The sequence below is a fragment of the Hypanus sabinus genome, chromosome 9 (assembly GCF_030144855.1).
Source record: "Hypanus sabinus isolate sHypSab1 chromosome 9, sHypSab1.hap1, whole genome shotgun sequence".
Classification (NCBI taxonomy): Eukaryota; Metazoa; Chordata; class Chondrichthyes; order Myliobatiformes; family Dasyatidae; genus Hypanus; species Hypanus sabinus.
The window spans coordinates 133,401,700-133,523,595 of record NC_082714.1 but is presented as its reverse complement, the minus strand read 5'-3'; the positions used below and the strand labels follow the sequence as shown (position 1 = coordinate 133,523,595).

The 121,896-nt window shown below is 40.4% G+C and overlaps 1 protein-coding gene across 3 annotated transcripts; it reads right to left on the bottom strand.

Annotated features, from left to right (window-relative positions):
* Window positions 1–1,541: 1,541 nt before the first annotated feature.
* LOC132399823 (sterile alpha motif domain-containing protein 10-like) lies at window positions 1,542–114,382 on the bottom strand. Of its 3 annotated transcripts, XM_059980623.1 has the most exons (5): window positions 114,248–114,382; window positions 99,819–99,997; window positions 40,353–40,521; window positions 27,505–27,645; window positions 1,542–2,295 (listed from the first exon to the last, which is right to left on the bottom strand). In XM_059980623.1, exons 1-5 carry the CDS (start codon window positions 114,258–114,260, stop codon window positions 2,273–2,275), a joined length of 525 nt encoding a protein of 174 aa, XP_059836606.1. In that variant the 5' UTR covers window positions 114,261–114,382; the 3' UTR covers window positions 1,542–2,272. The 3 variants fall into 3 exon arrangements, with proteins under 3 accessions (XP_059836606.1, XP_059836604.1, XP_059836605.1); XM_059980621.1 differs by lacking the exon at window positions 1,542–2,295 and having other exon boundaries at window positions 27,113–27,645; XM_059980622.1 differs by lacking the exon at window positions 1,542–2,295 and having other exon boundaries at window positions 27,113–27,645; window positions 99,819–99,994.
* Between the last annotated feature and the right edge of the window lie 7,514 nt (window positions 114,383–121,896).

Below are 121,896 nucleotides of genomic sequence, written 5' to 3'. Positions count from 1 at the left end.
CACATGCATCAACGCACTCCACACTCTCACTCTGAGCGGAGAAGTTTCCCCTCATGTTCCACCTTCTGTCTAAAGGTGAAGTTCCTCCCCTGCCTTATTTGTCACATTCGGCAGCAACCTTGTATTTTTCTTTAGCTCTTGTCTATTTTATGCGGCCGAGCCCAGCGATGATGGAAAGCACGCAAGGAAACGGCCAGGTTCAAACTCAGGACCTCTTGTTCTGAAGTCCAGATGCAGATACCACTGTACCACTGGCACAGACATTTTGGTTCAGCTTTTATTTTTCTTCTAGCGTAATCTGCTGGGGATGTAACACAGCCTGGCTATCAGCAACACCGTACACAGTCAAAGAATCGTAACATACTTTTGGTTGCTACAGTTAGCCATTTAGTCTCACCCTATTCCTTTTTTTTTAAAACCATCTGCTACTCCCACCCAGCTACTCTATGCTTTTGAAAAGTAACTTGTTCCTTGATCCTGAACTGTTAACTGCTTTTCTTTCCATTGATGGTGCCTGACCTACTAGATTCTTAAAGCACTTTCTGTTTTATTTCTGATTTACGTCATATGTATTTTTTCCCATTTTCTGGGCTATTTTTGCCAAAAGTAGTGTATTTGATGAACTCAGTACGAGCAGCAGCACAAACTGATTTATATCAATTGATAATGAAAATCAGAAAAAAGTTGTTCAAGTCATGAATGTAAAGGTTCTTCTGATTACTTGAGCAACGTCACATATAAGGGTTAGTTCCACGGCCTCAACTGGGAGTCATAATTTTAAGAAGGTACATTCATACGTCATCTCCAGCCAAAGTACTATATGAGTGAGGATGGTTAGCCTTGACCACAGTATCTTGGAATTGTCTCTAAGTGGAGACAGAACTGCTTGCTTGTATGAACAATTCTAGTAGTAGCGGCAGCAGCCTGGGGTCACTGTGAATAGCATTTTCTTCAATGCTGTTCATTATTTGCTACGTTAGTACAGTACTCTTGAAGTTGTAACTTATTTGAGCAATACAAGCCATATAGATTTAGGTAGTATGCATATTACATTCTTCACAGCAGCATTAAGATTCAGGACTTTCATATCTTCATTAACAGTAACTCACTCAAAACCAATAGTTTAGGACTCTTTTGGGAACTTTTGCTTCCTATCAAAAGTGACCTAAGCATAACGTACAGTCAAAGACAACTGCTGATATGACTGGTGTTTCAAAACCTGACTCTTAGTGGAAATTATTAAATAACCATTTTAAAACTGTGCCTCAAACTAATATTTACTATCTTTGTTGAAGATTTCCTTTGCAAATTATCTTCCGGATGTAATGTTACTCATACCAGTGAATTACATAACAACTATTTACATCTATATATATATATATATATATATATATATATGAAGATCATTCTTCCTCCTAAGTCACATGCAATTAAATTACTGTTTGTGTTTGGTGAAAAATCACAGAGCTAAGTCTTCATTTGCTTTTTAATCCATCAATAGAAATTAGTTCTTCAGTCATAAAGTATTGAGTTTCCTTTGATTCAATTTAATGATGCTTACTAAAAACCTTTTTTTCCCATTGAGATGAAGTGACTAGAATTGGCCATATTCACTTTATGCTCTTTCTTGAATTTGTTTTCGGATAACCACTTTGTTACAGCTAACCCAATGCCAGTTTTTAATTTGGTTTTATCTTAAGGAGCCAGGCACTGGCATAGTAAAATGATAATTTTATTTTAAAATATTCCAGAACTTCCATGAGGCATTCTTCTCACTGGTTAATATTTTGTTACAAACAGTTAAATCAGCTGTGGTAATATTGAAATATCCTAAGATAATTTTGTAGATTAACAGGAGCCCCAGAGAAGCTCCATAGGCCCGAATTATACATTTCCAAAGCAGTTTCATTTTACTGTCATGCCAAAGAAGTGAATTCCCTACCTAATGTTACGAAAAACTATTAACAGGGTGGATGTCAAATGTAACAGAGAAAATAGTGAATTGTAGCACCTTTCAATCACCGCTAACAGTTGACTGGATATTTGTATTTAATTTACAAAACTAGAAAAGAAAATGTCAGTGTTGCTTTTCTTTGCCTTAAAACAAGATAAGTAAATAATCATTAATTTTTGCAAATCAGCTTGGACTGGATTTCCCCTGTTCCAGAATGATCACATTAGTTCACCACATGATTCTCCACAGTTTCAAATCTACTCCTTGCATTATCCCGTGGTATTGAAGATCCACTCTTTCACAGCAAGGAAGCATCAGCTACGAACATTTGTCAAATGAGGCTGAAAAGAAAGAAAGACAGAATGAATAACACTGACAAAAGGAAGGCAAAAACATCTATTTTTGTAGTTTTTGATTGATATGTAACTATGCTGAACAGGAAATCAGCTGCATATTGTGATACATCCACTGGGTTAAATAATTGATTACATACTAATCACTCTTCTATCACTTTACTTACAGTCATCTTGATTTTTTCCACACTGAATGAGACATTGCAAGGCATATTTACAAAGATGTTTGCCACGACCCCAACAGATGTTCAAAAAACAAAAATCTGGAGTTGCTGAAAATCTGAAGTGAAGATAAAAATACTGGAAAGCTCAGTTTGTCAGGCAGTGGCAGTGGTGAGAGAAGCAAAGTTAAAGTTTCAGGTTGATGACCTTTCTTCAGCTCTCCTTCGGGTCTGATCCCGAGAGAACATATTTGTAGATGATGTGACGACGCGCAGCACGTCAAGCCTGCATCAATTATCTTCAGCCATAACTGACATTTTCTAAGACCCAGATCAGAGTAGGAATTAGAAGTAGAATTTTGAGTTCCCTCTTATTTGATGCCGAGCATGCCACCATAAGTGAAATCTCCTATCTCAGTACAGATCAGGAACCAAACTTTACGAATCAATGCTTTCACCCAGAATTATCAGGCATAGCAGGTACAGATCTAAGTGATTTCTTGAGCTTTTACAATTGATAATTGCAAACTTATAGTATAGAAATACGTTTATGCTGCATACTTATAAAGCAATACCATGTTTTTGATTCATTTAGATTTTAAAGGAGGGTTAAATTTTATATTGTTTCAATATAAAATAAATATCACAACTATCAGTACTATATACCTTGTCTTTAATACCCCGCTGTCATTCTCCTCTTTTGAAATGGAAAGGTAGACCGAGCCTGCAGATTCTCCACTAGAATTGGCAAAACTATTGAGCTCCATCTCAAGAAGCCACAGCTGTGTGCATTCCAGATTCACATATTGTAAATGTCCCGAAGTTAACCATGGTTATGCAGGGAAATAACAGCAGTTATAAAATGACAAATCCGGTTACAGGACAAATCATAAACAGTAACATTACACCAACCACTTTCTTCTCATTCCATTTTTGACCTTAACAGTTTATGAAAAATACAAAGGTTCAACCATAAAAAATAGTGAATGAAAATAACCACATGCAGCTGTTCAGCTTGCAGCTGTGTTAAAGCTGCTCACTGAGTACCCTGAGACAAATTATTCCAGATTCCTAAAACGTTGGCTCAGGGTCCATGGAGGACAAGCGATAAGTAATTTAAACCGCTGGCACACAGAATCATGTGGAGCTGGAAGTGCACTTCATGATGATTGGACATGAAGACTGGTGTTGAGATGTGATTTCTGCGCAATACACAGTCCTGCGATGAATTGTCAGTGATGTTGACAAAATAGAAGTGTGTGCCTCTAAAATATTGATTGGAGGCCTGCATATGACTGATCCTGGCAATTCTGGACAATGTTTCTCACCCTCTTCATGCCATCTTGGCTGAACAGAGGAACACTTTTAGTAATAGACTAAGACAACTGCGCTGCTCCAAAGAGCACTAAATGAGGTCACTCTTACCCTCGGCCATTGGGCTCTATAATGAGTCAAACTATCGCCAAGAGAGTGATGACCCCTCCTGTTAGACGGTTTGTGGTAACTTATTTTTTATTCTTTCTACTTCTCTTCTAATATTTACATCTATGCAATTGTTATGCTACTGTGACACTGTAATTTCCTTTGGGATCAATAAAGTATTATTCTATCAAACTATTGTCCAAATATTGTTCGTGTTAGGCAGAGGCAGATGGCTGTGATGCAGTTGACAACATTTTCACTGCTAAATGTTTCATCATTGGCAATGTTTTTGCTCCTATCATGTTCTTTGGATTTGTTTCTCTTGGAGTTGCAGCACCTGCTAACATTACTGGTGCCCAAAACACAGATGCAGACACAGAAGACAGCCTTCCCCATCAGTCGCTCAGAACTGCCCAATGTTTCAATAAAGCAGTTGAACAGGTTGAGAAATAATACTTGGACCTGTAGACCAATGCTCAGTTCATTCTCTGAAGCTTTATCAAAGTATTATGATGGCAGCAACACTTCTAAGATATAATCAATTGCTGTCCATTGTATTCACTGGTCTGGCTGACATATAAGCAATGTATAAACATTAATCCACCATGATTTGTACAGTTTATCCAGGATCAATAATAACAATTCCAGCTTGTCTATCCTTCATCTGGCAAAGGGCAATGACAGAGGAGAGGCAAAGTCAAGGACTAAGTGTATAAATTAGAAATATATACAGTTGCAGAGATAAAAAGAAGAAGAAAAATGAATGGATATTTAGATAAGATGAGACTCATACTGGAACAAATTGGTAGAGAGGGATAGAGTGGCGTACATATGGATAGAAATACAGAATGAATGAGATGAAGAACTTGATTTTGAGGTTAAATTTACTCATTAAAGGCAGATGCTTCTGCAGTATGGCATACTAACAGCTGCTTGCAGAGGCAGATCTCCAGCTCTTTGACAGTTCCTCATGCCTCCCTCAACATCACAACCTCGTCACGGAGCAGGCCACTGGCCTCATTGCCTTTGGGTACCTTTTCTTCATGACATTCAGCCTTGTACTTAGCCAAGACATACAAGTCATTTCTACTCCTTTCTAAGTTCAACAAGCATGATTACCTAGGTAGACGCATCATTTCCACATTTTGTTGGTCCACAGAACTGCCTTTTTCAAACCTTGTCTCTACACTTTCTCCCCTCATCCAGACATTTCTCACCTACATCAATGAAAATCCTGATACCTTCTGCAATTCGTATTTCCCTGGTCCCAACAGGCTCATTTTTTGGTGTTGTATACATTCCTTTACACCCCTATCCTGTACCAGGATGCTCTGAGAACCTTTTATTTCTGCCTTGAAGAGAGGCCTAACCTCCACTGCCACCTTTTATTTGCTGGGTTGAACTCATTCACATAGTGAACAAATCCTCCTTTCATTAACCCATTCTCTGAAATGGAGATAAACAAGTTTAGAAAGAACATAGGTTCTTTGTGACTATCTCCATTTAAGTAATGGTATCTGCTAGAACCTCATAGACTCCCACAGCTACCTTTGCTACACTTCCTCTCAACTCACTTCCTGCAGCTGGGCTTTCACCCTAAGAGTTTGGTCCCTCCTTCAGTATCATCACCATCTATATTCAGTAGATTATGTCGCTAAAGATAATTTTGACCTTTCCCTTTCCTACCCCCTCTTTCAGCATTCCAAAGTCATCATTCTCTCTTAGATTCTCTGGTCCATCTTCCCATCTCCATCAGTTCACAACTCTTTTTTATCAGATCATCAGGAGATGCAACAATTGCTCATATTGCTTCTTTGCAGTGAATGAAGGAGCAATGTATTTGTATTTCTTGCAATTTAAAAGAAATGCACTTGGTGCTCATAATATGCCCCCCAAATCAGAAAGCAAATTGAATGATCATTTTGCAGGATATCTCCATTTCATTCCTCTCGAGCAGAGATCCATAAATCAAGAGGGCCATGGACCCCAGGATGAGTACTCCTGATCTAGAGGTAACCAGACTTCCAATTCTCTGTCACTTTACCTCTCCATCCCACACCCACATTGAGGTCTCTGTCTTTAGCTTCACGATCCTTTAACATCCTCTTTCAGTATGCACCACCACCACATATTTAAGTTTGCTGACAACACAGCTGCTGTTGGCCAAATCAAAGATGATGTCAAGTCATCGTGTAAGAGGGAGATTGAAAATCTGGTTGATTCCTGCCACAACAATCTCTCACTCAATATTAACAAAACCGAAGAGCTGATAATTGACTACAGGGGGAAGAAGCTGGGGCTCCATGAGCCAGTCGTCATTGCAGGATCAGAGGTGGAGAAGGTCAGTAACTTTAAATTCTTCAGCTTTATCATATCAGAGTATCTATCCTGGGACCAGCATGTAAGTGCCAATACAAAGATAGCATGACTTTCTTATAACTTTTTAAAATGTTAGTGCAGGTTCAGTTGTCATTTTGTACTTTGACAACACGTTATAGATGCACAGTGGAGATTATCCAGAATGACTGCATCACAGCCTGGTATATAAATACCAATGCCCAGGAAAAGCTCACAAAAAGTGGTGGATACCACCCAGTCCATCACACAAAAAGCCCTCCCCACCATAGAGCACAAGGAATGCTGCCACAAGAAAGCAGCATCCATGGTCATGCACCCCCTCCATCCAGGCTGCACTCTCTTCTCACTGCTGCCATGGGAAAGATATATAGGAGCTTTAGGTTCCACACCACCAGCTTCAGGAACAATCATTACTCTTCAACCATCAGGTTTCTGAACCAGCATGGATAACTTCACTCACCTCAACGATGAAATATTCTGTAACCACAGCAACATAGGAATGATAGAGGAATGTGATGCTTAAGTCTTCTGAGGCAGTAAATGAGGACTTCAGATTAGACAGGCAAAAGAGTACAGTTATTACAAGCCAGTCTTTTGTTTCATAGAAACATAGAAAACCTAGAGCAAAATACAGGCCTTTTGGCCCACAAAGTTGTGCCAAACATGTCCTTACCTTAGAAATTATCTAGGGTTACCCATAGCCCTTTATTTTTCTAAGCTCCATGTATCTGTGTAGGAGTCTCTTAAAAGACCCTGTCGTATCCGCCTCCACCACCGTTGCAGGCAGCCCATTCCATGCACTCATCACTCTCTGTGTAAAAAAAACTTACCCCTGATATCTCCTCTGCACCTCCTTCCAAGCACCTTAAAACTGTGCCTTCTTGTGGCAGCCATTTCAGCACTGGGAAAAAGCCTATGACTATACACATGATCAATGCCTCTCATCATCTTATACACCTCTTTCAGGTCACCTCTCATTCTCTGTCGCTCCAAGGAAAAAAGGCCGAGTTCACTCAACCTATTCTCATAAGGCATGCTCCCCAATCCAGGCAACATCCTTGTAAATCTCCTCTGCACCCTTTCTATGGTTTCCATTTCCTTTCTGTAGCACGGTACTCCAAGTGGCGTCTGACCAGGGTCCTATATAGCTGGAACATTACCTCTCAGCTCCAAAACTCAGTCCCACGATTGATGAAGGCCAATGTACCGTATACTTTGTTATCCACAGAGTCAACCTGCGCAGCAACTTTGAGTGTCCTATGGACTCAAACCCCAAGATCCCTCTGATCCTCCACACTGCCAAGAGTCTTACCATTAATACTATATTCTGCCATCATATTTGACCTACCAAAATGAACCACTTCACACTTAACTGGATTGAACTCCATTTGCCACTTCTCAGCCCAGTTTTGCAACCTATCAATGTCCCACTGTAACTTCTAACAGCCCTCCACACTATCCACAACACCCCCAACTTGGTGTCATTAGCAAATTCACTAACTCATCCCTCCACTTCCTCATCCAGGTCACTTATAAAAATCATGGAGAGTAGTGGTCCCAGAACAGTTTGCAGATTCTCAGTATCATTTACTTATTTTTTATTATTATTATTATTATTATTATTATTATTATTCATTCTCAATTTAGCCTATGGTGACAGGTACATACTTGGATAATAAATTTACTTACTTTCTTAATTTCTTGTTTTAATTCCAGCTCCCCTGCTCACTCCCAGAGACCTCCCTTTTTGTTTTCTTTGCCCCTCCTATTTTATCTAAAAATAAATCTGTTTAAGATGTTTTCCCAGTACTGGCGAAAAGTCTCCGATGAACATTAACTTTGCTTCTCTCTTTCCTGATTTTCCGCAGTAATTTGTTTTCCCTCCCAGGGAGAACCAGGATCAGAGTAATAGACCTCCAGGTCAGGATGCCTGATTTGCGTTGCTTCCAGCTCCCCCATTTGTTAATTTCACAAAAATTATTGTGCTTTTTGATACTTAAATTCCTAGAGATGAGCAACTTCAAAAATTGACACGTTATGCATAATGTCAACAGAAACTCCCACAGCAGATAATCGTCAGGGCAATTACAAAGCTATCAGTTTGTTAGGCAAACCAATATCATTTGCCCCATAATTCAAAGTACACTGCTGAAGTCATTGCTTTGGAGCATTAGTTACAGCAGTAAATTACAAAATAATTTCCAACAATTCTCACTGAAGCATAAATGTGGCATTTTCAGCAGACTTACTGAATTAAAATGTCATGTCATAACTGGAAAAGTAATATTGCTTTACACTCTTTAATATATTCCAGTTGTGGTGACCCCTCTGAAGATTCATTTTTAAATTCAGATTTCTGTGGTCATATTGCCTTGTGTAGAATGGCTCATTTAAAACATATGAGGACAAAATTTTGCTGTTATCTCACAAGAGAGCTGAAGCTGTGATCTGACTGGAGATTTGCATACCTTTCACAGAATCTGCTGGATGCGCCCACTATTCATTTTAATAGTTGAATGAATCTGATTAATTTAGAACTAATTTATGGTAATTTATGCTGTTAATTACACAAAGAGAGACCGTCAGGATGATGTTCAGTACCATGTGAGGTAACTGGAAGAATTGTATGGATTAAAGCCAATTAAAAATGTAACAAAAGAATTATAACTGATATTTTGCAAGTGATTTTTGTGTCAGCCCTCCCTAAAGTCCAAAATGTGGACCAGAAGCAAGATAATTCAGTACTAAGGTGGAAAATGGGGCTAAAGCAAGTGATGTACATGCTGCCATTCAATCCTTATATGTAAGGACCTGGAGCGAGAATTGGCTGGAGCAAACACTGAAGCAAAATTAAATGTGGGAACATGGGAATGTGAGCTCAGATCTCCAATTCCATCACAGAAAGGAGCCAAGTCATCAGAAGACTCTGGTGACAGATGCAGCGCAGGTGTTGGACACGGGCCACGTTTGGCATGGGCCACACTGGGCATGGGCACATTTGCCATGTGCAGCAATACTGATGACAAACGTGGCCAATACCCTTCACCTGTGTTGCATCACCAGGACATTCTTTCAATCCATCTATAAATTCAAAGAGAGGCAAAAAAACCCTATCATGTTCCTCATTCTGATAGCCACTTTGTGTATGGCAACTTCAAAGCACATTGAGTATACAGCATCTCACGCCACTCTCTGCTCAAGTTCCACCTGTTTGACTGGGTATGGCCTCGTTGCCATGGTACGCTGCATTCAGTCTGTCTCATGTAGAAAAGATTCTGCATGAAAAATACTTTTGGCCATGTCATTCAGGCAGCATGGAATTGCCCTGGGATCTGTAGTCTCAGATCACCACAACTCTCAAACAAGCAACAAGACCTTGCTTGGTTGGTGGTGAGAACTGCTCACTCTGCCAGATTCACCATGCATGGGTAGAGTCTCAATTCAATGGCTGCTGTCCTTAAGGAGGCTGCACTGCAGCTGCGAGAGCCATATTCCCCTCCAACTGGACTGTGTTTACCAAGAAGGTCTAGAAAGGAATGCAATGGTCTTCGTCAAGGTACCTTTCAAGCAGCTGCAAGCATAAGATTCTGCACTTTGAACTCTGCCCAAGGACACATACTGAGACAACCATTGTCTGTCATTGAAACATCATCAATTTGGTGAAAGATGCAACTTGCTCTGCCTGACCCCTTTTAAGGTCCGGGCCCATAAGGTGTTCACAATCAAACTCTGCAGACAGCCACGTCCCAAAGGTACACCATTACATACTGAGAGAGGCACATGGAAGATTGGAGTGCAAAGGTTTTGTGCGGAAAAGCTGCAGATTAGGCCCCTTCTACCACTGGACAATGAAATGGATTCAGTGTAATAACCTCCTTAAAGATGAAATGTTCAGGTTTTAAATACTAGTGTCACATTAACATACTGTAAGTTTGATATACTTGGTACAGAAAGATAAGACAAAGCTATGCTCCATATTGTTTCACTATATATTTTAGGAATAAAGAATATTTTTGGTAACAAAAATAGTGAAGCCCTTCACTTCTCTTTGATAAGTGCAAATTGAACATGCCATTGAATGAGGCAAATATATGGAAAAATACACAGTTTAATGCCGAACCTATCATCTGGCAGAAACAGCAATCGCATTCAACATGAGGTGAACTATTTGAAGTACCTAGGGTGTATTATGGAGACAGTAGGGATGCTTAAATGACCCTGACAAAGTATAAATACTAATCACCACTATGTACAAGTTAGAACCACACATGTACTCTGGTTAAAGGTTAACTGTTAGCACTTGGAATTTAACACTGACCTCTTTGAAGCTCCCACTCCTCTTCAGTTCTCATGTTATATTCTATTCCACATAGAAGCGGCGAGCGTAACACTTTACAGAGTTTATTGTAAGATCAGGGTTTAATTCCTGTTGCTGTCTATAAGGATTTTATGCATTCTCCTCGTGACTGTGTGTGTTTCCTCCGGGTACTCCAGTTCCCTCCCATGTTGCAAAGGGTTAGTGATTAGGGTTAGTAAGTTGTGCGCATGCTATGCTGGTGCTGGAAGTGTAATGTCATTTGCAGGCTCCCTAGCACAATCTTCACTAACTTGATCTAACATAAATGATGCATTTCACTGTATGTTTCAATGTGCACATGACAAATAAAGCTAATATTTATCATTATTGACCAGAATTTAAAAGAGCACATATATAAACAAATATGCAACAGTTAGCATAACTTCTGGTCACATATCTTTCATAGATGTCATCCATGTCACACATATACCCATGCAACATAAATGGAGACCATTTGGCCTATTGAGTTTATAGGAGCTCACAGAGAAATTATGCTGCAAGATTTATTTTCCTTGGAATCAATTCTGTCTATGTTCCCTTCAGCTCTCTCCAGGTTCTACTGCTCACTGATACATGAAAAGCAACCTACAGTGACCAATTAAACTACTATCGTCTTTGGGATGTGGGAAGAAACCGGAGAACCCAATGGGAAACCAATGCATTCACAGGGAGAAAATGTAAATACCACACAAAGAGCACAGAAGATGAGGATTGATCCAAGTCACTGGAGCAGAACATCATTAGCTGTACTCACCACCCCACCTCCCCCACTGGGGCAAGACACAGAATGGTTCCACACATTGGGAATAGAGCACTAATTTGTTCTTCTGACTGGGGAAGAATGTCAGTGAGGTAGCATCCTGCAACAGAGAAGTCTAATGCACAAGTTGATCATTCAATTAATATACAATCAACAGATCATTAACCAGCATTGGTTAATTATCATTTCCTTGTATACATATATCAACTTATGTCTATAATAACCAGTACAAGCTGCGGGTGAGCCGCAGGTATAACTGTTGAAGATATTGCTGACCTTGCTGGCTATGTAATATTTATACTACAACTTAGCTGCAGGTATCTGTGTTACAGATGGAAAATCTTTGCAGCTGGTCCTCTGCCAATTTTGAGTAAGCTGAGACAATTGTCCTTGACCAATGGCAGGTAGAATTGCCAAGACTGATAGATATGGACTGATGCCTCAGAAATAAAATAGATTTAAGCATTCCTGAAGCAAAATTAGCCACTAAATCGACTACCAAAGCATATCTAAAACAAAATCGGCTACTAAACTGATTGGTAAAATACATGTTTCTAAATTTGAGAACAGAGAATCAGAATCAGAATCAGGTTTAGTATCACTGGCATAATGGTAAGAAAATATATACATATATTTTTTTTAAGTTAAATTAAATAAGTAGTGCAAAAAGAGGAAAAGGAAGTAGTGAGGGCTCAATGTCCATTCAGAAATCTGATAGAGGGGAAGAAGCTGTTCCTGAAATATTGAGTAAGTGCCTTCAGGCTCCTGTGCCTCTTCCCTGGTGGTAGCAACGAGAAGAGGGCATGTCCTGGGTGATGAGGGTACTTAATAATGGATGCCACCTTTTTGAGGCATTGCTCCTTAAAGATATCCTGAATGCTAGGGAAGCTTGTACCCATGACGGAGCTGACTGTTTGCAACTTTCAGCAGCTTATTTCGATCCTGTGCAGTGCCCACCCCCCAAACCAGATGGTGATGCAGCCTGTTAGAATGCTCTCCATGGGACATCTTGGAGAAATTTGCCTGTGTCCTTGGTGACATGCCAGTTCTCCTCAAACCCCTAATGAAGTATATCCTTGTCGTGCCTTCTTTGTAACTGCATCAATATGTTGAGTCCAGGATAGATCATAAGAGATATTGACACCCAGGAACTTGAAATTGCTCACCTTTCCACTTCTGGTCCCTCTATGAGGACTGGTCTGTATTCCCTTGTCTTACACTTTCTGAAGTCCACACTCAATTCTTTGGTCTTCTTGACATTGAGAACAAAGTTGTTGCTGCAACACCACTCAACTGGCTGATATATCTTGCTCCTGTACGCATTCTCATCACCATATGAAATTCTGCCAACAACAACTGTGTTGTCAGCAAGTTTATAGATGACATTTGAGCTGTGCCTAGCCACACAGTCATGGGTGTAGAGAGAGTAGAGTAGTGGGCTAAGCACACATCCCTGACGTGGAGATGGAGATGTTATTTCCGATCTGCACAGTGAGGAAGTTGAAGATCCATTTGCAGAGGGAGGTACAAAGGTCCAGGTTTTGGAGCTCTAGGAATGATCGTGTTAACACAGAACTGTTGTCAATAAACAGCAGCCTGACATAAGTATTAATGTTGTCCAGGTGACCCAAGGCCATGTGAAGAGCCAATGAGATTGCACCTGCTCTAGACCTATTGAGTAGCTAATTGCAAGTTGTGTATAATATACAATATAAGTTACTTTTGCTTTAAATTTGGGTTTTAAATGAGGTTTAAACACCCCGGAAAATAACATGCCAAGTCACACAACAGAGCAGAATTGCAGTTCTGTGGATAACTCACACAAGGTCTGCTCTTCAAATTCAAGACTCTTGGTGCCCATAACGTAGCTGCCTTGATGATGTAAAACTGCTCTTGTATCAGTTCCTGAAGGCATTACCTAACTGAACACCCTTCCGAACCCCAAAATTAAATGCTTTCATTTACTTTAGTCTTACTTACTGGTGATGAAAACAATCAATAAAAAAAGCCAAAAATACCTGATTTTTTCTCCAGGTCCAGTCACATATGTGAAGTTTTTATTTATAGTTCACTTTTATATATGAGGTACGTTTATTTATAGTGCAATTTTTATTCTTGCCATATATAAAAAAAAGTGTCTGCATGTTTAGAAATTAGAAGTGAAATCCAGTTAGCAAGGCTGAAAGCCTCTCTCCCAAAAGACTGTGGTAGCGAGGTCAGTTTAAATGTTTAAGACAGATTAATAGCTTTTTGTTAGGAAAGGGATCAAGAGGTTTGAAGCAAAGGCACATAAATGGAGTTAATGTGCAGGTTCAACAGAATAATTGACTAGACAGAAAGGATAGAAATGTCTATCCCTGTTCAGAAAATCTGCTAAATCATTTCTCAGGAAACATATCTTTGATAATGAAATTAATTACCATCTTCAATGCACTAGCAAAGCCTTGGTTTAATTGAGGAAAATGATGTTCAAAAGTGCCATACTTGGCTTAATATCATGTTCCTATATGTAGTAGTGATCCCTGAGTGGTCGACGACCTATGGGGCATAGAAAATTGCCATCAGTATTGATCTCGCAAACTCCTATTTCACTGCAAGGATCGGCTTTCTGACGTCTCCGGGCCAATATCTCCATACTGAGGCACTAACCACACTCAGAAAGTCAAGATTAAGAGGGGCACATAATTTACATACCCAATACCAAGCTCCCAAACCAGGCACTCATTTCCAAGCTCTTTGGCAGGAAGTCATTGTCAAATGGGCAAAGGGAGAAACTCAATGGTATGCTCAAAATCTCCTTGAAGAAGTGCAGATATCCACCGACTCCCGGTCAAAGTTGAGAAAAAATATTTGAGATGGTGTTGAGAACCTTTATTCCATGCATCTGCAGCACTAGGAAGCCCTAAATACGTGAGTGTAACAGCAACCAAGAAAATGAATAAAGTAGTCGACATTTCAGGCTGAGACCCTTCTTCAGTACTGGAAAGCAAGGAGGAAGATACCAGAATAAAAAAGGTGTGGGGAGGGAAAGGACAACTATTATGCCCCAATAAGATCCTCCTGCCTAATGTTTGTGTCTGTCTATGGTTCCTACATTGGCTTCACTAGTCACCTCAGAATCCAAAAAACTAAAGGGCTGTCTACAAGGAGACTGTGTGCTTTTGACCAGGAGCTTGAGACTTATAAACAACTGTATGTCGACCAGCTTTCCTCAGTAACAGAGATCAAATCTCTATTTGATCTCATGATGTGTCCACTTACAATAATGTGACTAAAGGAAAGACAAGATTGCACACATTTTGAAGTAGAATTTGCATTACAAAGTACACACTATACTCATTATAAAAACACCCAGACTTCAAACGTACTGTGAAGAACATTCTGGGGATCCTTCATTGCATTATCATTAATAACCTCAAAAAAAGATTAAAGAAGCCAGAACTTATTCAGAACTGTCCAACCTGTCACATAGCAGAATTAAGTTTCAAATCACTGGGAAATCGTGAAACAGCAAAGCAGAATGTGGAGCATATTTGACCTTGCTTGTGATTTAGAATATTTCAGCTCAGTACAGAATGTTGTGCCGACCTTCTAACTTACTCTGATCAATCTAACCCTTCTCTCCTATCTAGCTATCCATTTGTCTATCATCTACCTGCCTATCTAGGAGTTTCTTAAACACTCCTGATGTATCTGCCTCTGCCACAACTCTTGGCAAGGCATTCAAACACGGGAGAAAACCAGAGAATGTACAAACTCCTTACAGACAGTGGCACGAGTTGAACCTAGGTTACTGGTGCTGTAAAGTGTTACACTAACCACTACACTAATGTGTCACTCCTTTTAGGAATAAATTATTTAACAATCACCTTAGAAAATGCAGTGCGGTACATTAATGCCTCCGATGCAAGTCACAGTAGTATATCTTTCTCTGGGGCTTCCAGAGAGATCATAAACTGCTTGCTCAATAACTGAAAATCTGATAAGGTTATTTATGTTTATTTGACTACTTTTGACACCTGTCAGATTACACTGCACTCGTGATGAGAAAAGGGTACTTACATATTAAAGTCTAAGGATGACCATTCATAAGTTATTGGAACCAACAAATTGGATATTCTGACAATCGTTAGTTTAAAATAACCAGAATAACACCAGTTCTCTGGCAGCACTGAATTATTATACATTATAGTGCCACTATTAATATTTTCGTATTTAAATTACTTTAGAATTTAGTTTATTTGTAATAAATGAAAAGGACATAAAAGCTGTTGTGATTGTTCTGGAGGACAATAAGATGATAGCATATCTTGATTTTATTTAAATGCATAGGCTCCATAATGCTTTATATTCTTGTTCAACCAAAATGTATTATTTCAGATTTAAAATTAGTAATTGAGCTTGAATTCTGCTTTGTGGGAGTTTCACAGTCACTTGTACAAAAGATTCTTCATAAATCACTCCTCTTTCCTGTTTTACGATTATAGTTCCTTAGACTACCTATCTATCCAATAAACTCCATTCAAAATGTTAATTTCCTGGATCAATTCACCCCTCAGCTTTTTAATATCAAGGAATAAAGTTGAAGAGGTATGTTGATAGGATGTGCTTAGAGGGTTATAGGTCAAGTGCAGATGAGTTTGAATGGGCACCTTGTTCAGCAAGGACCTGTTTTTCTGTCGTATGATGCTATGAATGCAAACTCATTTTTATTACAAAGAATAATACAGCACAGTACAGGCCATTCAACCCACAATGTTGTCCCAACCCTTAAACCCTGTCCCCCCATATAACCCTCCACCTTAAATTCCTCCATATACCTGTCTAGTAGTCTCTTAAATTTCACTAGTGTATCTGCCTCCACCACTGACTCAGGCAGTGCATTCCACGCACCAACCACGCTCTGAGTGAAAAACCTTCCTCTAATATCCCCCTTGAACTTCCCTCCCCTTACCTTAAAGCCATGTCCCCTTGTACTGAGCAGTGGTGATCTGGGGAAGAGGCACTGGCTGTCCACTCTGTCTATTCCTCTTAATTGGACTATTGGTAAAGTTCTGGAGAATCTGCTCTGTTGCCAGGTGACAGCAATATTTCCTTTCTAAAATGACTCAAAGGCACACAATAAAATAATAAACTAGAACTTTGGTGTATAAAAATATATCAATTGGTAATATTTTTCAAGATGGCATCTAGAGCTGCTTCCACTGAGACTATGTCTCAGACTTGGTTGATTTTTAAGTTTGTGGGGGTGGTCTTGTGGACAGAGTAGGAAGCTAAAGGACACATTGGGGTTGAGGGACAGTGACGTGAGGAGGTTAGAGGTCAGATTAGGGTTTAGTGGCAGGGATGTGGAGGGGTCAGAGGTCAGGCTTGTGTTCCGTATTCCATGATTGAAGTGCAATGACGTGCTCAGGTGACAAAAGACATCCACAATTCAGGCAGCTTCTATGAAGGGGAATAAACGTTTGATATTGTGGGCCAAGACCCTTTATCAGAACTGGAAAGGAAAGGGGAAGAAATCAGAATAAGAAGGTGGGGGCAGGAAGGAGTACAAGCTGGCAGGAGATAGGTGAAGCAAGTAAGAGGGAAAGTGGGCAGGTGGGGGAAGTAAGAAGCTGGAAAGTGATATGTGGAAGATAAAAAGAGCTGAAGAAGGAGGAATTTAATAGAAGTGACCATGGAAGGGGAAAGGGCACTAGAATGAGGTGAGGAGAAGAGAGGGGATAAGAGGAACTCAGAAAGGGAAATTGAAAAGGGGGAATTGAAAAAGAGGGAAGGGGAAAGGGAAATTACCGGGGATTAGAGGAATTCTCCTCCATTTCTTGGACTCCTTCTGGAAAGCACTGGGGTGGGACAGTAGTGTAGTGGTTAGCACAGCATTGTACAGTACCAGCAACCCGGGTTCACTTACTGCCACTGTCTGTCAGGAGTCTGTATCACATGGGCTCCCTCCAGGTGCTCTGGTTTCCTCCCACAGTCCAAAGACGTCCTGATTGGTAACTGGTCACTGTAAGTTGTCTGGGCAGTGCGACTCCAAGGTCTGGAAGGGCCTATTCTGCAATGAATCTCAATAAGTTCCCCTTCCTCTACCATCAATGCTGCATTTCCACATCTCCTCCACTTCACAGATATCTGCCCTCACTGCATCTTTCTGCCACCATAACAGGGATAGACCTTACATCTTGTGAGCTCTGCACTCAGGACATCATCCTCCATAACTCCTGCCATCCACAATGGGATCCTCCCACTAAACACCTCTCCCCCAACACAACCTGCTTTCTGCAGGGATTGCACTTTCGATGATGCCCTTATCCACTCATCCCCCCCCCCCCCACTGATCTCCGTCCTGGCACTTACAAGTAGGACAAATGCTACAACTGCCCCTTCACCTTCTCTCTCACCACCCGTAAGTCTGTTGGGGATATCTACTGTATCCAGTACTCCCAGTGCAACCTCCTCTACATCGATGAGATCCAGCATAGACTAGGGGACTGACACATTGAACACTCTCTAACCATCCACCATAACAGGTGGGATTTTGGTCTTGGTCTGAAATGTCGACTAATTATTCCCCTCTACGGATGCTGCCCAACTGGCTGAGTTCCTTTAGCATTTTGTGTGTTGCTCTGGATTTCCAGCATTTACAGAATCTCTCGTGTTAATCATCTGCAATCCAGGCCTCCGCTCTGCAGCTCAACGGCCGGCAATGCGGATGGGTGGTGAACGACATCAGAGCTTTTCAGTTTGTTCCGGGGTCAGATGTCCACGCAAACAGGAGGCACAGTGCCGGTCTGTCAGCACACCCAGTGTTCAAGCCTGGAGTCTGTCATCAGCTAATACTGATACTGAAGATCGGAGGCTGGAAGTCGAAGCCTGATGGCTGAAGTCTGGAGACTGGACACTGGATTTGGAGGATTGTCCCTGTGTGTGGTGGGTGGGAGGGAGGAAAGTGATTGATTTACTGTTGTTATGCTTTGTTTTGTTGTTTTCTGTTGAGCAATATGCAGTGACACTTGCGGACTCTTCCCAGCACGTTGCTAGGTTGTGTTGGCTGTTATGCCAAACAGTGCTTTTCACTATGTTTCGATGTACACGTGATAAATAAATCTGAATGTGAAAATGAAATAAGTACGCTAGCTGAATGCTTTTCAGATCTGGAATTAAGTGATAACAACAATGCTGAAATTTCCCACCTTTTACTGTTGAAATTGCATGTTGATTAGGCACCTTTTGTGATCTTGTCCAAGTCCAAGAATAATGAATATTCTTTTATTGTGGGTACTCAATAAAATAGTTGGAATACCAACATACCTTACAATGAGTTGTCCCTTATCACTTGTTAAAAAAATGTGTTCTCCATTTGCACTACAAGGATTCAAACTTGCTTTGCTCTTTGTCTTCTGACAGGAAAGACAATGTTGCTTGAACAACCAGGGAAGAAAATGAGGCCACAATTAAATAACACAACAGATTCTTGGGATGCTGGAAATCCAGTGGAGCTCACACAAAATGCTGGAGGAACTCAGCAGGCCAGTCAGTGTGTCTGTGGAGCAGAATAAAGTGATGGTGTATTGGGCCAAGACCCCTCATCATCCCAGCATTTTGAAGAATTAAATACTGTCTTCTGGAGATGATGAAGTTTGCAAGATGACAAGTCCAGTGACTCAAGTTCACTGGTTTGCACAATGCTTTAGATTACAGGCAATCTGGGTTCAATTCCTGCTGCTGCCTATAAGAAGTTTGTACGTTTCCCTTGACCATTCTCTCCAGGTCCTCCTGTTTCTTCCCCCAGTCCAAAGACGTAATGGTTGGTAGGCTAATTGGTCATTGTAAATTGTCCTGAGATTAGGCTAGTAGTAAACTGGGAGAATTGCTGGGCAGTGCAATTCAAAAGGCCAAAAGGGCCTATTCAGCACTGTGCCTCAATAAATATACAAACCAATAAATAGATAAATAAATAACCAATTTATCCTTCACCACAAGATTTAAAATAAGATAGCAGAACTAGCCAGATCAAAAACGCTGCAGGACAACCAACCAAACCATTGAAACATTCCCTGCCAGTTCCAAAATCCTCCGTTGCATCTCATGAGTTATGCATAATCAGAGTACCATGCAGAGGCATGTAAAGTTCAATGGTTTTATGGAGATTAAAAAGTTACTGCTTTGTCTTAATAAAACATTTACAAACCTTTATGCTAATAAATCAAAGGTGCAATGTGCAAAACAGTTGAAGACTGCATTTGATTTACATCTAAGTTTACAGCTGAGATTTTATCTTTCGAACTTTTTTGACTCCAGGCTTGTCAGACCTCGGAATTTTTTTGCTGAAAATAATCTGAATGGTAAATTAAAATACAAAAGGATACATCTTACAAACTCAAACCAAAGACACCCAAGATTGCCACTCAGGTGGCATCACAATTCCCACAGTAAGTAAACAGGGGCTGATAGCTAACTTTAAGCACTGGCACTGTCAAGTCAGTGGGATCGAAGAAGGTACTTGAGCCCAACTAAAAATTGCCTGAAAATACCTTCATACTTAATTTGAATTGTTATTTCAATCAGGTATGATATATCATTCTGTTTCACGAACTATACAAAACAGATAAAACAACAATGACAGAGCAATAGCCACTTGTAATGCTGTCCATAAATTTAAAATACGATAATACATTTATAGTCACTGAAAAACAATGGGCTGCACCGTGGTGGCGGAGTCCAAGCCCAGTGTGTTTCAATGCGGCAGGGCTTGGGTTTTAGAGCGAGGATTGACACGATGTTCGGGCGATTGAAAAGACGGGGTGTCAGGACCGGAGGCAAAGATCGGGCTGCTTCTGTTCAGTACTCCACGAGGTTTGCTGCACTCTTCTCTGCACTAGCATGGAGGCTGTGGGCCTGGTCTGGCTGCTCTGGGCTTTGTGTGTATGGAATCACTTTTGTTCTGAGTGCCGCTGCTTGCTTTTGTTGTTTGCACGGTTTGTGTTTTTTTACCTCTCTCTGCGCATTGCATGTTTGTCGGTCCTTTTTTTTAATTGGGTTTCTTGTATTGTGATTGCCTGCAAGGAAACAAATCTCAACGTTTTATAATATATACATACTTTGATAATAAATGTACTTTCAACTTCTGAACTTTGAAATGATTCAAATAGCTTTTTCACACCATATCCATTTCTATAGGAAATTTTTCATGAAGAAATGTCAGATATGGACAACATTAGAATGGTTTATGGGGAACTATGTGAATATATTCACAAGATGGTTACATGCTGAGCTTTAATTGGGTGGGCAGAGGAATGGTGATACTTCTCCTTCAACTTGTGAAATTCTCATGATGACCAGATTGTTCTCTATGGCTATTTATTAAGAAAGAAATTTTGCACCTCAGTGATGAATCCCACAGTGGCACTAGGTGAGAAATGTGTAAAATCAAACTCGTACACATGCCAAGGGACAGGTTCCAAACTAGAAACAGCTACAGATTGTGAAATACATGACCAACATGCTGACAGTAGAGTTGTCTACATTGGCCTTCCGAGTTAATTTTCCATAAACCCGCAAGCTAAAGATGCCAAACCAAGATCCTAATGCATTTGTTAATATGCTACCCTGAAGAGTTAGCCTATGGTAAGGGAGAGGTATTGAGGGCAAATAGAGAGGGAAGGAGCCAAGGCCAGTAGCTCTCCTGTGAAGCACGGCAAACACCAGTTAAAAGTAAACTTAGAATAATATTCCCTTAATTTTTACTTTACCTTCCACCCTCATTTTAAGCTTTTCTCCTCTGCATGATTTCTAACTGAGGGCTTCTGCCATTCACTGCATCGTGCACTTGCCCATTGTCCTTCAAGCTTCTGCAGCTTCTCATCCCATCCATCATCCTCTCTGCTGAATTTTGGCAATCCTTCCTTACTGGACAACTACCCAACTGTTCTACTTACCTCCTTGCTCCCTTCTCATCTTCAGAATTTCATTTCTACCCAGCCATTTTCAATTATCTCAAACACGAGAAAATCTGCCGACGCTGAGTCCTGCTGACAGGTCTCGGCCTGAAACATCAACTATTTTACTCTTTTCCATCAAAGCTGCTTGGCCTGCTGAGTTCCTCCAGCATTTTGTGTGTGTTCCCAACATTCAATTAATTATCTCTCCATGCCCTTGGTGTTGTATTTTGGGAATCAACACATAAGAAACAGTCATAGTCCTACACCATCAGGCTCCTGAACCTGAGTGGATAACTTCACTCACCTCAATGCTGAACTAACTCCACACCTACAGTATAGACTCATTTTCAAGGACTCTGCAGCCCATGTTTTCAGTATTATTTATTTACTTTTTTATTATTTGCAGAAATTGTCTCCTTGTGCATATGGTTGGTAGGTAGTCATCGTTTTTCTTTTCATAAATTCTATTGTATTTATTTCCCTGTAAATGCCTGCAAGAAAGTGAATCTGAAACTAGTTTATGGTGACATATAAATACTTTGATAATAAATTTACTTTGAACTTTGACAAAACCTCATGATATTTTTTTAAACTGGGTCAGCCTATCTGTCAAGGGGTTCTATTTCGATGTAATTTTTGCCCGTATAGACTTGTTTTCGGCATATTATTATGGTTGTATAAATTGTGAAATGGTATGATAGACTTTTTGACACAAGTGCCAAGTCAAGTCTGTTCATGATATATTTTGTGATGGTAATAGTGGCATATTCCCTTTTTTATGCACCTAAGTTTCCAGCAAATTAGTGCAACACTGTTGTAGAGGTACGATCTCATCCTTCCTCTACCTCACAATTCACATAATTCTAATTCAAGAGGCAAGATCGTCTGATTTTGATAGCATGGAATATCACATTGTCTGATCTTGATAGCATGAATCTTAACTGAGTACTACTTAGTTTAATAGTAATGTGAACTGCTGAGCTAAACTTTAATAAAACCATCTTCGCTATGTTTCAAAATGTTTTAAAACTCTTTGAGCAAAGTGTTCTTTCAACTTAGCAGAAACAATGATTTGTGCCAGCTAAATAGAATGATATCTGTGTCATATTAAGAGCAAGGCATCTATTCTTTTAAGAAGCTACGGAGTATCAGGTTTGCAATTATTAGTAAATGGATTTGAAAACCTATTTATAAATATTTCATATTGACATATTTCTGGGATGGAAAAATAAGCCTCCACTTCAAATTAAAAGGCCAGCAAAGCAGGCATAGGCATCTGATTTCGGACCGGCAAACCAGCATGGACAAGGGCTAGTGGCTTTCCCTAAGGTCAGTGAGTTTTTGACATTTTCCAGAGTTGGAGTTCCATGTGGGCAGGGAGAACAACTCCTGGGTTCACAAATCAATGAGACTGGAGTTCAAGGCCTAGTGTTCAGGGTCCTGTCATTGGCAAATCCAGAGTTCGAGGCCTAGTGTTTGGGTCTTGGGGTCCATGCTGAGGATCAAAGCTTGTGGGTCAAATTGTAAGTCTGGAAGTCAAGACCTGTTGCACGTGTCTGTGTTGAGTAAGTCAATGACCTAATGTTTGTAAGATCAAGTCCAAATTCGCTGAAGGCTGGAGGCCAAAGATAGACTGTCCTAGGGTTGTTGTTGTTGTTGTTTTATTGTATTCTGTACTCTTTTGTCAAACGTTGTAGTCATGCTATGTTGGCACTGGAATGTGTGATGACAGCTGTGGGCTGCCCCCAGCACATCCTCGGGTGTAATACACACAAAATGTAGTAGGAACTCAGCAGGCCAGGTAGTATCTATGGTAAAGAGTAAACAGTAGATGTTTTGAATCAAGTCTCTTCATCAGGACAACCAACACATCCTTGAGTGTGCTGGTTGTTAACACAAAAGGCATATTTCAATGTTTCGATGTACATGTAATAAAAAAAATTTGAATCTTGAATCAAGGTTTAACTGAAGATAAATCAAAGATAATCCCAAAAATTTCTTTGGCTATATTAACAGTAAAAAGATGACTAGGGAGAAACAAGGTGCTTTTAAAAACAATCAAGGAGATGGCCATGATTTTGAAAGTCTATTTTTCCTCAGTGTTTACTAAGGGGAATATCATGGATGCCAAAGTATTGATGTAACAAGTATGAAATCATGGAACACATGTATAAAATGAGAAAAAGAGTTATTTGCAGCATTTAAGTGTGTTAAGGTGGGCAAATCTACAGGGCTGACCAAGTGCACTCCTGAATATTATGGAATGCCAGTGAAGAAATTGTGGAAGCCCTTGCAGAGATAGTTGCTTCATTGTTAGTCACTGGGGAAATTCCAGAAGACTTGAGGGTGGCCATTATTCAAGAAGTCTAACCAGGAAGTTACAAATCAGTGAGCCTGATTTCAGTTGTAGGGAAGGTCTTGGAAGGAATTCCAAGAGACAAGCTTTTGATAGTCTAGGCCTGGTCAGGAAGAGTCAGCATAATTTTGTGCACGTAAGGTCATATCTGATGAATATTTTGGAGATTTTTGAAGCGATAACAAAGGTGTTAGATGAAGTTAGGGCAGTGGATGTTGTCTATATGGAATTTAGTAAGGCCTTTGACAAGATCCTGCATGACAGGCTGATCTGGAAGATTAGCTTGCATGCCATTCAGGGGAGCTACCGAAGCAGATTCAGAATTGGCTCAATGGTAGGAGGTATAGAGTGGTTCTTGAAGGTCAATTCTCTGAGTGGAGGCTTGTGACGGGTGGGGTGCCCCAGGAGTCAGGATAGGACCGATACAGTGAATGGCAAGGCATTGATAAGCCTTGTGGAACAGAGAGACCTGAGAGTACAAACGCAGAGTTTGCTGAAAGTGGCCATGCAAGCAGAAAGAGTAATGAAGAAAGCATTTCGCATGCTGGCCTTCATCAGTCAGGACACTGAATTCAGGAGCAGAGATATTATGTTGCAATTATGCAAGTCTTCACTTATATAACCGCCCTTGGAGTATTCTGTACAGTTTTGGTCACATTGTCAAGCTGGAGAGGGCATAAAGATGCTGCCTGGACTATAAGGCCTGAGTGACAGGGACAGGTTGGTCATGCTGGGTCTTTATTCCTTGGAGTATAGAAGAATGAGCGGTGACCTCAAAGAAGTTTACAAAATCATTTGGTGTACAGACGAGGTGGATGGTCATACGCTTCTCTCCAGGGTTCAGTAGTCCCAAACTAAAGGACATGGAGGAGAGAGATTTAAATGAGCACTGAGAGTTAACTTCTTCACACAGAGGGCAGTGAGTACCTGGAGTGATTTGTCTAAGGAAGTGGGTGAAGCAGGTACAATTGCACCATTTCAAAGGCATTTAGAAAGGTACATGGAGGATCGTGGGCCAGACTAGGACTAGCAAGGAGAATGCTATGGTCAGCACATACCAGTCAGGCTGAAGCCCCTGTTTCCATGTTGTATTACTCTTATGATTCAATGACTCCATAACTGATTGGTATGAATTTGTTCTGTCTTTTTTAATGAAGGCAATGAGGAAGAAAATCATATAAATTCATTAATTACTAATGTCATCTGACACATTTTCCACCCAGTTGATTTTTCTTATTACTGGATTCAAATAATTACTCACCATTGAATGACTTCAGTTTGCAACTTGGATTCAAGATACATGAATTACAGTGAAAATAAATTACTTGATTTTTTTTGACATTCCTTTTGAAGTGATGCCTACTTTTCTCCGAGAATTCAAGTTCGAAGTAAATGTATTACCAAAGTACATATATGTCACCATATGGAACCCTGAGATACATTTTCTTGTGGGCATACTCAATAAATCCATAATTGAATAATAATTAGAATAGTATCAATGAAAGCCTGCACCAAATTGGGCGATCATTCAACATGCAAAAGACAACAGAATGTGCAAACACAATAAGAAAGAAATAGTAATAATTTTAAAAAGTAATAAATATCGAGAATATGAGATAAGGTGTCCTTGAAAGTGACTTCATAGGTTGTGGGAACATTTCAATGACGGGACAAGTGAAGCTGAGTGAAGTTATCCCCTTTGGTTCAGGAGCCCAACACACGTACAGCCTGGAAACAAACCCATCAGTGAAACATCTCGCATCATTTACACTAAGCTGACCTTAATTCAGTTTTGTTCTCTGCACATCCATCCAGTTTTCATTAAACTCATATCTTTAAAATTCATCACATGCATAATTAGCAATAGTATTTAGTTAGACCATAAGACATAGGCCATTCAGCCCATCTGAATCAGTCTGGTCCTCCATTCTGTCATGGCTGATTCTGGATCCCACTCAACCCCATACACCTGCTTTCTCTCCATATCCTTTGATGCCCTGACTGATCAGGAAATGATCAACTACCACCTTAAATATATGAATGGACTTGGACTCCACCGGAGTCTGTGGCAAAGCATTCCACAGATTTACCACTCTCTGGCTTTAAAAAAATCCTCTTTACTTCTGTTTTAAAAGGTTGTCCCTCAATTTTGAGGCTGTTCCCTCTAGTTCTGGATACCCCCACCATAGGAAACATCCTCTCCACATCCACCCTGTCTAGTCCTTTCAACATTCAGTAGATTTCAATGAGATCTTCTAAATTCCAGTGAATACAGACTCAAAGCTGCCAAACACTCCTCATATGTTAACCCCTTCATTCCAAGAATCATCCTCATGAACCTCCTCTGGACTTGTTCCAATGACAACACATGCTTTCTAAGAAATGGGGCCCCAAACCATTGACAATACAAAGGCCTATCTAGTGTCTTATAAAGCCTCAGCATTTTCTCCTTGTTTTTATATTCTATTCTCCTTGAAATAAATGCCAACATTGTTTTTGCCTTCTTTACCACAGACTCAACCTGTAAATTAATCTTCTGGGAGTCTTGCACAAGGACTCATTAGTCCCTCTGCACCTCTGATGTTTGATCCCAATTTAGATAATAGTCCGCACTATTGTTCCTTTCACCAAAATGCATTATCCAACACAGTATTCCATAATTTTTTTTTAAATATTAGTGTCCATCAGTGTGAAATACAAATGGCACATCAACTACATGTATTGGAAGTAAGTCACCAAAGACTTGCAGCCTGCTCAGCAGGGATTATTGACAAATTAGGCCTTAAAGGAATGGTTATTGTGTGGGTCTGGCAATAAAAGGAACCTGAGGTGTGATTGTCGGTCCTGTATTTGCTCCTTGATTCTTGGCACATTGCTTTTCATCAAGTATGTTCAGAGTTTGTTGACTGAGCTGTCTAAATTGTGTGGGTTAACAAGTGAAATGTTATTAGGAAGTTAATTATCTGTTAAATGAAAATATCCCAAAAACGTGTTGAAATATGTAAGACTTTGCAGCCAGTTTATTCCATATTATTATAGACTTCTTGGAGTGGTTCATACAGAGATGTAATTTCAAAAATACGTAATACTTTCAATGTTTGCTTTACAAACTGCAAAAACTAATTTGAATGAAGCTTAATATTGTTCCTGTCCATAAGTAGGTTCAATAAACTATTCACTGATAAATTCTGTGACACCTACTGAAAATGTAAAGCTCCATTAATTGGTATTTTTGAAGTTTAATAGTATGAATCAGATCTACTGCATGTTTGTAAATCAGAAAGACTAATTCTTGGCATAACTTGAATAAAGCACAAAGGTTTTATTATGTATTTTCGGTTCAGTTTTAGATAGGTTGCAAAATCTCAGGTTTAAAACTGCCGTTACCAATATTAATTGACAGACATGCTTTATTCAGAATTTGTCTCCTATATCTATAGAGGTCTTAGACATTGATTTAATCAAGTTAACTGCTTGATCAAAATTCCAGAGAAGAATGTTACACACATTTGCAAACATTTTTCTGTTATAGACTCCCCCATCTGATGAAAGGTCATCAATCTAAAGCATTATCTTGGTTTCTCTTTCCACTGATGGTTGATGACCTGTTAACTATTCCCAGCATTTTTTTTCCAAGCATTTGTATTAGCTTTCTCTTCCAACAGTAAACTTCCAAGATTTTTTTGGACAAAAGTAAATAATGCACAACTTGACGAGAATGTGTCAAGTAACTAGCTGTGTTTATACACAGCACTGACTTGAAAGCATGCATCACGTTTGCTGCAAGAACCCAGTCTGGAAGTCTCAAGATGATGCTGCTGACACGATGGAGCTGAATTTACCTTGTCTAAGTAGTTGTAGGTTTCTCACTTCCTCTCGTACCTGCAGCTGTAGAACCTGCTGAAGTACCTCTTGCCTTTGACCTTCCTGCACTATTCCCATCCGTTCCAGCTTTTCACCGTTTAGCCTCAGTAGTGCCCGACCTGTGGAAAGAACTGTATTTTGAAAACTAGTGTTTGAACATTTTACAGAATACATGCACTGGAAGATTTCCCTTTGGAGCCATTTAAATGTAATAATATCTCCAGGAAATAAATTCAAACACAAAGTTAAAAAATACCATAGTTACAATGAAAATATTTTCCTTTATGTTCCCATTGCAGTTACAATGGGAATTCTGAATAAAGGCAGTTAACTCATCAATGGGAAAACTGCCCAATAAGAAAACTCAATATTTTCAAATCTAGATGAACTAATTATTCAACATGCATAAATCCATTAAGTCATCAAGGATATTAGCCCTGCCAAGAGCAAGTGTTCTGTTGTTCTTTATTAGCTACTCATTCATTCAGATGTACTGTCTTTGCCTTGTGGCAATTTTCAGTTAAGCATGGAAGACAGGAATCAATTGAATTTGATTTCTTTCAGAATGACAGGACATGTCCCTATGGCGACTTATTCCAGCACGATGCTCTCATGTCAATACAAGCTTGCTGTTAATGAACACGGGAATAAATCTGAAATCAGTTCTGAATGCAAAACAAGTCACAACTATGGTATGTGTATCTGATTATTTCATGACTTAAAAAAGTAACTTTCAGATAACATTTCAATTTATCAACTAATATCATGATCTACACAGGAAATTCAATACTTGCTGTAATTGGTGAAGTTTTATTGACAATATTTTAAAGCAGATTGGTAACAGGTTAATACTTTTGGAAACTAGATTATCCAAAGTCAAATAACAAAACAAAAGCAGATCAGTTATTCATAGACACAAGAGGTTCTGCCGATGCTGGAAATCTAGAGCAATAAACACAATGTGCTAGAGGAGCTCAGCAGGTCAGGTAGTACCTATGGATGGGAATAAACAGTTGACATTTCAGGCCAATGCATCAATTGTTATCAGTTATTCATAGTTCAAAATATTCTAAAAAGTCAGATCTAGTTTACTGAGAACTTTGAGCAAGTTAAATAGAACAAAGAAGATCAATACCGGAGGCATTGTTGGCCTGGTGACATTGCTGACTAGTACTATATTTCAGTTCAGTTATTCTTTAGTCAATCTTGCAATGTTACAGATATAACTGTATTCTAACAAGATTCAAAGGTGGAAAAATATCTGTCATACATTCAGGTTAATGTCAAAGGGAAAAAACAAATTGAAGACATTCAATATAGAGAGCTTAAAAATTGAGTCTTCTGTCTCAGGTTCAGTACGTAAGCTTTAGTTTTGCAAGTGGTCTCAGACATTGTTAGTTAAGCTTTTTGATGCAAAGACCTGGTCAGCTTCCTTCAGAGACTGATATAGACCTCTTTGAAGGTCCCAGCTGCTTTTGTCTATTTTCATTGCTAGATTTATGCATAAAAGTTTGAAATTAAATTAAAATGTATCACTGGAGTTTAATTAAGTTGAATTATCTAAAACTCAAGCAATACACAAAACAAAAAATGCTGAAGAAACTCAGCAGGCCAGACAGCATATATGGAAGAAAGTACAGTCGCGTTTCAGGCTGAAAGCCTTTGGCAGGACTGGAGAAAAATAGCTGAGGAGTAGATTTGAAAGGTGGGTGGAGGGGAGAGAGCAACGCCATTCAATAGGTGAAACTTGGAGTGGGGTGATGAAGCAAAGAGCTAGGAAGCTGATTGGTGAAAGAGACAGAAGGCCATGGGAGAAAGGAAAAAAGAGGGGAGGGGCACCAGAGGAGATGGGCAGGCAAGGAGGAAATATGAGAGAGGGACAAGGGGATGGGAAATGGCGAGGGGGTGGGGAAGAGGCATTACTAGAAGTTTGAGAAATCGATGTTCATGCCATCAGGTTTGAGGCTACCCAAACGGAATCTAGGTTGTTGTTCCTCCAACCTAAATGTGGCCTTTTCCCGAAGGTGGAGGAGGCCACGGATGGATATATCGGAATGGGAATGGGAAGTGGAATAATAATGGGTGGCGCCTGGGAGATCCTGCTTGTTTTGGCGGGTGGAGTGTAGATGGTCAGCGAAGCTGTCTCTCAATCTACATCGGGTCTCACTGATATACAAGAGGTCACACCGGGAGCACCAAACACGGTATATGGCCCCAACAGACTCACAGGTGAAGTGTCACCTCACCTGAAAGGATGGTTTGGGGCCCTGACTGGTAGTGAGGGAGGAGGTGTAGCGGCAGGTGTAACAGTTGTTCTGCTTGCAAGGATAAGTGCCAGGAGGGAGATCGGTGGGGAGGGATGAGTGGACAAAAGAGTCACATAGGGATCAACTGCTGCAAAAAGCAGTAAGTTGGGGGGGGAGGGGGAGAGAAAGATGTGTTTGGTGGTGGGATCCATTTGGAGGTGGTGGAAATTTTGGAGAATTATGTGCTGGATGCGAAGGGGTGGGGTGTAGGTGAGGACAAGAGGAACCCTATCCCTGGTAGGGTGGTGGGAGGATGGGGTAGGACAGACATGTGTGAAATGGAAGTGATGCGGTTAAGGGCAGTGTTGATGGTGGAAGAACGAAGCCCCTTTCTTTGAAAAAGGAGGACATCTTCTTCATTCTAAAATGAAAAGCCTCATCCTGAGAGCAGATGTGTCGGAGACGGAGGAATTGAGAGAAGGGGATGGTGTTTTTACAAGCAGCAGGGTGGGATGAGGTATAGTCCAGGTAGCTGTGAGAGTCCATTGGTTTATAATAGACATCAGTGGCTAAGCTGTCTCCAAAGGTAGAGACAGTGAGATCACAAAAGGGAAGGGATATGTCAGAAATGGATCAGGTGAATCTGAGGGTAGGGTGGAAGTTAGAAGCAAAGTGGATGAAATTGATGAGTTCAGTAAGGGTGCAGGAGCAGCACCAATGCAGTTATCGACGTAGCGTAGGAAAATTACGGGATGGTCACCAGTGTAGGCTTGGAACATAGACTGCTCCATGTAGCCGACAAACAGGCAGGCATAGCTGGGACCCATGGGAGTGCCCATGGCTACCCCTTCTGTTTGAAAGAAGTGGGAAGATCCGAATGAGATATTATTTAGTGTGAGGATAAGTTCTGCTAGGCAGCGGAGAGTGTTGGTGGATGGGAACTAATTGGGTCTGGTGTCCAGAAAGAAACGGAAAACCTTGAAGCCTTCCTGGTGGGAGATGGTGTATAGGGACTAGACATACAATGATGGGGGCCAGGGAACCTGAAAATCTTGAGAAGATCAAGAGTGTCTGAGGTGTCACAGATATAGGCGGGAAGGGATTGAACCGGGGGGATACAACAGAGTCGAGGAATACAGATATGAGTTCATTGGGACAGGAATAAGCTGAAACAATGGGTCTACCTGGAGAGGCAGGTTTGTGGATTTTGGGTAGGAGGTAGAAATGGGAGGTGCGAGGTGCGGGAACTATGAAGTTGATGGCAGTAGATGGCTGAAACTTAGCTTATTTGATACCGTCAAAAATTAAACCTTTCATTTGCTCTGCTGTATTAGTAGAAACTATTTTACATTAATTTTTTAAATATTGGGTATGTTTCAATGAATTGTTGAAACAGAAAGATTTAAAATTGCACCACGATTCATGCATTCAGTTCACTGCTTTACTAGGAGTAAGTCATTGGACTTCAGCAGGATAAAATCGGTGACAGTAATCAACTTGTCACACACAGCAGCAAAGGTGTGAGAATTGAGAGCATATGCTTTCACAAAATTCAATATTTTAATTATTACCATGAAGGCATTAAGGTCTGGCATCAATTCCCTCTCTGTGAATTAAATACTAAGTTGCCTGAGCATCCAATGAAACTCTCATCACTCTGGTCACTGTACCTGAATGCAGCTCAACGGCTGCACCCTCCTAGGTATCGTGCACACAAACCAGAGGAAATACAGCATTACACGTGTCAGGAAACTCACCGAACAAAATTGGAAATCAGTTTGATGATTTTACGCACTTAATTAGGATTTAATGTCTTCTACAAAATGAGTGGATGTGGAGAAGAGATTTCCTATGCTGGGAGAGTATAGGACCAGAAGACACAGTATCAGATTAGGGGAGTATCCTTTTAGAATGGAGATGAGGAGGAATTTCTTTAGCCAGAGAGTGCTGAATCTGCAGAATTCGTTGCCACCGGCATCTGTGCAGGCCAAGTCTTCACGTATATTTAAGGCAGATGTTAATAGATTATTGACTGGTCAGGGCATGAAGAGATACGGGCAGAAAGCAGGAGATTGGGGCTAGAAGGAAAATGGGTCAGACACGATGAAATGACAGAGCAGACCCAATGGGCCAAATGGCCTAATTCTGCTCCTATAACTTATGGTCTTACGGTCTTGAAATTAGTAATTCTACATAAAACAGCATAATCTGTCCTGTTGAAGGGTTTCAGCATGAAACATTGACTGGCCCCTTTTCCATAGATGCTACATGCCCTGCTGAGTTCCTCACGCATTTTGTGTGTGTTGCTTAATTTGATAAAGGGCTGCAGCTAACTTTCTTGCTAATTCTCTCCCCCAAGACTGCAGTGCAGACATCTATTCCTGAAGGGATTATTAAGTATTCACCAATTTTAATTGCTGAGTTGAGTTTGGCAGTGGGAGGATCTGCAGGTATGATCTTCAAGCATATTTTCATTTGTCATTATTGTAGTATGGGGCGTGCAAAGCAATTGTTTCAAAGATAACATCAAGATCAGACTGAAGAAATTCAACACTACATCTCAAGACTGGAGAGACATTGCACTCAGTAGATACATCTGGAGGGAGTTGTGCTACATGTCAATACGTAAATGATCTCTGCTGTGCTGCAGAGGCCAAGCAGCAGCTGCAAAAGGATTGACTGGACAACCAAAAGACCCAAACACTAGCCGCAGCCACTACGTCCTTGTGCCCGCACCGCACCGCACCAGAATATGTGGATCCCAGATCAGCCTCTATGGTCACCCAAGGGCCCACCAATTGACAACCCCTGAAGAGAACACCTTACTCGACCCGAGCGATCGCACCCAATGGGGTAAATGTCTGTTGAGATACCATGTCATCTTGTTCCATTGGAATGCAAGTGGACCGGAAATTAAAAACTGATCTCAAAGTGACCAATTACTTTCATTCCATCAATGTTTAGGATCACACCACACAGAACACACTTCTCTCTCGCCTGCTCGGCAGTCGTGGGGAGAAAACTGGCAAGCAAGTTATCAAATTATGTCTGCTGGCGCTTTTTTTTCTGGTAGAGGCCACGCTGATGTATTTCCCAGGTTTTCGTTTCTTTCTCTACATTGAACATCACATGCATATTTCTAGTATGTTTCCCTGAAATTATACTAGTTCCAAAAATAATCCAACTGCTTTAAAAAATTATATGGATGCATTAATACGTTTATTTAACTTCTAAATTTGTACTCCTGTTCAGTTGCAGACCATTCATAAACATAACTTTAAATGGAAGTCACAAAGCAGAGCTGCAATGAATCAGAGATTAAGCACTGCAATTTTGTGAAACTCCTCTCAGCTCAGAAATCTATGAAGTCTGTGTTATTACCTTATTTTGTTAAAAGAGATAATGTTACACAGATGTTGACAAGCACTAGCCCATGGGACAGTTATTGAGGAACTGTGACGAGTGGCCCAGGTGAGGAAGGCACGGACCCGGGTGCTGCAGCATCCGAGACTAGAACTGAGACATGATTTCAAGACTGAGAAGAGAACAAGGTTCTTGACTAGATGCTAGATGAGAACCAGGCTAAACTAGATGAGAATCCAAATGAGACAGACATCCTTAAAGCAATCGCACATGGAACCAAATTTGAGCTGACAAATGAGCACTGAACCTGAGTTGAGATGCTCTTTAAATATCCAAATCTTAGCGCCAAAACATGGCCACAAACTAGTGGAGTCGGCCAGGATATTTAAAGGGCCTGCGCCAACTATCCATACTCTTGTGCATTTGGGTGCCTATCGTGACAGAATGGTGATGAAATAAGGCACACAACATCTACTTTGTCTATATTGTTGGGCCAAAGTAATCTAACTTGATGAAGATTTTATCCAGGCGTAATCTGATAGGAGTACCTAAGGAAACTTTAGGACCAATAGAAAATATAACCTGATTTGTACCCTTAAATTTACAACATACGTGATTGAAATTCCGAATTGATGAGCTCTGACCCGGAAACATGAGGCAGATCTGTCATTCTCTACGGTTTTCATTCCTTCCAACATGTTCCCAGGCACATTCTCACAGCAGCCCAATTCCCAGCACATTGATATGGCCAGTGCAGTACACTGTAGGATTTCTCTCAGCAGAACCAGCTGGCTGTGCTCACAGAACTGCTTCAAGACCATGACCATAGACCCACCAGCTGTCAATGCTTTCACATTAAGCAAATCAAATGTCAGCAAATGTCTCTGGCATTCAAGATGCTCAGGAAGTATTAAAAGTAGTGATGCACCATCAATAACTCTGAGACGTAAAGGCGAGATATCGGCTTTTATTGACTGGAAGAAGGAACAAGCAGTGGTTGACCACCATACTACATCCTGGAGACAGAGGGGCCGGGCTCAGGCCTCAATCACCTTTGTACCGGGGTCTGTGGTAGGAGCTACAGGTGCAGTCAGCAGGGGGCGTGTCCAGACAGGTATAGGTAGTTCACCACAAGTAGTTTGAGGTATAAAATCCTGACTTAGCCTAAAAACTAAATACTTAGCCTAAATACTTTCAAACTAATTTATTTAAATCAAATAAATTGTTGATTTAACATGGTCTCAGCAGCCACTTCCTCCCATAAATTTCAATTGGCCCACCTGAACCAGAGAGCCAGGAATCTGTGGACATGCAAGTTGCCTCACTAGACTCTACTGGGGAAGCAAAAAGTAGTCAGCAGCACAAACAGCAAGGCAGAAAATTCTGTTGCCAATTCAATATGCAACAAGGGCAGAATTCCAAGACATCTGTGGAGAAACATGGATAGCTCCATTAGTAGAGCTCACCCCCCACCCCCCACCCCATGCAGAGAACCTGAAAGGGAGTCCAGGTGACTGTAAAAGGAGAACAGAAGCTGATGCCTTGGTAAGTGGAACTGGAGTGTGTAACCCAGTGTGCTGGAAAGATGGGCCCCAGTCAGTAGGAATGGAATGTGGAAACCAATGAAGGAAGCGCGTGGGAACTGAGTGAGTGGAAAGGGAGAGCAGCAAATATTACCTGGTGAGGCAAGTGCCACACCATTTGGATTTCCAAATACTTGGACTGCAAATTATCAGAATTTTGCTTTATATGGCTTTGCCAACAGTACTCTGCCTCCTCAGTACATACAAGCCAAACCCATGTGATGAAAATATGGCAAATGAGAGCTTGCTGTTGTACAGTGCTTGCTGTTTTGGATTACAACTGCTTCAAGAAGATAACCAATAGTTCTGGAAAATGAATGCAGTTGGACAATGGTAAGCTTCTGCAGCAATGTCCACTGTGTTTTAAATCAAAATGGGTTCACACAGCACAACATTCTGCTTAGAGTACAATCAGCATGAGACAACAAGAAGCTTATCTTTGTGTAAGCCAGTGATTGAAAATTTTGTTAAAACCAGCTGAACTGCGTATGGAATTGGTGTTTGTGATCCATTCTGAATAGATACAAAAATCAATCAGCTCATTCCAGACTTTATAACAATGGGTATTTTGGCAAAAATAGAAGTGATTAGCATTTCTTTTCCAGTTAAACTGAAATGAGTGCAGAGAGGTTAAAGAAATGCTGCCAGGAATGTAAGGGAACTGGGTGAAACAGAGAGGTTGAGCAGGCTGAGACTTTATTCCTTGGATTGTAAATTGAGGGGTGACCTTGTAGAGGTGTATAACAATTATAAGGGGTTAGATAGGCCGAAATATCACAATAATTTTCCTATGGAAGGTGTCCTAAAAACTGAAAAGGCAGGGGTATAAGGTGAGAAGTGAAAGATTGAAATGGAACTTGAGGAGTAACTTTATACAGAGGGTGGTGCATAAAAGGAATGAGCTGCCAGAGAAAGTGGTTGCAACAGGTACAATAACAACACTTGGAAGATATTCAGGTAAGTATGTGAATAGAAAGTGTTTGGAGAGGTATGGACCAAACACAGGCACCATGGTCAGCATGGACAAGATGAGCCAAAGGGCCTGTTTCTGTGCTGCATTACTCTATGATTCTTACTCTATGTGTACAGAGAGAGGGGGTGAGAGATAAACACCACTTTCATTTTCTCTGAGTATGGTTGCAGAAAGAAGAACAGAGGATATGTAAAAATCAGCCAATTTAGCTAGAACAAAGCAGTTAGACAACGTTAGGAAGCAAAACGTCACATGCTAAATTCTGAGTTAGAACTAAAATTCAGAGTAGGGGGAAATGATCAAATTCAGCCACAACTGCAGTGGTAACCTATTATTTTCTGTGGTATGTGGGGTAAATTGAATTTAATGGATTAAAGGAGTTTACATTATGTTCAATCATTTTTACATTTATTGGTTGCCCATAAAATTAAACACCTTTATAATTTGCATCAAGCCTCAACACACTGAATTGCTTTATTTTGCCAGTGGAAAATTGGAAAGTGATAAAATGGGGCATGGTTCATAACAGCTAGCTAATCTAATAAAGTACTTTTGCACTATTGTTATAAGTCAAATCCAACACTTAACCAATCCCATTTGTGTGAACAATAAGGCACATGGATCACAAGGGGAAACTATTGCCCTACCTATAATAATAATTAGTTATTGCTCATGGCACATTCCTGAGCACCAGATTACCGAATGATTTAATTAATTGATCAGCACTAAAACCAAAATAATATCTATGTGAAGCCAAATTTTGGCAACTACCTTTAAAAAGCCAAATATTACCAACTCTGCCCCCAGGTGTAAATGGCTCTGTGAAGCCATGCTTCCCTACATTGTTTCAGAATTTGATTTTTATTGCTTTCTCACTTGCTGATCACAATCTGATTTGATGGATATTCAAATAAGTAGTAACTTCAATTAAAGCTTTGTTAAAAAATAAATTTATTTAATTCGGAATACTTTTGTACTGCCACTACATTCATTATTAACTACCCTTCCATAAAAGCACGAACAAATGTTTAGATTTAGATTTTAAATTTAGATTGAATATCATATGGGTTTGAGAATGAGAGAAAGAGTCAAGGTGAACGCCGTCGAGACAGAAATACGGTGATGCTTATGAAAGTGCAGAAGAGATTAAACAGGACCAGAAAGGAGAAGTAAACCTTCTGAAAAAAAATTGATTTTAATTACAGAAATTTAATTTTTAGTAGTTGCCGCTCAGCATTTTGCCTTATACCATAGATATAGCTACCAATTTCAGATTGATAGCGGCTTGCACATATCCAATCTTTGCTGCCAGGTTGTAAAATAAAACTCTTGTGAATACAAAGGACTGACTCAGTTATATTTACTGCTATTGAAGGAGTAGTCAGCAGGGACAAGACTAAAGAACATTTCACAACTCAGCCTGTGTATCATGTGAATCCCTTAAGTGGTTAATAGAAGGTTTGAAATATGAAGCTTGATCCTACATCTTATTCACTGTTCTCTTGGGTAGTGTGCAAATCCGCTCTCATCTGCTGCTTCTTTGCTATCCTAAGAAACAACCCGTTACCAGCTATTGTTACAAAAACTGAAGCACAGGGGTATGAAGAGGAAGATTAAACAATTGCACAAGATGAAGAGAGTCCAAGCACAAAGAAAAGCTGTTTAACTTTCCTCCTTGTGCCTCTATGCTTTAGTTGTTACAATTATAGCTGGTAACAAGGGAGGTAACTGCTTCTCATTCCCCAGGCACCAGAATGGCCACACTGCTTAACTCCTCTCTGTCACTGGCCTTCACAATGTCAACTTGGCCACATTGTAAACCTGAACACACAATTAAATAATCATTTGTCATATTACACACAATCGATAACCAATCATCTTTGCTCATTTCCTTCATATCTGTCAGCTGATATGGCTTTGCCTGTTCTCGTGATTCTGTCTCGTTCCCCCCCCAGTGACTGCAGCATGGTTGGGAAAAGGCTGCAGAAGTTCATTGAAGATGATAGCTGACAAGGTTTGTCGATAATCATGAGCAACTCTGATCTGTCTGGCTATGGTCAGCACCTTCTCATCCTGAATGGTAACAAAATAGGCCGGTGAATTGACAGGCAACCGAAAAGACACTGTGTGAATGGCAATTGTGGGAGGATCAATGCATCTGAATGTCACAGAGTTACAGTTACTTCCCCACAGCTACACTTCAGCATCACTTGCACTCTGCAACCTGTGTTGGCACCAGTCTTTCATGACAGATTGCATGACACCATTCTGAATTCCCCTGCTGTTTTCAGACAATGCGTGACCATCGCTTTTGCTGCAGCGGAAACTACCATTGGCCATCGGAAACAACTAACAGAGTTAGTGAGCTTATCAAATTAGCCATGAGTTCCACCCTGCACAGGATGGGTTCCATGCACTGACTGATCCAGGCTGGAGCTCGGATCATCATGCTCCTTAAAGCTGTGCATAGGTTTTCTCACCTTCAACCCATTGTCCTAAAAATGTCATTTTACAAGTCTTTCAGCCTTTCCCTGCAGCCTTCTCCATCAGGCCTCTGAGTCCTCTGTAGCAAAAGTCAAGGACAGAAGCAAGTTTGGATATGTGTTCAACATTTCCCTCCTCTTGCTGTGGTGGCATAGTCTGTCTTGCACTTCTTGCACATTTGAAATGGGAGAAAGACAGGGGAGAGGAGTGGGGTGATGCTGGCTGAGGCTGAACAAAATAAAAGGCCACGTCTACGCCATCTGCATCTTGTCACTCAGTAGAGAGCATGTGTTCGATCAGGGAAGTATTAGGTATCAGGGGAACCAATATTTCTAACTGCTTCAGCACCACATTTGGCCATATCCCTACTGATGATTGCTCCAGCAGCGGCCATCACCAGCTCGGTCATTGAGATTAGGAGATTTAGACCGAGTGGTCCCCATTACTTAAATCCAAAGACTGTAGAGGGGTATTTTAGTAAATGAAAGCCAGCATGTACATCACATCGGCAGGCAATGTGATGTACATACTGAGCAGTGTCTCCGGATAATGCTGAAAATTTGTCCATGCATTAAGCTACCGTGATAACTTATTCTTTCACTGAACTTCTTTCAACACTCATAACTAGTGGGCAAAAAGCCGAAAAGATTCATAAAAGGTTACTTTACTGTTTGTTGCATTTCATAGAACAATACAACAGACGACCAGGCCCTACAGTCCACCACGTTTGCGACAATCATGATAACAATCCAAGATAATTCCATCTGCCTGTTCATATTCTATTTAAATGCCTCTTAAACATTGTCATATCTACTTCTAACATCCCCTTTGTCAGCATGTTCCAGGCACCTACCACTCTCTGGGTTTAAAAAAATATTTCGTTGCAAATGTCCTTTAAACTTTCCCCCTCACCTTTAACCCCTGCCCTCCAGTATTGTGCCATTTCCATCTTGGAGAAAGAACCTTGTGTCTTTATCCAATCTATGCATCTCATAATTTTATGTATTTCTATTGGGCTATTGGAAATATTTATGTATTTCTATCCCCCAATGATCAAGAAAAAATGCAAAGATTCAAAGATTCAGTGTACATCTATAATCAAAGTATGTATTCAGAATGCACCTCAGAGATTTGTCCTCCCACAGGCAGCCACGAAGCAAAGAAATACGATGGAAGTTTTTCCAGAAAACATCAAACACCCAGTGCTCAAAAAAGAACAAATTGCGCAAATGGCAAAAAGTGAGTTGAACAACACACAGAGTATGAAACATCAAACCAGTTTAGTTTAGATCCTTCCAAAACACATTACCTCACTGTGGTCCAGATAAAGCTACATCTGTCATTCCCCTCCCCGAATGTCCAACTGATTTATATCCTGCTGCCTTAGAGATCTATGACTCTACTGATTTTTGTGTCACCTGCAAAATTTACTAATCAGAGCACCCAAGATTCCATCCAGATCATAAAGACATATTACAAGCAATATAGGTCCCAGTGCAGATCCTTGCAGAACGCAATTGGTTGCAATCCAAAAGTCAGAAGAACAACCCCATATTTTCTATATTTTTTATCCAATTTACCATTGCACCAGGGATCTCATGCGACTTGATTTTTTGGACCAGCCTAGAATGAGAGATCTTGCTAGTAGCATTACGATAGTCCTCATAGACAAAATCAATTTCACTACATTAACTGATCAAAACACTCAAACAAATTGTGAGACTGGATCTCTCCCCCACACAAAATGATATTGACTATCTCAAATGTCTAATTCTATTACTAGTTCCATGTAATATTTTGTAGCTATTTTTAAGCTTTGGCTATGGAAGTTTTCTAAGTGTTTTGTAACTTGGTCAAAGATTGCTACTTTGGTGAAATTTTACATCGTGAAGAGGTTGGTCATAGCATGATTTTCCCATCAAACTTAACAGCAATGTCTAAATAATTTGAAACACATTGGAAGATGTCACAAATAACAATCACAGCTGTTGTTTCCTCTTTCCCTGCCAGAAATATGATTTTTAACATATTAGTATACCATAAAAGATTTTTGAAATTGCCCTTAAAAATACACATAGATTAAGCAAATCTAAATTTAATTTGAAAACTCAGTAAAAGTGTTTTAAATGAATATTATAATAGTCATTCAATTCTTGTAACAAGTTCCTAGAATATACCTGTTATTGCATGATGAGAGAAAGCTTCCACGTAGGTCAGATAATTGTGGGGGCAATGTTTCTTTAACCATTTACAAACATCCTGCTGGGTCCAGAGTACTACAGGCTTGGCATGTCTTGTGAATGTCGGACTCGTGTGAAAACTATAATACCCATCACTGGATCCGATCTGCAAAATAAAGTGAAATAAACTGAATTATTGAACATAAATTATCTTTGTTATTCTGCAGAGATTGTGTGCTTCTTGTATTTCTCCAGTTAGGGGGTATGTGGAGTTCCAAGTTTGACGGTCAGCCCCAGTATACTAGACTTGCAACACTCCATATTTTATAGTGACTAAAATGAGAGCTGTTACAAATGAGGGTTTGTTTCTCATAATTACAATTTCCTGTCATATCTTTTCTACCAAGGATAATATGGAGCCATACTGAACATACTGAGGGCAAGTTCACAGGAAAAATAAAATTACCAACAAAAGACTCTTTAAGTACATCAAATAGAGATGTCACAATAAAAATAATCTCCTTAGTGAATGAAGCTGGGGATGCGGTAGTGGGGAACACAAAAATGGCGGATGAGTCAAACACATTTCATCTTGGTCCTTGTGGTAGAAGACACATAAACATCAGAACAATATTAATATAATGGGAAGAATTAAAACTCATCCCAACACTAGAAAATTAGTATTAGACAGATCAATGGGGTCAAAGGCTGATTAATCCCTTGGATTTGACAGCTTTATACTGCTTGGATCTGAAAGTAAGTGGCCGCATAGATAATAGACACACTGGTTGAAATCTTCCCCAAAATCCTTAAAATTCTGGAGGGACCCTGAAGGATTCCTCCAAGAGAACCACACCCTTGTCATGGTTTGGAAGCTTGCATGCCTCAGTGAGCCAGAGAGCTATGCTGGCTGGAGTCAGGGCTTTATGCTTTGGCTCTTGTTAGGGTCACCCATGCCAAATAGGTCAAAGGGTAGAGGGCAGACTAAGAGTGGTCCAGGTTCAGGGGTTCAGCTCAGGGATAACAACCCTGACTGGTAAATGAAATTATTACAGAAAACAACAATGAAGAATCGTGAGTCTCCACTCGGAACATTTATGTTAACGGTAGTGAAAACCACAAGAAGCTAATGACACAATGAAGGAAATCCTGAATACTGCCAGAAAAGGAGAACTTTCATTGCTGGCCTAAACACCAGCTAACTTAAGAATTGTAAAGATGTTTGATTGATCCTCATATTCAAAACCAATTTGAGATGTAAAACAGCTGGTGATTTAGTGAAATCAATTATTAAGGAGGTAATAATAGAGCATATGAAAGATCATGATCTGATCAAAAAGTGACAGTATGGCCTCATGAGGAGGAAATTATGTCTAATAAATTCACTTGAGTACTTTGAGGAACTATCAACTAGTGATTAGAGTGGGACTAATCAATGTAATAAATTCAGATTTATAAAACACATTTGATAAGGTGCCATGAAAGAAGTTACTTTACAATACATTATCATGGTAAAGGGTTAACTAACTAGCTGGAAACATGAAATAGGAATATGTGGGTCATTTTCAAGTTGGCAACCTGTAACTAAAGGGATGTTGTTGGGTAACCATATAACCATATAACAATCACAGCACGGAAACAGGCCATCTTGGCCCTCCTAGTCCGTGCCGAACCCTTAATCTCACCTAGTCCCACCTACCCGCACTCAGCCCATAACCCTCCACTCCTTTCCGGCCCATATACCTATACAATTTTACCTTAAATGACACAACTGAACTGGCCTCTACTACTTCTACAGGAAGCTCATTCCACACAATATGGGGCATGGGGCAAGGTATTTCTTACTAACTTAATTGAGTTTTTTGAGGAGGTGACAAAGGACAATGATGAAGGCAGAGCTGTGGATGTTGTCTACATGGAATTTAGTAAGGCATTTGACAAGGTCCCACACCGGAGGCTTATCTAGAAGGTGAATTTGAAACATTAAGTTCAAGAGTCGTAAAGTTATGTTTCAGAGTTGGATTATTACGTTCAATGCCAGTCAGCCCAATAAAGGAAAGATGTGGAGGCTATAGAGAGAGTGAAGAAGAGGTTTACCAGGATGCTGCCTGAATTCGAGGGAATGTGCGATAACAGAATTTGTTCAATCTTGGGTTGCTTTTTCTGGAGCAGCACAGGCTGTGGAGAGATCTTACTGAGATTTATAAGATTATGAGATACATAAATACTATCTCTTTCCGGCGATGAAATGTTTAAAACTAGAGGACATACCTTTAAGAAGATGTACAGGATAAGATTTTTTTCATGAAGAATGATGGGTGGCTGGATTGTGCAGCCTGGGTGTTGGTGCAGGTAGACGTGAAAGACCTGTTCAAGCGGCTCTAGGATAGGCACGTGAATATGCAGAAAATGGAGGGATATGTGCATTGTGTAGGCTAAATGGACTAGTTTAGTTAGGTTTTTAACTACTAGTTTAATTAGCTCACCAAAACATCATGGGATGAAGGTTCTGTTCCTGTACTGCATCATTCTATGTTCTATGTACAGTATGTATCATATCTGGAACTGCTGCAGTTTACCACAGATATTAAAGATTTAGATGAAGAAAATAAATGTACTGTAGCAAAAGGTGTGTAGGAAACAAAAGTAGAGGGAAAAGATAATCTAGGAGAGTACAGACAAAACAGAGAGATACTGATAGGTGAAATGATCAAACCTTTGGCAAATGGGGAATAATATGGGAAGGTGTGAAGTTCTTTACTTTAGAAGGAAGAATGATAAAATGGATCATGTAGAGAGATTGCTAAAAAGCTGTAGCACAAAAGGGTCTGAAAAACAGAAAGCTGGCAGAGTGGTGTTGGAGAATCCAGAAGGCTAAGGGAATGCTGGATTTCATTACAAGCGGCAGGAGTATAAAAATAACTAATCTGTACTTTGTTTGTACAAGGTATAATCAGATCAAACATCCCTTACTTAAGGATAAATATCCATCATTGGAGGCAATTCCGAGAAGGTTCTAGAATGAGCCCAAGTATGGGAGGAATTCTCTTATAGTGAAAAGTTGAACAAGTTGGGTTTGAAATCATTAGAGTTTAGAAGAAAGAAAGGTTGAAACATAAAAAATTCTGAGGTAGGTTGATAGGCTAAATTCAGGAAGTGCATTTGCCTTAAGGGACAGTAAAGCCCCAAGTAGGATGGTTGGGGAACAAAGGGCACACATGAAAGGGACCTATGCACAGCTGTGATGGGAAAGAAATATTTTCCTTTGAACATTTGTGAGGTTTTGAGATTCCTTACTTTAGAAAGTCATGAGCGAAAAAAAACCCCTTGAATATATTGAAATCTATGATAAATGATTATTCATTCAGGGAATCAAGGGTTATGGGTGTGAAAATTGACAAAAAGTAGGATCAGTCATGTTTTTATTGAACGGTGAAATGGATTTGATAGGCTGAATAATCTGCATCTGTTCCTATTTCTTGTGGTCATAGAGCTGCTTTTTACATAATGTGCTGGGCAATAAATGCAAAAACAATGGGGACTAACATATCCAAGAGCAAATCATAGCAGCAAAGTGAGGGATTAGATTCAAAATGTATTAGATAAACCACAGTCAACAAAGGATTGCTGCTTGGTAAATTTTTTGGCTGCTGAGGTACCAACTATCTATGGTCCTATGAATTAAGATGACAAAATTCATTGTCAGATCCCTCATAGTCCTGCCCTGAGACTGAAAGAGTGACCTTGGATTCTCTGTCAATTTTAGCATGTTAACATAGTGCAGTCACTTGAATTCTTGCCTGCACTGAGGGATGAGAATTTGTACTCTTTTTTTCCCTCAGTGATCTACCAGTGAAAATACACGATCTATATTATTTTACTGTGGCAAATAAAATGATCATGTGATTTAAAATTTCATAGGAAGTAACTGATGGTCAATTATACAACATTTATTATTTATAAAGATACATTGATAGAGGAAAAATACCATCCTCATTGTATATAAGACCATAAGACATAGGAGCAGAATTAGGCCATGTGGCCCATCGAGTCTGCTCCATCATTCAATCAGGCCTGATCCTTTTTTTTCTCCTCCTCAACCCCAGTTCCCAGCCTTATCCCCATAACCTTTGATGCCATGTCCAATATCAATCTCTGCCTTAAATACACCCAACAACCTGGCCTCCACAGCTGCATGTGGCAACAAATTCATCACCCTTTGGCTAAAGAAATTTCTCCGCATCTCTGTTTTGAAAGGGTGTTCCTCTATCCTGAGGCCTCACCAGCACCTTATAAGCCTTCAGCATCACATCTTGCTCTTGTACTCTAGATCTCAGTTGTTGTTCAAACCAAACATCAAAATGGGGAAGAAATGTGATCTACGTGACTTCAACCGTGTAAAGATTGTTGGTGATTTTCGCTTCCCTGAAACTTATTGACAGCAACAAAAGAGTATTTGCACCAAACTCTGTAAATTCTAGAGACTGTTGTGCATGAGCATCCCAATTGACCTATAGTTTCTCAGATACTCAACCCTGTCTTCCCCGTTCTGATGTTTGGTTTGAACAACAACTAAAAATCTTGACCAGCTCTGCGTGCTTTTATACATCGAGTTGCTGTCACATGATTGACTGGTTAAATACAGTACTGTGCAAAAGTCTTAGGCACATAAACTGTATATAGCTAGAGTGCCTAAGACTGTTGCGCAGCAGTGTATATTATGTCTTTCCGATTACCAAACAACACTCAATACTACTGATCTAATACAAAGCAGCTAAGCACTCTTATTTCTGTTTCACAACCACCTTCCTATTTTAACCAATATACAGTACTGTGCGAAAGTCCTAGGCATCCTGGATGTGTATATATATATATATATATATATGTGTGTGTGTGTGTGTGTGTGTGTGTGTGTGTGTGTGTGTGTGTGTGTACCTAAGGCTTATGCATAGACCTGTATTTGCATTAATGAGCAGGACTACAGGTGTACCTAATAAAGTGTCCAAAGAACATAAGAATAGGCAGAGAGAAAATTGGTCGCTGAAAGAGATGGGAAGATCGTAAATGATTTTTTTTTGGTATTTAATCGGGGACAGACACAGAGTCTATAGAACTGAGGGAAAGAGTAGTGAGGCCCAGAAGAGGAAGTGATTGCTGTGTTGAGGCAAATTAAAATGGTTAAATCCGAAACGCCTGATGTAGTGTCCCCTTGGACCTTTTATGAGGCGAGTGCATAAACTCCAGGGACCTTGGCAGAGTTGGTTAAAACATCCTTAGCCGCGGATGAGGCGCCAGTGGACTGGAAGATAGCTTATGTTGTTCCACTATTCAAGGAAGTCTCTAAGAATAAGCTGAGAAATTACAGACTGATGAACCTGACTATGGTGAACCATAGGTAAATGATTGGAAGGTTTTCCAAGGAGGAGGATACTGTATATATGTATTTGAATAGACAGGGCCTGATTGGGGATAGTAAATAGAACTGTGGATGGTAGGCTAACTAATCTTATAGAATATTTTTGAGGAGGTTATGAGGAAGGTTGATGAAGGAAAAGCAGTGGGCACTGTCTACGTGGACTTTAGTAAGGCCTCTAACAAAGTCCTGCAAGGGAGGCTGAGTTAGAAGGTGAAGTCATGTGGCATTCAGGATGTAGTAAACTGGATTCAGCATTGACTTGGGAGGAAAAGACAGAGAGTGATAGTTGATGGTTGTCTCTCTGACTGGAGGCCTGTGACTAGTGGTGTCTACAGGGATTGATTCTGGGTCCATTGTTGTTTATTACCTATATTAATGATATAGATAATAATGTGGTAAACTAGATCAGCAAATTTGCAAATAACACCAAGATCGGGAGTATAGTAGACAATGTTTGCAGCATGACCTGGACCAGATGGAAAAATGGCAAATAGAATTTAATGCAGACACGTGTGAGGTGTTGCACTTCGGCAGGATAAACCAGGGGAAATCTTAGACAGTGAATAGTGGGACACAGAGGTGTGTGGTAGAGAAAAGGGATTTGGGTATACAGATCCATAATTCCTTGAAAGGGGCATTATGTAGGGCTGTAAAGAGAGCTTTTGACACATTGGCTTTCATAAAACTAAGCACCAAGCACAGGAGTTGAGTTGTATAAGACATTGGTGAGGCCTAATTTGGAGTATTGTGTGCAGTTTTGGTGACCTACCTATAGGAAAGATGTAAATTAGGTTGAAAGAGTACAGAGAAAATTTACAAAGGTGTTGCAGGGTCTGGAGGACCTGAGTTACAAGGGAAGATTGAATAGTTTAGGACATTGTTTCTTAGAATGTAGAAGATTGAGAGGAGAATTGATGGGTATACAAAATTATGAGGAGTATAGATAGGGTAAATGCAAGCAGGATTTTTCCACTGAGTTTAGGTGGGGCTACAACGAGAGGTCATGGGTTACAGGTGAAAGGTGAAGAGTTTAAGGAGAACATGAGGGGAAACTTCTTCACTCACAGTGTCATAAGAGCGTGGAACGAGCTGCCAGTGGAAGCGATAGATGTGGGTTTGATTGCAACATGTAAGAGAAGTTTGAATAAGTACATAGTATGGAGGGCCACAAACTGGGCACAGGTAGGTGGGACAAGGCAGAAAGCTGAAGGACCTGTGTCTGTGCTGTAGTTCTCTCTGATTCCATGAACTTATGACACTAGGAAGTGGCGAAAATGTTTAGCAGTGAAGGAGGAGGTCCTGCAAAGAGAATTTAGGGAGTTAGGTGCAAAGTTGAAGGACAGGGACCTCCAGGGTTGCAATCTCAGGATTGCTACCTGTGCCAAGTGCTAGTGAGGTCAGAAATAGGAAGATAGTTCAGTTAAATACGTGGCTAAGGAGTTGGTGCAGGAGGGAGGGCTTCATGTTTCTGCACAACTGGAACCTGTTCCAATGGGACGGGTTGCACCTGAACTGGAGGGGGACTAACATCCTCACGGGAAGGTTTGCTAGTGCTGCTCCAGGGGGTTTAAACTAGATTTTCAGGGGGAGGGGAACCAGAGTGTTAGAGCAGATAGTGAGGTGGAGAAGGATAAAGGTCATGCGAGAGCTGCAAGTATTGTGCATGGAGTAAAGCCAGATCTCGCACATAAAGAGGCTTTGAGGGAAGAGAAACAGAATAAAGGGTGTAAAGGTAGTAAGGTAGAAAGGCTGAAGTGTGTGTACTTCAATGCAAGAAGCATCAGGAACAAAGGTGATGAACTGAGAACTTGGATACATACATGGAATTATGATGTAGTGGCCATTACAGAGACTTGGCTGGCACCAGGGCAGGAATGGATTCTCAATATTCCTGAATTTCAGTGTTTTAAAAGGGATAGAGAGGGGGGAGAAAGGGGAGGAGGGGTGGCATTACTGGTCTGGGTGTGAATTGGGATGATATTTTTGCAGGGAAATGTACTATGGACATGCGGTTGATGTTTAGGGATCTCTTGCAAGATGTTAGGAGTAAATTTGTCCCAGTGAGGAAGATAAAGAATGGTAGAGTGAAGGAACTATGGGTGACAAGTGAGGTGGAGAATCTAGTCAGATGGAAGAAGGCAGAATATGTAAGGTTTAGGAAGCTGGGATCAGATGAGTCAATTGAGGAATATAGGGTAACAAGAAAGGAGCTTAAGAAGGGGCTGAGGAGAGCAAGAAGGGGACATGAGAAGGCCTTGGTGAGCAGGGTAAAGGAAAACCCCAAGGCATTCTTCAATTATGTGAAGAACAAAAGGATGACAGGAGTGAAGGTAGGACCGATTAGAGATAAAGGCGGGAAGATGTGCCTGGAGGCTGTGGAAGTGAGCAAGGTCCTCAATGAATACTTCTCTTCGGTATTCACCAATGATAGGGAACTCGATGATGGTGAGGACAATATGAGTGAGGTTGATGTTCTGGAGCATGTTGATATTAAGGGAGAAGAGGTGTTGGAGTTGTTAAAATACATTAGGACAGATAAGTCCCCAGAGCTTGACAGAATATTTCCCAGGCTGCTCCACGAGGCAAGGGAAGAGATTGCTGAAACTCTGGCTAGGATCTTTATGTCCTCATTGTCCACGGGAATGGTACCCAGAGGATGGGAGGGAGGCGAATGTTGTCCCCTTGTTCAAAAAAGGTAGTAGGGATAGTCCGGGTAATTATAGACCAGTGAGCCTTACGTCTGTGGTGGGAAAGCTGTTGGAAAAGATTCTTAGAGATAGGATCTATGGGCATTTAGAGAATCATGGTCTGATCAGGGACAGTCAGCATGGCTTAGTGAAGAGCAGATCATGTCTAACAAGCCTGATAAGAGTTCTTTGAGGAGGTGACCAGGCATATAGATGAGGATAGTGCAGTGGATGTGATCTACATGGATTTTAGTAACGCATTTGACAAGGTACCACACGGTAGGCTTATTCAGAAAGTCAGAAGGCATGGGATCCAGGGAAGTTTGGCCAGGTGGATTCAGATTTGGCTTGCCTGCAGAAAGCAGAGGGTTGTGGTGGAGGGAGTACATTCAGATTGGAGGGTTGTGACTAGTGGTGTCCCACAAGGATCGGTTCTGGGACCTCTACTTTTATTAACGACCCGGATGTGGGGTAGAAGGGTGGGTTGGCAAGTTTGCAGACGACACAAAGGTTGGTGGTGTTGTAGACAGTGTAGAGGATTGTGGAAGATTGCAGAGAGACATTGATAGGATGCAGAAGTGGGCTGAGAAGTGGCAGATGGAGTTCAAACTGGAGAAGTGTGAGGTGGTGCACTTTTGAAGGACAAACTCCAAAGCAAAGTACAAAGTAAATGGCAGGATATTTGAAAGTGTGGAGGAGCAGAGGGATCTGGGGGTACATGTCCACAGATCCCTGAAAGTTGCCTCAGAGGTAGATAGGGTAGTTAAGAAAGCTTATGGAATGTTACCTTTCATAAGTCAAGTTAAGAGTCGCGGGGTAATGATGCAGCTCTATAAAACTCTGGCTAGGCCACACTTGCAGTACTGTGTCCAGTTCTGGTCACCTCACTATAGGAAGGATGTGGAAGCACTGGAAAGGGTACAGAGGAGATTTACCAGGATGCTGCCTGGTTTAGAGAGTCAGTGATCAGAGATTAAGGAATCTAGGGCTTTACTCTCCGGAGAGAAGGAGGATGAGAGGAGACATGTTAGAGGTATACAAGATATTAAGAGGAATAGATAGATAGAGTGGACTGTCAGCGCCTCTTCCCCAGGGCACCAGAGCTCAATACAAGAGGACATAGCTTTAAGGTAAGGGGAGGAAAGTTCAAGGGGGATATTAGAGGAAGGTTTTTCACTCAGGGAGTGGTTAGTGCATGGAATGCACTGCCTGAGTCAGTGGTGGAGGCAGATACACTAGTGAAATTTAAGAGACTACTAGACAGTTATATGGAGGAATTTAAGGTGGGGGGTTATATGGGAGGCAGGCTTTAAGAGTCGGTACAACATTGTGGGCCGAATGGCCTGTACTGTGCTGTATTGTTCTACGTTCTATGTTATGACCTATTTAGATGAAGCATTACTTCCTAGAGCTCACGTAAAGAGCTCTCAATATGGTAATGTCATGTTTGTAACAGAATCCTCATAACATTAACAGGTCTTTTCATCTCAACTTCGTTCCTTAGTAAGCATGTTTTATGACACTATCAAAATTATGTTAATCTGCCTGTCAATATTTTTTCTTCTTAACTTTCTAATTTCCTTTTTTTTCCTTGGCTGAATGATTTTTATGCATTGCACACTGCCAGCTTTGTGATTACAGGGCATATGAAAGACCTATGCATTGTCAGCAACTATATAATCTTTAAAAATCATGCATCCTTCTGTAATAAAATAAATGACACTCAACTCAAACATTACAATGCGCAATTAATATGCAGCAGTCACTAAATCAAGTTGTTACTTTAAACTCAGCAAAAACCCAAAACAATGTAATGAATGTGTGGCTAAATTATGCAATTATGTAGGTCGAGGGTAAAGTATTGAGAATGTGGAGAATGCAAATAATGCTGAATAAACTATTACTATCTGAACCAGAAAACAGTGGCCTAATCCAAAAGGTAGCACCTCTAGCAGCACTGTTGTCCTTCAATGGTACAAACAAGTACTGGTTTTAATTCTGGACTCTGTAAAGGGTGGAAGTTAATATTGTAAGACATGAGACATAGGAGCAGAATTAGCCCATTCAGCCTATCGAGTCTGCTCTACCACTCCATCATGGTTGATTTATCATCCCTCTCATATTTTTGGCTTCTACCCACATCCTTTGACACCCGTACTAATCAAGAACCAATCAACCTCCACTTTAAATAAACCCAATGACTTGGCTTCCACAGACATCTGTAGCAATGAATTCCACAAATTCAACACCCTCTGTATAAAGAAATTCTTCCTCATATCTGTCCTTCTATCCTGAGGCTGTGCCTCTGGTTTTAGACTCCCACAATGTAGGAAACATTCTCTCCACGTCCACTTGATGTACACTTTTCAATATTCGACATGTTTCAGTGAGATCCCCCCTCATTCCTCTAAACTCCAGTGAGCACAGACCCATAGCCATCAAATGTTCCACATATATTAACTCTTTCATTCCCTTGATCATTCTTATGAACCTCCACTGGATCCACTCCCATGACAGCACATTCTCTTAGATAACTGACCCAAAACTGCTCACCAATACCCCAAGTATGATCTGATCAATGCCTCATAAAGCCTCAGCATTACATCCTTATATATTATGTGAGGCACTGTAAGTTAGTACACAGATTATATTAGGGTTAACACCCTGAAACAGATGGAGAAGGACAGAGCAAATGTGGCAGACCAAGGGTATAAAGCAGCAGCAAAATTTAGGCAGCTAAGATTTCCCTGAGAATTCCCAGAGGGTGGCTGCGGGAAGTCCCTGAGGCTGGTCAATGGCAGCAAATTCTGCATTTATCCAGAGAGCCTTTTCTGCCTTCCCAGCAGCTGCCAAATCATTCATCCAGTCATTACACATTCCAATAGTCACCAGGGTGGTGCTGGTGTCAAAGGTTCCCAATTAGCAATTATACAAAAGAAAATAATGTCCCTGGAACTGCCAGGCATGTCAAGTTGGCTCAAAACCAACGGCACCAAAGTCAAGAAGGAACAGAACGAGAAAGGACGATACAGTATTCTAGCTGCTATCCCTCGGTTCCCATCTACAGGGTAATTAAGGACCTAGAATTTTTGGTCACTGCAAAGACACATTTAATAGTCAATTGCATAGACAGCAATAATCATTTCATGTTTAATCCTATCACTGAGACATCCAATACACAAAGCACCTTATCAGATATTATATTAGGTCAGGTCTCTCCTTACCATCTCCTTACTTCTGGAGAAGAAGGATGCTTATGTGAGAATGCTGTTCTTGAACTACAATTTAGCATTCAACACCATAATTCCATCCAGGCTCAACAGGAAGATCAGAGGTCTTGGCCTTGAGTCTGCCTTGTGCAGCTGGATCCTGAACTTCCTTTCAGCTCACTGGCAGGTCCCTCACCTCCACCCTTCTGACTCTCAACACAGGAGCATCTCCTGGGCTGTGTACTAAGTCCCTCCTTTACTCCCTGTATACCCATAACTGTGTCGCCACCCACAGCTCTAACCTGCTAACTAAATTTGCCAATGACACTACACCGATTGGCCTAATCTCAAATAGTAATGAGCAGGCCTACAGGGAAGAAGTCATTTCTCTGATGCAATGCTGTCAAGAGAACAACCTCTCCCTCAATGTAGCAAAAATAAAGCAGCTGGTTGTGGATTACAGGAGGAATGGAGATGGGCTAACCCCTATTTACATCAATGGATCTGGGGTTGAGAGGGTGAACAGCTTTAAGTTCCTCTGCATCTACATCACTGAGGATCTCATTTGGTCTCTACACACCAGCTATGTGGTGAAAAAGGCACAAAAGTCCTAAGTATGGGCACCCAAGTCCTAAGAACCTTCTACAGGGGCACAATTGAGAGCATCCTGACTGGCTGTATCAGTATAGTATCAGTACCTCCCATAATCACAGGAATCTGCGGTTAGCCCAGCACATCTGTAGTTGTGAACTTCCCTTGATTCAGGAAATTTACAAAGTCAGGTGTGAAAAAAGGCTCAAAGGATCACTGGGGTCCCAAATCACCCCAACCACAATCTATTCCCACTGCTACCATCCTGGAAACGGTACCGCAGCATAAAAGCCAGGACCAATAGGTTCCAGGACAGCTTCTTCCACCAGGCCATCAGACTGATTAACTCACGCTGATTTGAGTGTATTTCTATGTTACATTGACTGTTCTATTTATTATAAATTATTATAAATTACTATGATTGCACATTGCACATTCAGAAGGAGATGTAATGTAAGGATTTTTACTCCTCATGTAAGAAAGGATGTAAGAAATTTAGTCAATTCAATTCCTGAATGCACCCTACACTAGCAGAGCACTTAAAGGAAATCAGTTAAGTCCAGACATGATTCTGGGGTCTGGGGAGAGGACTGTTTGATTGTAAGCATTAGCCCAGGCAGTGGGATTCTAAGGCAGTTTGTGGCCAGCAGACAGAAGGATTTCTGGAGACATCGGGTGATGAGAAGAATGTCGTGAATGTTAGTCAAAGTTGAGGGTGACCATGCTAGAAGGTTTAATCATGTTTGAGCATAGGTGTGAAATGGGGGTACAATTGCGAATCAAAAGTAGGAGGGTGTGCTTGTGGGGCGGGGTTGGGGTGCTAGGGGAGGCAGGTGTAAATTTGTGGTTGCTAGGCATGGTGGGGATCAACATTCTGGTACACTGTTGGCTGAGAATGAGTTTTGATAGTTCAGGGTGACATCGGTTGTCTGTGGAAGTTGATGACATGGAACTTAGAACAGTACAGCATAGGATGTCCCACAATGTTGTGTTCACTCAACTACACTTACCCCATCATTGAAATGTTCCCACAACCCATGGACTCACTGATATCTACCATAAGCCTACAGACTCTCACAGCTACCTGGACTATTCCTCTTTCCACCCTGTCTCTCGCAAAAATGCTATCCCCTTCTCACAATTCCTCCGTCTCCGCCGCATCTGCTCTCAGGATGAGGCTTTTCATTCCAGGACGAAGACGATGTCTTGCTTTAAACAAAGGGGCTTCCCTTCTTCCACCATCAACTCTGCTCTCAAACACATCTCTCCCATTTCCCGCACATCTGCCTCACCCCATCCGCCCGCCACCCCACTGGTTAGGGTCCCCCTTGTCCTCACCTACCACCCCACCCGCCTCTGGATCCAATGTATAATTCCCCGTAACTTCCACCACCTCCAACAGGATCCCACTACCAAGCACAACTTTCCCTCCCCCCCTTCTTTCTGCTTTTCGCAGGGATTGCTCCCTATGCAACTCCCTTGTCCATTCATCCCCCCCATCCCTTCCCACTGATCTCCCACCTGGCACTTATCCTTGCAAGCAGAACAAGTGATACACCTGCCCTTACACTTCCTCCCTCATCACCATTCAGGGCCCCAGACAGTCCTTCCAGGTGAGGAGACACTTCACCTGTGATTCAGCTGGTGTGGTATACTGCGTCCAGTGCTCCCGGTGTGGTCTTTTATGTATTGGTGAGACCCGACGCAGACTGGGAGACCATTTCGCTGAACACCTACACTCTGTCTGCCAGAGAAAGCAGGATCTCCCAGTGGCCACACATTTTAATTCTACGTTCCATTCCCATTCTGATATGTCTATCCATGGCCTCCTCTACTGTCAAGATGAAGCCACGCTCAAGTTGGAGGAACAACACCTTATATACCGGCTGGGTAGCCTCCAACCTGATGGTATGAACACTGACTTTGCTGACTTCTGTTAATGCCCCTCCATCTCTGATATAGTTTTTTTCCCCCTCCTTTTTTTTCTTTCTCTCTCTGCCCATCACTCTGCCTGTTCTCCATCTCCCTCTGGTGCTCCCCTCCCTCTTTCTTTCTCCCTTGGACTCTCGTCCCATGATCCTTTCCCTTCTCTAGCTCTGTATCCCTTTTGCCAATCACCTTTCCGGCTCTCAGCTTCACCCCACCCCCTCCTGTCTTCTCCTATTATTTCCCATTTTCCCCTCCCCTCCTACTTTCAAATCTATTACTATCTTTCCTTTCAGTTAGTCATGACGAAGGGTCTCGGCCCAAAACGTCGACAGCGCTTCTCCCTATAGATGCTGCCTGGCCTGCTGTGTTCCACCAGCATTTTGTGTGTGTTGCTTGGATTTCCAGCATCTGCAGATTTCCTCATTTTTGACTCATTTTCAAGGTCTCTTCGTCTTACGTTTTCGATATTCATTACTTTTTTATTTATTATAATTTTTTTGTATTAGCTGGGTGTGGTTTTTCATTATGGTTCTTGGATTTACTGAGTATGCCTGCAAGAAAACAAATATCAGAGTTTTATATGATAACATACGTACTTTCATAATAAATTCTGAGCTAATTACATTCGCAATCAAAGACCCAACTAAACTAATCAATTCTGTCTACACAATGTCAATCTCCTTCCAGTTCCTCCACATTCATACAGGGGGCTGGAGGGGTGTGTCAGGTCGAGTCAGGAATGGAGATCACTAAAGTTAAAAGTGACAAATTACATAATATAGCACATGTTACTTCAATTTTCAGGCAACTCAAGTTCAAGCTCAAGTTTAAATATCATTCAATGCTACAGGAATACCCATGAATACAACCAAATGAAACAGTGTTCCTCTGGGGCCAGGTGCAAAACACGGTACCACCAATCATACACAGCACAAGGCACATACAGCACATATAAGATAGCAGGTAAACAAACTGAACATTCACAGAAAAATACTGTCCCTGAGTGGCATGTCCTGTAAACTGATAGTGCATAGGTGTTATCAGTAAGAACAGTTCTCAGCCATCAGCAGATGAATGCACGCAAGTACACACGCACGTACACAATCCAGCTTGTCATTCCACTGATTGAACAGTGGAGTGCAGCACTGACAGGCGGGGCCAGCACCCAAATGCACATGGACGCCGTACTATATACTGCCTCCAGTGTCTCCTCTCCTGGACTGCTGAAAGAGGCAAGCCCTTAGCTTGAGGTCTCATCCTTGCTACAACTGAGGTCACGCATCTCCCTCACTATCTGCCTTTCCAATAAACAAGGAAAATGGACTTGCCGCATTTTACGTTATCAATGTCCAACAGGATCTTGCGATCACAAGAGAAACATCCAAGACACTCACTCACTGTTAGACTACACACAGTTAGACACAGTTAGGTCCCTGAGAGACTGCTGCATCGTAATACGCCGCCATCTTACTGGAAGGTGCAAACTCTATTTATAGGCCTCTGACATTGACAGGGCTATGGATTTTACTGATAAGGTTTCCTCTACTCTTCAGATATAGATGATCTTTGTTTCAGGTATTAATTCTTTGTAGGATATGCAGCTTGCCTTTAAATCCTTTGATATCTGAACTGCATTTTTCATCTGCTTTCTCAGGATTACCAACTTGACAGTTTGAAACACGTCCACTTTCTTTGAATACATTTCGTTATTCAATTACTGAAAGATGATGAGTTTGTTCTTCAGCATCCTCCCTAGATGAAGTTTATAAATATGTCATGTCATCTTCAGAGGGGAATAAATGTTGGGGATTTATGTTTTAAAATTGCTTGCCTCACTGGGGATTATCCCTCTCTAATATTCTATTGGAATGCTGATCCACGGGTACTTGTGTGATAAGCAACGAGAAAACATCCAAGAATAGGCAGCAGGCAACAATACACATAATTAAAAGAAAATAAAAATTGGGAAGGCAAGCCAAGATCCAACACATGCGAACGCCCGATAGACGAAAAGCCAGAGACCTAGGAGCCAGCACTGAGTTTATGCTCAAGAGCGAAGGACAAGGAGATGGTGAAGAAATTCTAAGCATAACAAAGAACTCAGGAACCAATGTGTGAGGTAAGATAACTGTGCATATGGCAACTAATACAGAAAATGAGCAGGGAAAAGCAAGAAGTTTTTTCTGAATCCATATCATTTTACTTTACTCACTGTTATCAATTTTAAAATTTGATGTTACATATTTTAGGAATATAATACAGGAACTATATTAACTTTTGAGAAAATTGAGCAATATATTTTTTTGAGCTGCTAGTAATTTTCCCCTATTCAATTAGGGTTGTACTGTGATGTGTCAATTAGTATCTGACAGCTGTTCATCAATGTGATTGTTTTGCTTACTGCACTTTGCTTAGCAGGCAGAATCTTTGTATATTTACCACTCTGCACAAAGAGAAAGGGTAGGGGTGAAGGTCGGGCTACAGTCAACTGCAGTGGTACAGAGAGAGGACTCTCTTTTTACTATCAGTAAACAGTTCTGATGAAGCTGCTGTCCCATGTTTCTGACCTGCTGAGTTCCTCTAGCATTTTGTCTGTGTTTTTCTATTCTCCATTTTTATTTCAAATTTACATCAACTGCGGTTTTGTTTTATTTTCACTCATTGTATTTTTTTTTAATTTTATACTTTCAATAGTCTACCTTTGGGAAAAAAATACACGGACTCCAAATAAATTTCACAACATGGATTGGAAAATTACAATGAACTTCATCTGAAGGGAATAAGTACAATGATGCCATTGCAGAGAGAGAGAGAGAGCAAGGAACACTTTGGTAGGATTTAAGGTAATTGCTGGTGTTAATGTCATGTGGGGTTATTTCACTGCACCTGTAGAACAATTTTTTAAGCAAGTAAACTTGTCATAATTTTTTTAAAAACTGTTTATGGACATCTTAAGTAACAGTAGTTCACTGAGTTTGTTAGGACATATTTAGCCATCATTAGCACTGCAACATTACGTTTTTTAACTGCTGGTAATTTGATAACTGACTTTGAGCAGTTCCCAGCCATTTCAAGGGAATTAGTTCCATTTGTAACCCTTCACCAAGTGAATCCGTTCAAATTGCCAGATGCTGTGGCCTGTTCTTCTTAAGATTTTCTTGTTGCTTATACTAATTTTGGCAAACCCCTGTGCCAGATTCAATATTAGATGCAAGTCGCTAAGTAATGCTAAATAATGATTTCGTATAAAGCTAGGAAATTATTATGATATCTACTGTTGTCCTTTTTCATTTACAATATGATTTTCCTAATCTTTGTAAATTAAAATTGAGTTGTCTTTGAACCCTATTTCATGTTTTTGTTTGTATTCTACCTCTCAAAGTCCAGCCCTATGTCCCCATCGTGAGAGGTGGAAACAGGTCAGGCCGGCCAGTGGGGCTCTGGTTCAGCTCTCCAGGCCAGTCCCCTGTACAGTGGATGCAACAGATGATGAACTCCAGCCATAGCATCGACTTCAGAGGAAGATGGGGTCAGGAGATCAGCGATGGCCTCTCTCCGCTTAGGAGCTAAGTGCCCAAGTTAGTTTGTATTCTGTGATTGAGCTCTTACTCATTTGCGCAGCTTATCAGAGTTGCCATACAGTCACACAAAAGTTATCCTTACCCTAATTTAAAATCTCAATGGCTGTTTTATATTACTCCATTTAAACACTATGTTGAACTCAGTCGGATTATTGTTTGATAGATTCTGTTTGGCTAATTAAACCTGGCTCATTAGCATTCTAAATATAAATGGATTACTTCCCTGTTGATTCCAGAGCATTGTGTTGCAGAATAGGATCCTGCGCACATGCTGGTAATTCATTGCTTTTGAGCATGTTATTGATTTTCCTAATTTATGTGAAGAGTAAACCAGCCTGCCTTTTACAAATGATATCCTAACCTCATGTTTATGCATTCTGCCATTTCATGGCAGCAGCCAATGACTCAGAATTCCCACTAGAGTTTTCGGTTACTTAGTTCTATCTATAAATTCTTCACAACCAGTACATCTCATTATGCATCCCTGATAATTATGTGAATTCATGTTTAATTACTGTTCCACTCTCTTTTATGCTTCCTTATTTTTCCTGTAATGCACACCTTATAACCTGAAATAACCATTACTGGATCTTTAGTAAGCTGGTAAATTGAGCTCAATGCCTTTTATGCTTGTTTTGATCAAGGCACATCAAGGCACCTTCATAAATCCGCAGAGCCGTCAATGACCCTATGAATTCTGACCCTCTGGTGACGTGAAAGCATACCTCAGGAGAGGAAAGCATCTGGCTCAGACGGTATACTGGGCTGAGAACTGAAAACCTGAACTAACGACCTGGCCTGAGTGTTTTCAGACATCTTGCTTCGGCATTCTGAGGTACACAGCTGCTTCAGGCAGGCTTCAGTCATACCGGTGCACAAGAAGATGGACATTGTCCAGCAGCACTTAACTGGATCAACTGCAATTTGCTTACTGTCACATCAGGTCAACAGCAGATGCCGTTTCTTTGGCTCTTCACTCAGCTCTGAGATATCTGAATAATGAATGTGCATGTATCAAGATGCTCTGCATTGATCACGGCTCAGCATTCAGCACCATCATCCCCTCAAACTAATCACTAAACTCCAAGACCTAGGCTTCAATGCCTCCTGTGGAACTGGATTCTCGAATTCCTCATTTGCAGACCGTCGTTAGTTCTGACTGGTGCTGGGGAGTAGGTACAGAGGAGATATCAGGGGTAAGTTTTTTACTCAGAGAATGGTGAGTGCGTGGAATGGGCTGCTGGCAACAGTGGTGGAGGCAGACATAGGGTCTTTTAAAAGGCTTTTGGATAGGTACATGGAGCTTAGTAAAATAGAGGGCTATTGGTAAGCCTAGTAATTTCTAAGGTAGGGACATGTTCGGCACAATTTTGTGGGCTGACGGGCCTATATTGTGCTGTAGGTTTTCTATGTTTCTATGTAACATCTCCTCTACCATCACCACCAGCACAGGTTCACCACAAGGCTGCATTCTCTACCCTCTGCTCTACTCACTTTACACCTATGATTGTGTGGCTCAGTGCAGCTCCAATGCCATATTTAACTGGCAATACCTCTGTAGTTGGCTGAATCAAAGGTGATGATGAATCAGCATCTACATAGGAGGGAGATTGAACATCTGGTTGAATGGTGCAAATGGTACAATGACAACCTCTCAGTCAATATTATCAAAACCAAAGAGCTGGTTGTCCACTACAGGATGAAGAAGCTGGAGGTCCATGAGTCAGTTGTCAATAGAGGGTCAGAGGTGGATAGGGTCAGTAATGTTAAAATCTTTAGTGATATAATATCAAAAGATCTTTCCTGGGATGAGCAAATAATTGCTATTACAAAGAAGGCGCGACAGCACCTCTATTTTCAGAAAAGTTTGTGTAGGTTTCCCATGTCATCCAAAACACTGACAAACTACTATAAATGCACAGTGAAGAGTATCCTGACTGGTTGCTCTCAGCTATGCTTGTCTTTTAGTCCATTTCAGACTCCTCTCTCCATTTCCTTAATCTCTCTGTCTCCATTTCTGGAGACAAACTGTCTATTAGCATCTTTTCTAAACATGCCAACTCCCACAGCAATCTTGACTATACCTTTTCCCACCCTGTCTCCTGTAAAAATACTATTCAATTTTCTCAATTCCTTTGTCTCTGCTACATCTATCCCCAGGCTGAGGCTTTCCCTTCCTCCTCCATGGATGCTGCCCTCACCAGCATCTCCTCCATTTCCCAATCATCCACACTCACCTATCCTACCACTGCCTTAACGTGATTAGAGTTCCTCATGCATCCCACACATCATCCTCTTCAACTTCCGCCATCTTTAATAAGATACTACTACCAAACACATCTTCACCTCACACACCACTCTTTGCTTTCCACTGGGATTGCTCCTTCTGTGACTCCCTTGTCCATTTGTCCTTGCTGACACACATCCCTGTAAGAGACAGAAATGCTACATCTGTCCATTCACCTGCTCCCTTACCTCCATTTGGGATCCCAGACAGACCTTCCAGGTGAAGCAACACTTCATCTGTGAATCTGCTCGGGTCCTCTATTGTATCTGGTGCTCCTGATATGGCTTCTCTACATTGGTGAAACCCAGTGCAAATTGAGGATCTGCTTTGTCAAGCACCTTCGTTCTATCTGCCAAAAGCAGAATTTTCTGATGTCCAAGTATTTTAATTCCTATCCTTATTCCCGTTCCGATACATTGGTCTACGTCCTCCTCTTTTGCTGCATTAAGGTCAGGTCAATTCACTTTTGGAAGTTATCATTGTATTGAAAACTAAAATCTGCTTTCACAACTGCCATGGATATTGATTTCCTGATTACAACTCTGATGATTTGTCACTTTCATATTCTGGTTCATTATTCTCCACATTCAATCACATTGGTGAACTTGTACACGACTTGACATATTCAGGCATCTGACATGATGCAAGATCATATCTGAGACGTATTCAAAAATTACCTTGTGGAACGTGATCTTCCTAGCTGCTCTCAAGTGCTTTTCATGACCGTCACAGTTGCTGTATGCCTTTGTTAAAGTAATCCTATTACTATGCATTGATATAAACTTAAGATATAACTATCACTGTGAAACAGATACACACATGAATTATGCTTTGATGGCTACAGTATGATAACCTACATGTTAAAGAATTGAAAGCTTTGTCATTTACAAAGGCAATAAAAATTCAAGCAGGCTTATGTAAGACAGCATTGAAGTATAAGAACAGGAGGAGTATGAAAAGACAAACTGATATATTGAGCTTATCCTACATTGTTGCAACCAAGCTTCTACACACTTCATCCCTCGCCCCTCTCCATAACATTCTCCTCACAATCTCCAATAAAGAAGATTGAAGAAATCTCACCATGCAAAGAAATGCAAACCCTAATATGCTGTTCCTGGTTATTCTTCGAGAAAATGATTAAGTAATTTTCCTTGGCAAAAACAATCTGTAAATTTGACTATCATTGCTGATTTCTCCGTGGTAGTACTGGAAGATTCCAAGCTTGTCACAGTAATACTCTTTTCCTGCTCATTATTTTTTGATCCTGTCTAACTTTCTGAAGATGCATGCTGAAAAATGTTGCCATGTGATGAGAAACATAAAGCAGAGGTAATATTCAGAGAAATGCTTTGACACCATCCTTATTTCTGCATAACAATTTGTTATAGTTAAACATTAGATTCAAGCTTATATCAGATTATAACCATCACTGAGAATCAGATACACACCTGTCAACATGACACACCAGACAAGATCCAAAACCAAGTACTCAGGAAGTGCGTGACATCTTCTACACTTCATTCATCCAAGCTGCTCTCCCTACTTGCTTCAAATCAGCCACCATCATCCCTGTAACATAGAACTCTACACCTTCAGATCTAAACAACTGCTGCTTTGTGGCACTGATGCCAATCATCAAGTGCTTTGAATAGCTGATAATAGCACATATCATAAACTTCATTTCTGCTGCACTGGATTCACTGACAGAATTGCCCTATGACAGATACCATAGCGTCTGTCATGCACCTGGCACCAACAAACCTTGTAAACAAGGACACTTAATTAGAATGCTGATTCCGGATTTCAGTTCAGCACTCAATACTATTGTCCCACAAACCTTGGTGATCAAACTCCTACGCTTTGGTCTAAATACACCACTGTGCAACTGGGTGTTGGACTTCCTAACCAACAGACATTAGTTAGGATGTGTAACTGCTCCTCCTCAACTCCAGTGATCCCAGGGCTATGTTCTGGGCCCATACCGACTCTGCTCTCACAGGAATGCATGACAAACACCCAGATAATCGCATAGTCAAGTTCACCGATGACACGGCAGTGGTGGGGCTCATCACCGACGACAATGAGATGGACTACAGAGAGGCGGTGGATGAGCTCAAGGTCTGGTGCCAGGCAAATAACTTCTTCCTCAATGTCAACAAGACTAAGGAAAGGGTTATCAACCTCAGAAGAACTCGCAGCATTGTTACGGTTTCGAACTCCTCGGAGTGTACACTTTATATCTCTCATGGTCCCAGAATATATTCTACATGATCAAAAAAAAACTCAACAATGCCTCTACTCTCCGAGGAGATTGAAGAGAGCTGGACTAAGCATGTTAATATTCATGACATTCTACAGATGCACAGTGGAGAGAACCTTAACGTGCTGTATCACTACATGGTACAGAAACTGCACTGTAGTTGGCAGGAAGACTCTACAACAGGCAGATAAAACTGCCCAACTCATCATTGGCAACAGCCTACCCACCATCATGGATAAATATGTAGAAAGGTGCCGGAACAAGGTGACCGTTATCATGAAGAATCCCACCCACCTTGTTCATGGACTCTTTGTCCCACTCTCATCAGGGAGGAAGCTATATAACATCCACACCTGGACCACTAGACTCAAAAAAAAGTTACTTTCCCCAAGCAGAAGGTCTGATCAACACCCCCACCTACTAACCCACCCCACCACCACTACTTTATCATTTCCTGAGAGAGTCACCTTCTGTACACACACTCCTGCACCGTGTCACTTGATAGACACACAATCATTCTACGTAAAGTATATAAGCTATCTTATATATTTATGTTTATTGTGTTTAATTATTGGGCTTTTTATCTTACTGTATTCTTTTCTTCTGCATCGGATCTGGAGCAACAGTTATTTCATTTTCCTTTATACACGAGTACTGGAAATGACATTAAATGACCTTGAAACTTAATTACAGGTAGTGCTAAAAACTTGTACTTTCTACAAATAAAGTATGCTTTTAGTGAATCCTGTTTACAAAATATGACAATACAAATACGTGAATAAATACTTAAGGAGCAGGTGTGGCCCACTTGATCCGACATCCAAGTGACACCAAATAATTAGAACATGGCTGATCAGAATATATGTATAATATAAGGATGTGGAAACCATAGAAAGGGTGCAGAGGAGATTTACAAGGATGTTGCCTGGATTGGGGAGCATGCCTTATGAGAATAAGCTGAGTGAACTAGACCTTTTTTCCTTGGAGCGACGGAGGATGAGAGGTGACCTGATAGAGGTGTATAAGATGATGAGAGGCATTGATCGTATGGATAGTCAGAGGCTTTTTCCCAGGGCTGAAATGACTAGCACGAGAGGACACAGTTTTAAGGTGCTTGGAAGTAGGTACAGAGGGAGATGTCAGTGGTAAGTTTTTTACTCAGAGAGTGGTGAGTGCATGGAATGGGTTGCCAGCAATGGTAGTGGAGGCGGATACGATAGGGTCTTTTAAGAGACTCCTGGACAGATACATGGAACTCAGAAAAATAGAGGGCTATAGGTAACCCTAGATAATTTCTAAGGTAAGGACATGTTCAGCAGAGCTCTGTGGGCTGAAAGGCCTGTATTGTCCTGCAGGTTTTCTACGTTTCTATAATATTTATTTTTTTATTTAGAGATACAATGCGGAACAGGCCCTTCTGGCCCACAAGCTGTATTTCCCAGCAACCCAGCTAGTCTGATAATGACAGCTGGTCCTTCACTTGCCAGCCGAATCATGGGACAATTTACAATGACCAATTAACCTAACTGGTATGTCTTTGGACTGTGGAAGGAAACCAGAGCACCTGGAGGGAACCCACTTGCTAGCAGGAAGGACGCACAGGATTCCTCTGGGTGATTTGTTTTTCTCCCACAACCCAAACATGTGCTGGCATGTTAACTAGCTTGTGTCATACTGCTGATGAATTGGCAGAAACTTATATAAAAAAACATGTACTATAGCTTTATATTTTAAGTGCAGTAGGATATTGTAAACATTTATCATTCATTAGATCTATCCATTAATAACTCCATCACTTTTGCAAACACTCTAATTGTCCTTGAAATGTTAGTGGTGAGCCAACTTCTTGAGTTACTACAGTCCTTCTAGTAATGATATTGATTGATATGGAGATCCAGGATTCAGATTCAGCAATAACAAAGTAACGATGAGATATTTACAAGACAACATGGTGTGTGATTTGGCAGGGTATCTGAAGGTGATCATGCTTCGGCTTTCTTGGTGGTAGAGGTCACGGGTTTAGCAGGTGTCGTCAAGAGTAATCTAGCCAAATGAATGCAACTTATTTTGTAGATGTTGCAGATTACATCCATTGTACATTGTGGAGTGAAAGGTTATGATGGTGAATTGGATATCAATCAAACAAGGTGTTTTGTCCCAGATGGTGTCAAGTGCCCTGAGTGATGCTGAAGCTGCATATCCAGGCAAATGGTGAATATTCTAGACTTGCATCTGGTGGATGCTGAAAAGGATTTGAGGAAATGGAAATTAAACCACTCACCACAACATGGCCAGTGTACGACCTGTAATGATAGCAGTTGTGTGGCTCATGTAACTGCTCCTGATTGGCAGAGACTGCCCAGGACACGATAGTAATGCATTTATTGTCAAGCAGGTGGCAGACTCTTGTCTGTTCAATATGTTCTTTGCCTGAGGCTTGAGGCCTAAATTGTCGGACTGTGCCTAAATATTATCTAAATCTGGCCAGACTGCCTTATTTTCGGAAGTATTATGAATGGAATTTAAAACGTTATACAATTACCTGAGGAAATGAATGCCATTATAGAAGATCGGAATTTCCTGGCACTTTATGTAGTATACAGTATTTAGAGATTAACCAGCCTGGCAGTGTTTATATGGTAAAGACAAATATGCCAGAAACCACAGAAAAATTATACATTCTTTCCTACAAACTAACAGTGTGAGAAGGGTGCTTAGATCACATGTACAAGGATGTCAATACATTACAAACTCGTGATTTATTTATATTTTATTTATTTTTATTTTATTGAGATACAGCATCGAACCGGGCCTCCCAGCCCTTTGAGCTATGCTGCCCAGCAAACCCCCAATTTAATTCCAGCCTAATGATGGGACAGTTTACAATGACCAATTAACCCAGCAACCGGTACATCTTTGAACTGTGACAGGAAACCAGAGCAAGTCCACATGGTCACAGGGAGAATGTACAAACTCCTTTCAGTCAGTGGTGGGAACTGATCCTGGGTTGCTGGTACTGTAAAGCGTTGTGCTAACCACTGCACTACCATGACGTATTTTTCACACATTCATATTTCCATGTTCTGTCTCTGGAAATAAGTACCCATTCAGCCCATTAACCAGCCTTCTCAAAGGCCTAGATCTCCTTAACTGTGTTCTGGCATTGTAGTTATGTCTTGATTTGAAGAGTGTTTGTAAAATCTCATTACAGATAGACTGAAAATAGATGTTAATTAGATGTAGTTATTTGGTCAACATGGATAATTCTGACCTTCCTTCCAATTTGTGCAAGATAATGTTTCTGACAATGTATTTGTACTATCTCACAATGTCCCAGTGCTGTGCACCAAACTTGCATATCAGCCTTAACACAGACACTTGTAGACTCTTTCTGAATTGCTCTTCTTTTCCACTTTCTATGAGCTTTTGTTTAACTGTTCCCTTTCTACTCTCTTTGTCATGATAGGTCACCCCAATTCAAAAGTCCACTGCACACAGAGTGTTGGAGTGGGGTCATTCTTCCCATCTGGATATCTGTGACCTTGTCTCTGAGTTGTGCCCAGAACAAGACAAGATTTGTTTTGCCCGCTGCCTGCCCTCACTACACCTGGTCTCACCTCTCTGTGGATTTCACCGCTGATCTGCCTCTGTCAGATGGAAATGCTACCATTCTGGCAGCTGTGGACCTGTACTCCAAAGCTGCTCACTTCAATGCCCTTTCCTAGCTCCTGTCGGCTCGTGAATCTGCCAATGCCATGGTTCTGCATGTGTTCAGGCTGCATAGCTTCCCTCAGGACATAGCTCACTTCGAGGACCACAATTCATGTTCCATTTTTGGAAAGCTTTCTGTTCTCTTTTGGGAGCCACGGCCAACATCTCATCAGGTTTCCACTCCAAATCCAATGGCTAGACTGAGAGAGTGAATCAGGAGCTGGAGACAACCCTGTGCTGCTTTGCCTCTTCCAACTCCGTGACCTAGAGCTCCTGACTGGTGTGGGCAGATTGCCCACAATAACCTCCTGTCATCCTACACTGGCATGTCCAGAAGGGATTCCGGCCACCACTCTTCCCTGACCAAGAAATGGACATGGAAGCTCCTCCCATTGAACAGTTGGTCCATGCTGCAAGCACACATGGAGGCGGGCCAGGGCTTCTCTGCTACGCACTCAGGAAAAATTGTCTGGCTGGCATCTACAGATCTTCCTTTGAAAATTGAGAGTCACAAGTTGGCTCCACGATATGTGAGACCATTTGTAGTGGAGAAGTCTATCAATCAAGCCTCCAATACAGTAGACAGGGGAGTATGGGGTGTCCATGGAGGGGTACTATCAGGGGTACTCTGATGCTGGACTTGTCGTGTTCTGCCCTGGGGCAACTTGTCCACCTTTGGTCTCTACCTGCCACCCAGCTCTCATCATTGGCTCCAAGTAACTGCTTGCATGCAACAGTGGCCACAACCCGATGCACCCTTCGACAGGTGGGCTAAACCAGGTGAGGGTAGCGGTAACCTCCAACCCTGGTGAGGTAGGGATATGCCTACCCCAGCATGCAAAGTTTGCTCTGGTGGACTGGGCATTTGAGATCCAATGGCCAAGAAGGCTGCGCTGTGATGCTTTGTGGAGAGCAAGGCACAGAAGACATCATGGCTAATCACTGCAGCCAAGGAAGTCTCCAGATGTGACGAATTTTTATACCATTGGATTTTTGAGGACGAGAGAGTGAAACTGCCCCAGTGCAATGGGTGTTTCACTATAAAACTCCTCCCACACAAGTTTCTCTCCGTGCACAGACAAACGTCATTGTTGGAGACGCTGGACAACCAAGCATACTTACCATCATTGATAAAGATGATCCAGTGTTCCAGATTTCCTAACTCAAGCCAATGACTTCCTCCTCCCTTCCTTCAGTCACCACCACCCCCCCCCAACCCTCCACCACACTTCTCACTGTTCTGTATGGTGCCCTGTGGCATCTCACCAGGTGTGGGGCAGGATACAATATCTCATGGATTGGGAGGGCTATGGCCCTGAGGAACATTCCCAAGTTTCAGCTCATGACACCCTGGGCAAGTCTCTCACCCAGGACTTCCAGTGGGCACGGGTCTCTGTCACCTCAGAAGCTTCGCCTTGGGAATGGAGGGGCCCTGTCACAACCACGAACTCCGGCAAGGGGTCTGAGTGCCCTTGCAGGCAGGCAGCCAAATAGTCCAGCAATTACATTCATGAGTACGCACCCTGCAGTCAAATCGTGCTTCATTGTGGTTGTATTTAACTCCCTTCCTTTCATTTCAGTCTTGACGAGTCTTGACCAAAGCACAGTGATGGCTAAGCTCTCTGCTTACCTTAGTCCTTATTGTGGTAAAGATTACAGTTTAGATTGATGCTGTAAAGGAGCAAAATTAATTTAGTATTCATCTTCTGCCACTGAGCCGCAGTGTCGATGTTAACTTTTGAAGAAGATGGATCAGCCTCTCTCTCGCTACTGCCGGAGGAAGGTATCTGGCTGTGACAACCTCTCTCTCCTCTCACTTGCTGCTCCCAGATGAAGGACCCTGCATTCACATGCACTCTCTCCCTCTTTCCCTTGGTGCTGTCAGACAATAGTTTCTGAGTTCATGAAATCGATGTTCATGCCATCATGTTGGAGGCTACCCAGATGGAATATAACGTGTTGCTCCTCCAGCCTGAATGTGGCCTCATCGCTTACAGTAAAGGTGGCCATAGCCTGACAAGTCAGAATGGGCATGGGAAGTGGAATTCAAATGGGTGGCCACAAGGAGATCCTGCTTTTTCTAGCGGACAAAACATAGGTGCTCAGCGAAGCGATCTCCCAATCGGCATCGGGTCACCTCCATCACCCACCAGGAAGGCCACAAAGCTCTCTGTTTCTTTCTGGACACCAGACCCAACCAGTTCCCCTCCACCACCGCTCTCCTCTGCCTAGCGGAGCTTCTACTCACTCTCAATAATTTCTCCTTCAGTTCCTCCCACGTCCGTCAAACAAAAGATGTAGCCATGGGGCACTCACAGGGCCCCAGCTATGCCTGCCTGTTTGTCAGCTGTGAAACAGTCGATGTTGCAAGCCTACACTGTTATCACTTCCCAACTTCTCCCAAACTACATTGATGACTGCATTGGTGGTGCTTCCTGCACCCATGCAGAGCTCGTCGACCTCATCAACTTGCTGCCAACTTCAACCCTACCCTCAAATTTACACCTCCCTCCCCTTTCTCAATCTCTGTCTCCGACACCTCTGTAAAAAAAAGTCAAAAAAAAACCAAGCCGGGTATTTAACAGCAGCCGCATATTAAATAGAGGGAATTTTACGGAAATGGGGATTGGTGGCTGGTGGGGAAAATACCACTAATAACATTAGGATATTTGATCGATTTGAGTGAAATCCAGGAGCTGTGACTGTTTTGTGAAATTCCTCCGTGCTCAACCCGTTGTCCCAGCATACCCTGCTGTAGCCTCCCACCATTTCACAGATCGTCAGTCTCCCTCCAGCACGCGTTGTGTGAGCATTGCTCGCAGAGAAAATAAAATATCTTAGATCTTTTGAAAAGTGACATGTCGCTTGCCGAAGTGGGCCGTAAGGTCAGTACGAACGAATCGAGCATTTGCACAATAAAGCAGCAGGAAGCTGAAATTCGTGGAATTGTTAGTGCTGCCCCTACAATGGCAAAAATGGTCTCTCTGGTTCATGATAAAGTGCTTGCAAAGACTGAGAAAGCATTAAGTGTGTGGCTAGAGGACATGTCACAGAAGCATATCCCCGTCGATGGCAAAATTATGCATGAAAAAGTACTTAGCCGCTACGAGCACTACTGTGAGGATGTTGAGGAGAGAGAGAGAGGAAGGAGTTTAAGGCTAGTAAGGGATGGCAAGCTAGCTATGTAAAGCGCTACAGCCTCAGGAACTTAAAGATCACAGGAGAATTGGCATCAGCTAATTAGTGAGTGCAACCGTGCAATACTTTGTCATATTATTAAATTAAGTATTATATATTTTATTGTACCAGTTATACACTGAAATGTAGCGATAGGCTATAATCTTGTTGATGTCTTAACTATCACTATATTTCTGTGGACTCTGGAATTCATATATTTCTTTCAGCTTGGTTTAGTGCTTGACACTATAAGAAGCCCTATTCTTTTTAAGAACTTTTTAAAAGCTATTTATTAATGCTTTTTGGGAGGGTGATTTTAGATGCATATCATATTTATACTGTTAAATACTGTATGTAATTAGTTTTGCTACAATAAGTGTATGGGACACTGGAAAAATGTTGAATTTCCCCTTGGGGATGAATAAAGTATCTATCTATCTATCTATCTACATGTCACACCCAATTTGTGTACCTGCTCATTACATGAATGGGACAAGGAAGTTGCCCAGTACATGAAATGAGCAGGTACACAAATTGGGGGTGACATATAGATAGAGAAGATATAGGAAATGTCAAGCATTTTGTCAGCTCCGGCACTTAAAAAATTAGCACTAAAAGATTCCCATCCTGTTACTTCTAAAAACACCATCCCCTTCTCTCAATTCCCCTGTCTTTGCCACATCTGCTCTCAGGGTGCTTTTCATTCCAGAATGAAGGAGATGTCCTCCTTCTTCAAAGAAAGAAGCTTCCCTTCCTCCACCATCAACACTGTCCTCAACCGCATCTCTTTCATAGCATGCATGATCTCCACTGATCTCCCTCCTGCACTGTCCTTGCAAGCAGAACAAGTGATGCACTGGCCCCTACATGTCCTCTCTACCTACCATTCAAGGCCCCAAGCAATCTTTCCAGGTGGGGCGACATTTCATCTATGAAACTATTGAGGTCATCTACTGTATCTGGTGACCTCCTGAATATCGGTGAGATCCAATGCAGACTGGAAGACTGTTTCATGGAGCACCTACACTCTGTCCACCAGAAAAAGCAAGTTCTCCCAGAGGCCACCCATTTTAATTCCATTTCCCATTCCCATTCCAACATATCAGTCCATGGCCTCCTCTACTGTCATGATAAGGCCACACTCAGGTTGGAGGAGAAACACCTTATAGTTCGTCTAGCTAGCCTCTAAACTGATGTCAGGAACATTGATTTCTCAAACTTCCAATAATGCAACCTCCTCTCTGACGATTCCATATTCCCATTTCCTCTCTCACCTTATGTCCTTACCTACATATCACCTCCATCTGGTGTTCCTCCCCCTGTTCGTTCTTCCATGGCTTTTGTTCTCTCCTATCAGTTTCCCCCTTCTCCAGCCCTGTATCTCTCCCACCAATCAACTTCCCAGCTCTTTGCTTCACCTCCCTCCCAACACCCCTGCCCCAGGTTCCACCTTGTGGTTCTTCCTCCCCTCCCCCTACTTACTTACTCTGACTTCTCATCTTTCTTTTCCCATCCTGATGAAGGGTCTCAGCCCAAAACGTCCACTGTTTACTCTTTTCTATAGATGCTGCCTGGCCTGCTGAGTTCCTCCAGCATTTTGTGTGTGTTGCTTGAATCTTTGTGAGTTTCATTTAACAACACTGTTTGCCTAGTGTTTATTATTTTTCCTTTTGTTCTGCACATTTCCTAATAAGATTCGATGAGCTGTTCAATCCGCTTCAGTGTCTCTTCCTCTGCACCTGGGCTATCGCTGCACATCCTCCTCAGGCTGTATGGTTACAGGGCAGATCACAGAATGAATAAGGGTGAGGAAATGAATGTTTGATATTATTGAAACTCTCAAAGCATTTAAGCAAGTGGAATGAGCTGTGGTCCATTGCCCAATATTAACTCTTTATGTCAGCCCGGGGCACAAAGATCCATGCCAGTTCCTCAGCTGCATATTCCACTCCCACAGACCATTTCATACATCTAACATCAAATTATTAATTCATTTCCAGTGTGCAACAGCATGCACCAGGATGTCATCACCACTTTCTAACAAAAATCAATGTGTGTTCTCGGAAATAGGCACATCACCCACCTCCTTGCTCGTTACGGTTTGTTCATGTCACTCTACACTCCTGACAGACTGCATGTTGACATCAATTCTCCACAAATCCTCATCAATAATTGCAAAAATTCAATGCACCAGGCCATTGCCTTTGTGGTGACAGTAACGGAATGTTCTGTACATAACTCTTTGTATATTCAATTTTTCAGAACATTGGTGAAAATTGAACATTCTGCAAATATCCTCATTTCTCAGTCAATGTTCAATCCAAATCTTTTGTTATGATCTGTATTTGGGCATTTATCAAAATTGGTTCAAACAACAAGGGTAAGTTCATAGTTATATTTTCAGAGCATGTTTTGCTGTTATATTTTTCAGAGCATAATTTCAACAGCTGTGACTGAAAAGTTATTATCCACTAATTGCAATGAGAAAATTGTACTTTCGCAATATACAGCAGCATTTTCACAAGGCAATCTGGAAAAAGGAGCAGTTGCATTTGCTTAGAAAACCAATACTTAGTCATATATACACATAATGGATAGCAAAACAACTATATTGTGTAAGTTGCCACAGTTTTAATCAAAAATTTTGGGTTGAGAATAGCAATAACTGATGTATAATCCTTAACTAAGATGATAGGTCTTCCAAACAGAAAATAGTTAAACTTCTTCACTCAGACGATGATAGTAAGTGCTTCATTCTTTGTTCACTTTTGTTTAGGTGCAAAACAAAATCCTATTGGCTTCTCCTCACCTTAATCAATTTAATGACTGACAACCGTGCGCATTGTATTGTTTTTGGTATCTCATGTGAGCCTCAATTATATCACAATAACTATTAGAGACTTGTTATGGAAGCTAATCATATGCTTCAATTTACAATCCTGGGATACCTATATTGCTTGTATTTATTTGAGCTGCCATTGCTTCTGTTTCTTGCCTAAATGGTGGCAGCACCACATCAATGTTTCCTATAAGACTTAAGACCATAAGACATAGGAGCAGAATTAGGTCACTTGACTCATCAAGTCTCCAGCAACATTCCATCATGGCTGATTTATCATCTCTCTCAACCCCATTCTCCTGCCTTCTACCCATTACCAATGAAACCATTACTAATCAAAAACCTATTAATCACTTTATGAAGACTCAGTGACTTGGCCGCCCCAGCCATCCATACCAATGAATTCAACAGATTCACAATCCTTTGCTTAGAGTAATTCCTCCTCACCTCTGTTCTAAATAGACATCCTTCTATTCTGAGGCCATGCCCTCTGAACCTACTCCTCTATAATCTCCTCCATGTTGCCTGCCCAGCTTGCATCTTTTTATCTCTTTAGTTAATTTTGCAGTTGCCTGTGCAAATTTACTAACTCATATGCATGCCCAGGCTTTTGTCAGTCATGCTGTTTACCTGAGGAGTTAATAGGTTCCTTGTTGAGCAACTCTGATCAGCAGTACTCCAGAGGTGCTGCAGAATTTGATTTTCTTTTTGGCAATTCCATCTCCTCCACAGCTCCCACCCTTCAGGTGACCTCCTCTCCCCACTGATAGCAAAGACTATCGCCATTGTTAACAAAGGAAAACCTGCAGATGCTGGCAATCCAAGCAACACACACAAAATGCTGGAGGAACTCAGCAGGTCAGGCAGCATCTAAGGAAAAGAGTACAGTCGATGTTTCGGGCTGAGACCCTTCGGCAGAACTGGAGAAAAAAAGGCTGAGGAGTAGATTTAAAAGGTGGGGGGGAGGGAAACACAAGGTGATAGGTGAAACCTGGAGGGGGAAGGATGAAGCAAAGAGCTGGGAAGTTGATTGGTGAAAGAGACAGAAGGCCATGGAAGAAAAAAAAGGGAGAGGAACGCCAGAGGGAGGCGATGGGTTGCCAAGCAGATAAGGTGAGAGAGGAAAAGGAAACTGGAAACAGTGAAGGAAGGGGCATGGGGGGCATTACCAGAAGTTTGAGAAATCATTGTTCATACCATCAGGGAAGCTATCCAAACGGAATATAAAGTGTTGTTCCTCTAACCTATGTGTGGCCTCATCACAACAGCGGAGGAAACCATGGAATGGGATTGGAGGTGGAATTAAAATGGGTGGCCCCTGCTGGAGGACAGAGTGCAGGTGCTTGGCGAAGTGGTCTCCTTATCTACATCATGTCTCACCGAAACACAGTATATGACCCCAACAGACTCACAGGTGAAGTGTCGCCTCACCTGGAAGGACGGTCTGGGGCCCTGAATGGCAGTGAGGGACGATGTGTAGGGGCAGGTGTAGCACTTGTTCCGCTCGCAAGGGTAAGTGCCAGGAGGGAGATCAGTGGGGAGAGATGAATGGACAAGGGAGTCACATATGGAGCCATCCATGCGGAAAGCAGAAAGTTGGGGGGAGTGGGAGGTGAAGTGGATGAAGTCGACAATTTGAGCACGGGTGCAGGAAGCTACGATGTAGCGTAGAAAAAGTGTGGGATGGTCACTAATGTAGGCTTGGAACATAGAGTTTTCTATGTAGCTGTCAAACAGGCAGGCATAGCTGGGACCCAGCTATCAACAAATATAAATTGTTTGTATTTGGTTCACAGAATACCTGCAGTCTTGTGCTGGTAACCCCTTACTACCTTAATAAATAGAAGACACCAAGATCCTCTAAATAAAGATGTGAACTTTACTGATATGTGCACTCATGCTGCAAATATGACAAAATCAGGTTATAACACATTCAAGCGACATACCTGCACAGTAATACATGAATATACCACAAGAGCTTCATGAGGAATGGAGACAGGCTAACCCCCATTGACATCAAAGGATCTGTGGTTGAGAAGGTGAACAGCTTTAAGTTCCTCGGTATTCAAATCAATGAGGATCTCACGTGGTCTGTACATACCAGCTGTGTGGTGAAAAAAGGTCCTCTTTCACCTCAGACAGCTGAAATTTGGTATGGGCCCCCAAATCCTAAGAACGTTCTACAGGGTCAAAATTGAGAGCATCCTGACTGGCTGCATCACTGCCTGGTATGGGAGCTGTACTTCCCTCAATCGCAGGACTCTGCAGGTAAAAAACTGAACAGAGCACTGGACCATGAGTTATTGGTGAATACAACACTGTCGATAACATCTTTAGTCACTTAGCTGATGATTAAGATTGAATAGATTCAATGGTTATTAGCCATTCTATTTGTGCTGCTTTTTGCAGACGTAATTGAGAAGAGTAAGATTATGTAATACTTCATGTTTCACCATTGTTAACCATTGGGTAATTTATCGCACCATGTTGTCTCCTGAACATTTTTGGCAAAACAGTATTTCATACAATTGAACTGCATTTGTCTAATTCAGTAACCAATTAAACTATTAGTAATCTCAGCATGGATTTAACTTTCAACCCATCTTTGCAGAATACATTAATTGCTTTTCTTTTGTACTGATCCAGAACGTTGACACATCATTTGTGTCCCTGGCCATTTCTGGTTTTGCAAGTAAAACTTGTAATTAATTTAAATGAAAAAAGGTGACAGTGCAGAAAGGAGTGAATGGAAAACCAGATTAAAATTAAACAATATAATATATAGCGTATTTGTTAAGAACAGCTAGCCACTTCCACCTGAAACTCATGTGAAATTCTAGTTAGCGAGAAGGGTTTATAGGAGAGCTATTATGTATGGATTTTTGGTTTGTACATTATAGCAGAATCAGAAGCGGATCAGAGAATCTCATACAAAGTACCTACAGTAAATGACAGCAGTGATAACATTCACCACACTCTGGATCTGAATAAACTGAAACGAGGTGTGGGATTAAACAAAATACATGCTGGGTTTCTCTGCTCATTTTGTGTCCATATAGTTTGATCTCAGAAATATATAGCAGCAAAATTACCAGTTGAAAGATTTAACATTACGTCATTTTCACTGCTTTGCCTTGAAGGCCAGGTCTGAACTCTCAATAGCTGTGGCAGCAATTGAGGGCTTGTGATGTATTACCTTTAGAGGTTTGCGAGGAAGCAGCATACTGATTTTGCCAAATCCGATGTCAATTTGAAATATTTAGCTGTTCTCAATGTGACAACTGCTTAAATTGCAAGTTAATTGATTTCTACTTCAGACCTGGATCAGAGGCACAAACAGGAGCACTTCTAAAATTCTGCACAGTAAGATGAAAATTGCCATGCTACATAGGCAAGTATTAATGGGGGAACAATCAGAAAATAATTATATTTAGAATTACTATGGAAAAGGATATAGACCACCCGCAGATCAAAGAAAGTAATTTGAGAAAGATTGTTGTCAATAAGATGAAAACACAAGAGATTATGATGCAGGGGCTCATGCAGAGTTTTGATCAGAAACATCAACAATTCTTTGTCCCCCACTGATGCAGCTCGGCTCCAAGTTACTATAGCATATCGGAGGAAAGTAAGGGGGGAGGGAGTGGATGTCAGGTTTGTTTATACAGAGAGTGGTGAGTGGGTATAACGCTCTGCCAGGTAAGGAAGTATGAGAAGAGGCAATGGGAGCTAAAAGGCACAATTCCAAATTTCAAGAACAAGATTTGCAGGCATATGTGTGAATGTTATTGGAAGTAGTAGGATGGTTCAAGTAAACAGTTATAAAAGCATACAGGATTCTGGACTTTATAAACAGGAGCATAAAGTTCAAGATCAAGTTCATGATCTTTATAGAATTCTGGCTTAGTTATGACTAGGATACTATACCAGGATAGATTCACCCAATGTTAGGAAAGCCATTAATGCCTTGTAGAGGGTGAAGAGAGAGTTAGAAGAAAGCTTACAGGGATGAAAGGGAATTGTTATGTGAATAGTCTGTAAAAGCAAGGAGGTGTTTTCAATTGGATCTGAAGTGTTAATTTAAAATCATGCACAGATTCAAAGAAATTCTTCTCATTCATGAAGGTGTCTAGAACTACAGGACATGGAATTCTAGCTTTCTTAACTATATTATCTACTCAAACTGCCACATTCAAGGATCTTCAGATTTTCATGACAAAGGTGTCTTTGCTCCTCGGACTTCAAACATCAAATGACAGGAAATTGCAGAATTAAGAACACAGCCCAGACTATCAATGCAAATCAGCCTCTGCTCCATTGACTCTATCTACACCTCTGTCTTGGGAAAGCAGCCAAAATAGTCCATCTCCTCCCACTCCTTTCATTCTCTGTTCTTAGAGCATAAAACAAAACGGCACAGGAACAGCTCCTTTGGCTCACAATGGTGTGCCAAACCAATTAATTTAGTGGCTAACTACGCTAATCTGTTCATATCCTTCCATTTTCCTCATGTTCCTGCGTCTGTCTAAACATCTCTTAAAAGCCTCTGATGTTTCTGCCTCTATACCACCCAAGGCAGCACAATCCTGGCACTCACCACTCTCTGGGTAAAAGAACTTGCCCCTCCTATCTCTTTTGAAATTACCCCCTCACCTTAAATGCATGCCCTCTGACATCAGACATTTCAATCCTCGGAAAAAGACGTTGTCTGTTCTACTCTATCTATATCTCTCATCATCTTATAAACCTTTATCAGATCTCCCCTCACTATGCAATACTTCAGGTATGGCCTAACTAGAGTTTTTTAAAGCTGCAACATAACTTCCTGACTTTTGAACTCAGAGCCTCAACTGATAAAAGCAAGCACGCCGTATGCCTTCTTAAACACCGTACCAACCTGAGTAGCCACTTTCAGAGAGCTACACACTCAGACCCCGAGATCCCTCTGCTTTGCAATTGACTGACCAAGGTGCAGCACTTCACATTTCTTCCTCACACTTTGAGCAGAAGATACAAAAAGCACAGACCAATTGTTTATTTAAATAAGTCATTACATGTTATATGTGAAAGTACATGAATGGCATACATCATCATGCCATTGTGTCATGTGCGCATGCCTCACCTCAAGTAAAAATGAGGTTGAACTCACATTCCAGACTATTTTGTTTTTCTTCCAATTTATTTTATGTTTTGGAGATTTAAAGTGGCTGTTCCTTTCTAATTTATCAGCACATTTGGACGAAATCCTGACGACTCTCTTGATGTCAAATGAAACAATGATACTAAAGAAATGTATTTTGAGAGTACTAATGAGGTTAGGGCATATTAATTTATTGACTACAGTCCTGTGTTCTACGAAACAGAGAAACTTTGCTAGCGTGACATGCAGGCAGATCATGCCATATATACAGTTAGCATATTGAAATTGTAAAAATAAAACAGTGGCTCATTGTCACTGACTAAGTTCTCTGGAACACCAGTACTTTCAAAGAGGCTTCTCAACACATCAACAGTGTGGGAGGCTGTAGTGGAGGCGATTGGGAACACTTCTGGCCACTTTGTAGCTGCATCCACTCCTACCAAGAAATTTGTGTCCAACAATGCACCTGCAAAATCCACATGAATACTTTGCCAAAGCAATGCAGGCGATTCCCACGGATGGAGCGATGCCACTCTTACCATTTTCTGTATGTGTTGGCATCCCAAACAACGTATTGCAAGCTGCCCGATCTACTGATCTATCCCAGGGCACCAGGCAAAGCTTCGAGTCAACACTTCTATATTGACCACACTAGATTACCAGCATGTAGGTCCTCCAACACTTTAGCTCTCAGTTTGGATGGGGCTGTACATCAACTCTCAGACCCCACATAAGGCAACCCTCGTCAAGGGCAAGTTCGTCCCAACACTGGTAAAAATGGGAGAAGCGGGATTGCCACTACACACTCCAGTCATTGCAGGTGACCAGGCAGACTTGAGACAGTCTTTTCTTGTTTCCCCTTGGCTCATCTCTGCCTTAATAGGGAGACTTTGGATTTACATTAGGGAGAATATGTCAAGAGGAATGTCCTCTTTTAATAAAATTTTCAGGTATTTCCTTTTCTAAGGGTAAATAGAACAATCCAGCAGCATTTCCATGATTGTTCAACCTCTTGTATTCGATCTTCTAATTGTGTCTTCCAAGAAACAGAGCCAAACTCTGCATTTGTGCTGCTGCTGTTAGTGGAACGCCCATCGGTGGATTGAAAATGGACACCAGAGGTTGATGATCAGTAATGAGGGTAAACTCCCTCCCATACAAGTAATGGTTGAAACAATTTACACCTTAAACCAGATTCAAAGCCTCTCTGTCAATCTGTGCATAACTTTTGTCTGCAGTGGCAAGGGAAAGTAATGCAAAGGCTATGGAGCATTCACTTCCATTACTCATAGCATGTGACATAACTGCACCTATACCATAAGGAGAGGCATCATTGGCAAGCTTCACTGGATGAAGTGGTTCATTATCTGTGAGTGTGCTGTCTGACATCACCATTTCCTTTACCTTTCAGAGAGCCACCTCACATTGTTTTGTCCATTGCCATTTCTTCCCAATCAGTAGAAATGAATTCAAGAGGTGAAGCAAAGTAGCCAGTTTTAGAAACATAGAAAACCTACAGCACAATACAGGCCCTTCAGCCCACAAAGTTGTGCCGAACATGTCCCTGCCTTAGAACTACCTAGGCTTATCCATAGCTCTCTGTTTTTCTAAGCTCCACGTAGCCATCCAGGAGTCTCTTAAAAGACCCTATCATTTCTGACTCCACCACCATCACCGGCAGCCCATTCCACGCACTCACCACTCTCTGCGTAAAAATCTTACCCCTGATATCTCCTCTGTACCTACTTCCAAGCACTATAAAACTATGCCCTCTTATGCTAGCCATTTCAACACTGGGAAAAAGCCTCTGACTATCCACATTATCAATGACTCTCATTATCTTGTACACCTCGATCAGGTTACCTCTCATCCTCCGTTGCTCCAAGGAAAAAAGGCTGAGTTCACTCAACCTATTCTCACAATGCATGCTCCCCAATCCAGGCAACATCCTTGTAAATCTCCTCTGCACCCTTTCTATGGTTTCCACATCCTTCCTGTAGTGAGGTGACCAGAATTGAGAACTGTCCTTTCTGTAGCGAGGCGACCAGAATTGAGCACTTAATTGGCAGGAACCTGTTGTAGTAATTGGCAAATTCTAAAAAATGACTGCAACTGTGGCATGTCGTTCTGCCTTGGGGCATCTACCACAGTAAGTGATGCTTGGTTCAAAAAATTCACATTTGTTATGTCATGCTCTGACATGTCATGTCATAATCTTCTAATATTTTTAACACAGGTTTGAGATTTTGGAGATGTTCCTTGTTATCCTTACCGGTAACGATGATGTCATCCAGGTAACACTGGGTACCCATACAGTTTTACAGGACCTGGTCCTTAGATTTCTATTACAGTGGAGGTGCAGATGTTGCTCCAAAAATAAGTCTATTATAGCAATAAAGCCTTTTGTGAGTGTTTATAGTGAGAAAAACTTGTTCCATTTCCATCTATAGGTAGGCCTCAGCTAAGTCCACTTTGCTGAAATGTTTCCTCCAAAAATGTTTGCAAACATATCCCCCATCCTGGGCAGAGGGTATTGATCTAATTTCAGTTCTGAGTTGATGGTGACCTTAAAATCACCACAGACCCCGACAGACCCATTCTTCTTGGCTACTGGGACCACTTAGACTTGGAAAGAATTCCTTTAGCCTCCATGCGATCTAGCTCACTGGCTACTTTATGTTTTAAGGAACCAGACAGGCTTTTTAAAACTTTGGTGAGACATTTTCATTTAACACTATTTTACCCTTAATATGTTCGAGTTTTCCAATGCCACCCTTGAATACTGCTGTGGGCTTGTTGGTTGTTGTATTGCACTGTTATGAATGTTATTCCCACAGGAATAATCTTCTACCTGGTATGAGTTCTTAATTAGATATCTGCAGTATCTTTGTGGAATGAGTGAAACAGCTGAGCCAGTGTCCAATACCATTTTAATTCTGCTCACTTCCAGTGTAAGCCATATCGTTTGTCTATTGTTAATTTTCACATCGTAAATCTCAAAGCTATACTGTCCCACGTCACTCTTTCATCCACAGCATGCTGATTAGTGCTCTTTTTGAAAATGCAACTTGACTTTTTAACTTTTTTCTCTTCCTGGGCAGTCCGTTTATTTTTGTCTGCCTGAAGTGCTCTTTATATGTATTCTACTTTGTAGCATTTTCTGCAAATTTCACTCTTAATACTGCACTGGTTTGGTGCATGTGAACCCCTGCTACAACAATAACACAATTTGTTTGGCCAGGCCAGTCCTGTTAAAACACTAAAATTTTGGTCATGCTCACTTTCATTCATGACTACAACTCAATTACATCTCAGCCTGCTGTTTCTAGTGATACAGCAATTACACTGCTCCTTTAAATACAAGTTGTGCTTCAGGTAGGAGCCCTTTCTGAATGCTTTCTTGTAAGATTCCACAAACTAATCCATCTCTCGGTGCATCATTAAGCCCATTACTAAAGTGACAATAGTCAGACAATAGCTTCAATTCAGCCACATAAGCTGACATGGACTCCCCTTTCTTTGGATTCTGCTTATGAAACATAAAGCATTCTTCAATCAACAGGGGCTTTGGTTCAAAATGTCCCTGCATTACTTTCACAACATCTGCAATGGTCATTTCAGCTGATTTGATTGGAGCAGTCAAACTTCTAAGCAACCTGTATGCCTTTAAACACAATGCATTCAGCAAAAATGGCACTAGCTTCTGATTGAATATTTCAGAAGCTTGAAAATACTGTTCAATTCACTCAGTATACTGTATATATTCCAGATATTTCTTTTGCAATCAAATGCACCTATCTTTCTGATGTAGCCAGCAACTTCTGCTTATTGTAAAGTTTCTGATTATTATCACCCAGTATTCATTGCTAATGAACCTGCGAATTTAGTCCGTATTCTGGCTTTTCTTTAATTCGATATATCTATCCCCTACAGAGAAGTATGTGCTGTGCTTATATTTTTAACTCAAACATCTCACTGCACTTCAACAGGTAGATAATCGACTCTTGTTCATTTAAAACCTCTTAGTTGCCACTATTACGTCTTGTAACTCCAAAACATAAAACTAATTGGAAGAAAAACGTGGGTGTCTAGAATATGAGTCTAACTTATTTTTTACTCTAAGGTAGGCATGCACGAATGATGTGGTCGCTTGATGATGTGTGGCATTCATGTAGCTTTACATATAACTCCTAATAAATTATTGAAACAACCAAGAATGCTTAAACAAACAAAAATGCTGAATCAAACAATGTATTTACAATATTGAGGTCTTGCCAGAGATGTTCGATTGGATTAAGGGTTAGGACTCTGACTGGGCCACTCAAGTACAGGCTCAAGGGCCTGTTCTCATTGGAATTCAGAAGAATGCATGGTGATCTTATTTAAACCTACAAATGTTGAAAGGACTGGATAGGGTGGATATGGAGAGGATGTTTTCTAAGGTGGGGATATCCAGAACTTGAGGATACAGCCTCAAAATTGAGGGGTGACCTTTTAAAACAGAGATAAAGAGGAATTTTTTTAGACAGAGGGTAGTGAATTTGTGGAATGTTCTACCACAGACTGAGATGATGGCCAAGTCCATGGGTATATTTAAGGTGGAAATTGATCGGTTCCTGATCAGTCAGGGCATCAAAGGATATGGCAAGAAGGTAGATGTATGAGGTTAAATGGGATGCGGCATCAGCCACGATGGAATGATAGAGCAGACTCGATGGGCTGATGGCCTAATTCTGCTCCAATGTCTTGTGATCTTAATATTACTCAAATGTTACTGAAATATTAAACACACAACTTTAATTCTACCTCCTCATTATCATACTTCCCATTATTGAAATGCAGTAATTTTCATTTAGTTACAATAGGTAAGATAATTTGCACATTGTATGTATAGTATCTTCAGGAGAATGTGAGATCACAGAAGAGGTATGCCAGATGGAGCCAATTATACCCACATGGCATATTTACAAACACATTTTGTAGGTCAGTATTAACAGTGGTGGTTGCCAACAACTGAGAAATTTGATGTGCCATAATTTTATGCCCCAAATAATTGACTTTACCCTCTAAACTCATATTCCACCTCTGCATCTGAAATAATAATATGTTTTTCTATACTGGTACTGCTAATGTGAAATCATGTCATTAAAAAAAGCCTCTGCAGAAGCATTTAATGTAATGTGAATGCTAACAATGAAAAGCTAGAATCAACAAAGAAACAAGACCTTGACAACTGAGTTTGCAACAACATCAAGCTCTAGTTATACAATCAAAGGTCAAAGCTCAAAATAAATTTATTATCAAAGTACATATATGTCATGATATATGAGATTCAATTTCTTGTGGGCATTCACAGCCAATACATTAGAATCAATGAAAAACTGCATGTATCAATGACAAACAACTCGAGTGCAAAAGATAACAAATTGCGCGAATACAAAGGAAGTGTAAAAATATTAATAAATAAGTATTGAGAATGTTGAGGTGTAAAAGTCTTTGAAAGTGAGTCCATAGGTATGGAATCAGGACAGTGTTGTGGTGAGTAAAATTATCCACTCTGGTTCAAGAGCCTGATGATTGAGGGATAATAACTGTTCCAGAACCTGATTAAGGCTACTACACCTCCTTTCTGATGGCAACAGCGAGAAGAGAGCATGACATGGAAGGTGGATGTCTTAGATGGTGGATGCTGCTTTCTTGCAATTGTACTCCTTGTACATATACTCAGGGCTTTACTTCTGATGTACTGGGCTGTATCCACTACTTCTTGTAGGCTTTTCCATTCAGGAGCATTGGTATTTCCACTCCAGGCATTGATGCAACCAGTCAATATACTCTCCACCATGCCTCCATAGAAGCTTGTTACAGTTTTAGATAATATGCTGAATCTTCTCAAACTTCTAAGAAAGTAGTAGAGCTGCCAGGTCTTCTCCGTTTCTCTGTAGTGGCCAGGACAGCTCCTCTGAAATGATAACACTGAGGAATTTAAATTTGCTGACCCTCTCCACCCCTGATCTCCTGATGAGAACTGGCTTATGGACCTCTGTTTTCCTCCTTCTGTAATCAATAATCACCTCTTTGGTTTTGCTGATATTGAGTGAGAGGTTGTTGTTGGGTCACTGTTCTGCCAGATTTTCAATCTCCCTGCTATATACTAATTCATCAGCACCTGAAATTCGACCAAAAACAAGTGTCATCAGCAAACTTATGACTTTGGAGCTGTATTTAGCCACACAGTCACAAGTATATTCTTCTTCTTCAGCTGTCCATCGATTTCGATGTTGACTGTGCTGAGAGTTTAGTCTCTGCAGGCACGTTTATGGGCCACAAGACCAGCACTGGATCAGCACTGTCTCCCACATTGGTTGCATTTGTGATTTGACCGGTCTAGCACCGAATGTCTGCATTCATGACCTGCTTCGTATTTCTTCTGCCTTTTCTCCTCGATAGCTGCGATTGACTTCTTGACAATACAGTGCCAACTTCTTCTGTCCAAAGCATCTTTCTCGCAGGTGTTGACATTCATGTCCGTGTTCTTCATCTGGAGCTTCAGCACATCTTTGTAGCGCAGCTTCTGACCACCGTGCTTCCTCATTCCTTCATGTAACTCGCCACAGAAAACAGCTCTGGGTAAACAATCATCGCTCATTCTTGTGACATGACCAGTCCAACACAGCTGAGAAGCAATGATGAGCGATTCTGCGCTGACTGTCCCAGCACATTTGAGCACCTCTACATCTGGGACAATTTCTTGCCACTTGATGCATAATATATGGCGTAAATGCCTGAGTTGTGTCTTGGTCAATTTCTTGATGTGCTTCCGATACAATGTCATCATTTCAGTTGAATAAAGCAGAGATGGTAAAAAATCCTACAAAATCTGACCTTGGCGCCTCACCATGGCATAGGAGTGACACTGGCCGAACATCAGCGAAGTAAGGCAGAGATTTGTTCTCTGGCAGGTCTAACCTAGCTGTGAAGGCAATGTTCCATCAGTATACTACACAAGTATATAGCGAGTAGAGCAAAGGGCTAAGTGTGTTGGCACATGGTCAAGTGGTTAAGGCATTCATCTAGTTATCTGAAGGTCGCTAGTTCGAGCCTTGGCTGAGGCTGTGTGTGTGTCCTTGAGCAGGGCACTTAACCACACATTGCTCTGCGACGACACCGGTGCCAAGCTGCATGGGTCCTAATGCCCTTCCCTTGGACAACATTGGTGGCGTGGAGAAGGGAGACTTGCAGCTTGGGCAACTGCCGGTCTTCCATAAAAAAAAACCTTGCCCAGGCTTGTGCAAGGTGCAAATCCATGGTCTATCAAGACTAACAGAGGCCTACACAGCCTTGTGGTGCACTTGTGCCGATGGTGATTGTGGAGGAGATGTTGCCAATCTGAACTGACTAGTGTCTGCAAGTGAAGAAATAGAGGATCCAGCTGCACCAGGAGGTATTGGGGCATAGGTCTTGGAGCTTATTAATTTGATTTGAGCAGATGATAGCTTTATTTAATGAAGAGCATCCTGATGTAAGCATTTTCCATAATTGAATGAAATGGCGTCTGCTGTTGACCTGTTGTGACCACAGGCAGACTGAAGCAGATCCATGTCACTCCTCAGGAAGGAGTTGACATGTTTCTTCACCTGCCTCTGACAACACTTCGTCACAATGGATGTAAGTGCTACTGGATGATAGTCATTGAAGCAGCTTACCACATTCTCCTTGGGTGCTGGTATAATTGAAGCAGGTGGATACCTCACACTGCCAAAATGAGATTAAAGGTATCAGTATATACTCCAGCCTGTTGATTCGCACTGGCGTGACCAGGTACACTGCCTAAGCCAAATGCTTTCTGTGGGTTTACCCTCCTGAAGCATGTTCTCACGTTGGCCTCAGATACAAAATGGTAACAGGCCACTCAGCCCACTGAGTCCATCCCAACTATCAAACACGCATCTACACTAACGCTTGGGTATTTTTTTATTCTCCCCACATTCCCATCAACATATCCCAGATACTGACATTAGGGACAATTTACGGTGCTTGATAAACCTACACATCTTTGGGATGTGGGAGGAATCTGGAACTCTCAGATATAACCTACATACTGATAGGGAGAAGATGGTAACTCCAAATGGAAAACGGTGGAGGTCAGCATTGAACTTGTGTCACTGAAGCTATGAACCAGTAGCTCTACTAGTTGTGCTATTGAGCTTCCCAGACTAAAAACGACATTGGTATGACACACTCTAACTTATCTTAATTGCTGGTGATGCTCATCTATTTTCAATTTATTTGATGGTACTGCCTTTGATAGGAAAGGCTTTACCCAACTGGTATTAATTTTATCTTCCAAAGTAGGCTTTTTTGTTCGGATTCTCAATAACTTTGGCTTACCTGTGGTCACAGGTAAGCAGATTCTGTTGCTAAATTACGCCACTATTTAGAGTCATAGAGCTGTACAACACAGAAAAAGGGTCTTCATCCAACTTTACCACACTGGTCAGATGCCTAACTCTGATAGTCCCATTTGCCAGCAATAGTTCCTTATTCCTCTACTCCTTTCCTGTCCAAGTACCTGTATGTAAACACGAGAAAATCTTTCGATGCTGGAGATCCAAAGTAACACACACAAAATACTGGAGGAACTCAGCAAGCCAGGCAGCAATTGCGGAAAAGAGTATACAGTTGACGACTCAACCCAAAACATCAACTGTTCACTCTTCTCCATAGATTCTGCCAGGCCTGCTGAGTTCCTCCAGCATTTTGTGTGTGTTGCCAAGTACCTGTACAAATGATTTTTAAATGTTGTTCAGTGTTATGTTCTATGCAATATTGTACACAAAATTCAACTATTCAGGGGAAGGGCTGTCACAGGGAGGTACAGCAGCATGCAGCACCTGCCAATAACGCCTACTCAAACCATGCAGTTCTTCTCCAGAGCTATCCAAGCAGAAGGACTGTTTCAACATGCCGATACTTTTGTGCAGTTTTAGTTGTAGGCATGCATGTGTTTTGTATCAGCATGCGATCAAAGACAACTCTGACTGTTGACTAGTGCAGGAAAAATGAATTAAGGCATTGTGATATTTTTAGCCTATGTGCTGCATTAACTATGATAACATATACCTGCTGATGGAAGGAATAGAATTCCCCTTATTTCAGTATAAGATAGAGTTAATAAAAAGCTCTCATAAGATACCCTGCCTTCAGTCTGTGACACTGCATAACTTGCAAACCCATGTTCCCTCTCTACAAAATACAATATAATATGCACTCTTTTACATTATAACAGGCAGTAAAATATCCCACAGCATCAGACATACAATGAACTGATTATTGAGAACATGAAGCACTTCTCAAATCATAGCAACAGCCAAGGGGGAATAAAAGCCATCAAATAACTGGTGGTTAGTTGATTATTAAGGTCTTGCCTAAACAGAACTACTGGGATTATCCAACCAGTCTCTAATTCTGTCTCAGACCTCTGTTTTAGCAACTCTTGGGCCTCTGACTTTGCACTTGGACAAGTCTGAGGTTTAGATCACTCGTTCATTCTCAGAACCCAAACTTGCCTGTTTCTGTAACAGGTTCCCAAGCCAAACCAATCCCATCACTGGAGTGGTGCAATAAACTACCATACACCAAGGGATATGTATTGGAGATGAAACCGGAATTACCACAGTAAAACATTTCACAGACATGATTTAATGAGATGATCTAAACATTTCAAATTTTGAAATGTACAATATGCTGAAATTTGGACACACCAAGTGCTGCTTCATGCAGCTAAACACATTTAACATTCTGGGGTTGAAAGAGAATTAGCTGGAACGTTTAATTACAAAGCAGTGGTTTTGATACCAAGTTCGCATTGAGCTCAAACTGATATTATAGTCTGCACACTCTGCATACTTCTGAGCATTCACTGCAGATGCTAACTTCCTCACCAATGTTATTTCATGCAAAATTGTGCCACTGCACCATAGATTCCAATTTACATAACTGAGGCCATTGGTGATATTTAAAATGAGGAAAATGACTCTACATATGCTTTGTTGCTGTAATGTACTATGAAATGAGAAACACTAAAAAGTGGTGAAATTAATGTAGCAATACACCCCAATCATCTGAACTAAACATGTTTTGAGATTTTCTTCAACAAAATGTTTTATTCTCTTTATTACCTTAATTAGAATTGTGAGATTGTTTGAATCCCAGTTAAGTTCATTGTGAAATCTCTTCTGGCAATAGAGACACAGCCAGCTTGTATCTGAACAATTACGGTTGAACAGCCTTGGCCTGCATCACAGGCCAACCAGAATGGTCTGTATCAATGGGTGATAAATCTATTGCATGAAATGTGTTGACCAGATTAAAATCAATAGAATGGAGCTGGTATTGAGAGCCAGCAAGCGGTCAAGTGAGACCCAAACTGCAGTAACTTGGGATATCAAATTATTGACAGGGAAAAACTCAAGCAAATCATGGTGTCAAAGATAATCCTGAAGGTTGGTGTTGTTTACATGTATGTAGACTTGAGACAGAAAAGTTGTGACATTAACTGGTGGAATTTCTTTTGAAAGGAAGGAATTGAGATAATTTATGTTCAAAGGGACAAACTTGTTGATATATCAGCAGAGAAGGAATGTCATAGAAAGGTAGAAAGGGAAGTACTAAAAAAAATTGTAATCTTGTAGAGTGAGAATAAGCAAAATGAGAGTGGAGAATAAATGTAGCAATCTCACATTTCTGGAATGATTAACATCCCTTCTATGTAAAATGTTATCCTGAAATGTGCAAAAGGAACTAAGAAGGATATCAGTCCTACTGCACAAAGTCTGATTATTTTACATTTGAAAATGATGAATTCAGAAGTTACTTTCCAAGGGAAAGGGTTGCAGTATTTTCCACTTATTCTGCATTGACACAAGCAATGACAAAATTTGAGAGAAAGAGTCTAAAAATAGAAAACACAATAAAAATTTTAAATTGCAGAGAAGTTTGTATAATAAATTTTCCAAGCTCCTCACCTGCTGATGGAACCTTATGGTTGTTGTCCTTGGTTCAAATTTGCTATTCAATGAATAAAAGAAAGAATAATGACTTGCTGCAAACTACATTGTTCCACAGCACCACGAGCTTACATTCTTTCTATCTGAGGCTCAATTTCAATCTACCAATGCTGCTGAATCAGCTTCACTTCTCACAGTAGTGGAACCTACAACAAATATGTCATTCAAACAAAGCCTGTGCTCAAAGTGAATTGCCTCACTAGTGGTAAAAATTTAGTTCAACAAATTAACCAAACTGGGGATGCCACTTAAGCGTTGCAGTTGGCACAATGCTATTACAACTTCAGGCCTTTGAGTTTGAGTTCAGTCCTGGAGTCCTCTGTAAGAAGTTTGCAGATCCTCTTCACGGAAGGCATGGGTTTCCCCGGATGCTCCGATTTCCTCCCACAGTTCAAAGACATTCCAGTCAGTAGGTTAATTGGTTCATTGGCTTCCGGTTTAAGATAACGCTAATGAGGGCAAGTGACAATTACTGGTGGTTTTCAAAGCAAGAAACACAACCTTGGCGTACGGAGTGGAAAAAAGTCAGAACGTAAGTGAGGCTGTTTCGGTTCCTGACCACCGAAACCGGGAGCAAGGTTGATGGATCTAAGTGTCAGACTGATTTGGAAAGGTTGGTCTAAACTGAAACAGGGCCTGGCCTAGGGCTTATCGATGTGACAGGGCCCTGATCTCAGTGTGAGGAACGACCCGATGTTTGGATGATTTAAACACCAGGCCAGACAGACAGACATACTTCATTGATCCCGAGGGAAATTGGGTTTTGTTACAGTCGTATGAAACAAGAATAGTGTAGAAATATAGCAATATAAAACCATAAATAATTAAATAATAGTAAGTAAATTATGCCAAGTGGATTGAGAAGGCAGGGTGTTGGGGCCAGCGGTGAGTGTCGGGCCAGTTCTGCTCGCTGCATCATGTCATTTACTCTGCCCTTCACTGCAGAGGCCTGCTCCAGACTCCGTGACGTTTTACTCTGCTATGTGCGGAACTGAGGCAGAAACTGTAGACTAGCTCTGCTGCTCCAGGCTTCGCGTCTGAGGACTCACATTTGTCCTAAATGCCATTTGCTTACTTTCATTGCTTGCATGTTTTTTTCTCTCTGCACATTGGGTGTTTGTCTTTTTTAATGGGTTCTCTGGAATTTCTTGTTTTGTAGCTGCTTGTAAGGAGACAAATCTCAAGGCTGCGCAATGTATACATACTTCTGTTAATAAAATGTACTTTGAAGCTTGAACTTTGGTCTCTGTAAATAGCTCCTTGATTAGGCTAGGGTTAAATTGGGGATTGCTGGCAGCGTAGCTCATAGCAACCAGAAGGATCTGTTTCATACTTTATGTCTTAATACTAAATAAATAAATAATAAACAGGAATTTCAAACTAAAAAATGCAGTTATATCGCAATATTACAAAAATGCAGTCAGGCTTTGTATTAATTTATTTCAGTGTTGTAAATAAAATAATTCAAGTGAAATCACATTTAAGTGGTTCATAATGTCAAAGTTAAAGAATCCTCTTTCCACTTTGGAACTTTACTTATGTGTCCATTCCTATTTGATACTCACACTAACAATAACTGTGTATAAAGTCAGCTACTACTCAATCCAAAATTCTTATCTCCTGTTTGATGTTATGGTTAATAGATTGAAGGTGACCAGACCTTAAGAGTTTCCCAAACATTAATCATTTTAATCTCTCTACAACTAATGTTTTGATAGAGTCAAGTTACACCTGACACCCACACTATTGCTAATCTTCAGTCAGATTCTGGGAAGTGATGGTAATGATACATCTATTGATTTATTTCATAGTTAGCTATGGAAAAACAGACTTGGAACAAGAAGAAAATTATGAAGAAATAAATCCTGGTCCAGGAATTTTTTTAGTCAAGCTGTGGAGTCTTGTTTAACAGGACAACACCAGAATTTGATAACAATTTGACAACCAGTAATATTCTTCTGCTGTAGAGTAAGTGAGATGAATTATAGACTGAAAATAAGATATGCGTAGTAATAGCTCAAAGTGGTGTAAGTGAAATCTTAATGATTGTCAAGGAGTACAATGTGATAAAATATGTCAGTTGTTTTCCTTGACTCATGAAATGGTACCAAGATAAAGAAATACTATAGCTTTAAAGAGCTAATGGAGAGATTGTAAAATATATTTATGAAGGGAATGTGACATCACTGAACTCTCAGTCACAAAAAGATAAACTGAAGCATCATCTATAAATTCTTTATAAATGGAAAAACTAAGAAGCATATAAAAGCAAAGTATGAAACAATGTGAAAAGAAAAAGAGCTCAGGATTAGATAAAACAGCTTGAAGGAAAGTATTACTAACCATGTTCCAGTTGTGCAAAGTTATATGATTATATGAATTTTCTTCCCTTCTGAGAAAAGGAGAGAACTTATTATAGAGCAACAATTTTTTTGTGTAAAATACTGTGCATCTTTTTAAACAATGGAAATGATGAGTTTATTTCAACAGGATTTTATGCATTTAAGGTTTGGTTTAGAAATATTCAAACATGCTTTAAGGATTTTGGTTTTGAATGGATTCTAATATTATCAGGAAATAAAATATTATTCAAATTACTTCTTATGATTTCAATTAGAATTTATTGATTGGTGAAGTCGTTAACCACGTATCAATTTGGATTAAGGTCAGTCCTGTTTGTACCAGTGTCAAGTCAACATGGTGACGAGACATTCAAAAAAATAACTGTATTTCTCTCATGAAAGACTTATCAAAGACCTCATGAACAGTGTTCATGAGAAGCATGAATGCTCTAGTAGTTCTGCTGTGGCAGGTTTTACAGGCAGCTAATCCAAGCAAAGAAAAAAAAATCAATTCTTTCGTGGAGCACTTGTACCTACAGGCTTATTGTATAAACAACAAAGCTCTTTGCAAGCAATAACTAAGCCATAGCAAAGGCTCTGATTCTTCTGGAGCAGTGCACTAATAGCATCATCCATTATTTACAATTGCTTCTCTGTGTTTAGATCTTAATTGTTTTATGAACAAAGATATTGGAAACATAGTTACAAAGAGAACTGGGAGGGAAGTGGGGTACTTGGAAATGTGATACACAAGGGGGTAACAAATGTATCTCTTAATTAATGAAATGGACTAAAAACAGGGTGAATTAGTGAATCAACTGTATTGAGTAAATAGAGAAATAAGGAGGGACAAAGAGAGAGAGTGTGTGTGTGTGTGTGTGTGTGTGTGTGTGTGAGACAGAGATGAGAATACACAAGCACAGAAACATAAACTTAAAAAAATGTTGCTTTAGGTACTTTTTTAAACATCCTACAGATACTTATAAACTAAAGTTACAATGTCTATACATGTTCTCTTTCTGGGTTACAGAGCAATCATTAACACTTTACTGCTTGAAAGACATTTTTTGTTACTCATCACTGGACTTAAATATTCTTTTGTCTAATGAGGTTGAGATTAACGCCTCTTTATGAGACAACTTCAAGAAGATCATGAGAAAATTTATAATGGAGTAGGCAAATCAGCAGCAAATTCTGGTGATCCCTGATTCATGCTATCCTCGCCACATTCACCAACTGATTTGAATATGAATAATGCCATGCAATATTTGGATTCTCTTGCTTAAGTGAAGTCTGGGTCATTAAGTAATTGGTTGCTTGCTCTTCTTTCTATAGGCAAGGAAATGCAAAATTCATAAAGTGCCATTCACTACTATAAATAAACTAGGGTGTGTGTTCAGCAACACACACAAGATGCTGGAAGAATTCAGCAGGTCAGACAGCATCTATGAAAGTGATTAAACTGTTGATGTTTTGGGGCCGAGACCCTTCTTCATGAATATACTCATTGGCCTCTTTATAGGTACACCTGTACGCCTGCTTGATAATGCAAATATCTAATCAGCCAATCACGTAGCAGCAAGTCAATGCATAAAAGCACGCAGACATGGTGAAAGGGTTCAGTTGATATTCAGACCAAACATCAGAATGGGGAAGAAATGTGATCTCAGTGGCTTTGATTGTGGAATGATTGCAGGTGAGAGATAAGCTGGTTTGAGGATCTCAAGCTGCTGATCTCATGGGATTTTCACATATAGCGGTCTCTAGAGATTACAGAGGCTGGTGAGAAAAAGAAAAATACATCCACTGAGCAGCAGATCTGTGGGTGAAGCTGCTTTGTTAAGGGAGAGATCAGAGGACAATGGCCAAACTGGTTCAACCTGACAGGAAGGCAATAGTAACTGAGATAACTACACATTACCACAGTGGTGTGCAGAAGAGCATCTCTGAATGCACAACTGCTGCCGCCAAGTAGAAGGTACAAACATCTCAGGACTCGGCCCACCAGGTTCAGGAACAGTTACTAACCATCAACGCTCAGGCTCTTGAACAAAACGGGATAAATACACTCAGTGTACTTCTGGTGTGCTCACAGCCGACAGTCACAGTTTAAGGACTCTTTACCATGTTATTTCATACTCATTATTTATTGCTCTTTACTTATATTTGCATTTGCACAGTTTGTTTATAGTTACTGTTCTATAGATCTGCTAAGTATGGCGGCAGAAGAAGAATCTCAGGGTTGTATGTAGTGAGATGTAAGAACTCTGATAATGAATTGAATTTTGAACTTTAAACATCATGTCAAACCTTGAAGTGGATGCACCACTGCAGCAGAAGGCCACACCATGTTTCAACCCTGTGGCTCCCTTATTAGCCAATCTCCTGTACCTAATAAAGTGGCCAATGAGTGTTTATCCTAATAATACAACCATGTTTTTGTGCCAAACTTATATCCATAGAAATAAAAATCTAAAAAACAAGGAAGCATATAATATGAATTCCAGAGCCCTTCAGCTACATTTTATGCATAGAGACCCATTAATTTTATTCCAAATCAGATGGGCTGAGAGCTGTGGCTGTCTCAGATTCCAATACATATTGTTATAATCAGATAGCTTGCCATGTATTGCAGCAACGTGACTGAGTTTTACTATGAAAGGTTCCAAAAGCCCTATTTAAGATGTTGATTCATCTTCCGCTGAAATCATTGCACCACTGCTTGGACTCACACATGTGGAGAAGGCATTGAGTAAGTGTCCTGTTTCCACTCGTACTTTATTGAACTACAGAGTTCTTCCAGTCTAATTGATAGTTGAAAAAAAACAATTACATCTAGTCCATGTAATTTGACTGGCACAAGGGAGACTGTGTAGATAATGAATCTCACTTCAGCAGCTCCAAGAAATAGAATAAATACAGTGATCAGGTAAAAACAAAATCAAAACAATTTAATGTAGTCAGTGGTGCTGAATAAATCAATTATTATAATGACTTGAGTTTGACACTGACTAAATGGCACACATTACACAGCTTCATCTGTACCAAAAGTATCATTTATACATTTTTAAAACAAGTAATTAAACAAGCACCTGATTGACATTGATACACTACCACGATGTTAGTTAGTATATTGTTTTTCTCTCTCTCTGACATCAGTCCTCATCCATTACACCAGATTTGTTAATACTATTGTCATACAGTAAGCTTTATCTAATTTAACCTGTTGATTTGCTTGCCATGTTCAACAGGAAGTTCTCTTGGCTTTGAGCAGACAATGGGCTGATACTTCATTCCAGTTTCTTGGTATCAGCAACCTACTAACAAGGTTGGGCATGTTACTTCCTGAGCCATCGTGGATACAGAGAAGAAACATATGTCAGAAGTGCTGTTCTTTAGTTTCAGCATTGTTTCAGTCATAGCAATCTCATTTCTGCGTTGGGAAGATGACACTTAAAATACAGTTCTGGAGACTTGCGTATCAAAATCCAAGGTGAAGGAGCACCAAACTGTTAGAGCTGCTAATTCTAGTTCGATATTTTTAACCAAGGTCTTGTCTGTTCTCTCAGATAAGATTTAAACACTGCAATGGCAGGGTTTCATAGAAGACCAGGAGAGTTTTCTCCAATATCTTGGCTAATATTTAGCCCTCGAGGAATAACAAAAGAGTGATGTTCTGTTTTGTTATCACATTGTAGTTTCTGAGCAGATGTGATGCACAAATTGTTGGCTCTATTTTCAATTATTGCAATGGTGACTGCACTTCTCAAATTATTTCATTCAGTGTAAAAAGATGAAGAATGTCAAAGATGCCATGTATAAATTCAGCTTTTCTGTTTCTCACGGAGACCTTTGAAATTTAAACCTGGTGCCGATTCATTCTCAAGAAACTCTAAAAACATGACATAATTCAATGTACATCCCAATATCCTGATTAGTGCATTCCTCAATCAACATCTAAAACTGATCATTCATTCATCATTTTTAATTGTGCCACCTTTCTATGCATAAATTAGCTTCTGTATTTCCCACATTATAATGACTACTTTTCAAAGATACTAACTTGATACCATGGGACACTCACTGGTTTTAGAAAGGCAGAGGATGTGCAAGTACTATAAATTGACCAGAGTGATTGATAGACAGTTAATTTGGCAGTTATTGATTTATAATCTGTACTAACTACCTCATTGTTTTTAAGACCATAAGACCATAAGGTATAGGAGCAGAATTAGGCCATTTGGCCCACCAAGACTGCTCCACCATCTCATCATGCTGATCCATTTTTCCTCTCAGCCCCAGTCTCCTCCCTTCTCCCCGTATCCCTTCATGCCCTTCAACCTGCCTTAAATATATATAAAGACTTGGCCTCCACAGCTGCCCGTGTCACCAAATTCCACAGATTCTCCAATCTCTGGTCCTCCTCATTTCCATTCTAAAAGGATGGCCCTCTATTCTGAGACAGTAACCTCTTCTGAGACAGTTTCCTAGACTCCCATCATAGGAAACATCCTCTCCACATCCACTCTATTAGGATCTATCAACATTTGATAGGTTTCAAATAGGTCACCCCTCTATACATCAGCATTTCTGAAAATGTATTTCCTGCATACTTAAATATAATGCACTCTAAGTTTGAAATAATTTTCTAGGTTTCCTATAAACAATCCGCTTAAGTGATTTTATTCAATTCAGCAAAACCTGATATTTCATTATGAACGCTACTGATCTACAAAACTGGCTTCCTAACATTCCATATGTTAACATTCAAATCATTTCTAACTGTTGGATTCCCAGTAGAAGTTCATCTTTATTACAAAGTATGAGCTGAATATTTGTAAAGAAAAGAAAATCTAGCTCACTGATTGATCAGAAGTTGGTGGGCAACACATGAGCCAATCTTATGACAGTTACTAATATCAACTATTCTGTAGAGTGTCAATTAATCAGCACAGACCTCAGAGTACAGAAACAGTTCAAGTATATTTCGATGCAAAATGTATCTTAATTTTTCTCACAAAAATATTCTGTCAGCTCAGTAACTCAGAATTGTGGCATTCTTTGATAGATGGATAGTTCCGATCACTTTATGAATAAAACTACCACGAATTTAGATGTCATGATCGTGCATTTTGTATTTCTAAGTATATTGCTGACTGTTCCCAATTTAAGTGTAATATTTATGGTAAAAGGTCAGAATCTTATCAATGTTAGGAACAAGCATAAAAGGTGATAATTTTCAGAATCAAGAGAACATCTGCAGGTGCTGGAATTCCAAAGTTCTTCTCACAAGAGCATTCTGAAAATTAGAAGCAACACACACAAAATGCTGAAGGAACTCAGCAGGTCAGGCAGCATCTATGGAAAAGAGTAAACAGTTGACCTTTCGGGCTGAGACCCTGCATCAAGACTGGGTGAAGGATCTCGGCCCAAAACAAGGACTGTACTTCTTCCATAGATGCTGCCTGGCCTGCTGAGTTCCTCCAGCATTTTGTGTGTGTTGCTAATTTTCAGAATGCTCTTGTGAGAAGAGCAAACTTGTGTCTAATATACTTTCACAAGGTGGCACATAGAACAGGGAAATCATAATAAGCAGTTAAAATCCAATAGCATGTGAATTGGGTGGTTAAAAGCAATGCTACTTCAATCTCATCAGTCTCCCAGTGGGCAGATTTAAAATTGCCACCATTGAACAAAATTATATATTTCAATGTGTATGCCATGATGAAATTGGAATCTCAATGCATATAATCATTTCTCTTGCACTTAAAAGATATTGACCATTTCATTTACAAGGTTAAGCTCTGAGTTGCAAATTTTTAATACAATCCTATATGCACCTTATTACACTAAGTATAAAGTTCTCAGGTCTAACAAATAAGGTAACAACTCACCAGAAGCATTATATGCTCAATTGCTTCAATTAGTACTTCTGCATAGCATTTTGACATTTTGGTTAAAAGGATAATTAAAATCTACCTGGATTCATTTTGTGATATCGCTGATTAGTAACTAATGATGGAGGGACATCCGGGAATTGGGAAGTTGAAATAATATGTTTCAATATATTTAGGGCACAACAGTATACTTACTTAGTTTGTTTAGATTAAATATTCAAATTTAACTACCTTAATTTATATCAGAAACCTTGAGCAAATTTTGCCACAAGTTTGCCTGAAAAATTTCAAAGATTCTTCAGACAGACTTTGGTGGTGTTATTGTACCAAAGAGCAAATTTCTTACCAGGATATGGTTATGCTAGCTAAGCCAGATATCTTTTTCATCATTTCCGGCTGCCTTACATTTTCCAAGTCAAGTCAAGTCAAGTCAAGTCACTTTTACTGTCATTTCGACCATAGCTGCTGGTACAATACACAGTAAAAATGAGACAACGTTTTTTCAGGACCATGGTGTTACATGACACAGTACAAAAACTAGACTGAACTACATAAAAAAACAACACAGAAAAAAAAACTACACTAGACTACAGACCTACCCAGGACTGCGTAACGTGCACAAAATAGTGCAGGTATTACAATAAATAATAAACAGGACAATAGGGCAAGGTATCAGTCCAGGCTCTGGGTATTGAGGAGTCTGATAGCTTGGGGGAAGAAACTGTTACATAGTCTGGTTGTGAGAACCCGAATGCTTCAGTGCCTTTTCCCAGATGGCAGGAGGGAGAAGAGTTTGTATGAGGGGTGTGTGGGGTCCTTCATAATGCTGTTTGCTTTGCGGATGCAGCGTGTAGTGTAAATGTCCGTAATGGCAGGAAGCGAGACCCTGATGATCTTCTCAGCTGACCTCACTATCCGCTGCAGGGTCTTGCGATCCGAGATGGTGCAATTTCCAAACCAGGCAGTGATGCAGCTGCTCACTGTACTTTTCAAGGATACTACTGAACAGTTTGGAATAGGTAGATAAGTTTCACATTGAGATTATTGTTATATTTCATGGTAGCATTCCTGTATACAAGTCAGTACCTAACACAAATTAACCGCACTGCGCTATTGAAGAAATACCACATTGCTAGAGGAGCTGCTTTTTGGATAATCCACTGTGCCAGAACTTCTCAGCAGTAAGATGTATATACATCAAACACTGGCTGTTTGCATACTTGTGAGGTTGTCCACGAATTACTGGGAGCACTGGTAAATATAACGTGTTCCTCCAGGGCAGGGGGTCCCAACCCTTTTAGTGCCATGGACCATATCTATTAAGCTAGGGGTCCATGGACCCCAGGTTGGGAACTCCTGCTCTTGGGCATTCTCCAGAAAATTCTGTTTGCCCAGAGGTGTGTTTAGGATCTTTGGCTGAAGCTAGGATTAGATTTGAGAACACTAAGGGTCTGGAACGAGGGTAGATTTTGACAGGCAATAACATAAGTAGAATAAAATATGCATGGACAGCATATTAGTGTTGATGCCAATGGCCTTAACAGTATTTCTTTTGATCTGTGACAAGTCTATGCCCCTATCCTTTGTGAATAACAAAGACTTAGTGTAATTACTTTTGTGAGTTTAATGCTGTTAATTTGCTAATAAGTATTGTACAAAAGCCTAAATAGATTCTTGTGTGTGGTAGCAAGCCTTTGTGTGACATAATACCATTATGTGGAGAGGATATGGAGTTCCTGCCCTGGCTCAATGCAAGTCTTAAAGTTTACTGAATTCAGTATACTGAGTATTACTGAATACTCCTGCCAATCAGTAATATATAAAACATCTAAAAGCTGTATTGTCAATCAAACAATTTAAATCTTAAGAGAGAAGATCTAATTTTTAAGCAAAGCCAATGCATCAAAAAAGCACAAAACCTACCAGTTCACAAACCGATAGCTTATAAATTCCTATCTAATATTACATCTTTGCAATTGCTCGGAGAACAAAAACCTCATTGTAATTTTCTCAGAACCAAAGGACATGGCATTTTCACTATTGCTGCAACATGAATACTGTTGATTAAAATCGAAGAATGAGTGCAGGCTTTTGACAAGTTCTATGTTCTCAAAGAAATCCTGCAATCATGTAAATTCAGTACAATGTAATTCTGTGCATCTGGCAAACAGTAACAAGGGTTCACGACAGAAAAGTACATGGAGACTCACTGAAATAGACTAATTCTTATATCTCAATAGCCCATTTATTTTCAGCTGCAGAAAAAGAAATCTACAAAAATGAATGACTTTGGGATAACGGGAAAAGATTAATTTAAAATTAGCCTCTAGAACACTAGAAAGTGAAATAACTACTTACAAATGGAACAGAGAGATTATCAATGACCAATTTAGTCATCAAGACAAAGCAATACAAGATATCATGCAATTCTTGTGAGTTACTGGACTTTAAGTATCACACCAACTATACTGCTGGTAGAGTTTTTGTGGGTTGGAAATGTGTTTTATACCTCTGTCTTAATTACTGTCCATCAGAATTTAAAGTGGACTTCAATATTGCAGTCCTTCAAATCTGAATGAACTTTGGCTGTTTTATGACAACTACAAAACTGTTCCAAGTGCAGAGATTTATCACTGACAGTCTCTCATTCTATAAAGCCAATCAAACCCAAGTATAGCCCAGTTTAAAGAAAAAAATCTGAAAAAATGCACAAATACCTTTTATCTTCAGAATCTGGCAAAGGAACATAGACTGCATTTGAATCAATGTGGCATTTGTTCAGAATTAAGACCAAAAATTTAAGGAAAAAGATGTGACCGAAACAGCTTTTGAAGGCTGCGATATTTCAGATTAGTTCAAAACTCTGCAGGTTAAGTAGTCAGATTAACTGAATTATAAGAAACAAAAGGGGGATAAATCAAAAGAAATGCCAAATGCAGCAATTTATAAAAAAAGTTAGGAAATAAAGAGAAAAAGCAATACTGTATAGACCAGGACAGCAAAGAAGGAATAGAGAACATACTTAAAAAAAGACAGGGTTAAAATGACCAAACATCACAAATGTGTAAATAAAAGATTGAATAAGACGCAGAAAGAGGCTATGAAAGAACTCGATAAAGAACTTGATGGAGAAAGACTGAAGAGTATGGGAAAGAGATGATTTAAATGACAGCGAGAAAAAAGGCAGTAGTATTTTAAAGCAGTCTCCAGTATTTTATCAACATTATTTGTTATTTTAGATTTCAAACAAAGTTGAGAAAGGAAATCTTTATTGCATCTGTGCCAGAGAAGAAACAGTATAAATGATAAATATCATTCCAAGTACCTGAAACTGTTCAGTTCCTGGCTGCTGTAAGAGTTTTATGTTGCTGCTTCCAGATGTCTGTTGACCTCCCCCATCATTCCATGCAGGGTTATCGGTATCATCTTGCAAGCCACAGTTTAAATCATCATTTGACACACTTTGATCCAGGGCATTTCGACAAAAGCTGAAATGGGAAGCTGCTGGAAATTGAAGAGAAGGGGAATGGATGAATTAATGAGGAGGAGCTTTCCCTTCATCAGAAAGAACAATTGTATCACAATCAACAACTAATTAATTTAACAGTTTAAACTCTACTGTTGAAATTAAGCAACACCTGCTTTGCAGCATCTTGCCCATGCAGCCAATGGAGACACAACTTGCCCTGGAGCTCCTGTGCTAGATTCCAAGAACAATACCTAATGATTTCTTAGTTAACATATGTGAATGTCAACAGATAACAAAATTCAATTTGACTTTACTGTCAAATAGCCTGCTGACAGTCATTATTTTGTTTCACATTTTAAAAGTCGGTTACTTGGTTAATGTACTACAGAGGAAGAGGCATACAGAAATCATACCATTTTCAGCAAAGAATAAACTGCAATGCAATTAGTATATATGCAGATATAGTTTTGAAAATTACAACAGCAGAAATTGAAGGAAAAGCCAAGTAAGGTTGTTGGAGTTATGGAAAATTGAATTTCTGCACCAATATTACACTTTCAAAATACTTCCAGAAAGTAATAACGCCAAGAATTTAAACTACATTGATGAGAAAACCTGCAGATACTGGAAATCCAAGCAACACACACAAAATGCTGGAGGAACTCAGCAGGCCAGGCAGCATCAATGAAAAAAAGTACAGTCGGCGTTTCAGGACAAAACCCTTCAGCAGGACTCAGCAGTCTGGACAACATCTATGGAAAAGAGTAAACAGTTGACTGGAGTCCTGATGAAGGGTCTTGGCCCAAAACATTGACTGCTTACTCTTTTCCATAGATACTGCCTGGCCTGCAAGTTCCTCCAGCATTTTGTGTGTGTTGTTATTTAAATTACATTACTTAGAATAAAGAACAGTATCACACAGGAAGAGGCCTTTTGGCCCATGCTGTCTGTGCTGACCCTGAAGAAGTTAAATAAAGTCCATCTGCTTTCACATATCGTAAACATTAGAGATTTTATTTACTAATTTACTTTTTAGAGATACAATCAGGAACAGGCCCTTCCGGCCCAAAGAGCTGCACTGTTCAGCAGCTCACCTAATCACAGGGCCATTTATAGTGACCAGTTTACCTACTAACCTCTACGTCTTTGGAATGTGGTAAGAAAATGGAGCACCTGGAGGAAACCCACACGCTCAAGGGAAGGACGTACAAACCTCTTACTAAGGATGCTGGAATTGTACTCTGAACTCCAGAATGCCCTAAGCTGTAATGGTGCCACAATAACCACTACATTACTGTGGCACAAATCATAAACACAACGACTTTTGCAAATGATGGAAACCTGCACCAGCATGTACAAAATGCTGGAGGAACTCAGCAGGTCAGGCAGCATTTATGGAGAGGAATAAACAGTCAATGTTTCGGGCTGAGACCCTTCATCAGGACTGGAAACAAAGGGGGCAAAAGCCAAAATAAAAAGGAGGGAAGAGGAGAAGGGGTACATATTGGCAGGTGAGGGGGTAGGTGGGTGGGTGGGGGGAATGGGTGATGAAGTGAGAAACTAGAAGATGACAGGTGGAAGGGGTAAAGGGTTGAAGAAGATGGAATTTAATAGAAACGGTTAATGGGCTATGGAAGAAAGGGAAGTAGGAGGGGCTAGTTATTACACCTACCCCCCTCTATTTTTCCATTCCCCATTCTGGTTACCCTTCTCTTTTGTAGACAATATGCCAAAAATGATCTAACTAATGTTTTCTGCTTCTGTCATTTAAAAACTCAGACAGAATTGCATCAAATATTCAGCTATACTCATCCATTAGTGATTGAGGTCCAGTTATTGTAAACTGAGAGAATCCCATATTCAGAGAGAAAAAAATCTAGATCCACTGTCATGACAGTTTCAGGATTTATTTTTAAAAAGGAACCACTTGAAATTAGATTGTAGGTAGAGGTCCTATAACCTTGTCATTTGTTTCTGTTGTCCATTAGTTTCATTATTAGAAATGAATGAAAAAATTGCTCCCAAGTGTATAATAACAACATTAAAAATGAGCTAGAAAAAGTATTAAACTTGTAAATGTTGGGTTAGGTTTGGGGCTGTGCAGATTCTTTGCAGAATAGTAGGAATCCATTAGTTGCAATGCATTGTTATCAATCAGATGGAAAAGGGCCAATAGAGAATTATAAAATCAATATGTCTGTACTACAGTACCATTATGGATCATATGCATGACAATTCACAATGGGTTTTATGTTCAAAACATTTTTGTTAAGATTGCTGTCTGAAATAAACAGATTGTTTATTTTATATGCAATAAAGTCCTGCTTTAATACTAATGGCATTTTCCAGTGCAAATTAGTCAGTTTGAAGTCACAGCAAACAAACATTTAATATATAAGTAGTTCAATTTCATTTCTGAATGGAAAAACTGAATCAACATTACATACTTAAGCATTTTGAACTACATGGATGTTTTCCTGTTTCACACAGCAGTATCACTCCTCCACATTCAATCTGCCACTCATTCTTTGAGGGGAACTGCCTCTGAACAATTGTCCAACCCACAATCTCAAAATAGGGCCGTAATATTCAACACACTAAATTAATATGCATTGGAGAGAGCAGAGAAAATAGTTATCTTGGAAATTAGTAACAAGATGATTTCAATTAATTATTATATAAATCATGATGATGTTTGTCTTGTTACTATCACTCTTGGTTAAGTAACAAATTAATTTAAAAATTCTGTTGTCAAGCCACATTTATTTTTTTTTAACTACAGCCAAAGCTAGTGATAACTACCTCAAAACAAGACAATATTATGGAATAATACACAAAATGCTGAGGGAAATCAGCAGGTCTGGCAGTATCTATGGAGAGGAATCTTAATGAAGGGTCTCAGCCCAAAACATTGACACTTTATTTTTCTCCATAGATACTACCTTACCTGCTGAGTTAGTCTAGCAGTTTGTGTGCTTTAGTCTGAATTTCCAATATCTGCAGAGACTCGTGTCAATATTGCAGAACTCCCATAAAGATGCTAGGCTTGTCTGCATCAAGCCCAAACCATACATTTTTTCCCCTGTCTGTATCAATATGGTAGGAAATATGGTGGCACTGTTGATCAGAGATAGTGTCACAGCTGCAGAAAAGGTTGCACCAAGGAGGGATTGTCTACAGAGTCTCTGTGGGTGGAGGTTAGGAACAGGAAGGGGTCAATAATTTGACTGAATGTTTTTTATAGGCCGCCCAATAGTAACAGGGATATCGAGGAGCAGATAGGGAAACAGATCCTGGAAAGGTGTAATAATAACAGAGTTGTTGTGATGGGAGATTTTAACTTCCCAAATATCGATTGGCATCTCCCTAGAGCGAGGGGTTTAGATGGGGTGAAGTTTGTTAGGTGTGTTCAGGAAGGTTTCTTGACACAGTATGTAGATAAGCCTACAAGAGGAGAGGCTGTACTTGATTTGGTATTGGGATATGAACCTAGTAAGGTGTCAGATCTCTCAGTGGGAGAGCATTTTGGAGATAGTGTTCATAATTCTATCTCCTTTACAATAGCATTGGAGAGAGATAAGAACAGACAAGTTAGAAAAGAGTTTAATTGGAGTAAAGGTAATTATGAGGCTATCAGGCAGGAAATTGGAGCCCATCATCTCACGCAGACGGTAGAAGGAAGAAAAACTCTTCCTGCCATGAACCTCCAGCGCCGCAGCTTGCCGATACAGCACTTTGGGAGCCCCGACCACAGCCAACTCCGAGTCCGCAGACTTGCAGCAAACTGAAAAGCTTGAGCATGTAGATATTAAGAAAGAGGATATGCTGAAGCTTTAGGAAAGCATCAAGTTGGATAAGTCACCAGGACCGGATGAAATGTGCTCCAGGCTACTATGGGAGGTGAGGGAGGAGATTGCTGAGCCTCTGGCGATGATCTTTGCATCATCAATGGGGACAGGAGAGGTTCCCGAGGATGGGAGGGTTGTGGATATTGTTCCTTGATTCAAGAAAGGGAGTAGAGAGAGCCCAGGAAATTATAGACCAGTAAATCTTCCTTCAGTGGTTGGTAAGTTGATGGAGAAGATCTTGAGAGGCAGGATTTATGAACATTTGGAGAAGTATAATATGATTAGGAGTAGTCAGCATGGCTTTGTAAAGGGCAGGTCATGCCTTACAAGCCTGATTGAATTTTTTGAGGATGTGACTAAACACATTGATGAAGGAAGTGCAGTAGATGTAGTGTATATGGATTTCAGCAAGGCATTTGATAAGGTACCCCATGCAAGGCTTACTGAGAAAGTAAGGAGGCATGGGATCCATGGGATTATTGGTTTGTGGATCCAGAACTGGCTTGCCCACAGAAGGCAAAGTTTGGTTGTAAATGGGTCATATTCTGCATGGAGGTCGGTCACCACTGGAGTGCCTCAGGGATCTGTTCTGGGACCCTTACTCTTCGTGATTTTTATAAATGACCTGTATGAGGAAGTGGAGGGATTGGTTAGTAATTTTGCAGATGACACAAAGGTTGGAGGTAGAGGGCTGTCAGAAGTTACAGCGGGACATTGATAGGATGCAAAACTGGGCTGAGAAGTAGCAGATGGAGTTCAACCCAGATAAGTGTGAAGTAGTTCATTTTGATAGGTCAAACATGATGGCAGAATATCGTATTAATGGTAAGACACTTGGCAGTGTGGAGGATCAGAGGGATCTTGGGGCAGAGTCCATCGGATGCTCAAAGTAGCTGTGCAGGTTTACTCTGTAGTTAAGATGGCATATGGTACATTGGCCTTCATCAATTGTGGGATTGAATTTAAGAGCTGAGAGGTAATGTTGCAGCTACGTCGGACCCTGGTCAGACCCCACTTGGAGAACTGTGCTCAGTTCTGGTCGCCTCACTACAGGAAGGATATGGAAACCATAGAAAGTGTGCAGAGGAGATTTACAAGAATGTTGCCTGGATTGGGGAGCATACCTTATTAGAATAGATTGGGTGAATTCGGCATTTTCTCCTTGGAGCGAAGGAGAGTGAGAGGTGACCTGATAGAGGTGTACAAGAGGATGAGCAGCATTGATCATGTGGATAGTCAGAAGCTTTTTCCCAGGGCTGAAATGGTTGCCACAAGAGGACACAGGTTTAAGGTGCTGGGGTGTAGGTACAGAGGAGATGTCAGGGGTAAAGTTTTTACTCAGAGAGTGGTGATTGCATGAAATGGTCTGCCGGCAATGATGGTGGAGGTAGATATGATAGGTCTTTTAAGAGGCTTCTAGATAGGTACATGGATCTTAATCAGATAGAGGGTTATAGGTAAGCCTAGTAATTTCTAAGGTAGGGACATGTTCAGCACAACTTTGTGGGCCAGAAGGCCTGTATTTTGCTCTAGGTTTTCTATGTTTCTATGAAACAAAAGACTGGCTTGTAATAACTGTACTCTTTTGCCTGTCTAATCTGAAGTCCTCATTTACTGCCTCAGTAGACTTAAGCATCACATTCCTCTACCAATATCTCCTTGCTATTGCTATCTGTAGTGTGAAATTGCAACTGAATTTGAAAACACACCACTTTATACACACTTTTGAGTAATCTGTAACAGTCTAAGAAACTGAAAATATTGAAAATGGAGATGCAGAAAAAATCAATTTTAACTGATAGTAAAAGTCACAAAATTATTTAACTTTATAGTTCATAGTCAAGTAAAATAGCCAGTCATTTGAGAAATTTAAAATACAAATGTATATATTGTACATATTCACTTAATTCTCTAACTAATGATAGGCATTGTATTGTTAGGACAGACAGGTAGGCATAGGGGATAGGGTGACTCTGTTGGTTAAAAATGAAAGTAAAAACCTTAGAATGACATGACATGGGATTGGAAGATGTTGAATCCTTCGGGTAGAGTTAAGAAACTACAAGGATGAAAAGACCCAGAGGGGTGTTATGTACTCAAAATAGTAGCAAGGATGCGGGGTACAAATTTCAATGGGAGATAGAAATGGCATGTATAAGGCATGTTCTGATAGACATCTGGGAACTTCAATATACAGGTAGATTCAGAAAACCAGATTTATGCAGGATCTAAAGAGAGGGAATTTGTAGATTGCCTAATAGATAGTTTTCTAGGGCAGCTTGTGGTTGAGCCCAATAGGGAAAAGGCAATTCTGGATTGGGTGTTGTTTAATGAACTAATTTGATTAGGGAGCTTAAGGTAAAGGAACCTTTGGGAGGCAGTGATCATAATATGATAAAATTCATCCTGTAGTTTGAGGTGGAAAAGCTAAAATCTGGTGTATTGATATTACAGGAATTATAGAGGCATGAAAGAAGAGTTGGGCAAAGTAGATTGGAAGAAGACACTGGCAGGGATGACAGAAAATCAGCAATGGCTGGAGTTTCTGGAAGCAGTTCAGGAGGTGCAAGACAGATACATCCGAAAGAAGTAATGCTCTTAAGGAAGGATGAGGCTACCATGGCTGACAAGTAAAGTCAAAGAGAGCATAAAAGCAAAAGAGAGGGCAGATATCAAATATTAGTTGGAAGTTACAGGATTGAGAAGGTTTTAAAAACCAACGGAAGGCATCTAAAAGTAATAACAAGAGAAAAGATTAAATATGAATGTAGGTTAGCCAATAAGATAAAAGAGGATACCAAATGTTTTTACAGATACATAGTATAAAGCATAAATGAGTGGTAAGAGTGAAAATTGAACCACTGGAAAATTTTGTGACAGAAGCAATAATGGGAGACAAAAAAATAGTGGGCAAGCTCATTAAGTATTCTGTGTCAGTCTTGACTGTGGAAGGCACCAGAAATAAGCCAGAAATTTGAATGTGGTGGAGGAAGAAATGGGTATAGTGTTATTACTAAGGAGAAAGTGCTTGAGAAGCTGAACAATTTAAAGATAGATACAGTATATGGCCTAGTCCAGATGGTCTACATCCCAGGGTCCTGAAAGGGTAGCTGAAAGGATTGTGGAAGCATTAGCAGCAGACTTTCAAGAAGGAATGGTTCTGGAAGAGCAGAAAATTGCAAATGACATTCCACTCCTCAAGAACAGAGAGAGGCAACAGAAAGGAAATTATAGGCCAGTTTTTGCCTGATTTCAGTGGTTGTGAAGATGTTGCAGTCCATTATTAAGGATGAGGTTTCAGAGTACTTGCATATTAAAATAAGCCAAAGTCAGCTTGGTTTTCTAAAGGAGAAATCCTGCCAAAGAGATCTGCTGGAATTATTTGAGGAAATAACAGGCAGGATAGACAAAGGAGAGTCGGTGAATGTTGCTTATTGGGATTGACGGCTTTGTTGCCAGGGAAAGACTTAGACCAAATAGGAGAATGAACAAAGAAGTGGCAGATGAAATACAGTGTCAGGAAGTATATGGTTATACACTTTGGTAGAAGAAATAAAAGTTATGGACTGTTTTCTAAACTGACAGAAAATTTAAAAATCAAAGGTGCAGAAGGACTTGGGGTTCTTTGTGCAGGATTGCACAATGGTTAACTTGCCTGTTGAATTGGTGGTAAGGAAGGTAAATGCAATATTAGCATTCATTTTGAGGGGACTAGAATATAAAAGAAAGCATGTAATGCTGAGGCACTCACATCTAAGGTGATGAAATGCTTTACGAGGTTGGTAATGACTAGAATGAACTCCTGCCTCAGCAAGGACCTGGACCCATTGCAGTTTGCCTATCACCACAATATCTACAGCAAACACAATCTCAACGGCTTTTCACACAGCCTTAGATCACCTGGACAATACTAACACCTATGTCAGCATGCTGTTTGTTGACGGTAACCCAGCATTTAACAACATCATGCCCTCAGTCCTGATCGATAAGCTACAGAACCTCCCTCTTCAATTCAATCCTCGACTTCCTAACTGGAAGAACATATTCTTTGTGGATTGGTAATAATATCTCCTCCTGGCTGATGATCATCACTGGTGCATCTCAGAGGTGTGTGCTTAACCCACTGCTCTACTTTCTCTATACCCATGACTATGTGGGTAGGCACAGCTCAAATGCCGTCTATGAATTTGCTGATAATACAAGCATTGTTGGCAGAATCTCAGATGGAGATGAGAGGGCGTACAGAAGCGAGATATGCCAACTAGTTGAGTGGTCTTGCAGCAACAATCTTGCACTCAACATCAGTAAGACCAAAGAGCTGATTGTGGACTTCAGAAAGAGTAGGACAAGGGAACAGAAACCAATCCTCATAGAGGGATCAGAAATGAAGAGAGTGACCAATTTTAATTTCCTGGGAATCAAGATCTTTGAGGATCTAACCTGGTCCCAATACAGTAGCTACATTTCATTCATAGTTTGTCGAGATTTGGTTTGTCACCTAAAACATTTGGAAACATCTACAGATGTACTGTGGAGAGTATTCTGACCAGCTGTTTAGCATGGGGTGAGGGGCTACTGCACAGGATCAAAAGAAGCAAAAGAAAATCAGTTAGCTCCATCATGGGTACCACCCTCCATAGTATCCAATACATCTTCAAGGAGCAGTGCCTCAGAAAGCTGATGTCCATTATTAAGGACTCCCATCACTCAGGGCATATCTTCCTCTCATTGGTACTATCGGGAAGGAGATATAGAAGCCTGAAGGCACAAACTCAGTGATTCTAGAACAGCTTCTTCCCCTCTGCTATCGATTGCTAAATGGACACTGAACCCATGAATACTACCTCACTTTTTTCATTATTTCTGTTTTTGCACTATTTTAAATTTAACTATTTAATATATGTAGGGGTCTTAGTACTGTTAACTGTTAATAAAATGGCTTCTCTGCAGTGTTAATAATGAGATGGCTTCTTTGTATTGTTAACTGCTGAGGTAATGGGTTTTCTGAACAGCATGTTTGGTTTATGATTAGTGATAATGGGACTTTTATCCAACCAGAGAGATGATATTCTTTCTTGTCTGTCTAAAGCTGTTAGTTTGTGTGAGTTTTGGGATCTTCGGAGCGGAGAGGCGAGGAGGCAGGACGAGCAGGAAGCGCTCTGGTTGACCACCGTGGTTGGTCCCAGGCCGAGGTTCGAGGAGTTCGGAGGAGATCGAATGGTGGAGAGAATACCCGGCTTCTTGAGCTCCAACGATTTTGTGCACAAGTTGATAAACTCTGGTAAGTGTGGCACCTTTTTTTTCTCTTTTGTATTTGTATTTGTTTCTCTTTTAACCTCTTAGTTCCAGTAAAATTATAAAGTGTAATCATTTCCTTGCATATTGTGTACTGTTTGATATTTTATGTAGTGGGTGGGTACCGGAGTACATCACGGTGTCCACGCCAACGCGATTACAGAGTTGGCGGGGTTGGTGTCAGTTCACCCTAGATGAACGGGAGTCAATTGAGGCATAGTTGCTATATATATATTTATATATACTGTAATTGATTTACTTTTTTTTCTCTATATTACCATGTATTACATTATACTGCTGCCGCTAAGTTAACAAATTCCACAACGTATGCCAGTGCTATTAAACCTGATTCTGATTCTGACAGTCCATACTAGGAGTATTGTCACCAGCTTTAGGCCTCTTATCTAAGAAAGGATGTGTTGGCATTGGAGAGGGACGAGAGCAGGTTCACAAGAATGATTCTAGGAGGGAACTGTTTAACAAATCAGGTGCATTTGATGGCTTTAGGTTTAGTAGAATGGGTGGGGGGTGGGGATCACATAGAAACCTACTAAATATTGGAAGACTAGATAGAGTGGATGTGGTGAGGATGATTCTGATAGTGGGGGAGTCCAGGACCAGAGGGCACAGATTCAAAATAGGACATCCCTTTAGAACCGAGATGAGGAGGAATTTCTTTAGCCTGCATCTGGTGAATGTGTGGAATTCACTGCAACAAACGGGTATGGAGGCCAAGTTATTGGGTATATTTAAAGTGGAAGTTGATAGTTTCTTCATTAGCAAGGGTGACAAACGTTACGGGGAGAAGGCCGGAGAATGGGGTTGAGAAAGATAATGAATCAGCCATGATGGAATAGCAGAGCAGAGCTGAATGGCCCAATTCTGCTCCTGGGCCTTATGGTCTTACAGTAACAAATTATCAACTGGAATATTTTGTGAACATTATAGTTTCACATTTTTACTGTGTATTTTTCATTCAACAACTTTTACATACAATATTAAAGTTAAAATTGCCAAGCATATTTCTTAATGTGAAGAGTTATACCATTTATCATTCAGGACACAGAAGTATATGAGTGGCTTGACAAAAATCCAATGAGGCATAAGGAAAATGTTCATTTATTCATCATCAATTTTCAGCACTTAGTTGAATAAAGTCATAAGCAGGCAAAATCACAGTTGCTAAATCCTTGCAGTTAGCTCTTTTTAAATAAATGAGCCAATTACTTATTTTTTTTATTAATTATTGCTGATTTCTTCTTTACCACTATCTGATCCCTAAAAAAGCCCCATTATCACATTGGAAAGTGTGTAATTGTGCTTACAATGTTCTCAAGCTATCCCACTTGAATGTTACTAGAATTGTTTATGTATGGCTCTTTATTAAACACAACTAATTATAAAACAAAAAAGCTGGAATTATAAAAGTTTTCCATTGAAAAACTGTATCTTTCTAAATATGTGTCAGACATATATTCAGACTTCTGTTAGCAAACTCTACCTCTGATATTTACTCATTTAAAATGTGTTTGATGGACCCTTCACACAAAGTCCAAATATGATGTATTTGTTCAAAATCAATCCTGACTCTAGAAGCAATGTGAGAATACCTGGAAAAAGGAAGCTGGATATTTCTACCATCGACTATTGTTAAGAATTTAGAAAGAAGGTGTCTTCTGCCTGTTCAAACACTAGTAATTAATTGCTTCAAATTCTGTAATTACTTATATGCATTATACATTGCCGGACATTCAGTTGGGTCAAGTAAATAGCAAACTAACTACAAATCACAATCAGTGATTAGTAGAAGCTGGTTAAACTACCTTGACAGGGACAGTACAGACTGCATGATTAGAAACATTTGAGATAATTTGTGACACCTTTTAATTTTAAAACAACTTCCCATCAATTTGTTTGGCCAAACTATTAGACGTGTTTTTTTAAAAGTTAGTCATTCCCATGAACAAAATTATCAAAGAACTGTACATATTAAGTGTATCTTCATTTTATAGTTGGTATGTTCAATCAAGTTCAAAAAATTCTACTCTTATCCTGCTCCATTAATTCTAGTCAATTTATATAATCCATTTTCAATGGAATTATTTTTCATTTTTCTTGACACACTTTCATTAGTTAATGTCTATTTAATTCCCTCACATTTTCCCAAAGAAAGTATGCTATATAGTACATGCTTCTAGGTTACAAACACATCTGATAGCTCCATAATTTAAATGTAATAACTGTTATGTCAAGTATAACTTTAATATTCATATTACATTCTCAAGGGCAAAGATGTGAATATTCATTACCTTCCCGCACTGCCATAACAGCTACCAGAAAGTTAGTCAGAATCTGATTTCTATTTGCTTTTATTGATACTGTTACATTTACAAAGCAGCAGTTTGTCTTTGTGATTTCATCTTAACTACCTGCAATCTAATAATATCACCATTAAGAAATATTCTGGAAACGTAATGCTCTAAGCAAGTGATTAAGCAGCCCCCACATACCACCATTATGTTCCCATTTCCAGAATAGTATTATTCAGGTAAAACTGAACATAAATTTTGAATGCCTAGAGAAAACTATAATAATTGGCATGAAAGCACCCTCAAAACAAAAAAAAAGCACAATTCATCTTTGAAAATCTGTCATAGGGCCAATTTAATTAATTGTAGCAAACAACATTTAAGTTATAATTCTGATAAAGCTAAAATTTTGCTAATCTTTCCGAATATTGAAATACAACACTTCAGAAAAATCCATCGTTCTTGTAATATTTGAAATGTAAAGTTTCATTTAACTATTTACACATAATTTATAATTGTTTATTTTGCTTTATTGCCTTAGTTATTTTAACATTTTAAAACAATGCAAACGAGAGATGATCCTTAATAAATTATTGCTGCATATGGTTTTTGAGTGTTAAACGGCAAACATTCCCGCCCAAATGCCCCCACCAGAAAGCCCATTCCACTGCCAGCATGCTGCACTCTAAACCATCAGCTTGGGGGAAGGATATCCAAGCATTTGGAAAGGGCACCATTTACATTGTCTATTGATCCTGAAATGAATAAATTTATATTCCTGCTGTGCATCAGTGATTGCCAGCCCTCAATTCCCTTTGAATGGATTTCATTTCATAGACATTTGTTCAAGCTTTGCTTTCTGGCAACAGCTTATACTCAGCAATTAACAATAGGAATCCAACAAGCATCTTTCCATTATAATCATGTCTTCACTTCAGTTCATTTATTCACCCAGTTCAATTATGTTTCTCAGGCAATTCCTCCCAATTACATTAGCCTCATTTACTGCCTTTATTTGTGATTGCTTAGAAGACAAATAACTTAATAAAAGTCCTCAATATGACAACAGATGCAGATAATTAAATAATTTTACCTCAGAGAGCCATATTTCATATTAAATTATTGTATATTTTATAATTCTTTAAACATTTTTTTTATTTTAAAAATTAAATTAAATAATTCTACATTTTCAGTTAACTGAGCAGGTTATTTACTAAATTTTTGTCTTCAAATCTGATTGATTATGGAGATTTCATCTCAATTCTGCTTTATCCAGTGAACAATCACCTAAAAACTGAATTATATTATATTTTTCTCATTAATAATACAGTGGACATGCTTTGCTAACAGTATTTGTAGTTCATACAGAATTCAATATTGATCCTTTCATCCAAATCTTACAGAGTCTTAGTGTAGAGTGAAAACATAAATGAATTGATCTATTGTAGACCATTACTGCTGTGTGAATTAATCAATTTATTTTGTCAAGAGATAAATTATGAAGTTTCCACAAATTAACGTATTTTTCTATTATCCTAAAATGAGTTTAAGCAAGAAATAATACATGACATTTCACCAGACTTTTCCATTTGTCCTTGGTATTGATGGTCACAAGACCTAGAACAATAAACTTCTCTTAGAAGTAAAATTGAAATGTAATTTGAAGAAAATAGTGAGATATAATGTAAATTAATTTTAAATCGTTTCCTTTAAAGATAATCGAGTTCATATTGAGTCTTACGAGTTCTAGATTACTCAGGTGATAAAAAAATAAAAGTTCACCCCATTAACTGAGCATCCTTTGAAGTTTTCAATCTGTTCAGTGCTGCCCAAAACAATTTGTAGAGTCTTAATGCCTATTTGTGAAAATCTTTGACACGTCAGTTTTGCCTGCATGGAATTGGAAAAAACAGCAACTTCGGCCAAAGATGTGTGCAACTTCACCCCTTATCTCATTGCAGCGAAGCATTCTGATGGAATTGATTAGGTTCCCACAGCTCACTTGACGGACCGACGAGAAGCAGAAGCCAAACAAATAAATTTCTTTGGGTTCAGTTACTAGTTTGCTAAATCCGTTAAATTTGCATTAAAGGGCTTTAAATCTAACTCTTATTGAAGGTGGGCGAGGTGGAAGAAAAAATATTTTATCACTAGGACAAATAATCTATTATAAGCTTACATATACCCAATCATAACTGTCATTAAATTAAAAAAAATAACTGTTAGTCATCCCTAAATTATCAAATAAAGCAACAGAAATTAATAAATATGACCAATCTTAATCTATTACCAAACAAGGCGAGATCGGTTTTCAAACTGAAAAGGATGAAGTAACAATTATCTACCTATTGGTTCTAAACTTCTGCATTTTTTTTAAAGTGTGCTTTGCTGAAATAAATGACTCTTACCTACGCACAAACGTGACAAGCAAGAGACCTAAGATTACAGCTTTGAAGCTGCAGTATACAGGAATAAAGGCAAAACAGCGTCGTGTAAGTGTATCACTCTATCCGGATAATCACTTCGCTACAGTATCTTTTAGCAACATTTGCTAACGTAAAAACTATGTTCGGGGACCTGATGAATCAAGATCGGCAACAGCTGGAAGCCTCCATACACTTCAGTCTCTAGATATTGCAAGTACATGATCTGCGTACGAAAATAAAAAATCAATATCAAATCGACAAAATAAATGAGACAGTAAAGGGCATAATGTGTTTTCCTAGTAAGTCATCTCATGTTCAGATTAACGTTCCAATGTCTTTGGAAGGGAAAATATAAACAAGACTCAGCCTTCATAAAGCTCCGCGTTCTCTCTTTGTGCCCGACTCACCGTCCACAGCCATTGCGCTGAATGATGCCAGTCTATAAGGTTGCCATCCTGATCGGGCGCTCGATGTGTCGGCTGCAGAATCACTGGATGCTGCCGGACAGTAACAGGATGTTTTCAGCTCATGCACTCTCTCCCATCGCCTCCAGGCCACCGGAAATACGCCCGGAGCCTCCTTTCAAACTGCTGAATTTGGGACAATCCACACACAGACGAAAAAAAACGCCCGATTCTCAACGTCACATCGGATGCGCTGAGAAGGATTCTTTTGTGAGCAAGAATCTTCTACTGAGACAGTAAATGAGCAACAAAGGTGACCTGCTCGATGCTGACAGTCCTTAAAATGCAGGTCACAACTTGTATCGCTGGAAGAATGGGTTCTGGTATTTCTCTACCTGTGCGGCACCAGAACGGGAGGTGATAAAGAACAAAGGCAGCCGGGCTTTCTGCAAATTATTGATGCCTATTAGCGGTGCTGGACCAACTTTCAAAGCACCATCGGAAACGCGGAAAGTTATTTTTCATAATCATGAAAAATACTCCATAGCTCCAACCGACCGCGACTAAAAGGATAAGCACACACATTCTTATTTTATTCAGTCAGGTCACATTAACTATTGCTCATTATCTTCAACCCATTCATTTTATTTAACTGATTCTTCCTACATTTTTACCAAGAAGGTTTCATTTGAGTCAAAAACTCTTTGTTTTATTCCCTTCATCTTTCAGTTTGCAGAATCCTCAAACTGACTGTTGAAAGAAACATACAGACTGAGCTCAACACAAAATAGCCTCAACAGGACCTTGTGGTGATTTACACATAATTAACTTTAAAGTAGCTGAGAATATATATATTTATTATACAGACAGGTTAAAACCAGTATAATAAGCTCAAACATTGGACTTGACTAACTTTGTGAATTATTCAAGATAGTTTTTTTCCCCTCTCAATTGTTTCTCTTCCCATCGGACCCCTGAGCTTGCTTTATAGCTGGTTTGAATTTGAAAGCTGATCTTGTGAGTTTAGAGCATAATATTTAAATTACACACAAATAAAGACTGACAAATAACCAAAGTATAAAAATAGACAGACGGTACAATGGCTCCCCATAATCTGCCACCATCCTGCCCATTTTCAAAATCATTATTATCATACTTCTCTTTCAAAATGCAATTGACAACTCCTTCCATTGCCCTAATTTTAACTTCATTTATCTGCAAATCCCTCCTGATTTACATCCACCTTCCCAACAACAAGATGGCCTGCCCTCCGACTTGTAACCTTCTCTAATTTTCTGTTCATTTTATTAGCTCTTCCACCAGGAGCATCATATCCCCAATGATTACTTCAAATGTTTCCAGTTTTCAATTACCTACATGCCAACATGCTTTGCCTAAAATATTTAGGTCTTCTGGTACATTCATCACCTTTCCTGGCTTCTATCCTGCAATCTTATCACTTTTCTTTAGAATCTTATTTTCCAATTCATAGAAACATAGAAAAACAACAGCAAAATACAGGCCCTTTGGCCCACAAAGCTGTGCTGAATATGTCCTTACCTTAGAACTATCTAGGCTTACCCTTAGCCTCCCGTTTTTCTCAGCTCCATGTACACATCCAGGAGTCTCTAAAATACCCTATCGTATCCGCCGCCAGCAGCCCATTCCACACACTCACCACTCTCTGTGTAAAAAAACGTACCCCTGACATCTCCTCTGTACCTACTTCCAAGCGCCTTAAAACTTTGCCCCTGCGTGCTAGTCATTTCAGCCCTGGGAAGAAGCCTCTGACTGTCCACATGATCAATGCCTCTCATCATCTTATATACCTCTATCAGGTCACCTCTCATCCTCCGTCGCTCCAAGGAGAAAAGGCCGAGTTCACTCAACCTATTCTCATAAGGCATGCTCCCCAATCCAGGCAACATCCTTGTAAATCTCCTCTGCACCCTTTCTATGGTTTCCATATCCTTCCTGTAGTGAAGCGACCAGAACTGAGCACAGTTCTCCAAGTGGGGTCTGACCAGGGTCCGACGTAGCTGCAACATTACCTCTCAGCTCTTAAATTCAATCCCACAATTGATGAAGGCCAATGTACCATATGCCATCTTAACTACAGAGTAAACCTGCACAGCAGTTTTGAGTGTCCTATGGACTCAGACCCCAAGATCCCTCTGATCCTCCACACTGCCAAGAGCCTTACCTTTAATGCTATATTCTGACATCATATTTGACCTACCAGAATGAACCATCTCATACTTATCTGGGTTGAACTCCATCTGCCACTTCTCAGCCCAGTTTTGCATCCTATCAATGACCTGCTGTAACCACTGACAGCCCTCCACACTATCCACAACACCCCCAACCTTTGTGTCATCAGCAAATTTACTAACCCATCACTCCATTTCCTCATCCAGGTCATTTATAAAAATCGCAAGAGTAAGGGGACCCAGAACACCACTGGTCACCGGCCTCCATGCAGAATATGACCCGTTTACAACCGCTGTTTGCCTTCTATGGGCAAGCCAATTCTGGATCCACAAAGCAATGTCCCCTTGGATCCCATGCCTCCTTACTTTCTCAGTAAGCCTCGCGTTGGAATCCTTATCAAATGCCTTGCTAAAATACATATACAAATACAATACAAATACAAATATTTTATTGTCACCAAACAATTGATACCAGAGCATATAATCATCACAGTGATATTTGTTTCTGTGCTTCGTGCTCCCTGAAGTACAAATCAAAGTAAATATAATAAAAATTTAAATTACAAATCATAATTAGAAAATAGAAAAGGGAAAGTACAGTAGTGCAAGCCAGGTCCAGATATTTGGAAGGTATGGCCCAGATCTGGGTCAGGATCTGTTCAGCTGTCTTATCACAGTTGGAAAGAAGCTGTTCCCAAATCTGGCCAAATCTTCAAGCTCCCGTACCTTCTCCCGGAGGGAAGTGGGACAAAAAGTGTGTTGGCTGGGTGGGACTTATCCTTGATTATCCTGGCAGCACTGCTTCGACAGCGTGCGGTGTAAAGTGAGTCCAAGGATGGAAGATTGGTTTGTGAGATGTGCTGGGCTATGTTCACGATCTTCTGCAGCTTCTTCCGGTCTTGGACAGGACAACTTCCATACCAGGTTGTGATGCACCCTAGAAGAATGCTTTCTACGGTGCACCTATATAAATTAGTGAGGGTTTTAGGGGACAGGCCAAATTTCTTCAGCTTTCTCAGGAAGTAAAGGCGCTGGTGGGCCTTCTTGGCAGTGGACTCTGCTTGGTTAGACCAAGTCAGGTCATTTGTGATATTCACCCCAAGGAACTTAAAGCTTTTGAACTGTCCCACCTGCGCACCACCGATGTAGATGGGGTCGTGCAGTCCGCTACTCCTGAGGTCAACAACTAATTCCTTCGTCTTGCTGACATTGAGGGATAGGTTATTGTCTTCACACCATGCCACCAGGTTCTTAATTTCTTCTCTGTACTCAGACTCATCATTACCCAAGATGCGGCCTACAGTTGTGGTGTCATCAGCAAACTTATTCATTGAGTTCAATGGAAACTTGGCTACACAATCATGGGTGTACAGTGAGTACAGCAGGGGGCTAAGTACACAGCCTTGTGGGGCACCAGTGCTCAGAGTGATTGTAGAGGAGAGCTTGTCCCCCATCTTTACAGCCTGGGTCCTGTCTGTGAGGAAGTTGAAGATCCAGCTGCAGATCAGGTTCCGGAGCTTAGGAATCAGTTTATTTGGAATGATGGTATTAAAGGCAGAGCTGTAGTCGATGAAAATGAGCCTTACATATGTGTCTTTATTCTCCTGGTGTTCCAAGGAGGAATGTAGTGCCAGAGAGATGGCATCTGCCGTTGACCTGTTGCTCCGGTAGGCGAATTGCAAAGCGTTGAGGTTGATGTGTGCCATAACCAATCGCTCAAAGCACTTCATAGCAATTGATGTTAGAGCCACAGGTCAGTAGCCATTCAGGCATGCCACCTTGCTTTTCTTGGGCACCGGGATTATCGTTGCCTTCTTAAAACACTAGGGGATCTTAGACTGAAGCAGGGAACAGTTGAAGATGTCAGCAAACACTTCAGCTAGCTCGCTCGCCCAGGCCCGGAGAACCCATCCCGGGACACCATCTGGGCCCGTTGCCTTCCTTGGATTTATCTTCAGGAAGGCTCTTCTAACGTTTTCCTCAGTGACAATGAATCTTGATGCCGCCAGGTCCAGCTCATCCAAAGTGGGTGGGATGCTCCTCTTCTGTTCGAATATACACTACATCTACGGCTCTACCTTCATCAATGTGTTAAGTCATACCCTCAAAAACTACTGACTATTCCTAATCATATATGCCTCTCCAAATGTACATAAATCCTGCCTCTCAGGATCTTCTCCATCAACTTACCAACCACTGAAATCAGACTCACTGGTCTATAATTTCCTGGGCTATCCCTATTCCTTTCCTTGAATAAGGGAACAACATCCGCAATCCTCTAATCCTCCGGTACCTCTCCTGTCCTTGTTGATAATGCAAAGATCATTGCCAGAGGCTCAGCAATCTCTTCCCTTGCTTCCAACAGTAGCCTGGGTTACATTCCATCTGGTCCTGGTAACTCCTCCCTCGGAGTGTCAGACTCCCTGTGCCAATAGGCTGGTCCTGGACTTATTTCCACGGCATGATTAACTTATTATTTAATTATTTATGGTTTTATATTGCTATATTTCTTCACTATTCTTGATTGGTGCGGCTGTAACGAAACCCAATTTCCCTCGGGATCAATGAAGTATGTCTATCTGTCTAAGCTCATCCGCTTTATTCATAATACTCAAACCACAGGTCTGAGTGCATACCTTCTTTATCACCTGCCGATCAAGCTTTCTCTAATTGTGAGCCAACCTCCCTTTCCTCCATCGCTTCCATTTGGTTCCCAACGCCCAGCAATTCTAGTTTAAACTCTCCCCAATAGCCTGAGCAAACCTCCCCACAAGGATATTGGTCACCTCAGAATTCAAGTGCAACCCGTCCTTTTTGTACACATCATACCTGCCCCAAAAGAGGTCTCAATAATCCAGAAATCTGAATCCCTGCCCCCCTGCTCCAATCTCTCAGCCACGCATTTCATGTGTGCATTTACTTCAATTTTATGTCAGGTTCAATGTGTGAAACCCATTCCATAATTCTTATCTGTGCACATTTCACTTTACCTTCATCTTTCATTGACAAATCTGATAACTTGGGATACAAAAAAATATCTGCATCAAATAAGTTGTTCTTGCTTAAAAGCAGTTTCAGCTGGGTTGAACATGAGAGGAAACTTTTTTTTTAGCATTTTATCACCTGGTCTTGACATCCTAAGGTATTTTTCAACTAACAATAACTTTTTAAATGAGGTGATGGTTATCAAAGCATTTAAAGGGCAAAGTTGGGATCAATTTAATGCCCAATTACAGTGTTTGTCATGCCTCAGGCTGAGCACCAGGGGGCACCAGAGTCATCCAAGCTCTGACACTCCTACCCAGATTATTGATTATTTGCACCTGTGTCATGTTTTAATTTTCGGTGCACCTTGGCTTTCTTTGGTTTCTCTATTTAAGTTCCCTCTATTTTGTTTGTCTTTGTTCAGTCTTGAGTTTACCTTGCATTAAGTGATCCTCAAATTTTAGCCTATGTCTTCAGCAAGTCAATCCACAAGTAAGAATTCGTTGTTCAATTCTCTCGTTGTCTCTGGTCTCCTCTGCACTTGGGTCAACCTAGTCTAAGTCTCTCCTGGTAGTGCACTGGTTAAAGATGTGGAACTTCACCATAAGAACTGTAGTTTGAACACAGTCTGGCTGGCCCAAAATGTCAACTGTACTCTTTTCCATAGGTGCTGCCTGGCCTGCTGAGTTCCTTCAGCATTCTCGTGTTTCTAGTTTGAACATAGGCTGCCAACCACCCCTAATCCAATGTTAATACACAACAAAATAGGTTTGCAGATCATTGTTTAAATATTACTAAATTACAAAACAGCATGGATTTCTGCTGAAAGTAAGCTTACCATTACATCTCTGCATACTTGTTCGTATGACAATAAACTCAACTTCGAATTTGGCTTTGATGGCTTCACAGTATTCCCATGAACTGCTTTCATACACTTATTCTGAAACTTTCTAAGTGTTTTTTAATAAATACTATGTGTGCATATTTACAAAATTAATAGTAAGGAATTTTGATTCCTTATTATTAATGTGTTAATGCGAGTAAAATTCCATATGTAAGATGCAGTATGATGATAGAATACACATGATAGAAAGCATTTTAAGCCTACTGCTAGCTTTCATAAAGTAAACAAAAATAGGGAAACATATGGTTATTCTGAAGTTAACAACCAGTTGTGATAGGTATGAAGCATTGAGAGCAATGCTGGAGAAGAATAGAACTAAAAATGAGCAGAGGAGCTTGCTAGGAGGTTAATTATCACTGTTGTTTCCTAAGTGTCTCCACCCTTTCAGTCAAACCTGATTTTGTAACCTTTCCTAAGGTAAGACAGATTGTTCTTGGAAATAGAGCATAGTAAAAAAGTTTGGCTTTTTAAAAATTCAATTCTTGGGGAGTTTAATTATGCATCTATTCAATGTAACTTTAGTCATCAAGGTAGCTTTACCCTTGAATTTCAAACCAGAAGGGGAACTAAAGAGCCTGTTGTCAATATGAGGTGTCTGCTCCAATAGTGCACCACATTTTTCTAGAATTTTCCCACCCTGACAGTCATGGTTCATTCCAGTTAGTGCCATATCTTTATAAATATATTTACATACATGGTTGTAACAAAACATTTTGGAAATACGATTTTTACAGTTGTCTTCTGATGTCAAATGGTGTGTGCAACCATGTATTTCATAAAATCATGTCTCATTGTTGTTTTAGTCAACCAACTTAAATTATTATGGAATGCTTAATAAGTATTTGAATACTTAAATGGAAATAATAGACTTGCATTGATAGTGGCAACAAAAATTATTAAAAATCAATATAAATTTTTGGAAATAATTTTATAATTTTTATTTTCATGCACTGTTCTAAAGCTAACTGAACAAACTGAATTGCAACAGTCTCATTTGTTCTCACAATTCTGATTTAAGAAGGAAAACAAAATCAGGCCAATTTGCTGCTTCTGATAACTGTATGTAACTAATGCTGAAAAATATCCATACATACAAGTCATATTAGCAATTAAGTTTTGCATTGCTAACATTTTTCAGATGAATGAGGCTTGCCACTGATTGCATTCATTGAGGATGCCAAATCTGCACAAGAGTGAAAAGGGATTTTGGTCCCAAGACTCACAGCTGGTATGCAACCATAATCAGTGGTGTGACTTGGTAGAAATTACCCAGTGTCCATGTAGCAATCTCATGCCTTTATTTTGCCCCAGCATGTTGTACCTTCCACATATGATGCAACATTATAATCCAAAGGCTGGTTACTGCAAAAAGATCCAATGGCTCTTTTGGCCCTTGATTCCAGTGCACAATCCACCCATATAAAGACAGCACGTCTCTATCAAAAGCCTTGCTACCAACCCTAATGTTGCAAAGCAGTCCATCAGCATCCTAATCAACCCGTTTTGTGTCTGCACTATCCCAGATAAGTATTGCTGTCTGCAGAAGAGTGGGT

Excerpts from the sequence above, each read along its gene's own strand:
- LOC132399823 (XM_059980621.1), bottom strand. Across the intron at positions 40,522-99,818 it reads CAGGAACTGAACAGTTTCAG|ATCGGATCCAGTGATGGGTA; the intron begins GTACTTGGAATG and ends TTTATTTTGCAG. Across the intron at positions 27,646-40,352 it reads CTCTCATCATGCAATAACAG|GTCGGGCACTACTGAGGCTA; the intron begins GTATATTCTAGG and ends TTCTTTCCACAG.